This window comes from Pleurodeles waltl, chromosome 1_1, assembly GCF_031143425.1.
Source record: "Pleurodeles waltl isolate 20211129_DDA chromosome 1_1, aPleWal1.hap1.20221129, whole genome shotgun sequence".
NCBI lineage: Eukaryota > Metazoa > Chordata > Amphibia > Caudata > Salamandridae > Pleurodeles > Pleurodeles waltl.
Genome location: NC_090436.1, coordinates 150,094,109 through 150,238,287, shown reverse-complemented (window position 1 = coordinate 150,238,287; position 144,179 = coordinate 150,094,109).

Below are 144,179 nucleotides of genomic sequence, written 5' to 3'. Positions count from 1 at the left end.
CAATGATCTTTAAGTCATGTATTGTTGTACATTTGTATACCCTTTGTTTACTAGGGGTACTGCCACATCCATTCATTGCCTAAGATTGGCCTAGTATAATAGAGTCTGTTCAGAAATTGCCACCACGCTTGCCTAGGGACCTCTTCCATGTCACAATGCATCCAGCACTAGCATTCCACGGGTGCTACAGAGCACCCTCTTTCACAACACTTGGGGGCAGTTTTATACTCTGTTTGCGCCGAATGTGCGTCAAAAATATTGACGCACATTCTGCTCAAACCGTGCACCATATTTAAACTTTGACGCCTGAGCCCACGAATGCCAAAATTCCACCATGTGCGCCATTTTCTGGATGCTGGAAACCGCCTTGCGTTAATGACATGCAAGGCAGGCGTTCCCATCCAAAAAATTACTTAAACACCTGTGCGCCTTATTTATGCTACCGCCCAAAAATTACGCACGGCCCGGAGGCGGAGTTGGAAAATGACGCACAGCCCGACTTGCGTAAAAAAATAACGTCTGGGTCAGGGCAGGCGTTAAAATGGGGCAAACACCCCTGTACTTAATGAAAACACACAGAAGCAACAGCAGAGCTCCAAAAGGAAGACATGGAGGTGCTTTCATCCAGAATGCACGCAGACGCAGAGCACAGGACCAACAACAGCAGCTTCCACAACACCAGCAGGGACCCCAAAGGCAACGCAGAAGGCAGGAGAGGATATTCCGCACCAGGACAACCCTTCCCTCCAACAAGACATCATTCAGAGGTACAGGCTTAACTGGCAAGCCATTCTGCAGCTGCTGCACAACATTGAGCCACAGTTGGCACCCAGCTTTCAGACACCCTGCGCCATTCCACCAGAAACCAAGCTGCTAGCTGTACTACACATTTTGGCAAGTGGCTCCTTTCAAACCACTGGTGCCCTGGTTGCTGGGATGTCACAGCCATCATTCTCCGCCTTCCTACCCAAGGTACTGGATGCCATCATCTCCCTCACACCCCGCCACATCAGCTTCCCCAGCACACAGCAGAAGCAGCAGGAGACCACACAGGGCTTTTACCAAATGAATGGCTTCCCACACGTCCTTGGTGCCATTGACTGCACACATGTATGCATTGTGCCACCTGCTGCAACCGAACATCTATACCGCAATAGGAAGCACACACACACCATTAATGTGTAGGCCATTGTCGATCACCGGGGTTTGATCACCAACATCGCAGCAAAGTATCCTGGGAGTGTACATGATTCATTCATCTTCCGTCACTGCACCATCAATCAACTCTTCCAGGATGGACGATATGGAAATGGCCTACTTGTTAGTAAGTACAGAAACTTATATACACACTGCACAGCAACCCTCTAGGACACACAACACATACACCACGACATCGACATGTGGACAGGAACACACTGAGGTTGTGACACCGCTAGGCATGTTTGATATCCTCACCCAATGGTAGACACACCTAGGGACAAATGACAGTTCAAAATAACAACAGATGCCACTCCACAGACACAAGGGAAACATTTAAAACAACACAATCACAAAGACATGGCCCCAACTGGCAGTACATTTGGGAAGATTAATCTTTCAATATCACATCAATAATACCCAATTCAACACCCTTCAAACCAATACGTACTGTGTAAGGGGTGTGTAATGTTTTTTGCTGCAGGTCAAACACCTTGACACACATAGCATGATGATGACTCCAATGAAGGTCACGTGCAATCATTGAGGCTGTACCAATATCTCACATCACTCCTGCTCTCACATTGCCCACTACCAAGAAGCAAGTGGACTGTGCGAAGAACACATACTGATGGGACAATATTGAAAGTGCACATTCCTACACATACGCATTGCGAAAAATTAACACACACACAACAGATGTACTGACGTACGGACCTTCTGAAACTGAAATGACAACCTCACAATCAAGTTAGCCTTCTGAACTACAACATGTTCAGTAGTATAGGTACACGTTACAACCTGAGTCGACTTGGAAAGGGCAGAGAAATAGGTCTGCAGTGAACTTGTCACACATGTGAAATTAGTGCATAGTCAATTGTTAACACGTCAGTGCTCACAACGTACGGAGATGTTTTGCACATTGTCACCTTGCAAAATCTAAGGGTCTCACTGATGGTTAAATAATTATATTGCATATGTGAAATTGCATGGGATGTCCAGGGTATATAGATGCAACTGTGTTACCACCACTGTCGAATTGATTCTGTGTATCAAAGTATCATCTCACCCCCAGTTAAGACACAGGGACACCTATTTCACAAGTCACAATGCAAGGGAGTACACACAGTACTGCAACTCTACAAAAATACTGCTGACATCCGGTCAACAGCCAAACACCCATTCAGGTAAGGAAACAACCCACTGCTGATGGTGCATCCTAGAAGGCTAGGATTCCACACAATAACACAAACACCAATGAGTCACAGACAACACAAGAGAACAACTGCCATGCAAAGTGATAATTATGGTGCAACGTACATCAACATGTTCTCACTCATTTTCTATTTCAGCTGATCAGGGGTATGGGATCCAGCCATGGATCAGACCCCATTTGCAAACCCAAGCACTGCAGCAGAGCGTTCCTATAATGAGGCACATAGGAGGACACGCACCATAGTCGAGAGGGCCTTTGGCATCATGAAGTCAAGATTCAGGTGCCTCGACATCACCGGAGGCAGCATCCTATACTCACCAGAAATGGTGTGCAAAATAATTTTGACCTGTACCATCCTGCACAACATATGTGTAAGAAGGAACATTCCCCTACATGAACCTGACCCACAAATGCCTGAAGAGGAGGAAGAGGAGGATGCTGTCCATCAACATGAGGGGGACCTTCCAAACACAGCTGCAGGATTGCGTCGGAGACAACATATTGTCCAAAATTCTTTTAACTCTACTCACCCATCACCACTGTCTTATCATATGTAAATAAACACAGATACTAATCACTATATCATGGTCTGGATAATCATTTTTACATAACATTATCTCTAACTATCAGAGTGTAGCCTCATGGAGCATTGCTGAATTACCGATTAGGACACAGAACATTCCTAAACTAGTTTGATGCATATGAATGTACAGCCACATTCACTCACACTGTTAATGACATATATCCTTTACATTTCACATTTGAAGGGCAATAGCAGAGGATTACACCTATTTCACACATACATGTTGGCAACATGGTTCATCGCAGCATATGGCACACAACTAAGACACCATCAGTCAATAAGGTAAAACAATGCCTCATACATGAGGCAGTGGATGTGCTATTGCATTGGTAACAGGAATGTATGACCAGACCCTTGACAGCAGTAAGTCTTACATCACCTATCTTTGCAAGGGCTATGTGTGACTAGATTTCCATATAAGCAGCAAATTCATAGAACAAGTGCCCCAGGTATGACTAGCATTGCTCACATGACATCCCCTGCACATGGCAGCCCATGTCCTAAGTCCAGACACACCCATGTTCCCTGTCTCACCCAAACCTTCTTCAGAGGTCCCTGGAATGGGAATATGTGTCCACAGATAATCCCTCCTCTACACACTCCCAGACTCACAATGTAAATCCAGTGTGCTTCCCTAGTATGGTATGCTATAGTCATTGTACTTCTGTCTGCATGGACGTCAGGTTAAATAATGCACTGGCTTGTAGTCTCTAGGACCTGTAATCACCTGTACATTGCTTCCCATTTGAAAGCTACCGTTGGCCCTTTGAACTTGAATCTCACCTGCAGGACTTGTGAGAGACTGATGCTGCACACACCTGTGAGCACCTCCATGAAGACCAGCCATTTGAACATGCACTGCCCTTGCAGCTGCTTGGAACAGCATAGAAGCAGCTATTTTATCTATAACACTGTTATGTCTTGCCGTATAGATCAGCTGTATAACACAGCCCTTGGGTTAATGTGTTATGTTCCAACACACAGGACAAACACAGTTTTCCATTTCCACAGTCTTGTTCCACCTTTGACCAGTCTCAGTCTGACCACTGTGTATTTACCTTGTCAAATGTTTGGACCCTGATTGACCCTGCATCCTGTTAGCCTGACTGGCTCCTGTCTTTGCGTTACCCTAAAGGTTCCTGGGGCCTACATTTGTATCATAGTTGCTTTCCCAACCCTCATATTCCTCCTGGGGTATTGTGTCTGGTGGGTCTACAATGCATACTCAAATACATTGTATAGCATAATCTGTTTCTTTATTGTACCATGGGGGTGAACTTGTCTCCAAATAACCGAATCATGGCGTTTCCCTTGTCTAGGTTTCATGTACGCATGAGTGACAAATTGTGACAGTGTACCATGGCTGTATGCATGGATTGAGTATGGTGCCTCCAGCACAACAAACAACATCAGATAATGTGTATTAAATGTCTACACATGTTAGGACCCAGACAGTCCACACACTGATTTACATTGCTCCCAACATATTGATGGGGCTTGTGTGGTGAATAGCTGTGAGATTAATCAGCACAGAGACACTGATGTTACCCGATGCAGTGGGAATTTTAGAGGCCAACCTGTGTACAAATGTTGTGAGGACACTTGCCGTTATAAGAATCCTGAGACATTAACTTTGTCAGCTCACCAAGGTTGCCCTGTTGACAGTCTCATAACACATCTGCAGTGACAGGGTTGGACCATCTCCATGTGTGTTCTCAAATCCTCATTGGCTTTCCTTCTATAGATACTTTGTAGATACAGGAAATGGCTCCACAGACTCATGACTAGACCTTCACATAACTGTGACAATATAGATCCCAATAATTATACAGGCTAAACACTGGCGAACCAGACACCTCTGTGCATTTTACCACTGGAAATATGTGAACACGTGCTGCTTGGTCTGCTGGTCCTCCAATGCCACCGGAGAGACATGGCTCAGTTATATGACTCCAACTGGCGTAACATTAAAATAGTGTATAATATTTGGGACTCCGTGTCACAAACACGGTATCCACATAGTATGATCCCATGCCTGACTCATGTTGGGTTAACAAACAAGTGTCTAGGAAGTAGTATCCAACATTCCAGGACATGTGATGGCTAAGTTTTGGAACATTGACATGAGCAACCGTCTGCTATCTATCCAGTGTATGCTTTGTCATTGGTGGTGTTTATGTTCCAAAAAACCTAGGAAGTTCACACAGCAGTTGTTGCTATGTTCATGACTAACACATGTCCTCTCTCATTTCCACACTGACTTGCATCTGAGGATTAGACACATTGACCCCACATGCATACAAGCAGATTTGCAAAAATGCATCTTGTGATGATCACACAGTGGGTCAACAACAATAGTAGTAGCCAAATCACACACATTGACCCATAGGCATTGAGTTGCGTCGCCTTGCTAACCTCTCTTGACGCAAAACATGCCCAAACTGGGTAATACATAATTGTATCCCACACATTTGGCCATCTATTGCGTCAGTGAAGAGTAAAAATCCGGTACACCAAGTAGAGGATCATGGTCTGCAGTAGTATGATCTGTCACATGTGCCCATAAACCATAATGCCCAATGTGGGTGCAATCAACCTATCTCTGTATTGCCCAACTGTCATGTCTCATTACAAATGAGAAATGACCCAAACCCAGTTAATGACAGAAATGTTGACGCATATGCGTTAAAAAAAAGGCGCACAAGTATCTAAAAATGACGCATATGCATTGAAATATGACACACAATGCCATGAAACATCCATTGGCCCTGAGCGGTAACTGTACCCCCGGACATTGGTTAAGCATGAAACATATTTAACAATATGGATGCGGGGTGATTTCTAATCATGTGCGTAAAAAAAATGACGCACAGACTGTAAGCGTCATAATATTTGAACCCATAACAAGAAAAAACGCATTTGAGGCAGGAAGTGATGTGATAGGATATCCTGTTTACAGATTTGGTACAGTGGGTGTACTTTCGCTTTCACTTTGCAGTCTGTGATATTTCCTGACGGTGTGGCTGTGTTTAGACTTGTCTCTTTGTGCATTTTGTGATTTTGTCTCCAGTGTGGTCTTTAAATTGTCTTTTTGTGTATAATAACTGTCTGTGGTATCCTGTCTGAGTGTTTTATTGGCCATTTGTGTTGTCAGCATTTGTCTTTGTTGTGTTAAGAGTCTGTTGTGGGTAGTGTTAGTTTGGGTATAGTTGGGCTGTGATCTTAATTATTTTGCATTTTCCTGTCCTACTTTCCCTCTATTCTCCTTTGTACCCCCTTATCCCCTCTTTATTTTTGGTGCAATAATGTTGGGTAGGCCTCGTCTTGGCAGGATGGGAGAGGACGAGCTGTGTGGGTTTATTTGGCTGGTGTGCCACTTCCTACCCTTAATGATAGAGGCAAGTGGTCGTGTGATCCAAGGCTATCACACAGAGGCAAGGAGGCTCCACTGGGCAAAGGTGTTGTACCATCTGCAGAGAATAAACAACACACCTCAAAATGACCACCAGCAGAGGCACCGCTGGGCTGACCTTTTTGCCAGGGAGCAAGACCTGCTGGACCACCTGGGGATTGTTTTTGGTGGCCCTGTTGGTGAGTACAAATCAGAGTAATGTGCACGTTTAAATGCTCTGTAGTGACAGTAGCTGATTTGTTCATAATCTGCCTGCAATGTTTTTGAACATGTGGAATGCTAGTGAAACATACAGTGCCATATTTCTACTTTGTTAGCACTGCAATTACAACCTGTTTTGAAGCAAGTTTGCGCCGCCTTTGTGTCAAACAGCAACACCAATGCGGTGCAAAATATGTATAGATATGGGTCACAGTTGCCTGTGAGGTATACAAATTTCCTACACATTACCGGCATTTGTTGACGCAACAGCTAGACTAACTTTCTAAACAAAACAGGAACCTGAAAATTAGTGCTGGCTTCACGTCAATTGATGATGGCAATGTGGCTCAAACATATGTTTCATGTGTGGTTGGTAAGAGTATCAGGAAACATATCTTGGAATTCCAGAAATTTTCAAGAAATATTGTGTCCCTTAATTGTTTTCGGATACATGTCTTAACTGGATTCTGACACATACGTAACAAGTTATAGCTTACCTCAGGTAAAATCTTAGACTGATATTTTGAGTTTCTAGTGCCACATTTCAATTAGGGATGGCTGGCAAAAGGTATGCACAAGGGTTCATATCTCTATGGTTGGTGCAACTCACCATAGCTGTGGCACATCAAATGAAGAAAATGATACAAATTGAGGGCTATCAACTGTCCCTGGCCCTCTGTACATTGTACCTGTGTGTCTAAAATTGGTCTTAGTCACAATGTCTGGGAGACTGGTATTGCAGTCCTCACAGAAAGTGGCTTTGCATGTCTCTCATGGATACACATGATGAGAGGAATACACTCCATGATTTTGTCTGCTCACTAATGAAGGAGCATGTTTGCCACCACATGACAGTTAGGGCCACTGCATGTGTGCAGATATGTAGGTATCACTCACTGGAGTCCCCAGGTCTGTACATGTTAGCAATGGTATTTAGGATGCAGTATCATCATGTCTTAGAGGCTTTACTTTCTGATTTAATATTACACATAGTATTTGTATTTGGAAGTGCTGTACAGTGCACAGATATTGAGCACATTTCTCCCTTCAATACCTTACAGGTGGACCTGCACCCTACACTATCGTAGAGGTGGCTCAATTTGCGGACCCAGACATCTCCAGTAAGTGTTGATATCTCTGTTCTGTGTTGTGTTTGCTGATGATGTGTGATTGACTCCTGTGTGTTGGACACATAGCAAGGTGTGATGAGCTGGTCAATGATCTGTTTTGTTCCTTGAGTGGAGTATAATGTTTTCTCCATCTTGGAGTTGGCCAATCCTTATCGTATTGTCATAATTTGGGATTCTAGGTCAGTCCTGTAGGCACGGCAATGTGAATAGGGATGAGTTATGTGGATAAAACTTGAAATCAGAAAATGTAGCATTGGACCATATTAGTGAATTAGTCAGCCAGTCAGACCCTGATTCTCCCAGAATAGGGATGCCAAAGTCTTACCCACAGACTTCAGCTTCCCTAATCACTAATTAACATGTTTGACTGTATGTTTAACTTCCTAGCAGCATGTAGCTCCACATGTTGTGCTACAAATATGAGGCACTTGGGTACAATGGCCTAGGTGTGCATGCACCTCATGGCCAGAGGTATGCTTGCATCTATCAGTTTGTTGTAAGTCATGGGTTACTGGTAGGAAATGATGTTGACAATGGTCTTCATTTCCAAAGATAAGTGTTGATGGGATTGTCCAAGGTTTGGGTGTATCCTATTTGGAGTTCCTCCTTACCTGTGGTGTGCTGGCCAAACCCATGTACAGCTTTCCAAAGCTTCCTGGGTGTCCTTGTTGTTAGAAATGATTAGTTGCTTATCCACCCCCCTCAGGCATAGGGTTGTGAATAGTGTACCTCGGACTGATGATCCAAGTTTGATACACAGACATGTAAATCAGTAAATCACTTGTCCAAACCTAGGATCCCCACTCATGATTAGCACATGCATTCTATACTGGCAATTCCATTTACAACTCGCCATCAGGAACATAGAAATGTGTTGGCCTGTCAGTGGTGGAGGATTTGCAGCATGATTTTTACCTGACTAGTGGCAGAACAATGATGCCAAAGTCATTCCAGTTCTTACCCATCTTGTAGGGTTTGGATGTGCTGTTTGATGATAGTACATGTGTAGGCTGGCTTGCCATGTACTTCCTCAGGGACTATCAGTGATCTGTATGATGATATAGGCTGTTATAGATACATTGGATGTATTGTCTGATTTACTTCTTGAGCTATTTCACACAATGAAGTACCTAATTTTTGGTTTTCTATTTGTCTTCACAGCTGACAATATGACTTCCATCCAGATTCGAGACTTTCAGCGCAGGGCAATGCGTTACCGCCACATTCTGGATGTGGAGTCTGGGTACCGCAACATGGCAAGACGATATTGCAATGCCAGAGCCTCCGGAGTGTGGAGAGCATTTGCCCAAGGGGACCCTTCCGTGTCCACCAGAGCCACCACCACTACCACCCAGGTGGCACCAACAGTAGAAGGGACCTTTGCTGGACCATCTACAGCAACAGCTCCAGGACCAGTCACAGCACCACCTGCACCTCAGCATATGGACATGGTGCCGACAAGGGCCCATACTTCATCCACTGGCACCCAGACCAACCCTGCTGCAGCCATAGACCCTGCAGCTTTTGCCCAGATGCAAAGGAACTTGGACTGTGTCCTACGTAAAATGACCAGACTGCAGCAGGAGGTGGCACAAGTAAACCAGAGGGTGCGTGCCATAAAAAAGGCCCTGAGGAGGGCCAACTTGTGGGCTTATACTCAGAGATGTTTCCCTCCCCTCCCTCCTCTTTTCTGGTTCTTTAACTTAGTGGGTTTAGGGGGCTTAGGCCCTCATTCGGACCTTGGCGGGCGGCGGAGGCCGCCCGCCAAAGTCCCGCCGTCAGGTTACCGTTCCGCGGTCGAAAGACCGCGGCGGTAATTCTGACTTTCCCGCTGGGCTGGCGGGCGGCCGCCTTCAGGCCGCCCGCCAGCCCAGCGGGAAAGAGGCTTCCACGATGAAGCCGGCTCGGAATCGAGCCGGCGGAGTGGAAGCTGTGCGACGGGTGCAGTTGCACCTGTCGCGTATTTCACTGTCTGCGCAGCAGACAGTGAAATACATTTAGGGGCCCTCTTACGGGGGCCCCTGCAGTGCCCATGCCAGTGGCATGGGCACTGCAGGGGCCCCCAGGGGCCCCGCGACCCCCCCTACCGCCATCCGGTTCCCGGCGGGAGAACCGCCGGGAACTGGATGGCGGTAGGGGGGGTCGGAATCCCCTCGGCGGCGGAGCTAGCTGCGCCGCCTTGGAGGATTCCAATGGGCGGCGGTACACTGGCGGGAGCCCGCCAGTGTTGCCGGTCCGACCGCGGCTTTACCGCCGCGGTCGGAATGCCCATTGGAGCACCGCCGGCCTGTCGGCGGTGCTCCCGCGGTCCTCCAACCCGGCGGTCATGGACCGCCAGGGTTGGAATGACCACCTTAGTGTTAGGTTAGTATAGGCTGTTAGTTAGGTTAGTAGTAGTGGGTGGCGGGTGGGGGTTTCATACTTTTTACAACTGTTTTTTATTATGTGTAAGACAATGTTGGGGTTTTGGTGATTTAAAATAATAATAATAATAATATTTAAAAAAAATACAAAAAAATATATATTTGTTTAGTATAAGATAGTATGTGTTTAGGTTAGTATCTGTTGTCCTCCATGTGTCCCGTCTTATAAGGGGGATGGGGGTTTGATGTTTAGATCGTTTCGTTAAATGTGATAAGTAAGTTTAGCTTAGGTTAGTTAGGGACAGTTGTGGGTAATGTGCAGTTAGAGTAGATTAGGTTAGGTAAGGTGTTTCCCCTTGTTTTAGCTTCTGTTTTTACTGTTTAATAAACATCTAGGTAACCCTTTACAGTATGTGTCAAATGCTTGTAGATCAGGGCCTTGCCCTTTTGTATTAGCTTTTGTGCCCCATGCTGCAACCATATCCCAACTGAGCTGTTTTATTGGCAGCTACACCAAAGCTCCTTAGCTAAGATTCAGCCATCCATTGCACCCACCACCCACGGTTACTATGGGTCCCAAAGTGTGGTTATTTTGTGCTGTATGTTTTCAATGTCACATACTTTGCTAACAGATTTGGTATTAGGGACACTGCAGCTTGATGTCCAAGCAAATCCTTATACGGTGAGTGGTAGTATGCTCTCATGTAGTATGGTATACATAACTCACACATATAAATTGTTACAATGTTCAGCACGGTTACTTATTTGTATGGAAATTCATACACATCCCTTCATGCTGTTTGGTGTGTGTTAGGTAAAAATTGGGTAAAAATGTCATATACGTAAGTTTTGAGTTTCAGTAAAAATTGAAGGCACTATTTTCTGGCTTTGAAATCCCTTGAGGAGGCGTTATTCTGTACAACACAGCATTTTGGTGTATAGTTTATATTTTCCTCTGAAATAACCCTCAGGGAGGGCAGATGATGGTACAATCCAGGCCACTGTGCATAGTTATCAGCCAAGATTTGTTCAGGTCAGGTGTATAGATAATCAATCATCCTTGACCTGAGGTTAACATCACTGATGGCCATCACCGTTGATGTGTCACATTACACAGAGGCAAAGTTGTTGTGTAAGTGCTGTTGTGTTACATGTACATTGTCCATGATTGTGAGTCCATTAGTGTGACATCTTCCATTGTGATCCTACACAAGTGCAAAAGGACATGTCATTGGACATGCTGGGGTGAAGTGTCAGACAGTGCAGAGGGACAAGATTTGCCAATGAGTTAGTGAGAGACAATCACAGGGCAGGGTGACAAGATAAACAGGGGGTTGAAGAACAGTGCTTGAGTACAGTGAGTGGCATGTTACAAAGCACAGGACCTTGGTTTTAAGTGGCCATGTGGCAGGGACTAGTGCTACCGGGTACTCTTACGGGTGAAGGTGATCTGTTCCACGTCTTCATCTTCTGATGTGTGCATAGTCTCCTCTGCCCTTTGTGGTGGTGGTTGTGAATGGGGCAACACACACCTCAGTGTTTGAAGACATGGAGTCAGACATCCCGGTAGCTGCTATCTGTAGGGGTCTTAAGGGCAGAACTGCAGCAAGGAGGAGCTGCTGGTTCTTAAGAATAGCAGCCACATCACGGTGGTAGGCAGCCAGGTCGGCCCTGAGGGGTTCAATATTGTATTCATGCACGCGTTGACAGGATTGTTGTTGTAGGTGTTGGTTCAACTCTATTACAGCTGTGCTGATTTCCTTCAACCTTTTTTCAACTTCCTGCAAGATTGTTGTTCGCCCTTGTATAGCTGCTGCCTGTTCTTCAGTTGACATCATGCACAAACGCACCCCCCTCTAAGCTGGCTGCCATAGTTTGCATCCCCACCCGCACCTCCATGGCCAGCTCCCGCTGTACTCCAACTACAGTTCGCTCAAAGCTGGTGCCAGGGTCGTCAGAGTCCTGAGCTGTGTTGGAGCTGGCAGGTCGTACAATTTTCCTCTGTGATGGCTGCTGTATCTGTGCTCCTCCTTGTGACTGAAGGTGGCGTCTGGAGGGTTCCAAAGGCATCTTGGAGGGTCTGCTGGCTGATGTTTGTCAGCTCGTCATCCATGTAATCAGGGTAGTCCTGGACAGGCATATCCGCAGGAGAGCCATCGTCATATGCAATGAGATACGGTTCAATTAGTGTGTCTGTGTTGTGGGCTTTGTAATGTGACATGTCTGCCTTCCAATTATTTTCACATTGTGATCTTGGTTCCTGTTCATTGTTCCTGTCTTTCATATTAGCATTCTCCCAGGCCTATGCCCCACCTGCATGTCACCTGTATTGTGGTCAGTTTGTGGCATTGTCAGCATCACATCCTCTAGGTGTTGGTTCAGGCCAAACTGTTAATTGCCACCTTCTTGTCCCACTCAACCCGCCGTCTACTTCCATTCTCATGGTGAGGCCTTTCACTGGCTGTGGGTGCTCTGATGGCACTAGCACCACACCTAACAATCTCGACCTGCCCCAGTCTCTTATCTTTCACATCCACCTATCTGTAGTTGAGATGTAGCATATACTATGTATAGCTTTGTTATGGCACAATATGGATGTCAGCATTGGTAATGTGTACTGCTGATGTTGGGGAATGTGTGGTACATTGGATTGCACTGATAGTCGTAGCAGTGTTCTATTTCTTCCTCTGACTGTGCGGGTGTATTTCTGTAACCAGTTACATGTGTCCTCCCCCTCAATGCTGTTGTCTGAGCAGTATGACATTTGGGATGTTGCATGGTGTCATTGGAGCTATTGTGACCCAGGCACAGGGTGGACCCTGACATATGCAGCATGGCTATGGCATTAGTGCTGTGCACCTCGTAATGTCAATGACAATGGCTGATGTTTGTAGCAACTTTGGACAATCACATTTGACTGGACTGGAACATTTGTCTTGATTTCTGGGGATTGATAACGTTGTCATCCTGAACCCTCTAATTTGGGTGTGTTTGATCCATGGGGCTGTTGCTGCCATTAGCTACTTGACCTGCACACAAAGCAGAGGTGGTAGTGGCACTGTTGTCAATGTTACATTCCACTTGCAGGTATGGCCAGAGGTTGTTAATTGGGCCTTAGTTTCTGTAGGGAGAATACTGGCTGCCAGTTTTACATTGTACCCTGCCCTCCTGGTCTGGCTTTACTTTTGCAACATCCTTGGCATGGAAGCATTCTCCCATGCAAAGGTTGTTGGTGTTGTGTAGTAGTGTGCCCCAGGTCTTCTCAGAACGGGCCATGCCCCGTGCCGTTCCCCCTTTACCCATTCCACTCCCTGAATATCATGACTTACATGCATTGTGTAGTAGGTATGTCCACCCCCGCTTACAGTTAACATTTGTACAATTTAATTCCCCATGCGACTTACCCTGCATGTGTGTTGTCTCCTGGTAGTCTGCGCTGTCCTGTCCTTGAATCCCTGTGACGATCTCCTCAGGGATGACGGCTGTGACAATCTCGTCCATGTGGCCCAGGGCCTCCTGCAGTGCTGGACTCCCACCTCCAGTCTGCAGTGCTGCCTTCCTGTTCCTGGTCATCTTTTCCTTGGTCCTGCGCTTGCAGTCATGCCAGCGTTTCTTGCACTCAATGACTGTTCTCCGTACTTCTGCCACACTGTTTATCTTGTCAACAATTTGTTGCCATATTGCCTCTCTCCTACTGATTAGCAACTTTGAGGTGACAAACAGTTGGTGCTGGTGTTCCGACACCTCTTTAACCAGAATTTCCTGCTCCTCTGCACTGAAGCAACACTTTCTTTTCTTCTTCTCCCTGTCCTGGGTCTTCTGTGGGTCCTCCTGGCTGGTTCCTGGTCTGTTGTCATCTTCCTGGGGTCAGTGCAAGCATCTGGGATCCATTTTGGCTCTCCCATGCACATTTTGCAGTGTTTGTGGCGCTTTTTGATGCAATTGCGTCAAAAAACGGCGCGTACCCGGTTTGCGACGTCGTAAACCGTCTCACAGTCATTTTCGCCACATTAACGTCATTTTCCTTTATGACGTGACGCATTGGTTTGAATAAAAAAAAAATTACTCATGCCTGTGGTTTGTGCCGTCGTGTGTCAAAGTATAAATTTGACGCCCACACGGCGCTAATAAATGGCATTAGTCGGCGGTAATATTTTTGATGCAAAACTGCGTCAGCACAGTTTTGCATCAAAAAGTATAAATATGGGCCTTGGTATCAGCACATGACCACGTGGGCTCCAAAACATCAGCTGGGTCATGTTATGTCTGATTACTGATACCGCATGCAGTAGGTGCAGACAGACTTTACTTATCCCCTGAAAAAGCAAAAGGCCTCCTCCTTCTGAAATCCTATGTTGGAGTAGGTCCAAGATACAACCCAACAGAGTAGAACTCCCATAGAGTAGTAGGGAATCTGACTCGATACAAGACCCATCCCACAGGACTTCTTACTGAGCCTGACAAGATCCAAACTGAGCTAGATAGGATGCTCAGAAGAGGCACCATAGGGGAGGATGCTGTTTGGCCCGAGACTTTCCAGAAAATAGGTTCTTAGAGGTAGAAAAGCCACAAAACCCATGCACAAACACATCCGCTCCTGCTTCCATCTGTGGTCCCAGGGTAGCCCTCAGTGTATCTTGATCTGTCTTCTTTATCAACAAGTGGATCCCAGACTTGGAGTTTCAGTGCAGGGCCATCCACCTTGATGATAAGGGAAATGAGTCTCATAGAGGAGGATTGAATAACAGCATGTCAGGACATCTGGGATACTGAGATAGATATAAGTGGATAGAAGAGAGGGGAAAACCCCTAATTATACGGAAACTCACACTGCATTCCTTGTGTTTCAGAGGTAAAGGAACAATTCTACTGGGAATAAATGAAAACTGTGGCACAATCCTGCATGTTCCCTACATGCAATGAGGCACCTCCACACTGATGGACACTTACTGGCAATGTGGTGAGTTTGCCTACACTCAGCCTGTCCCTGGATGGCGTGGCCTATGCTTCCTTCTCACTATACACACCCTGACCCTGGTAATTCCTGGAGAAGATCTGTCAGAGTTGTACCAACAGCTGCTAAAGAAGAAGACAACTCTGTTGAATCAGGCTTGAAAAAAGGGACTGCTGATTATTTTGGCTGGGTTCAGTACATAGGTATTTCAGAAGAATCCAGACTGTTCCCTGATGAACAAATATCAGCAAAGGGTCCATACCCTTCATCACCATGCAGACAAAACAGACGCCCACTGGTTACAAATAACAAGGTGAGAATGCTCAAGATGATGAACAGCACTGAGCTCTGCCGTAATAAAATCAAGGAAGAACTGAGAGCCATCTGCCTCATGGTGATGCAACATTGATATGTGTTGGACTTAATGACCTCCGTGGAAGGTGGGGTGGGTGCCAGGATCCGTACATCCTGCTGCACGTTTATACCAGACAATGACCTGGACAATGGGACTCTGACTCTTTCCATCCAAGCATTGCACCATTTACAAAGAGACATGAGTGAGGTGTCCCTGAGCAGGAGTGGTTCACAAACTGGTTCTCTTGGCTCCCCCAGTGGCTGACCGGTCTGTGCATGTTATTTTTGCCCATTTTCATATTATTATTGTTTTTGTGTGGTTTCCTGCTGTAAAAGCACAGTCCTCAAATTGAGTAGAATGCAAGTAACTAGGGAAGTAATCAACAAGCCCCGTATAATGTGACTTTCATTAAATATGGGTTAGATGATGTAGTTGGAAATTCAACTGTAGAGGGAATATTAGTATTGCAAAAGTCAAAGTTGATGCATACAATGATACATTCATATATAAGATTGAAATTGCATCACTATTAGTGAGTTCACCCCTCATGAACTCTCCACTAACCTTGCCTCCAAAGTATGTGGCCAGGAAGGCTCTGAGACCTAGGCTTGAGGTTACTGACTGACAGGTCACAGGTGGATTAACGTGTAGCCGGCAGACAAATGTGTGAACTAGAAAATCAGATCAGTCCCAAAGATAGGCACTGTGACACCACAATGGTGTGAGGAAATTGACCCTAATAAAAAACACATGGCTAGAGCGGTGCGTGCATTCCCAAAAACCATAAGAGTCAGATGCCACATGCAGTGATCACATGCACCTCAGGCTGTACATTTAGACACGTTACCCACTGGCTCACATTGTGTCCTCACAATTTTGAGGCCTACCTGAATTTGTTATCAGGGTCTTATTTATGGATCTAAGACATCTGCTCAGTTCTTGACCAAAAAAGGAATGTTTAAATTATTTTATGGTACACAGAGATATGTATAAAACACAGCTCAGATCAACTGCACCTTGAGAAAGCCTTCACACCCCATTTCTGTAACTGTTCTTCTGGCTGTAATGCTTAATTAAAAAAACTCTTCCTGCGGTCCCAAACATCTTTTGTTTTTTGTTTTTTCAGGGTAAATTAACATTCAAGCAGCAATACCATAGATCTTCCACCAAACTGTATGAACCCTTGTTGTCTTGCTCTTTCGTGTTCATTGCAAACAAGAAGCATTATAACAAAATACGTAGTCTGTTGGACTATTTTTGCTTATGCGGGATCATCCCCAATCTTTTTGCCTCCTGCCTCCTATTTTGCTAACCAGTGCTAAAGTGCATATGCTCTCTCTGTAAATTGTATGGTTGATTGGTTTATCCATGATTGGCATATTTGATTTACTAATAAGTCCCTAGTAAGGTGCACTAGAGGTCCCAGGGCCTGTAAATCAAATGCTACTAGCGGGCCTGCAGCACTGGTTGTGCCACCCACATAAGTAGCTCTGTAATCATGTCTCAGACTTGCCACTGCAGTGTCTGTGTGTGCAGTGTTAACTGTAAATTTGACTTGGCAAGTGTACCCACTTGCCAGACCTAAACCTTTTCTTCCATGTAAGGCACCCCTAAGGTAGGCCCTAGGTAGCCCCAAGGGTAGGGTGCAGTGTATGGTTAAGGTAGGACATATATTAATGTATTTTATATGTCCTGACAGTGAAATATTGCTAAATTCATTTTTCACTGTTGCAAGGCCTGTCCCTCTCATAGGTTAACATGGGGGCTACTTTTAAATCTCCCTTTGGAATCGGATGGACATGTGGAGTTTGGGGTCTCTGAGCTCACAATTTAAAAATACATCTTTTAGTAAAATTGATTTTAAGATTGTGTGTTTGAAAATGCCACTTTTAGAAAGTGAGCATTTTCTTGCTCATAACATTTCTATGACTCTGCCTGTTTGTGGATTCCCTGTCTGGGTCAGTTTGACAGTTGGACTGGTTGCACCTCACACTAGACAGTGACACAAAGGGAGCTGGGGTATAGTCTGCATTTCCTGATGAGCCATCTGTGCTAAGAGGGAGGGGAGGAGTGGTCACTTATACCTGAAAGGGCTGTGCCTGTCCTCACACAATGCAGTCTCCGACCCCCTGGTGAGTGTCTGGGGCCTGGCGTGGGCAAGGCAGGATTTCACATCCACAAGAGACTTTGCTTTGAAGTAGGCCTACTTCAAAGGAGAAATTGGGTATAAGAAGGGCACCCAAAACCACAGACTTTAGGATCACTTCTGGACATCAAGAGGAACCTCTGCCTGGAGAAGAGCTGAAGAGCTGAGGAGAAGTGCTGCCCTGCCTGTGACTGTGCTTTGTGGAGCTATCCTGCAGTTGCTGCTTCTGCCAGAGTAAGAGGGCAAAGACTGGACTTTGTGTGCCTTCCATCTTGTGAAGAAATCTCAAAGGGCTTGATTTAGTGACCGACACCGCTCGAAGTGCGCGGATTCAACATTTCGCACAGACGCCGCAATCTCCGACTTAGCGCATCGACTTGTTTTCACTCTTCACCAAAGGTACTGTACTTTAGAGTGTACGCGACTCCGTGTCTGGCGCTGCTGGTGTCGGCTTGTTGGGAACGACTCCGTCACGACGCCGTGTTAACACCTCATCAAAGCATTTTGTGTTTCTAAGCACTATTTTTTAGTTTAATCTTTAAAAATTCATAACTTGACCTGTGTATGTCAGATTTTTAGTCATTTTGGTCTTGTTTTGTTTAGATAAATGTTTCCTATTTTTCTAAACTGGTGTTTTGTCATTTTGTAGTGTTTTCATTGAGTTACTGTGTGTGTTGGTACAAATACTTTACACCTAGCACTCTGAAGTTAAGCCTACTGCTCTGCCAAGCTACCAAGGGGGTAAGCAGGGGTTAGCTGGGGGTGATTCTCTTTTACCCTGACTAGAGTGAGGGTCCTTGCTTGAACAGGGAGTAACCTGACTGTCAACCAAATACCCCATTTCTAACATAGTCTGAAATGAAACATACCAAAAAGCTGTTAGTAATGTTTGCAAAAATGAAAACTTATTAGAATCAGTTTAATGTATGACAAGTTAAAAAAGATATGGCTCAGATTGTGTCGAAATATGCAGAGAAATGACATACAGCATTGATAATATACACATTTTGCCATAAATATCAGATTGATGTTGATCATGTTTTCTTTTCAGAAAAAGCTATCAGTAGAAGAAAAGCCTGGACCCTTTTTCTTTGTTTCAAGTGTGGCTCTGTGACCTGCCTTTGACCCTTGCTCCTGGCTCTGGGAGCAGGCATTGTGACTTCAGAACCTAACCACACCCTGGACCTCTCGCAATCTGGCTTCCGAATCAACGACAGCTCTGAGACCACCCTTCTCAATGCTATAGATGACATCCGCTCCCTCCTTGACCAAGGCAAAACAGCAGTCCTCATCCTCCTGGATCTCTCGGCTGCCTTCGACACTGTCTCCCATCCTACCCTATGCTCAAGACTCCACAGCATCAGCACCCACGCCAAAGCCTTGAAATGGATCCACTCCTTCCTCACGGGCCCAATGCAGAGAGATAGACTACTACTGTTCTTTTCAGAACCCACAGAGAGAAGCTGCGGAGTGCCCCAGGCCTCCTCCCCGACCCCACCCTCTTCAACATCTACATGGCCCCGCTCAAAGCCATCGTCTGGAACCACAGACTCAGCATTGTCTCCTATGCCAATGGCACCCAGCTGATCCTCTCCCTCACCAACGAACCCACAGTCACTAGGAGCAACTTCCCCAACAGGATGAAAGCAGTTGCCACCTGGATGAGGGACAGCTGCCTCAAGCTCAACTCAGACAAGACCGAAGTCCTCACTCTGGGATCCACCCCATCCAGTTGAGATGATTCATGGTGGCCCACTGCGCTGGATGCCCCCCCACACCCACGAACCACGCACAAAACTTCGGCATCACACTGGACTCCTCGCTCACCATGAACCACCAGATCAGCACCATCTCATCATCCTGCTTCCACATGCTGCACCTGCTCCAAACATTCTTCAGGTGGATCCCCACCGAGTCCAGAAAGCCGGTCACCCACGCACTCATCAACAGCAAACTCGGCAACGCACTCTACGTCGGCGTAACTGCAAACTCCTCAAGAAACTTCAGAACATCAAAATTTCTTCTGCCAGACTTGTCCTAAATGTTCCCTGCCGTAGCCACATCACCGATCACCTGAGAGAACTCCACTGGCTTCCTGTCAACAAAAGAGTCACTTTCAAGCTCACACCCACCTACAAAGCCCTCTACGACACAAAACCTGTGTACCTCAACCATCCGCCTCTCTTTCCACGCACCCACCAGACACCTCTGCTCCACCCAGCTGGCCCTGGCTATCGTACCACAGATCCGTAAGACCTGGACCGGAGGAAAATCTTTTTCCTACCTAGCCGCAAAGACCTGGAACACCCTGCCCCTCCACCTCAGGGAATCTCCGTCGCTGCCCCAATTCAGGAAGAACATCATGACCTGGTTGTGCGACTGAAACACAGCACCCAGTCAGATCAGCAGCCCCCCAGCACCTTGAGACCCTTAAGGGTGGGTAGTCATGCTATACAAAGCTCTGATTGATTGACTGGCTGAACTGTAATACCTTAATGCAGTTAAACACCTATGTCATGTCTTCATAACCGGTGACATCTCAGCATGACTGTAATAAGGAAATTATAGAAGGGCTTTTATGCATGGATTGCAGGCCCCTATGCATTATTGTCCCTATAGATAGCAATGCACAGTTCATACTACAAAATACAAGTCTATCTACTTTTAAAAATACTCTTACCATAAAGGTATATATTCATCTCAAAGTGTTCCCTCGCAAAATTTGCAGAATACCATTCTGTCTGACATTTTCTTCAAATCTTCTTATTGATGCTCAAGTAAGTATCATAGATGAGGGCTGGTGGGCGTCCTATTATAGGCTTATAGCCCACCGTAGCGGGCTATACCTGCTATTAACGACCCACTCCAGCATAAAGGCCGAGCCAAAAACAAGGGCCTTTAACAAGGGAGAGAGACTTTATTCCCGGTATAGCCCAGCTGTGGAGGGCTATAAAGCTATTAGAACATTCTGCTAGTAGAGGGTAGAATGCTCTAATAAATAACAAAAAAAGGCCTCAGGGAGCCCAAGGGGATTGAAGTCCCTTTGGGCTCCGTGAGGCCTTTGTTCACAGCAAGAGCTGTGAACAAAAACATTGTAATGTTGCAGCTCCAGGCTTCTACCGGCCATTAGAAGCCAGGAGCACTCCACTGTTTACAATGGAGCTCCCAACATTCCAATGTTCTAATCAGCGGTATATTTGTGGGGAAAGACCTGTTAGTTTGTAATTGTAAGTAAAGTATGAAAACCTAATTGCTTAGCTATAGTCCTCTCCTTGATGTAACTTTGTTGGTCCTAATTTATCACTCCAGAACATACCACTCCAGTCGTTCCTGATACAGCTATCAATAAAGCATGCTACTCTTCAAAGTTTATTTTCCTCTTGGTTATCTCTAAATTATAAGAATTAAAAACATAATCAAAACTTAATCCAAATCTTAACCGGTAGACAATCTGGGAGAGCCCAGCAAGTTGTGGGACTCTATGAGACTTTATGCCGTTGCTGATGGTTCTTTATATGAAATGTTCCTGGCACACGCTGCAGTGGCTAACACAGGAGATCATTTGCCAAGCATGTTTTAGACAGCAGAGGTCTTTGGTCAACCATTCCTTTCAATACACATTTTGGTGGCAAGAGAAGTGTATTTCCAAATGATATGACAATAAATGTGGTAAATACTGCTCTCTGTGATCTTGAGGAAACATTTTGATAGGTAAATTGTTGTGCAATTTGTCACTGGAAAGAAGAATAGAATGTAGGAATCAGTTCTAAAGATCACTGAGGGCCTCATTTACAAGCTATTTGCACCACTGCTGTGTCATTTGTTTTTGATGCAGTGGTAGCGCTAGCAGGGCACTGCACTGCTCCATTTTTACAAATGGACATATTGAGCCCAATACATCAGTTTGTAAAGTCCTGCGTCACATTATACCTGCGCCAGGTATATTGTATGCAGGGTAGGCATTCCCACAGGAAAAGACACGCAGAACTGACACAGTGAAATTTACAACATTTCACTGCATGATTCTGTGACTTCACTGCATCAAAATTTTACCACCTGCTCAGAGCAGACATAAAATTGACAGACAGCTTTATGCCTCTGGGAGACTCCTTGCATTCTTTGAGTTGTGTCAGTTTAATGACACTATTCCAGCAATGCGTGCGTTTAGCACCAACAGATGCATCAGAATTTCTTACACATCTGTGAAAACGTGCGTCATGGAGCTCTCTATTGCAAATACAGTGCATCCATGGCGTTGTTAGGGGATGTGCGGGAAGCACAAGAAATCTGACGCATCGATGGTGATGCGTCAGATTCTTCTAAATGAGGTCCTGATGTTCACAGGTAATGTCATTTAACTTGTATTACTGCATTCATTTTGTATCCCAGAGTTAACTTTCTCAGTGGAATTGGTAGTTCTGGGTGTGAAACAACCAATAGAGGACTATTACATTACACAGAATAAAGGGCACAGTGGTCTGTGTCGGAAACAGTAGACTATCACCTACATCGTTCGTCCTGGGGGAACTAATACTTCAGATTTAGACACACATTTCAATTACACATTCACCTATAATGAGAAGATTGGAGATTGAAAAGAACATTTTCTTTCAGCACTGGTTTTTGTGATACAGCAGATCACATGGGTGAGTGGCATTAATTATTGCATCTGGAAGCGCTTTCTTCTTTAATACCATATAACCTTGAAATCGAGTTTATGCCAGCTAAATTGGATTCAAGTCACAGAGAATTAAACAATTTTACACCATTTCGTTTAAACAGTGAACAGTACTAAACGAAAGTGGCATTTAATATTTGTCCTTTAGAAATGTCAAAGATATATAGCAAACCGAACAAGGATTGCCACCAGATAATCTTATCTATTTCAAAGCATATTAAACTTTTAAAGACTGTTCACATCCGGAGTTCTTCTCCTTGGCCTGTGGCACCCCTGTCAGTCTCTAATGTTCATGCAGTTCATCAAAACATTCGTGACTTTTCTCTTAGGCTGTTAGGTAGGATAATGTAAATCTTTCATCGGAAGACATGTTCCAGTGATGAGGAAAGAGGGGGATAGTTTGATCTAACTGTGGACTGGAAGGGTAGAGTCAAGATCCACACGCTATGTGAAGCTGTAACTTTCATTGGCCGCCACTGTCTGGGTCACAGTACAATGACCTTTTTCTATCCTGAAAGTTGTTAGCACCATTAACTTCTACATTGTAAGTGAGAGCCTAGCACGAATCTCATGCACTGGTTGTGGTTGCATCATGGTTACACTCAGTGTTGATGCAAATGTAACGACATTTCCGTATTTGCTGTTGTTGTGTAGACGGGCGTCGCCAAAGACAATAACCCCCCTTATGAATATGCATCAGCCCGCTAAGTCCCCAATTTCTTCCACTACCTCTTTGCATCATTGACCGAAAAATGTGTGGTTGTGCAGGATATAGAATGTAGCGATGAGCTGCAGGTTAGCGCATCTGCTGCCAATAAGTGACGAAATCATTTTTAATGCATGGGGCAGTGCAGGAGAGCAGCTGGAGCTGCCAAACTGTTAATTGTATTTGTCAATTGGGCACTAAAATAATGTACAGTTGTAATTCAGTGCCTGACTGCGAAACTCAGTTGCCAAGCTGCATTGCCAAGACTAGAGACAGTGCAGCATTGTATGATAAAATGCAGCTCAGGCTGGTATCTTCATGTGTTTATTTACTAACAAAACTACTGGTGAGCCATTTAACACAGGTAGGGAAAATCGATCCCACAGAGGACATCCTACGCCTCTGGCGCCTGCTTCAGAAACGAGTACTCAGCTACTGCTAGTCATGGTTCAGCATTAAAGTAAACGCTGCTCATTATTTCAGTGCCGAAAAGCATTCGCGAAAGTTTGCGCTACCATGTAGGTTTGGGGGCTGTGTGCACTGAAGTTAGCTTTAAACATGCTTTTCATCACTTAAGCCTGTATGGTCCTCTGCTGCTCATGGACCCTGGGACCCAGTTTGGGGGTGGGGGTTTAAGGATGATGCATGGGCATTTATTGTCAGGCAGCTGGAGGATTATTGTCAGGGTGGGAAAGGCCGTAGCACCAGTCACAGGCTGCAAAAAGAGCGACAGCTGCATGAGTCAAATCGAATCTTGGTCAAACCACATACATCAGCAGTTTACTCAAGGGGCGCTTGAGTTTTTCCCTTGCAGGCAAACACACACAGCTCGGCAACACAAGGATACCGCCCTCCCGTGAACATGTGGAGAGAGGTTGCACCAGCCATGCTCTTCTGATGATCAGACTGAGCAGTGTTCACAAGACTTCTCTCCGTAGACAGTAGTGTTCAAAGTGCCTCTCTCAACAGCTGCACCGTAGCAGTCCTTCAGATGAAATCAAGCAACTACCTCTTTCAATTCGGATGCAATAACAGCAGGCCTGAAATGCGAAATCAAATACTTGGCCCAAAGGTCAGCCTATGAGCAAAACAGTAGCTGTAGATTGAAAGTTAAACTTCAACAATTGGAGGAATTAAATCGGTATTTAGTGCATTTTACTGGAGTCTGATGGTAGAATATAGTCCTTAATGAAGTATCTTGATTACCTTTTAAAATACAGTCCGAGCATTTTTATTTAAGTCTTCCTCTTGCACAGGCAACTTTAGCAATGACTGGGGATTGGTGATTTTTATTTTGGTGCGTGGTTTACAAATGTTCTTATAATAATAATAATTTTATTAGTGGTGGTAATGATAGTATTAGTAGTCATGAGTAGAAAACTCTTACTGTGTGGACTTGGTCCTTGTGCTAGACACCACTACCACGGTAACCCACTTGCCTTGCTCTAGACCTCTGAAGACCTGTTCAGAAGATTTTAGAAACACTACGAAAGAGAAAATTTCTTTTACCCACTATTAAGTTTTAACTGTAGTTCAGAAAGTAACCTGGCTCGGGCATTAGGCCATCAAGACTGTTCATAACCACAGCTGCAAAAAGTGGCTTTTACAGCTTGGACTACAAACTCCCAAATGTCCATGGTCGACTGGACTTTCATGTAAACTGTGTACAAGACCCTGGAGGCCAGAAACAGATATGCCTCCAAGTTGGTCCAAGATGGAAGGTTTTCATATGGACCTTCCGGTTTGAAGTGTACATCCTTCTGCAGGGCAAACTAAAATTTTATATTTGTTTGCAAGTGTTTGAAAGACGACTGCACAGGGTGCCTGTGTTCCAGTCAAGTTAATGAAGGACGCCTACAAATTTCCAAGTTTGGGTTTGTACTAAGTTTTAAGTTAACATTTAATTGTAATGCTTTTAATTGTGAATACATTATACTATTACTGGTTTTCTATTGATTTACAATAAATTACATTGATGTTTTTACCATTTTTGCTATCATTTCTCTTAATAGTCGTTTTTTTTTTTCAAATAGACTTTCATGTCCCCAAATCGAGTATTTACCCTTTCAAGTGATTTTTTTGTTCGTTTATATTCTGCGAAGACATGCAATTAAATTAAATGCTTGTGATATTTTTTTTTCTACAAAAAGCATCTGAATATCTCATCTCCTTTTCTTGATCAACTTCTATTTGCATGGATTTGAACACCTGAGCCAGCTTCCGTAGAGCGCCAACATTACCTGGCTTCCCTCCTCGATTTTCCACAAAAACACTAAGGGGAGCAGTAGGAAGGGTGCCATTGAGAGACGGTTACACCTGTCAGCTCTTGGTGTGGTTTCCACTGTCTTTGTGCTTCTGACCTCCTGTTTTTGATCCTGTGCTGAATTTAGTTTTTGCTGGCTTTAGGACTCTGGGCGCTTTACCACTGTTGACCACTGCTAATTTGCCAGTGCTCTCTGTCTAAATTGTGTTGATGATTGGTTTATCCATGATTGGTATATTTGGTTTACTAGTTAGTTCCTAAAAGTGCACCATGTGTGCCCACAGCTTGTAACTCAAATGCTACTAGTGAGCCTGCAGCACTGATTGTGCCACACACATGAGTATCCCTATAAAAATGTATCACACCTATCAATGCAGTGTCAGTGTGGGCAGTTGTAAACTGCCATTTCAACCTGGCAAGTGTACTCACTTGCCAAGCCCAAACCTTCCCTTTTACTACATGTAAGTCAACCCTAAGGTAGGTGCAAGGTAACCCCATGGTCAGGGTGCAGTGTATTTAAAAGGTAGGACATGCTCTGGTGACCAAAATACTGCCAGGGAGTCCACTCTCTAATCTTTTAAAAGTAGAATCTCTGTGCCAAAGAAAGGTAGAGTAGTATCTTTCTTAACTCAAATTAATGAACCAATACATCCTGAATTGTGATATCACCCTCTAATGATTATGTGATCACCAGATGTAGTAAAAAAATTGGAAAGAGGGCAGGCATTGGTTTCTAGTCAAACGAGGTTCATCTAAGCGCCTATTTTAGGGAAGAGGACGAAGGGACAGAATTCATGTGCTTTACATTTCGTCACTAAAGGATAGAGTAAGTTTTGCTAAAGAGGGTATCAGATCCAAAATAGACTATGGGCTTGGCTGGCAGGGACCTTGCAGTGGAATCTCATTAAGCTTCAGGTATGGGAAAATTCCACTGGTAGAACGATTTTCATTTTATGAACTTATGCCCATGTGTTAGAAATGGGGTCTTTGGTTGGCAGTCAGGTTACTCCCTGTCCAAGCAAGGATCCTCACTCTAGTCAGGGTAAGTCACACACAATCCAAATTATCCTGTGCCCACCCTCTGGTAGCTTGGCACTGAGCAGTCAGGCTTAACTTAGAAGGCAATGTGTAAAGTATTTGTGCAATAAATCCTACAATAACACCATATAGCACCACAAAAATACACCACACAGTGTTTAGAAAAATATGTAATATTTATATGATAAGATGCAGGTCAAAACGATTAAAGATGCAATAAGTAAATGTAGAGAAATTACTGAAAAGTGATATAAAGTGTCCTCAAGTCTTTTTAAAGCAAAGAAAGTCTCTTTCAAGCACAAAGTACCTGGTTCGCGTGAAAAATCTCTGCAAAGAACTGCAGAGGAGGAGAAGCGTGGAAACAAAGGGGTGTGCGTCGATTTCTCGGGCCGCACATGGCAATGTGTTGTTTAGTTTTCACGCAGGGATGGCTGTGCGTTGATTTCCAGCACTCGGTCGTGGATCCTCTTCGGGTTGCAGGGTTTTCAGGTGCTGCGGGGATGGTGCGTGGATTTCCTGCGCTGACAGGATGAAGTCACAGGAGCTGCGTCGATCCGGTGGACGTTGCGTCAAATTTTCTACTGCACGGCAGGCGCTGCGTCGATTCCACTCTGGAAGTCGGGCTGCGTCCGGGTCAGCTGTGCATCGTTCCAGTGGGTCGTGTGTCGAATTTCCAGTCGCTATGCTGCCGCTGCTTCGATATTCTCATTGCGAAGTTGGGCTGCATCGTTCTGGTTTGGCATGCAGTGAAACTTTTACCGCTGTGCAGGCTGTGCGTCGTTTCTGGCAGGCTGTGCGTCTAATTTCACCGCACATGGAGCCCTTCTTGAAGAGATGAATTCTTTTTGGTCCTGAGACTTCAGGGAACAGGAGGCATGCTCTATCCAAGCCCTTGGAGAGCACTTCTTCACCTCAGCCATAGAGCAGCAAGGCAGCAGTCCTTCAAAAAAAGCAGTCAGGTGAGTCCGTTGGGCAGCCAGGCAGTTTTCCTTGGCAGGATGAAGGTTCTGGTTACAAGTTTCTTCTCCAGGAAGTGTCTGTGAGGTAGAGTGTCTACCCAAAATAAGTGTCTAAGTTTGTAGGGTCAGAGACCCTGCATAAATACCCAAATGTGCCTTTGAAGTGGGAGAGACTTCAAAGAGTGGCTTAGAAATGCTCAAGGTCCCCTTTCAGTTCCATCCTGTTTGCCAGGCTCCCAGAAGGGGGTGTGGCAGTCCTTTGTGTGAGGGCAGACTACTGTCCTTTGACATGCAAATGTCAAGCCCTCCTCCCTCCCAGCCCAGGAAGGCTCATTCAAAATACAGATGTATGCAAGTGAGGCTGAGTATCATATGTTTGTGTTTGTGTCTGAGTGAATGCACAAGGGAGCTGTCAACTAAACCTAGCCAGACAGGGATTGGAAGGCATGGAAGGATTTAAGTGTAGAGAAATGCTCACTTTCTAAAAGTTGATTTCTAAAATATTAATATAAAATCCAACTTTCACCAGTCAGTAGGATTTTGTATCACCATTCTAGCCATACTAAATATGAACTTCCTACTCCCTTCAAACAGCAGCTACCACTCAAACAATGTATGAGGGCAGCCCCAATGTTAGCCTAAGAAGGGAGCAGGCCTTCCAGCAGTGTAAAAACGAATTTATGAGTTTTACACTACTAAGACATGTAAACTACACAGGTACATGTCCTGCCTTTTGCCTACACAGCACCCTGCTGTATGTGTTACCTGGGGCATACCTTAGGGGTGTCTTATGTGTAGAAAAAAGGAGAGTTTTAGGCTTGGCAAGTACTTTTAAATGCCAAGTCGAATTGGCAGTGAAACTGCACACACAGGCCTTGCAATGGCATGCCTGAGACAAGGTTAAGGAGCTACTTATGTGGGTGGCACAACCAGTGCTGCAGGCCCACTAGTAGCATTTAATCTAAATGCCCTGGGCATATATAGTGCACTCTACTAGGGACTTATAAGTAAATTAAATAGTCCAATTGGGTATGAGCCAATGTCACCATGTTTTAAGGAGAGAGCAGATGCACTTCAGCACTGATTAGCAGTGGTAAAGTGTGCAGAGTCCTAAAGCCATCAAAAATGAGGCCAAAAAAAGAGAAGGAGGAAGACAAAAATTCTGGGGATGACCCTGCAGAAAGGCCATTTCCAACACCATGTTTTCTCTTTTTGGCAGAAACTGAGTACAGTTGCTGTCTGCATTCGAGTTAAGACACTGGCATAGTTTCATCCATCTTTATTTGGCAATGCTCCTGGTTCTTTGAAGCACTGTTTTACTTTGTATTGCACTGGGAGAAATTTTAGAACATCAGACAGCTCTGTAGAATAGCATGAAGAAGATGGAAGTGCATGTCTTCTAGATATTGCAGCTCTCCATGAAATATTCTTCCTGATGATTTGAGCCTAGTTCACCAGTTCCTCCCACTGGATAGAATAGATTCTCTCTTGCACCTGATGAAATATTTAAGCCCTTTAGTGCTATAGAAATGTTTGCTCGATTGATTGATTTGATACCTTGCAAACCAAACTGAGCACACATGCTCATTTGCAAAGAGAAATAGTTCACATACAAGTTCAGTTAATTTAAGATAGTCCTATCTGTCTATTTTTTATGTTAGTGCATGTTAGGGACAGAGTCTTCATAAGGGGTTTCACCAGAGGCTGTTTGTGAAGGACTGGTCGTGAGGAAGCCTGAATAATACACCTCCTTTGTCTCTGGTGTTTATGATACCTCCTCATACTCTTTAAGAATGAAGGGCTCGATATACAAACAAGCAGGTCACTAAGAGTAGATGCAAATTGTGCACTGATTTTTTGCATTTTACCTTTCAATTTGCTATAAAACGTATGTATTAGTAGGTCACATCACAAAATGTCCAGACACAGAACAACCTACCTAATAAATATTACTTAGGCTGGTTGCTATTTGGGAGCTCCCTGTGATTGGCTATGAACACAGGGATGATGGTGTTCAAGATATTGCACACTAACCCTGAGTTTGCATACCCAAGTGAGAGTCTTCTTTTAAAGCCACTTGCAATCTCTCCTCGGTTACCCATGCCAATACATCAATTGTTTATGATCTACTGAGCATTGTGTTTGTTCATCTACTGTCACATGTGGCTTGTTATCTCTGTATGCCCTGGAACATCTAAAAAAAATAATCTCAATATACATAACGTTTTTGTAATGCTAGTGATGTTGATTAAAGGTGCAGGGAATTTTTCATTCCACCCATGGAATTGGTGGAATATGGCAACTCTGCATTACTCTTGTAACGCAGTTTCGTCCAAGTTCCGCTAATTGCCACATGGTGTTATTTTTTCCCATGAGGCTCCAAAAATGGGAGCAGGATTTGGCGTCCACTTGCAACAATTTCAAACATGGGTGATCGTGAGAGGTCACAGTGAGAGCGCTGGTTCTTGAACAGCCGGTTTCTCTTGTGCACTGCATGGTGTCAGTTGCACTGATTTTTCAGTGCTACACTCTCTATTGGTGCTAAATTGTAGCACGAGCAGCACAACATGCATATTTTCCACCCGATGGGGGAACTCTGCAGAATCTTGTGGAGTTCCGTGGAGTGAAACTCCATGAGGTTTGCTGACCCCTAGTATTACTTTTGTTCTGGGTGGTAGAACTGGGAATGGGAATCTGCTAGTGGCAGTTTCTTTTGTGATTTTAGTGTGATGATACTGGTACTACCATTCTGCTCTGCAGAGACCAGTAAGTGCACCTGTGTCCCTCTGTTTCATTCATGTTCAGACACTCTCTTTACGATCCAGTGTCTCTTTTTAAAACTATTATGCACTGAAAAGGCAATTAAAGTATGCAGCTCATGTGTACACTGTGGATCCAGAGTTTTGGTACAGATGTACTCTTTATAGTATATTATTTCTTGTTGCAGTCTGATACTTGTCACGAGTTGCTTCGCCATCCTAGCTATTGTGAAGAGATTAATGAAACACTAGGTTAGCCCCAATGCAACATCGTTTTTGAGAGACTTATACTTGTGGAACAGGACCTAACGCATGCAGAGCAATATGACGTACACATCTGACATGAAAAGGACAATTTTACCACCATTATTAGAAAACTCATTGAAACATGAAGAGCATTCTGTGATTCACATGTGACAAACCCAGTTTTCAGCAATGCACATATAGCTTGTAACTTGACCACCGTTCTATATGACTCTTATGAGATGGGCAGTGTGTACCACACTGTCCTTCAATGCTTCTGAAATAAGTACTAGCAGTTGTGGTATAGTTGTTTAAAAGTGATCGTTGAAAAATAGGTTAAACTTTGAACCTTCAATTTTGGACATATGGCTGCCTCAAATTCTAGGATCAATTGTCCTTCAACCAAGTAAAATGGGAAAATGTCAAGGGCCAACATTTTAGCCAACTTGCTTTTTCATACACAGAATAGTCTATCATTTTGATGGTGCAGTGCTTTCTTGCTGAACAGACTATTTTTTGTAATGGTCCCAACTAAATTACCTTTAGTGAGAGTGTAGGTCTTGGATGCATTATGGAAAACAGAACATTGTTTACCCTGAACCAGCTAAGGATGTACTGATGCTGTCTTCATATCTGGACACTGGTTCCACTCTCTTTCCACATCTTCTAATTCTGAAGCAGTACCAGCAGTCACCTTTTGTGGTGCTCTGACCACTAGAAAGCATTTTTAGTTCTCAAATTGGCTGATTGGTCTCCATTTCCACGATCTATCTGTTCTCGGATTACCACAATGCACTTCAGCATGGGAAGTTTTACAGTTTGTAGTTTGTTCTTTCTTTTTGTGATGCGTTCCTGTTGGGTCGTGTAGATGGTCTCATGCCGTTGTCATGGGCTCCGTGCAATGGAACGAGACCATCGGGAAGGTGGAATGCGGGAGGGTTGGCAGTTGGCGGAGAGAGGTTGGTTCGGGAGGAACGGGAGAAGGAGCTGTTGTACGTATCTACTTGGAAATTAAAAGATTTACCGCATTTCCATGACTCCGACTTTTCAGTGGCGACGAGGGTACTTGAGGACAGCCCTCCCACGTTATAGAAGCATATAACCAGCTTCTTCTTCCTACGCGAGAAGTCTTCGTTTTTCCTGTCACGTCGGATTGCTTCGGCTATACATTGTTGGTGCAGGATATTGCCGAAGAAGTTCCGGGACACGCAGGGAATCAACTGTCAAGTAAGAACCAACCTTGGAGGCAGGCTCTTAAACATCATTAGTGGTTGGCTATTCAACGCCGGACGCCATTTTGTGGTTGGCTGCTCAACGTCGGCGGCCATTTTAAGTTGGTCGCGCATAACTGATCCGCGTGTCACAGTGACACGCACACCTATAACGGCCATCTTAAATTGGTTCAACTTCTATTGGGAACAATTTAATGCGTACAGTGATACGCACACCTTTGTAACATTTAAGTAGTGACACATCTGGTTTAAGTGGCCATCTTAAAGTGTTCAATTTTGTTTTGGAGACAATTCAATGCGTACGGTGATACGCACACCTTTGTGATATCCAAGTGGCAACTCATTTGTTTTAACACTGTGCACGTTTCCATTCAGGTTGCACAATTAAAATGCACCAATCCATTTCCCCACCCTCTCCATTTATTCCCAATCCTGCTTCCTCCGATGCTGATTGGGAACAGTGGAAGGAGTCTTTTGAAGCGTATTTAGACGCCCTTGAGGGTGAAACTTTCACCCATAAGAGGAAATTTGCCATCTTAAGACATTGTTTGGGGAATGAAGGACGCAAAATTCTTAAATACACGCCTAACGTCACAGTTCTTATGATTGAAGGTGAAGGTGATGGCGTAGAGGACGAGTATGAAACTGCATTATGAAATTAAATCTTTGGACATGAGGTTTGTCAAGTGTAAAAAAGTTACATTAGAAAGACACAAATTTTATAGGAGAGTTCAAGCTGAAGGTGAATCCGCTTCCAATTATGTGGGTGCCTTAAGACTTTTAGCAGTTTCGTGTGACTACAAAGAATTTGAGGAAGAAATGATCAGGGACCAACTTGTAGAAAAGACTAACAACAAGAAGATGCAGGAGGCTTTGTTATCCACAGAAAATCTTACCCTGCAAAAAGCTTTAGAAATCGCCACCAGGATCGAAAGCACTGTGTCTTTTATGGAACAAATGTCCATTTCTGAAGATAAAAATCAAATTCCACGGCCAGATGTGCTAGCAGTTAAAAGTTTCTATAAGAAAGGAAACAAAAAGAACAGCAATTCGCTAGAAGCTACATTTAGCAAAACTGAAAAGAAGTTTAGCAATAAATCCCTAGAGTGTTCTAGGTGTGGCAGCACGGCTCACTTGGGAAATGAAAAATTTTGCCCAGCTGTTGATAAGGTGTGTGCCATATGTTATAAAAAAGGTCATTTTGCTAGAGTGTGTAAGTCTCCTAAAGCAAACAAACAAGAGTCAAACAAAGTCAACAGTGTAGTCTCTAATGATGCCCCTTCTTCTAGTAGTGATGATGGGGAAGTATTTGTTGTTAACGACAATGATTTGTTAATTTGTGGGTTAAAGCCCAGCATGAAAAGACCCTTTTGCCTAGTTGAGATAAATGGTACCCAGATTAAAATGATGGCGGATTCCGGATCCCCGTTCACACTTCTAAGTGAAGCCAAGTGGGATGATCTATTCAAAGGTCAAGGACTCACATTATCTCAGTCACTAATTCAACCTATAGGGTATGGAGGGAAATCCATCGATGTGATAGGGGAATTCAATGCTGAACTTAAATTTAAGAATAATGTTACATCATCTACAATTTATGTGGCTAAGGATGATGCGTGTCTCCTTGGGTGGTTTGATCAAGGCAAGTTGGAATTAGTATTAGATCCTAACAATCCTGATCAAGTAGTAATATGGAAGGAATACATGCAGGTGTCTTCAGTTAAGTGTGATAAGTGGGAATTTCCAGCAAATTTTTAAAATGGTGTGGGTTTGTAGAAAGGATTTTCTCAAAAGATCAAAGTTAAAGACAATACCCAACACAAGATCCATAAAGTGCGCAAAGTTCCCCTCACTTTGAAAGATGATTTCAGGAAGGAATTAGATAAGTTGTGTGCTGAGGATATAATAGAACCGATTGAATCATCTGATTGGGTTGCACCTGTAGTTTTGGCCCGTAAGGCTAATGGTTCACTGCGCATGTGTGTGGATTTGCGCGATCTTAATGAGAAAATTTGGGTGGACCAGTACCCTCTTCCCAACATCTCAGAAATGTTATCGTCTATCAAGGGTGGAAAAATATTTTCCCTACTCAATATGACATCTGCGTACCATCAAATTAATTTACATCCGAGTTCTAGACACTACACAGCCTTTATAACACCTTTTGGTTTATTTCAATTTAAGCGGATGCCATTCGGTTTGGCCTCCGCGTCCGCTGTTTTTCAGAGGACAGTAGAAAGTATGTTCAGGGAGATGAGTGGAGTGAAGGCATTTCAAGATGATATTCTTGTTTACGGTAAAGATATGTGTGAACATGACAAAAGATTGTGTCAGGTGTTGGAAGTGTTGAAGTCGAAGGGAGTAACTCTTAGCCCAAGTAAATGTCGTTTTGGTGTATCCTCGGTGAGTTATTTGGGCTTTGAGTTGTCAGGGAATGGTATCAAACACAAGATGAGTTTGGTGAAAGCAATTGATGATTTTCGGTGTCCAGAAAATAAGGACCAATTAAGATCCTTCATGGGCTTAATAGAATTTTATGCCAAATTTATACCTAATTGTTCAGATAAAACTTACAATTAAGGAATTTGTTGAAAAAAATACAACATTTTTGTGGGATACCGACTGCAATGATGAGTTTGTAAACATAAAAAGAGAAATTGCTCATGCCATTCCTCTGAAACCTTTTGACACCAATGATTATACCATCATTATGACTGGTGCCAGCCAGAAAGGTTTGGGTGCTGTTTTGTTACGAAAAAGGGAAGGTAAAGAGGAGGTTGTAGAATTTGCATCAAGGAGTTTGAGAGGCGCCGAAGCAACATATTCAGTGATCGAGCGTGAGGCCTTAGCTTGCTGGTGGGGCATAAGTTATTTTAGACAATTTGGGCCTGATTCTAACTTTGGAGGACGGTGTTAAACCGTCCCAAAAGTGGCGGATATACCACCTACCGTATTACGAGTCCATTATATCCTATGGAACTCGTAATACGGTAGGTGGTATATCCGCCACTTTTGGGACGGTTTAACACCGTCCTCCAAAGTTAGAATCAGGCCCTTTGTGTGGGATACTCGATTTACTGTAAGAACCGACCATAAGCCTTTGTTGCAACTATTTACAACTAAGGGTGCAGAAAAAGCTACACCGAGAATTGCCAAATGGCAGTACAGGTTGTCTGAACATAATTTCAGGTTGGAGTATGTTCCTGGAAGGAAAAATATCTTGGCTGATTGTTTATCAAGATTAACTAGCACTGACACTTCTGGAATGTCTGCTACAGAGATTAAATCTGAGGGTGTGGATGATGAGGTGGTTGTGTGTTTAGTAAACAAACAACTGGATGGAGCTTTAAATGAACAGGAGTGGAGGAATGCATGTGAGAAGGATCAGGATATCAAGTCAATCATGCGTGGGGTTGTTGTGGGGTGTTCACAATGGAATCCTGAAGAGGATCTAGGTAACAAGTACAAACATGTATTTGACGAATTATCTGTAATCAATGGATTATTATTCCGGTCAGAGTTGTTAGTAGTACCCGAGGGTATGAGAGGAACAGTCTTAAATTTAGCACATGAGGGTCACATTGGCATATGAGCCATGAAGAGGAGGATCAGAGATGGCTTCTGGTGGCCTGGCATGGATAAGTGTGTGGAGCATTTTGTAAGGGATTGTGGGGGTCATTCCTACCCTGGCGGTCCGAGACCGCCAGGGTAGGGGATGGAGGAAGCACCGCCAACAGGCTGGCGGTGCTTCTGGGGCTATTCTGACCGCGGTGGTAAAGCCGCGGTCAGAAAAGGGAAGCCGGCGGTTTCCCGCCGGCTTCCCGCCGGCTTCCCGCTGCCCCTGTGAATCCTCCACGGCGGCGCTGCAAGCAGCGCCGCCATGGGGATTCCGACCCCCTTCCCGCCAGCCTGGTTCTGGCGGTTTTCACCGCCAGAACCTGGCTGGCGGGAACGGGTGTCGTGGGGCCCCTGGGGGCCCCTGCAGTGCCCGTGCCACTGGCATGGGCACTGCAGGGGCCCCCTAACAGGGCCCCATAATGATTTTTAGTGTCTGCTTGGCAGACACTGAAAATCGCGACGGGTGCAACTGCACCCGTCGCACACCAGCAACTCCGCCGGCTCCATTCGGAGCCGGCTTCCTCGTTGCTGGTGCTTTCCCGCTGGGCGGGCGGGCGGCCTTTTGGCGGTCGCCCGCCAGCCCAGCAGGAAAGACAGAATGACCGCCGCGGTCTTTTGACCGCGGTACGGTCTTCTGGCGGCCGCCCGCCGAAGTAGGAATGACCGCCTGTATGTGTTGTGCTGTCAGTGACAAATCTCAAATCACAGCACCTAGCCCGATTGAAGCTGTAAGAGTACCAGACAAGCCATGGAGTAGTTAGCTGTTGATATAATTGGACCTGTTAATTTATCGTATGGATCTCAAGAGTACGGTTTGGTACTCATTGATTATTATAGTAGATGGCCAGAAGTCAAGTTTGTAAAAATTCCTGATTCTAATAGTGTAATCCAGTGGTTGGAAGGTGTTTTTGCAAGGGAGGGTATTCCAGACGAAATTTTAACGGATAATGGAAGCCAATTTACTTCTGGTCAATTTGGAACATTTGTGAATTTTTGGGGTATTAAACATTCGAAGACTTCCTTGTATCATCCTAGGAGTAACGGACTTGTAGAGAGATTTAACAGAGTTCTCAAAGACAATATTCAATTATCTAAGGCTAGTGGTTTGCATTGTAAATCTGAATTAGCAAAGTTGTTGTGGGCTATTCGCACCACTAACAATGCTGATACACTTGTATCTCCTTTTGTTTTGTTGCGTGGTCGCATTCCATCATCCAAATTAACCAGAGAGTGGATGGGCTGTTTCGAAGCACCTTGGCATAAAGTGGATAAAGTAATGGCGAAACGGAAGGTTGCCCAACAGAAGTATGTTCAACAGAGAAAGGTTCAGAGTGTGCAACAATCCCATCACTGTAGATTTGTTTGGAAGGAAGGAGATTTGGTGAGAGTGAAATCTCTGAGAATTGGGGTTAAAGGCCAGTCAAGGTTTAGTGGTTGGAGAAAAATTGTACAAGTAGGCGATAGTGCCGTAAAGTTGGAAGACGGCAAATGGTGGAACAAGGACAACATTTCGTTGACCAATACTAGTATACACAGAGGTTTGTTAGGTATGTCGGATGGAAAAGATGAACTGAACTCTTGCGAAGGTTCTATCAGCCAACGTCCTGCTAGGATAATCAATCCACCCAGCCAACGCCCTGCTAGGGTAATCAATCCACCCACAAAATTTAATGACTATGTTTTGGAGTAAATTTATTGAGGAAAATGTGTGTGAAGTGCGCTATATGAAACTCTTTGTCATGTATATAGTTGTGGATAATTCTGCACTGTAATATAATTCTTGCAATTTTGCAATTTATGTGTATTTATATTTCTCATTCCAGTTATCGTATTTGTTAATTTTGTTGTAAGGGAAAAGATGTGTTGGGTCGTGTAGATGGTCTCGTGCCGTTGTCATGGGCTCCGTGCAATGGAACGAGACCATCGGGAAGGTGGAATGCGGGAGGGTTGGCAGTTGGCGGAGAGAGGTTGGTTCAGGAGGAACGGGAGAAGGAGCTGTTGTACGTATCTACTTGGAAATTAAAAGATTTACCTCATTTCCATGACTCCGACCTTTCAGTTCCCCAATCTTCAATGTAGTCTTTTTGCAGTACCAAACCTAGAGCATGGAGGCAGTGTCTGCTGCTGTTTGTTTTACTTTCAGGAAGATGGAGGAAAGTAGTAACATTGTAGCAATATGCACAGAAGTTATTTGTACTTCCTCAGTACCACTTTCAATATTTATATTGACAAGTTCAGCCTCATCATGGTGATGAATGCCTCCAATTCTCTCTGGAAACTTCCCTTTGCTGCTCCCCCCGACAACTCTAGGAGGTCCACTACTTATCTTATTCAGAGTGGTATTAGAGAAGCTGAAAGACTGGACCTTCAGTCAGAGTCAGAAGAAGACATTGCTGATGTTAACGCAGGCACTACATCCTGCTCTGCATTTACCGCAGATGTGCCTGACTCTTCTTCCTGCCCTATTTGCTGGGTCAATGCTGTCTCACTGTCAGTTATGATTCTGGTCTCTGCAGTACTGAGAGGAAGCAGCTTTTTTTACTCATGAGCCAATGATTATGTTTGTGGTACATTAGATTCGGGAAAGCTTCCAAAGTCTTGCTGTCCATAAGAGAGTACAACAGCTATGTTATGTTGTATACTTTTGCCAAAGAATATACAGAGACATTGATGCCAGACTGTGTAGTGCTGGAAGTCTTTCAGAAGTGTCAGCCTTTTCACTGGCCACTTTCTAGGCAGGAACCATTTTCTTGTGTGCCATTTATATTTCGCCTCGGTTAGCTGAGTGATCTGAGGCTTGGATATTAGTGGTGTGGGAATCAGTGAAAACTCTGTGAGCTTCTTCTCTTCTTTCTCCAGGCAAGAAAAAATGCAAGGGCACATATGACCGTTGTAGCGAATACGTAACATAACACACACAAATAGTGCCATGATCTGCATGGAGATACAAAGGCTTCATGAAAAGTTGATATAAAAATATTGTAAAATGTTTTTGGCATTGCAAACTGCCCTGTTTGTAAGCAATGAGCACCTCAACCACACACTCATACGACAGCAGCAAAGAGGTAAGATAGCCAAGTAAATAGTAAATAGGAAAGTATCAAGTAAATACCAGACTGAAGAAACTTAAGAACACCAACAAGATGGACCTTTTTCCTGGAGCATACATCTACGCATTCCCACATACAAGCAACCAGTCACAGGGCATGACTCCATTAATAAATCTCCCAATGCTGGGCACAAATCAATAATAACCCTAGGGGTTCTAGAGACCCTCAGGAGAACAGGAGGGAGTCTACCAAAAGCTGGTGAAAACATATGTGGTCTGCACACAACACAATGCGGCCCCACACAGTAAATCAAGGTAAAATAGGTGAAGTTAGTAATGATATCTGGGGGCCAATGAGGACCCCCTTGTGCTTGGGGCCCATAGGAGAGCAAATGTCAGACTAGGAAAGCCTAAAAACATTCTAGAAAATGAAATCTGTGTCCTTAAAATAGCACATCAAGCTCACAAGTACATCAGTGCAATGAGCAATTAATTTAGGATATAGGGTCATAATTAATAATATCTGAGGGCCTTATGGTGTCTCTATGGCACTTTGAAGACCAACAGTGAGACTAATAAAGCAAAACAAAGTTTTGGGAAAATGTATCAGTATCCTGCACACAACAGGTGACTGAAAATGGTTCCCAACCTAGAGATCCTATTCCTCCTCACCACCAACAAAAAGATGCGGACAAAGGGTTGCACGGAAATACCCCAAATTTCTAGGCCCATCTACATGCCTCTAGGAGAACCAGAACATGAGTACTGAGACTGAAACATCCGTAAAAATTAAATATAATTTCCATATACACAGACTAAAAGCAGTCCCCCATAACAAACGTAGAACATTTTTGTATTTGAGTGGGCTTTCAAAGTTCTTTATCACTTCCAAAGTGTTCATCAAGATTTTCAAAACTCTAAAACAGGCAGACTTTGCAAGGACATTAATCAGCCATCTCACACCTGCTTAATACCACACAAATACACGCTGCCACTAATATTTGTCTATACGATTGGTTTAAATTGAGAAAAGCATCTGTGACATACAGCAGACTTGTGCACTAGGCACCACACAGAAAATCACTCTCAGAACAACATCAGTAAGTCAGTAAATGAGGAAATATATTGTCAGATGTCCACCAACTCAGTGGTCTCCTACTCTGTCTATCACCCTGTCATGGACCTACATAACCATATTATAAGTCCACCTACAAAAACAAATAACAGATCCAAAAAAAGCAAAAAAAGAGTCCTGCTTGCCTTCTTCAACCATCAGCCCATGAAAGAGAAATATCTTAAAAGGAAACAGCTTAAAATTCTTTAATAACACCAAGGATGAGTATTGCTTTTTGATGAAAATGGCCCTGTCTACTGGATCACCCCCAAACATTTGCTTTACTCCTCCTACATTTTGCTGGGTTTTTACTTGTCGGCCATAAGACTCTGGGCACTTTACCACTGTTAACCAGTGCTAAGTGCTTGTGCTGTCTCCCTAAAACATTATTTGATTGGCTTACACCAGATTGCGATATTTAATGTACATGTAAGTCCCTTGTAGAGTGGTAGACCATATACCCAGGGCCTGTAAATTAAATGCTACCAGTAGGCCGGAAGCACTTATTGTGCAACCTACTTAAGTAGCACTTTAAAACATGCCCCACGCCTGCCATTGCAGCCTGAAGGCAGTCTCCCACTGGCATGCCGACTTGGCCTTTGAAACCCTTTGCCAAGCCTTAGACTCACATTTTATTACATATTGGTCACCCCCAAGGGAAAACCCTAGGTAGCCCATAAGGCAGGGTGCTGTATAATTAAAAAGCAGGACACGTACTTTTACATTTTACACGTCCTAGTAGTGACAAACTCCCAAATTCATTTTCATTGATGTGAGGCCTACACCTCTCATAGGATAACATTGAGGATTTCATATTATGTTTAATGAGCTGTCATTCATAACCTAGAGGAGGTAGCTATGTCTTAATTGGTGCCTATGTAATGATAAAACCTCTTTAGAGGTAAAGTTGAATTTATTATTACAAGGTTGAAAATGGCACTTTTAGAAAGTTACCATTTTCCTGTCCTTAGTCTTCTGTGCGTGCAGCCTGCCTTAGGGCACATGACTGAATATAACTGACAGTTAGGACTTTGTGAATTCCTCCCAGACAGTCGCACAATAGTCGGATTAGCAGATCCTGAATGGGCCATTAACTGACCTGGTGGGGGGCGGAGCTAAGCACAGTCCCACTTGAACCTTAATAAGCTGTTCTCTGCACCCACACAATATGCTTAATGACCCTGTATTGTCAGAGCAGCTAGTTAGGAGACAGGGCAAGGGAGACAGGAAACTCCTGGAACTGCAAATAACCCTTCTGGAAACTTCTCTCATCTTCTAGGAGAAGGGCACCAGGGTGTAAAAATAGGGTTCTCAAACCCACTCTTTAGTTCACTACTGGACCACCAGAAGGACTCTGGTAGGACTGCCTGATGCTGTGACCTGCTGTGCACTCCGCCAGACTGCTGCTGTACCTGGAAGGACTGCTTTGCTGCCTTGAGTCTGCCTTGAACCCTCAGAGGCCAGCCCTGCTGTGGAGCCCTGCATCTTTGCCTGCACCAGGACTTCCAGAAGTGACTCCAAGCGTTAGTTTTGCTGGCCTCCTGGTCTGAGCCATAGGGACAACATCTGGAACATGTACCTAGCCCACCCTGAGTGAGTCATACACCCACAAGGGGTCTCCATCCATTCCTGGACCCTTGGTGGTGTTGGTATTAAAAGTTCCAAGATGGACATTTTTTTTAATTGTGGACTTGCTATTTTGAACCTTATACTCTAAAAACTCATAACTCTGGTCCAACTAATTGGATTTTGAAGGTTATGGTGTTAAATCATTTATTTAAATGCTCTCTATGTTTCTAAATTGATTTGGGATTTTTATTGTATTGTGTTAAGTTTTCACTTTATTGCTGTTTGTGCACTGCATAAATACTTAACACACTGCCTCTAAGTTTAACCAGACTGCTTTTTGTGCCAAGCTACCCTGGGTTAAGCACAGGTTATATTACTGGCTTTTGGTGGTTCACCCTGCAAGGGATTGTGGCTGTTACTTTACTAGGGATCAAACCCCAGTCAACCAACAACCAAATTTCTCACACTTTCCCTTCTTTATCTACATCCAAAATGACTAAGGAGTGAACAAATACCAAAATAGGAGATTGAAGAACAGGAAGGGACAGGAATGTTGAGTAGCTTCAATGGCACATCAACTGTAAAACAAAATTATAAATGAAAAATTCTGAAAACCCCAAAACATGCCTGTAGGCTACAAAGCAATTCAAACATGATTTTCAGAATATAATATGGTCACAGTGAAACAAAAAGCACATACATTTATTCTGTTTCTGTAAGTCACTTGGGGCCAGATGTATCAAAAAACCAAATTGCATTTCTTAAATAGCGAATTTTAAGAAATCGCTATTTAAGAAATGCAAAATGGTATGTATGATTTTTGCGATTCGGTAATAGCGATTCCTTAAAATTCGCAAATGCTATTACCGAATCGCAAATAGAGAATCCAACTCCATTTGCACCTATGGGCCTGCTGCGAATGGTTTTGCATTTCCTAAATTGCGAATTCCAGTTAGGAATTCGCAATTTAGGAAATGCAAATCCCAGGGTGCTGGGGGCCTAAGGCCCCCTCTGCTGCACCCCAAAAATATTTTTATGGACATGTGAAGCACACACATGCCTTAGGGGCATGTGTGCGCTACATGTCAATTTTAATAATGCATTTAAAATGCATTTTTAAAATTTGCACATGGTTACCACCAAACTTTTGTTGGTGGTAATTGCATTTCCTAAATGCCCAATTCGCATTTAGGAAATGCTTGATACATGTGCTTAAGAAATGGCTAATAAGGATTCCTTATTTGCGATTTCCTATTTAGAGAATCGCAATTTGCGAATCTTTAAATGGGGTCGCAATTTTAAGGAATCGCTATTTTAGCGATTCCTTAAAATTGCACTGCGAATGCCTTTCATACATTCTGAAAGGCATTTTTGCATTCGCAAACGGCCGAATTTTGCGATTCGCACCGTTTGCGAATGCAAAATCGCTTGATACATCTGGCCCAAAGTGAACATTGCTAGTGTACGTGTCATACATCATTTTTCCTGCAAACTTTCTATGTTTGATCCAAGTGTCCCAAACCAATTTAGAAAAGTAGAGTAAAATATGACAATAATCTGATCACTAGAGCCTGGGATATGATTTTTTATATTGCATATGTCACTCCTAAGGTAAGCCCTAGTTAGTCCATAGGACAGGGTGAATTGTAATCAGAAGGTTAGACATGTACTTTTAGGTTTTACATGTTCTGGTAAACAAATCTTAAATTCGTTTTTCACTACTTTGAGCCCCACCCCACCCATAGGGAGATTCCTTATTACATTTAATAAGCTGCAACTTTCAGTTGGGTGCAGGTAGCTATGTCATGTTTGGTGTCTTTGGAATTGCAATGAAAATCCTATATAATGGAAAAGTTGGGTTTTTTATCACAATTTTTAAAATGTCACTTTTAGAAAGTTAACAGTTTTCTGTCTTTAGCACTTTTGTGCCTGCAGACTGCCTTGGATCACATGATTGGGTGTAACTGACAGTTAGACTTTGTACATTTCTCTTAGATAGTCACATATTAGAGGGATTCAATGTGCCTGAATGGGCCAGCTGCTATCAGGATGAGGGGGGTTGACCACAGCATGACTTGCAACTGAATAGGAGTGCTCTGCCTTCACACAAAGGACCTATGCCCTCCACATTGTTACTGCAGCCAGCTTGAAGCCAGGGGAGGGTAGTCAGGAAATTCCATGCACTTCAAATATACTGTCTGGAAGCTTCTCCCACCTTCCAGAAAGAGGGCACTGGGATATAAAAATAGGACGTCAGACACCAACTGCTCAGTTTACCCCTGGACTTGCAGTAGGGGTATCAGAGGACTGCCTACTACTGTGTCCTGCTGTGCACTCCGCAAGAATGCTTTGCTGTACCTGGAAGGACTGCTTGCTGCCTGGAGCCTGCCTTAAGACCTCAGAGGCTTGCCCTGCTGTTGAGCCCTGCATCTTCAACTGAACCCAGGACTTACAAAGTGATTCCAAGAGCTAATTTGCTTGCCTCCTGTTCAGAGCCAACAGAAAACAAAAGGCTCCAACCATCTTGAACCTACACCTAGACCCAGAATGAGTGAGTTCTGAATGCCCAAGGGGTATCCTTCCACTCCTGGACCCTTGGTTGTACTGCTTAAAGTGCCTGGATTGGTAAATCCCCAAAACTAAGGCCCATATTTATACTTTTTGACGCAAAACTGTGCAACCGCAGTTTTGCATCACAGTATAGCGCCGGCTTGCGTCATTCCAGAGTGCCAGCTGGGCGCCAAATTTATGGAATGCCACAAGCTGGCCCAAAAGGTGGGCTAGCGTTAAAAAAAAATGATGTTAGCCGGTTGTGGGTGGCGGTATGGGAGAAGGGGGTTTTGCACCACAAAATGACGTTAGGCTGGTTAGAGACAAAAAATAAATGCCTCTAACAAGCCTATCATCATTTTCTGATGCAAAAGCATCCATACCACAAGATTCCTGTTTTAGAAAAGACAGGAGTCATGTCCACCACCCCAGTGGCCAGCACAGGGGACCAGTGTCTCCTGGGCATGGCCATTGCACCCTGTGCCATGCAGGGGGCCCCAAGTTGGGCCCCAGATGGCACTAATTAAAAAACAAAACTTACCTATTGTTACCCTACTTACCTGGGATGGAAATGGAAATGGGTCCACAGGTCCCCTAGCTCCTGGTCTGACCCAGGCGTTAAATAATGGTGCAAAGCAAGTTTTGCACCATTATTTAGCCTCTCCTCCAACCCGTGCGTCATTTTAGCAGAGGGGGATAAATATGGGGCTATGGGGTTAGCACCATTTTTTAGATGGGAACGCCTACCTTGCATCTCATTGGCACGAGGTAGGTTCCCCCATCTACAAAATGGTGCAAACTCCAAAATGTTGACGTTACACGGGTCTAACATAAAAATATATATATGGAGTTAGTTTTGCTCAGAATTTGCATTAAAAAAATGACGCAAATTTGGCACAAATGGAGTATAAATATGCCCCAAAGTACCTGCTCTGAGGACCAGGAGATGCGCCACTTGTAACCCCTTGCACCACATTATGCCTGCGCCAAGCATAATGTATGCAAGGGGGCGTTCCAGCACTAGGAGGCCCGCAAAAATGGCGCTGTGAAACTTAAAAGATTATCCTGTGCCATTTTTGGCGTCATTTTTAACACCTGCTTAGAGCAGGCATTACAATGGTGCTCCCATAGTCACCTATGGGCCTCCTTGCACTTTGCTGCACAAGCTCAAAATTGCTGAGGTTAGTGTAGCAAAATGCTACAATAGCATCAAAAATGTTGACGCTATTGTGCTAACGACTGCCATGGTGCATCAAAGCTGATGCACCACTTTTTCTTAAATATGGGCCTACATCCAAACTTAGAAATATTCACTGTGGCATTGACCCACCACTATCTGACAGTAATGCTCCCATCTCGGATACTTATTGCAGCCTTGACCCGCAGAACTTTACCTTCTCAGAAAAGTAAACGTTGACCGAGCGCAATCCACTTCTTGTACCCGAAATGAGCTTTACTGTGGTCAAACTTTTTTGACTTTTTAAATTTGGACCTGATCTTGTGGGCCTAGATGTCCGCATTTGGCACTTAGATTTTTTGATGTCAAGTAATTTATTAAGATGTACTATATTTTTCTATATTGGCATAGGATATTTCTTGTGTTGGGTTTTTCACTTTGTTTGTGTGCTATATAAATACATCATACATTGCCTCTAATTTAAGCCTGACTGTTTTTTGTGCCAAGCTACCCAGAGTTAAGCGCAAGTTAATTTAGTGACTTTGTGTGGTTCACCCTACAAGGGGCTGTGGCTGTTGATTGCGCTCCCACCTACAACCCAATGTCTCACAGTTACCTTGACCACCAGCATAGTCTTGTTAGCTCAAGACTCTGTCGATACTGAATGAACACTGACTTGCCATCTGTATGTTCAATTGATGTGAGAAATTTTGAGCAAAACAATACATGTGGATATTGACAATTAACCAAGAAACCTACAACAACTACTACAAAAGTCTGTTGGACTAAAATATGAGAACATTATGGCTTTCATTACAACCCTGGCGGTTGGTGATAAAGTGGCGGTAATACCGCCAACAGGCTGGCGGTAAATACCGCCAAATTATGACCATGGCGGAAACAGCTCAGACAGACAGCCACTTTAACACACTGCGGAAGACAATTGCATTAAGGCAGTCCAATCTGCCACCTTTTCCGGGGCGGTACCAACAACATCAAAAGCCTGGTGGAACCACTGCTCAGAAGGGAAATGGCTCAGCTGTGGAGACTCTGGGAAGAACCATGCCGCCAAGGAGCCTGAGCTGCATATCTTCCCAGTTATCTTCTACGTGCTGCTCCACTACGAACACCAATGATGGCGAAGACAACCATGTGAGTACAGCTGCCTAGCACACAGGGGATGGGGGGAGGAGGAAAAAGAGAGTGACACACACACAAGCAACACGCAACACCCACACCCCCAACACCATACAAACATACATCTGCAGTAATATAACATATGCACCCCGTACCCCTCAGGAATAATGCAGGGACTTCTATAGATTAAAAAGAGTAGAATAAGATAAAATTGTAGCAATACGTGCATCCAAATCAAAAAGTATATACATATTTACAAATGTAGGGACACTGCCCAGTCCTCAATGTTCGTGGGCCACAGGGCCACATTACAAAATCCAAGGCCCTACTTTACTCCTATACCAACACGGAGAGAACACTGCAGGGGCATCATTAAGGAAAATAGGTAGGCACGTCAGGGGGACAGGGAACGGGGGGCACCTCAGCCAGCAGAGGGAACAACACCTCTGGTCCTGGAGGGGGCAACATGCCCATTGCTCTTTGTCCTGGGGAGTGCAAGGCCACAGTCTCTCAAGTGGGCGACTTGCCCACTGGCACTGAAGGGGGCATCGTACCCTGTGCTTTGTCCTGGGGAGTGCAAGGCCACAGTCAGTCTCTCAAGTGGGTGACCTGCCCACTGGTTCTGGAGGGGGCATAGTGCCCTGTGATCTTCATCCTGGGGAGGATGGGGTGAGTGGATGGCATCTCCACTGGTTCTGGAAGGTGCATCGTGCCCTGTGATCTTCATCCTGGTGAGGATGGGGTGAATGGATGGCATCTCCACTGGTTCTGGAGGGGGCATCGTGCCCTGTGAACTTCATCCTGGGGATGATGGGGTGAGTGGATGACTTCTCCACTGGTTCTGGAGAGGGCATCATGCCCTGTGATGCAGATCTTGGGGAGTGCAAGGTCACAGTCTCTCAGGTGGGTGTCATACCCACTGGATTTGCAGGGGGCAGGCCGCACAACAGCCCATGGACGCAGGTCTACAGAATGTCCACTGGCGGTGACAGCTGCTCAGTGGTGGCAGTGGTGCTGCTGCAGCTTCTGCTGCTGGTGGTGGTGGGAGGCTCCAGCCCATCCCCTGCAGCCTCGGACGGCTGCCCACTGGTGCTGCTGCTGCTGGTGGTAGTGCTGGTGGCGGTATTGCTGGTGGAGCTGGTGGTAGGGGGAGGTTCCAGCCCATCCCCTGCAGCCTCGGACGGCTGCCCACTGCTGGTGGTGGCAGTGCTGCTGGTGGAGCTGGTGGTGGGGGAGGCTCCAGCCCATCCCCTGCAGCCTTGGACGGCTGCCCACTGGTGCTGCTGCTGCTGCTGGTGGTAGTGCTGGTGGTGGTGCTGCTGGTGGACTTGGTGGTGGTGGGAGGCTCCAGCCCATCCCCTGCAGCCTCGGACGACTGCATCACCATGGTTGGTGGTGGGGTCTCCAACTGATTCCCAGCACCAGGCCCCTGTCCTTACTGCCTGCTGGTGCAGGCCCCTTGTTCTTCCTTCCTGCAGCTGGGGCTGGCTCCTTGCCCTTCCTTCCTGCAGCACCTGGGGCTGGCTCCTTGCCCTTCCTTCCTGCATCACCTGGAGCTGGCTTCTTGTCCTTCCTTCCTGCAGCTGGGACTGGCTCCTTGCCCTTCCTTCCTCCAGCACCTGGGGCTGGCTCCTTGCTCTTCCTTCCTGCAGCTGGGGCTGGCTCCTTGCCCTTCCTTCCTGCAGCACCTGGGGCTGACTCCATGCCCTTCCTTCCTGCAGCACCTGGGGCTGGCTTCTTGCCCTTCCTTCCTGCAGCTGGGACTGGCTCCTTGCCCTTCCTTCCTCCAGCACCTGGGGCTGGCTCCTTGCTCTTCCTTCCTGCAGCTGGGGCTGGCTCCTTGCCCTTCCTTCCTGCAGCACTTGGGCATGGCTCCTTGCCCTTCCGTCCTGCAGCACTTGGGGCAGGCACCCTTTCAGTCTGGCTGGCTGGTGGCCGGGATCCTTTCCCACCTGGAGTTGCTGGGGACACTACTGTGCCCGTGTACTGGGTGGCTGGGGTGCTTGCCTGGGTTTTGACCACCCTGGCTTGATGTGAAGGATTGGGACGGGAGGGATAGGGAAGAGGTCAATGGCGGAGAGGAAAAGCATCAAATGCACCTCACTGGCAGTCACCACCCCCACATCCATGCACACGTCCCCTATGTCCTCTCCCACTGTGTCTGTGCCCCCTCCTCCCAAAGTACACAAACGCAAGCACTCCCAACAGCCGTCCACCTCACAACAGCATCCACCCCATGCACCTGCGCCCAAACACAGCAGACTGACACCTCCTACAACGACTCCCTCTTCCTCCACTCCCACACCTTCTCCCTCTTCCCGGCCCCTTCCTCGTTGGAGGCCATCCCCAGCTGGGCCTCCGCAGTCTTCCACGGCCAGCGTCTCAGGTCCTCAACAGTTTGCGACAGTGGGTGTGCCACCTGCCATAGACCCCCAGGGTCCGCACATCCTTGGCGATGGCACGCCACATACCCTTCTTTTGATGGGCGCTGACCTGCAGAGAAATACACACAGAGAAAGGTGTTAGTCAGACCTTCCTGGCTGTTACACTCATGGCCCACCATGCCCCTTCCCATTCCCATTAGCACAGGCATGACCCAGCATACATGCTGCACGCTGCCCAGGGCCCAGCCACCAACCCCCCTCTACACGAGGCCTTCACACACACCACTCCATGCATTCATGCCCATGCATCATACTCACAGTGTACTCACCTGTTGGTCTGGAGGCCCATACAGCAGTCGATACTGGGGTAGGACCCCATCCACTAATTGCTCCAACTCTGCCGTGGTGAAGGTAGGGACCTTTCCCCAGTCACACGCGCCATGGTAGGTTCCAGACACAGGTCACAGCAGCACATGCAGTGTAGGTCCTCTCCTGTTGAAGGTCAGGTAGCAAGTGAATGAACAGATAGAAAATGTCAGTCACATCCGCGGCGGTGCATACCGTCAATGCCGGCATAGATCACTATTGGCCACTGTACCCCATAGGGCCCAATGATAACCAATGAGGATTTGCACGTTGGTTCCCGACCGCATCCCGCAACGGCGCACAACGTCAACGAATGACCTCATTTCCACCGTCCCTCCATACTGGACAGGCGGATGACATTTCTAGGCGGGGGCATGGATCCTAACTGCGTCACAGTTCACAATTTCACAATCTGGACATATTTCACCAAAATATTGTAACAATTACAATACGCATTGAACTGAAGTGGTTACAATGAACAGATAATGACCAGCTGCTCACTATTTTACCCCATAGATTGCAACCGCTGTGGATGAATAGGAGATGGAGACATCCCCTTGTGTACAAACCCCTGGTGGACTTGGCAACAATGGAGGACAGGCACATTATCCTCACCTATAGACTGGACAGGGCCACAATCACAGAGCTGGGTGCCCAATTGGAGCCTGACCTGATATCAGCTATCCGTCATCCTACTTGGATCCCCCCCTCTTGTGCAATTGCTATCTGTGCTCCATTGTTTGGCAACTGGTTCTTTCAAAGTGACAGTGGGCTTGGCAGCCGGAATGTCACAGCCAATGTTCTCAATAGGGCTGACCAAAGTGTTGTCTGCCCTGATTAAACACTTGTGTAGCTACATTGTTTTCCCCCAGGTGATGGATTTGGCCATAGTGAAGGCTGACTTCTATGCAATGGGACATATCCCCAACATCATTGGTGCAATTGATGGGACACATATAGCAGTTGTCCCCCCTGGCGAAATGAACAGGTCTTCAGAAATCGAAAATGTTATCACTCGATGAATGTGCAGATGGTGTGTTTGGCGGACCAGTACATCCCCCATGTCAATGCTAAGTATCTGGACTCCGTGCATGATGCTTTTATCCTGAGGAATAGCAGCATCCCAAATGTGATGGCCCAACTCCAGAGAAACTGTGTGTGGCTAATAGGAGAGCCCTGGTTCCCACCCAGTGGATGTTGGTGTATGGGTATGGTGATGGACATAAGGATTAGTGTGTGGCTAACAGATGTCCCACGATATTTGCAGGTGACTCTGGTTACCCCAACCTCTCATGGCTACTGACCCCTGTGAGGAATCCCAGGACAAGGGCAGAGGAACGTTACAAAGAGGCACATGGGCGAACAAAAAGGATTATTTAACGTACATTCGGCCTCCTGATAGCCAGATTTAGGTGCCTCCATCTAATAGGTGGATCCCTGTGCTACTCACCCAAGATGGTATGCCAGATCATCGTGGCATGCTGTATGTTGCACACGCTTGCCTTGAGACACCATGTGCCTTTTCTGCAGGAGGAGGAGGCTGGAGATGGCTGTGTGGCAGCAGTGGACCCTGTGGACAGTGAAGGTGAGGAGGCAGAAGATGAGGATGAGGATGAGGACAACAGAAGTGCAGTAATTTGTCAATACTTCCAATGGTTTGTTCACTGCAGGCAACTACAGGACTTTCCCATATAAACATTACTGTCCAGTTGAATTGCAATATAAGAACCTTGTTAAACAAATACATTTGGAAATCATTTGACATACTCCATACTTGTATTTTTTCTAAGTGTGTTTATTGCAGTGCTCTGACGAAAAGGGGGAAGGGCAATGGGCTGGGGTGATGATAGAGGAAAGTCCAGGTTAGAGTCCAGTCTATTTGTAGCACAGGTGAATTGTCCAAGGGGGCATAGGAAGGGGAGCAATGGCAGTTCAAGGTGGACAGGGTGACATAGTGGACACAAGGGTGAAAATCAGGAGAGTCTTATTTTCTGGCGGGGGTCTTGGCAATTATCTCTGGCTTTTGCCTGAATCACAGGGAACGTTTGCGGGGTGGTTCTCCTTCTGCAGGAGGAGGGGGTGCTGGTGGCCTGTTGGTCCTGTGGCGGGGCCTCCTGTCCACTAGCAACAGTGGAGGTGGAGGGCTGTTCAGTAGTCTGGCTAATGGCCCACTGGTGTGTCACTGCCTCCCTCATACTGTTGGCCATGTCTGCCAGCACTCCAGCAATGGAGACCAGGATGGTGCTAATGGCCTTCAAGTCCTCCCTGATCCCCAGGTACTATCCCTCCTGCAGCTGCATGTTCTCCTGCATCTTGTCCAGGATCTTGACCAGCATATCCTGGGAATGTTGGTATGCTCCCAGGATTGTGGTGAGTGCCTCCTGGAGAGTCAGTTCCCTGGCCTGTCCTCCCCCTGGCGCACAACAATCCTCCCAGCTTCCCTGTTGTCCTGTGCCTCTGTCCCTGAACCGTGTGCCTACTGCTACTGACCCCAGGTCCCTGATCGTCCTGGGTTTGTGGGGTGCCCTGCGGTCCCTGTAGTGGTGGACACACTGCTGATTGACGTGTTGTGGGGACAGCGGTATGGGCACGCTGGGTGGGTGCTGTGGTGGTGTTTCCTGAGGGAGGAGGCTCTGTGGTGGTGTAAGACTGTGCCTGGGTAACTGACTGTCCGGAGGTCCCTGATGGGCCAGGTTGGTCATCCAGATTCAGGCTAGCAGAGCTGCTGTCATCACTGTAGGCCTCTTCTGTGGGGGGACTGGGTGTTGCTGGCACCTCTTCCCCAGTAACATTGGCTGGGATACCTTTGGGGATGTAAATGCAGTGTTATTATTTCTGTGTGTGACATATTGTGCTTGGGTGGGTTGCCCTCTATGGTTGTTATTGCCCTGGCAGCTTTGCCTTGTGCGAGTTGTTATTTGGTGGGCTAGCTGATTGTCTCTAGTGTGCATGCTGTAGTGATAGGTGTCCATGCAGGCCTGTGAGTGGTGTCCATGTATAGGTATGACATGAAGGGCTTGGCATTGGGATGAGTGTGATGTGATGGTGGGGTGTGTGGGAGGTGGTGGAGTGATGGGACTGAGGGTAAGGGTGGGTATGTGATGGCATGCAGGTTGGGGGGTAATGGTAATAGAAAGTTGACTTACCAGAGTCCAGTCCTCCTCCTACTCCTGCCAGGCCCTCAGGATGCATGATTGCCAAGACTTGCTCCTCCCATGTTGTTAGTTGTGGGGGAGGAGGTGGGGGTCCACTGCCAGTCCTCTGTACTGCGAGCTGGTGTCTTGCTTCCCCCGTAGGTCGTTCCACCTCTTCCTGATGTCATCCCTTGTTCTGGGGTGCTGTCCCACGGCATTGAAGCTGCCCATGATTCTCCGCCATAGCTCCATCTTCCTAGCCAAGGATATCTGCTGCACCTGTGATCCAAATAGCTGTGGCTCTACCTTGATGATTTCCTCCACCATGACGCTTAGCTCCTCCTCAGAGAATCTGGGGTGTAGTTGTGGTGCCATGAGTGTAGTGTGAGTGGTTGGTGAGGGTGTGCAGGGTGATGTGTTGGGGTGTGTGATGTAAGGTGCGTGGGTGGTGTATAGGTCATGATGGTATGTGGCTCTGGTTGTGTGAGTGCTCTTGTTGTGTCTCTCTGCTGGCAATTATTTCTAGTCATAAAGGGTTGTGGGTAATGTGGGTGTGGTGTGTGTATGGGTGTCAGGTGTGTGTAGTTTGAATTGTCCAATGTGGTGCTGTTTTGTTGATGTGTGTGTATTTTGAATGCGGCGGTATGTACCATCAATGGTTTACCACCATTGAATGTCCGCCGTGGTGATTCATGGGTCATAATGTTGTGGGCGGTGTGGGTTTTGATACCGCCAGTTTATCACTGACCTTTGGTGTGGAGGATTTGTGTGTGTGTGGCTGAATAGTGACGGATTGATGTGTGTGTGTCATAATGTGGTGAACGGATATCCGCCGCTGCAGCGGTATGTTGGCGGCAGTCAGCATGGCGGTAAGTGGGATTTACCACCAATGTCATAATGAAGGCCTATATTTTCCTTTAATTGTTCTGCACTGAGCAACAATGTAACAAAGTGCAATATGATGTCAGATTAGCAACTGAAACAATATATGTTTTGAAAATAGTTGATTGCTGTGGTCTAAAAAGCTGAAGGAAACAGCAACTAGAAAGATAAGTAAAAATAACAAATGCCAAGTGAGCCCAGATGAAAGGAACACCACCTTGCTACAAATGTGAGCATTGCAACATAATATAAAGTGACTATTTAACTCATCAATATATTGGATAAATATTGTGATTAAAAGATAATGGTACATATGATGTAATGAACTATGGCCCTCATTACAACTTTGGCGGGCGGCGGAGGCCGCCCGCCAAAGTTGCGCGTCGTGAATACCGCACCGCGGTCGGAAGACCGCGGCCGGTATTCAGATTTTTCCCCTGGGCTGGCGGGCGACCGCCAAAAGGCCGCCCGCCAGCCCAGGGGAAAACTACCTTCCCACGAGGACGCCGGCTCGTAATCGAGCCGGCGGAGTGGGAAGGTGCGACGGGTGCAGTGGCACCCGTCGCGTATTTCACTGTCTGCAATGCAGACAGTGAAATACAAAGTGGGGCCCTCTTACGGGGGCCCCTGCAGTGCCCATGCCATTGGCATGGGCACTGCAGGGGCCCCCAGGGGCCCCACGACAAGCCATACCGCCATCCTGTTCCTGGCGGCCGAACCGCCAGGAACAGGATGGCGGTATGGCTTGTCAGAATCCCCTCGGCGGCGCAGCAAGCTGCGCCGCCTTGGAGGATTCAAACGGGCCACGGGAAACTGGCGGGAGACCGCCAGTTTTCCTGTTCTGACCGCGGCGTTACCGCCACGGTCAGAATGCCCTGCGGGGCACCGCCAGCCTGTCGGCGGTGCTCCCGCGTGCCGCGGCCCTGGCGGTTCTATACCGCCAGGGTCGTAATGAGGGCCTATGTCTGCATCCTTAAATGCCCATTCCATTCAATGTAGGTGGGCAAGGCAGTAATATTGCACCAAAAGGTTGAAACAAGAGTAGCCTTATCAGTATAACAGTGTGAAGAATTTATCTATTCATATACAAGAATGAGAGTAAGGGCCTCATTCTGAGTTTGATGGTCATGAACAGCCAAACTCACAATGTCGGTCAGACTGCTGCACTCCTGCCAGTGCAACCACCAGATTACAACCCTGGTGGTTGGACAACCAGGAGACCCCCGCCATGCCAGGATCATGGATCCTGACAGGTTGGTAGTATTCAAAGTCATGGTCAGCCAAGGCGGCACTGAGTTCAGGACCACTGTGCTGATCACAAATTCCCTTTCTGCCAGCATTTTCATGGCAGGGACCCCACCCTGAAAAGGCTGGCAGAAAGGAAGTGCTAGAGGCCACAGGAGGCCCCTGCACTGCCCACAACCATGAGGAGCTAAGGCCAATGCCGCCACACTGTTTTCACTGGGCTGACCGACAGAAACCTCCTAATATGGAGGTTTCTGCCAGTCAGCCCAGTGTAAAGATTGTAATAGGGCCGGGAGGGAGATCTCCAGCTTTGTGGCGGTTTCCTCCCCTTCGGGCTGGTGGACTGAAAGTTGGCCTGCCAAGCTTGTAATGAGGCCCTAAGTTTGAAAAATAGCAGAAAAGGTGAGTTTTAAGGGTTTCATGACTGAAAGAGGAGTCTGTTGCTTCCTTACGGTGAGAAGTAGCACATTCCAGCCAGAAGTAGAGGTGACTGTGAAGCATTGTTTTAGGGATGTTTCAGGGTTGATTTTTCTTTAATTTTGGCATATTCCTACTTTTAAGGTATCTTGTACCAGCTGAAATTGAGAGCAACACTACAAGCTAAAGAGGGCTGTTGGGATTTATGGCTTTGTAAGCCAGGCAACAGAGTTTGAAATGCAACCTTTTTATGAAACCAGTGTAGAACGGGCAAGATGGGGGTAACATCATCACATTTGTTTGAGGGGTAACTAACATTGCTGCGGAGTGTAGGATTGCTTTGGGTGTCAGATGACTGAGGATAATTGTCAGAATAATGTTTCTGCTATCCAGTCTATACACCACAGGGGTATGTACTGTAGTTTTCATTTAATTGGCAGTGATTGGATACCTGGGGCTCAATGTACAAAATGCTGCTCACAAAATACTGGTCGCATAGAATTTTGAGAACAGACCTATATACTAACAGGTTAGCTGTGGCAAAAATTCCAAATCATATTGGGTTACAATCAGACATAACTCATGAACAGTAATTAGTTAGGCCTCAACTTGCATCTTGGTGCAATTGGGTGCCATCACAGGGCATCCAAATGCAAAGGAACTGGGGTAGCATTTAAAAAAAAGGTATTTTTTTAAAGTTTGTTTAATAGTTGGTAATGGCCCACAGGTTACTAGCCACTCCTACAAAAAATACTCTTCATTCACAGAAGGATCCTCCGCAAATCGGTTGCAGTCAGAACTCTATTAATGGAATGTGTCCAAAACTATGTTCACAGGCCATTGATACATTGCTTTGCAAATCTGAATTTGGACAGGGTGCCCTAAACACATGCCTTTCTAACCTGCGATATATAATGCATTTCTAACCCCATTTTGTGATTAGGTAACTTGTTACTAATTCTTAAGATGGGGTGAGTACCTTTGTATAAGCCGTTTAGCAGTTGCAAACCCTGTGGTTAAGTGAATCACAGGATTTGTGACCACTAAATGGCTTAGTAGAGTGGGCCATTAATTTTCAAAGGGAATGAAGATAGAAAGTCTATACTGTTGCCACCTTGGCTCTGTAAGAGTGAGGGATGGATCAAGTTCAGACTCCAGAGATTTAACAGCAGACCAAAGTAAATGGGAGAAATTATTGATTTTGAGCACAGAATTATCTTCTATACATGGTTCTTACAGGACAGTGATTAATATTTGGGGAGGGTGGTCGCCCACCTCAAGGAATAATAATGCTAATTTGCTAAGGTGAGCACCAAAAGTCACTAAACTAAACTGAGCTCAACCCCTGGTATATGTGGCACAATGAAGACAGGTTTATTCGAGGGCATTGTGTAAAGTATTTAAGCACTGCCAAAACAGTGATAAAGTTATAACACCAAATAAAAAAACATACTCTAATTTTGAAAAAACTGAAAAAAATCAATAAATAAAATTATACCAAAATTACAAAAATCTATTAAGGGGAACCAGAGTTATGAGTTTTTTCAAGTTTAAGCAAAAGTCATTACAAAAAGCAATACACATCAGTGATAGTCTATGATTGTGGTAGATCGGGATCTAGGTGCCATTTGAGGCTGACTGTGATGGTTCCTGAGGTTGAATACACCAAATGGGATGGTCCAGTCAAGGACTTCACCTCTGAATTTAGTGTGCAAAATGGAGGAAAAAATCTTCCTGTGGGTCAAGGCAGTAGTCTGTATCATCAAAGTTGATGTAAAGTCAGATAGCTCTAGGGCATGGCCCCACTGAAGCCATTGGTTTGGCAGGAATCTGCTGAGATGTAACGGTAGCCTGAATACTTTTCATACCTTAACATTTTTTTCTGCTTCTGGTTTATACAGGTACTGGGATTTGCTGAAGTGTCTCCTGTGGTGTTTTTGGTGTCTTGGAAATGTTGCTGAGGTATTGTTGCATGTGATTTTACTGAATTCTAAAAAAATCTGTAAAAGTTGCATGTTTAGGGATGTGTAAGTATAAAGTAAAGGTACATGTAAACTTTAAAAAGTAGTGCCTCATTACAAGTTTGGCGGTCTGTGCACTGCCATGGCGGCAGGGGCGGTCTGACTGCCATCAGCTTGTAGGGTGACTACTGTAGTGCGAGTCAGGCAGGCTTATGGAGCAAAGACTGCCATGGTCCAGTGAGCACTGCCAGGCAGCACACACCGCCGCGGTCACAATGCAGCACAAATAGGCTGGCAGAGCCTGTTTTTGGGCTGGACATATTATGAGGTTGCACACTGCCAATATGACCATGGCAGTGAAACCACCTCGTCTCAGCAGGTGGAAACAAAGAGTATAAAGGGAGCAACTCACCCGCAGGCAGCCTAACACATCCAATGCCGCCATGGAGCCCATCACACATGTCCTGCCACTTCTGCTGATCATCGAAGGAGCCCAAATTCCACACTGCCGTTGACGCAACCGACCGTAATTACAAACACATATCTGTGCCATTGAAATTAACAACAGATTGTTGCGCCGTCATTCACATGATATGGGGATCAGGCTACGAGCACCAAGTACATGTGTCATTGTGCCCACAATTGGAGTCGTTCACACAGAAATACACATTGACAGCCATCAAATGCCCCTTTTGGGCAGGTCACTCACTCTTCACCACAGCCTTACACAAAAACACGTCTGACCATCTTAGGCAGAGGGACAGTGAAGTTTACACAATATTGTGTCACACAACAGCAACAGCACAGCAACATCGCATCTACCAATACAACTGACACCTTCACATTTCCCACATGCCATGGACTGTCGTCAGATTCAACACACTTAAGTATGGATGTGTCATGGAACACAAACACCACTCCCATTAACAGCCCTGCAATGGACCCACACATCACCCACATTGTAACACAATGGAAGGACAATGGGATGCGCAATAGACAGAGAGACAAATATACAAAGCTCACTATGCAAAAAATACCTGCCCAATAGGGATGGGAACATCAGGAGCACTCAGGAAAGGATGTTGCAATGGGACACATTAAACTTTGCACATGCCCCTATATCAACATTTGCAGAAAAACTTGCCCTTCAGGTATCTTAGGGAAAACAATACTAGAGCCAAGTGACATGCCAATGTGGAAGCGCAATTTAAGAAAGCACATACAACAGCAACGGCATGGGTCAGACATCTAGATGAAGTAACTGCAAGATACACAGAGCAAAATGAGCACATGCTCAGTCAAATACAAACAAAGGTGGCACAACTGAACACCTTCCATCTCCGCCCAAACAAAACTTGAGCTTCCATTCAGGAGACAAATGTACAATTCATATCAGGGGAACAAGTCCACCACATTCGACAACACAAGATGAAATACTTACCATACCACACAGAACACAATGCAATGACACCGCAATTGGATTAACACCTACATATCCATAAAGTGAACATCTACCTTTGTCCTGGGGGACACCAGCACTGCCCACAAAGTCAGATTTTCAGAACAACAGCAAATGGATCAGCAAGCAGGATGACACACACACAACTGTAGTCAGGCAACACAAGTTGCTCAGAAACAACATGAAGGTTGAAAGTTAATGGCAGGACAAATGTGTTTGCAAAATAACAACTGTTTGGGTTTATTAACAAGTAATGGCAAAATGTCCAGGGCCATTGGCAAGTCCATTATTCTTTCATAGCACAGTACTGTGCCAGCACTTCACTCCTATTAATGCAAGGGAACCTCTACAGGAAAGGGCATCATGTGGACATACAGGCACCTCAGGGATCATCCTTGGAGGGGGAGGTTGGATTGGGCTGGGTGGGTTTAGATTTGGAAGGAGTAGATTATTTTTTAGGATGGGTGGGCTTCTTCTTGAGGGAGGGGTACGGGTGCTTGCAGGGGGGGCAGGTATGACAGAGGAGGACTTGGAGGTGGAAGGGATGGGTTGGGATGTGGGCCAGGGACTCTTGGGTTTGGGACGGGGTGGAGGGAATGGGGGAAAGGGCAATCGAAAGAAAAACGTTCCTTAGGGACACGGGGATGGTCATCGGAAGGGGGTGGGGATTTGGTGGTTGAGGGAATGGTTGTCTGTTGTGTTGGTGTGGATGTCTTGGGTGTGTGCTTGTGTGAGGTATGTTTATGTTTGGGTGGTGTCTGATGTGTGTGTGAGTGTAGGCATTTGCGTGTCTTGGGGGGCTGGGCGGTGGAGGTGCTAGGTGATGTGGGAGTGGTGGGTGTGTGTGTGTCTGTTGGGGTGGTGTCTGTGGGTATGCTTGTAGTGGTAGATGTCTGTGTGTCTGTTGGGGTGGTGTCTGTGGGTATGATGGGTATAGTGGATGTCTGGGTGTCTGTTAGCGTAGTGTCTGTGGGTATGGTGGATGTGAGTGTGTCTGTTGTGGTGGTGTCTGCGGGTATGCTGGGTGTGGTGGGCTTGTCACTGCCTGTTGTGGTGGTGCCTGTGGGTATGCCTGTGGGTATGCCTGATGTGGTGTTTGTATTTATGGTATTTATGTGTGCTGCTTTTGTGTGTTTAGGGGGGTGCCTGTGGATCTGTTTGTATGCTTGGGATAGGTAGGGGAATGGAGGATTTGGATTGGGAAGAGGGAGGTGGAGGGGGGATGGAATGTGGGGGTTGACTGGCTTCTGCTATTGAGGAGGCCAGACCCTGAAAAGATCTCTGTAGGCCAAACATAGCAAAATGAACGCCTTCCAGGAAAGCATTGGTCTGCTGAAGTTGGCTACCCAACTCCTGGACGGCATTCACAATGGCAGTCTGCCCCGCAGAGATACTCCTCAGGAGGTCAATAGCCTCCTCACTCATGGCAGCAGGGATAACAGGGGCTGGGGCAGAGGTGCCTGCAGCAAAGAAGACGCCCTCCCTCTTGGGTGAGTGGGCACGGCCAACTGGGTGGGGAGCAACAAGGAGGGTCGCGATAGAACTTGGGGTGGTGGACAAGGATGCTACTGGAGTATGTCTTGATGGGTATGCCACCACTAGGGAGTGGCCACTGGAGAAAGAATCTGATGTAAATTCCGTCTCCTCTGTGGCACTCCCTCACCCTCCAGTCAAACTGGTCCCTATGTATCAATGGGGTCTTGACCTGAAGTCCTGTGGCCAGGTGCTTCCCCACTCAGTTGTGCCCTGTCTCCTTCACTTCCGTGGGCTGATGCTGCACATACAAAGAAAAATAGGGTCATCACATGTCCATGATGACACTTGAACAACATCAGTTAATAAGCATTAGTATGATGTCAAGTAGACCCCAGCAACAAACTCCATCTAAGTGGCCCATACATGTACAATACCATATGCATGCATACCATCTAAACTGTCAACAGTTGCCCACATGAAAATCAGGATCTCAGAAAACTACACTTGCATGGTTGAAGTTGTGCAATCTCAGTAACCATTGAACAAGTAGGAGATCACATCACCTTCAAGGCTTTGCCTCATGGAGCATAACTCAGTTATCTGTTGTCATACAATAGGAGGCCAATGCCAACTGCATTCCCACAGATCCCATACAAGGTCATGCAGATATCTATTTTGTCAAATACACAATAACACAACAATAAGAAATGATGGTCCCAAAACATGCTATGTTGCTGACAACAGTACAATAGCCTGGAGAAGGTGACATGGAAATTCTCAAGTCACACTGGAAACATGCCGACTGTGCCACTTCACCATTTGAACTTTGTCCTAATGGAGTCACGGAGGTAGTACTAAAGTTGTTCAGATACGCTACACATTTGTCATGAAAATGAACACTGGAGACATCATGTTCAAATTGTCAGGGAGATATGTCCCTAAATTTCACAACACAATAAATCAGCAAGTTCCAGGGAAATCCCCACTAATGTTTGGCACCCCACACAATGACATACCCTGATTGCATCAGTAGATGCCATTAGTGCGTTGGATGTTGGAGAGGCTCAGAGATTTGCAAGTACATATAGTTGGCCCTCAGCATTTTGCTCAATAGGTAGATACATCACTGACTCCATTTTGATCATGCAGACCCAGGTGTCTGTGGATGAATGGTTGTACCCAAGCACATGACTCCAACATAAATGTAAGTCACTCCATGATGCATGCCAATAGTCAGGTAATTATCCTTCACAATTACACATGCAGTGCTCTTTTCAACATGATGCCACATCAATGGCCTGGAAATGCACATTGTGGCTACAATATCTAGTCATACACATCTTGTCCCTCATTGCTACTGCAGTTGTATATGCCAAATGAGATGCTGTGATGGGTGAGGGTATGTGTGAGTCAACAATCAATGGTGACACACTCTTGTATGCACCACAAGAAATGAACCCCCATTGCAAATGTCCTATTCCAAACACAGGTTGGCATGCACATATATGTGAGGGATACAGAAATTATCCCATCAACACAGGTAGACCACACATGAAATAGCAGTGTACACATTTTGTGAAAAGAGAAAGGGACACATGCTAACATGTAGGCACATGGAAGTTTGGCAACAGTGATGGCATATAAATCATTTCAGTGGACATTCCCCACTTACCAAGGGACAATATTGATCTGTAGCTGCATCCCAACAAAAAATATGCTCTGTCACATGTATGATTCACATTACAGACAGTAGTGAGACACCAGCACCCATCACACGCTGAAGACAAGTAGCCTATGGGTGGCAGATGCCAATATCCTCAATTTGACCAGACACATGACTGAGGACAGTGATCCATCACTTCCTTTAGTTTGGCCTGTAAGACTGAGGAGTAGTGGTCTGTTGAATAGACTTTACAGCCACTACAATACCAAACAGTACATGATTGATCAATGTACACAACCATATGTTGTTGCTGGAGAGCAAAATATTTGTGGTTTGGACACAGCTGTGTCCTAGGTCCCTGGGCAAACAGGTGAGGTACATCAGTATGTACCACATAACATATCTACACAAACAATCACTCATCTACTGTGCCACATATGGCTCATCCCTAATCATCAGAAGATCTGTCAGAACCTAACATATTCACTTGGCAAAGTGACAGACAGGAATATGACCTGCCCTCACTCCCTTATGGCTGCTGTGCTGTCCTCAAACGCCCGTCAAGGTCTGGGTAGGCCACCACCAGAATGCGGGCCATTAGAGGGGGCATGGTCCGACGTGTGCCCGTCCAGTTTGGGAGGACAGACCCAACTGAACCTCTGCGATCTTCTGAGCCCAGCTTCTCAGGTCCTCCCACCTCTTCTGTCAGTGGGTGCTCTGCCAGCCGTGGACCCCAGGGTTCCCACCTTCTGAGTGATGGCTCTCCATAGCTCCTTCTTCTGATGGGCATTAACCTGCATGGATGCAAAAGACAAATCAAGAGATTACAATAATAAGTATTTACCCAAATGGTTGAGTCACATACATGTCAGAAACACCAAGCTAGAACTTTTCAATTTGTGGTCACTCCACATGTGTGAAGCACACAAGCCAATAGGTACAGGGACATGACTACAGACATATTTATTTCCATCTACAGACTAACCCACTACCCTGCTCAGGGTCTACAATGACTAAGCAATCTTACTACCATCAGGTAGCCCATGCTCCAGCTACATGTACTGTGACGTGAGCCACAATGAAACACTACACACCTATGTGGCTTCTGAAGGGTAAACTCCTTAGGCCTAAATAGACCAAAACATTCACATTGTATGAGATTGACTCACTACATACTGTCCCACGGGCAACTAACATAGTACATAATTGACCAATACACTTTAGGGGTCATCAAGGGTCTGGCATGGTGGGTACAGAAAGTGTCTTCCTTGTCCATTTGTGGACATGTGACCTAACAAATGCAGACACATCCCACTTCAGGGCGTGGGTTCTGTGGTATGTACCTGTACCACAGAATACCCCTTTGAGAATATGGGCCTGATTATAACTTTGGAGGACGGTGTTAAACCGTCCCAAAAGTGGCGGATATACCACCTACCGTATTACGAGTTCCATAGGATATAATGGACTCGTAATACGGTAGGTGGTATATCCGCCACTTTTGGGACGGTTTAACACCGTCCTCCAAAGTTAGAATCAGGCCCTATGTGTCTATCTTACAGAGATGGCATCTAACATACAACAGCATGCATTCTACAATTTCTGCTATGTGACCAAGCTACTGAGTCCCATTTCATGGCTTCCCAGGAATCAACAAACTGTTTGCACTGTGGGACTGTCATTTCTGCAATAAGCCAGTACAGGACAAATATGACCTTTGTGAATGTGAAAACAGAGCTGTGGGAGTAAGGGACCTGTCATGAGTCAAAGACACACATTGACAATGAGGTAAAATGCACATATGGACTAGTTTATGATTTACCTCAGTAAATTCCAATTCCTAATATAGGTAATGGGCTGAGGCATTCAGGGCATTTTTTTCTCACTAGAACATTATATTGTCTACATGACCGTATCTGCTGGTGTGCAGGGAGTGGGCACAGTGCCCCATTTGCATAGCCACAGTGACTCTCCCACAGTCTAGGCTAGGTCCCATACTGGGAGATACATTTGACAGGCCCTGGTCTCTGCAGGCTGAGCATACAGAATCCACATGACAATCCATTTCCATCACTTCCATGCATGACGGTACATCATGTGGTCATCAGCAATTTGAAAGGCAGAGTGAGTCAGGACATGCCTTCCAGACAACAGTTTGGCAAGACTAGATGTGGGCTGAAAGACCTGTGTTACAGTACACATTTCTTACAAGATCCTCAAATGACTCCGAAAAGATGCATACACAGCTGATGCTGTCATGCATATCCATGTTGCCATTGTACAACCATCATAAAGAAAGAAATGTCATTGGATGACAGTAAAGTGTCCTTGCCTAGTTCAGTGCCCCCAACACAAGGAAGGTCTAGGACCCTAAAAATCTCACACAATACAATGTGACTGAACTTAACACCTACTACTGGCCACCAGTACCTGCACAATCTAAATCCCATTGATGCCACACAGACTGCAACAACAGACACATAAGAAGTCTAACTGGCACACAGGGGCACACTGTAGACTGTAAGGAGGGTAAGGATGGTGAAGTACAGAAAAAAACTGTGCATATGAGGTATTTACCTGCTCCTCTGGTGAGCCATGGAGCTGTTCATACAGGGGTAGGACCTCATTAACAAGTGCCCTATCACCTGCTGGACATGGCATGATTGCTCCCTGTTGGAAAATGGGTTATTGGTAAGGGCAGGTAAGTATCTACACTAGCAATAGGCCACTAACCTCCACTTAGGTCCAGTTAGGTCTCAATAAATTAAACCCAGCTCAACCCATGGTAGATTGGCAACGAGCGACAAGGTTTAATTTAGGAGACATATGTGTAAAGTATTTAAAAATCATAAAACAGTAAATAAGTAAAACACAAAACATCATAAAAATCAAACACCAATTTACAAAAATAGATTATATTTGTATCTTTAAAATTATACCAAAACAATTAAAATCAGACAAGGGTAACCGGAGATATTGATTTTTAAAGAATTAATGGTTTTTAGCGCTTAGAAACTAAAAGCACCAATCTGGTCATCTGCTCTCACCTCGATCGGGGCAAAGTCAAAGTTTCAGGCCGACCGCAATGGAGCCATGCTTGGCTATAGCTTGCAGGAGGCCTCGGTCAAAAGTTTACCTTCGGACCAAGTCGCCAGTCCAGTCCGTCCTCCTGGAACTCTTCCTCGGACACGCATCGCGGAAGCCCTCAATGGAGATTTTTACCTTCCGACTTAGTCATTGTTTCGAGATGAAAATCCTTCAACTGGGGCAAACCTGAAACTTGATCCGACGTCCCTGGAGCCCTCTTCGGATACACTGCCTGGGAGGTCCCGGTCAACTTTTTACATTCGGGCTTAGTCACTTTTTCAGAGATTTTATTCACCGGGACGAACCTGCAAGACAGGCTGGGTCAGAGGTGAGGCGAGCCAGCTAGAGTTGCTGGGGTCAGTAGCGGGTCAGTCCCCTTAAGGAGCTTTTTTCCAAAAGTTCTCCAAACTTCTCCAAACTTCTAGATCTTCTTCCAGATGTTCCTTTAAGGTTCTTTTGAGGTCCACAGCTCACCCTAAGGTTCCAGAAGCTCTGAGATGCTCCTTGAGGGTGCGGACTACAACTCCAAGAATGCACCCTGCACAGACTCCTTTTTGGCCAATGAACAGTGGTCAGCTGATCAGTTTCTTCAGGAGATGGTGCAGGGGACTCTGGTTAGCAAGTTTTCACCTGTAGCAAACAGGCCTCCTTGAACCAGTTGAAGCCAGGCAAAGTCCTTCTTGTTATGGAGCCCAAGTGTGCAGCTGGTGCAGTCCTCCACAGTACAGTGCCCAGGTGCAGGTCAGGGTTCCAGGAGGGCAGTCCTTCTTCTTCTGTAGTTCTTCCTTGTTGGAATCTGGTAGGGATCTGAGGTGTGGGTGCAGGTCTGCCAGTTTTATCCTTGCTCCTGTGTGAAAAACAGGGGGCTCCTGGTTCTCCAATCAGGTGCACATTCCTTCCCCCTGTGATGACCACCTCCTGGGAAGTGTGGCAAAAAGCAATCCCAGGGAGCAGTGTTCCTCAAAAATCCATCATGGCTGAAAGTGATTTTTGGAGGTTACATCTGGCCGAGCCCACCCACTGGGGTGTCTAAAAATCTTAAATACACCCTTCTTCTGTCCTCTCCTAATCTAATCAGGGGGGCACCTAATTGTCTGGGTTTGCAGAATGTGAGGGATATGCTGGGTTGCTCCAAATGTCTTTTCCTGCCTTTGAAAACCAGTTTGGCAGTCCTCCCTCTTCCTGCTTCCCCATCTACTGATGGTAGATCTCCTCCCCAGGCACATCTCTTTGTGTTGAGCCAGGCCACTTCACACCTCATCAAACAGCCTGGCCAGGCTGCCAGAGGCTGGCCAATCAGAGCAACACTGCAAAGCACTGCAGGGCTGAAGTTGGCAACTTTTCAGGTAAAGTTTGAAACTCTTTACCTGAACAAGTTATTAAATCCAACAATTGTAAGTTGTGGGATTCATTATAACAATTACTTTGATACCAAACTTAAGGTATCTGATACCTAAGGGGAACTTATAAATTAAAATAAATTCTCCCCATTCTAGCCTATGGAGGCCATTCACTACAATGGGGGAAAAACGAATATGGCTGTTTTACCTCACCAGGGATTATAAAATTATTTTCATAAGGTCCCTGCTTATAGTTACATGACAGCCAGCAATGTGGGCACATAGAACACACCCTAGGGGTGACTTATATGTAAAAATAATGTAGTTTAAGACTTTGGAACTACTTTTAATTCCAAAGTCGAATTTATATGATACTTTAATTTAAAAGCAGCCAGCAAGGCAGGCCTACCTTTAAAATGACACCGGGCACCTCTGCAGTGCATCTATTGGGGCACCACTTATGCTGGGATCCCTAAACCTACATGCCCTGCCATATACTGGGGACTTACAGATAGGTTGACTTAGCCAATTATAATTACCCTAATTTGCATGCTCATTTTATACAGAGCACAGGCCCTAGAACTGGGTAGCAGTACCCAGGGCACCATCAGGAAAACACCAGCAAAAAGTGAAAAATGGGGGCACAAAGTTAGGGGGCCTCTGCAATCAGCCCTGTTTTCTCACACTCCCAGAGCAGCACACAGCAGCTGAGGTAGTTGAGGTGTTGCTGGCTACAGTGTCAGGAGTCATGTGAGTGAATCTGCACAACATGGCAGTCACGTCCACCATATATGCAGTCGTCAGTGATGGCAGACACAGCCATTGGGCCATGACTGCCACTGGCAACAACGTTAGCCTATGGCTGTGTCCACTGCTGTTTCAACCGTCTGCCATCATGACGACTTCCGCCAGCAGTCGTGGGCAGTTCCTAATGTCAGATGGAGTATGTCAGGTATTCGCCATTTTGGCAGTCTGAAGTGGTGTATTGGGCTTTCTACATGTGTCACACCTACAATGCATGTTGTGTTGTATCACAACCATCCTTATTGTGTCTTGTCATGGAGGTCCTTCTACTCAACCACAGTTGTAGTATGTTGCAGGGCACAGATGGCATTTTTCAGCGGTGCAGGGTCCACCACCGCTGACTGTCATCTTGGTGGTCGGAATATACAGTCCTATTTCGAGGGGAAATTGTGTTGCACATCTATGAATTTTATCAAAATCCATGTTGTGGACACGTGTTGAAAACCATGAGGGTCACATGTGACCCTTGTGTAGTTGGCAGCTGTGATGTGTACTGGGTTTCATGTTTATCTAGTCAGAAATGCTTTGTCACATGAAATCATTGGTATGCATCATGTATGTTGTTGTAAACATACTGACTAATGTCACAACTCATGTCTTGTCACATATAGGTTCCCTCGGAGAGGGAGGTTGCAACAACCTCCTGTCTACTGTCCACTGTCAGACCTTCAGACCATGGAAGAATGCCATATCATCATTTACTACCTCCTGGATAGGTAAACAATAGTAGACGTATGCCATCAGTTAGAGACAGCTATCAGTTATCCAACCAGCACACCACCCATTGTACAAGTGATGTCAGTATTGCACTTCCAAGCCACAGCTTCCTTCCAACACACAGTGACCCTACCTGCTGGTATGTCCCAACTTATGTTCAGTCTGGTGTTGAGGATTTCCTCTTAGCAATTTTCAAACACAATGACAGCTATAGCAGGTTGTGAAGGCAGACTTTTATGGTTTTGCCGACCTCCCACATGTGGTAGGGGCCATTGATGGCACACATGTTGGCTTGATGCCACCACAGGACACTGAACAAGTCTATTGTAACAGAAAGAACTTCCATTCCATCAATGTCAGGTCAGAGAAAAAAGAGTGTTTAGCCAATGCCAATGTGAATGCAAAATGATTTAGTCAAAAGCTAGTATTACATATCTTATGACCATATGATGGCATAAATGATGTATCTGGCCCACAACAACATACAAAACAAGTCCAATTAGCAGTTTTGCAGGTGTGTTTCATAATTGCAGGCCACAGTGCCCGGGCCCCAACACCGCAATATGTTTGTGTCATACCACCAGATGCATGGTAACTGGATTATGATGGGCCTGTGATCAGGGACTACTGTACTGCCATCTGTCGGTATTTTGGATTATGTGATGTTGGATTAATTTGGTGTGGTATGTGATAAGGCTCAAGCTGCTCACATCAACCACTTTAATGTTTGCCTGTTCTACAGGACAAGGTCTGACAAAGCCCTTCCATTTGTGGTCTGGGGGTCTGTACCTTAAAATATATATTATGACTCAGTATGAGTCACGCATTCTTGTTTCTAAAAGTTCTGACATATTGTCAGCCTATGTGCTGTACACTGGAATAACATTTCTGGTTCGACCAGACACTTGTACTAATGTTCTTATGTGTAATGGTTGTAATCCTAAGCTGGACACTGTATACCTGTAACATATCCCTACTTGCACAAGTAGCTAGTGTCTTTATCATATGGTTCACATGGTCTCACATCTTAACATAGCAAAAAGTTGAATATTAAGCAAGCAGACAATGAGTTTGTGATGGGTGAATTTATTACACTGTTAATGCAGAAAATACATTTGGGGCATGACAAACAAAAAAGTAAAGTGAAGGTGTCAGTCATAATGAATGAAATCATTGGAGTAATTGTAAATGTATTTATATAGTGCTTACTACCCTTGACGAGGCGTTGAAGTGTTTTTCGGCGAGCAGCATGCTTCTCTGGAATCCAAAAGGATTAGTGGTGGATTAGTATAGGGAAATATGAGTATAGTATTTGTATTAGTACAGGGAGGAATTAGTTAATTTGAGCGGAGGACATGTGAGTCTGTTTGTTGGATTGCACGGAATAATGGAGGGATATAAGAGGGAAGAATCCAGATTTGATGAGTAAAGGAGAGATGGAGTGGGGAGGAGTCTGTAGAAAGGGACTAGGGAGATCAAAGTAGTAAAATTAGATTTGGGAGGAGTCAAAGGAGAGATATACGAGGGAGAATTTAGTAGGGTTGTTTGGGAAATAATAGTAGCAAAGTGAGGTTTGTGGTGAGCCAGGAGGGGTAGAGGAGAGAAGAGTCTAAGAAGGGTTATTTTGGAGATCATAGTAGTAGAATGGGTTTGGGATCAGTCAGAGTGGAGATAAAACCTCATATCGAAGCCGGTCTTGCAGAACCACCCATAGCCACTCTCTCCCCCATTTCACCCATTTCTCCCACTAACTAGTGCTAGTAAATTAGGTCACTTCAAGCTGCGTGGAGCAAATCAGTGACATTCTAGCTGAAGCAGAATAAGAGTCCCCTGTCTAAGTGGCTTAAAAACAGCAATTCTGTGTTTTCTTGGAAGGCTTAAGGCGGTCCTAAATCCTGGCCTGTAGATAACATCATACTCCATGACCTAGGAGGTTATCTGGCCATTGTTCGCATGTTCATAGTGAGATTTGGGCAGGTTCTGCGTGTTCTTTTTAGCTGCCTCCTCAGCGGTACTGCCGTTCTCAATGTCTCGATGTGGTCACTTTCAGCATAGTTCTTGGCTTCCCCCTCCAGAGTGCACCTGCAGTATGGCTGTGAGCTCTCGCTTTCATGGGTTATGTCTCTCTTATCCCTCCCCCAGTCCTTGTCTTTGTCCTTTTCTTTGTCGGCTGTCATAATTCATCATGTGTCTTCTTCTGAGTAGATGCACTATTGGGAGTCCAGAGTACTCTTCCCATTGGAACTAGTATGTGTTTCAGGATCAGTCCACAAAATGAATGTGTGGCACACAAAGGAGGTCCTTTAGGAAGAGGTCACTTGCTGGCAGTGGTGGGTGTCTTGCCATCCGCACCTTCTGGATTCTTCGCTGGCCATCCCTCCATTCATGGTGGGGGATCAGCTGCTACAGAGGTAAGGGTACCTGGGTCTGGTTCTTCTTCTGGCAGGGCATCCCTTCCATTCACTGGCACCAATGTAGCTGTGCCTGGTATTGATGAGCCAAAGGAAGGGTTAGACTGTTGTTGGAAAGCTCTGCTCAGGGTAGTGTGAATGTCCCTCAGCACCCTTGTTAGAGAGGCCCTGTTGGTATTGTGGGCCTCCATCTTTTCTCGCATGTCCCTATGCATGTCCATCTGTAGCTACTTGATTTCCCGGAGTTCAGTCAAGACCTGGCCCATCACACCTTGGGACTCCTGATAGACCCCCAAGACATGGCTGATGGTGTCCTGGTCTAGAGCAGCCTCAGTGGCCTTACCCCACTGGGCCACAGCATCCCTCCCACGCACCCACCCCCATGGGCCTGTGTCAATCAATCAATCAATCACTGCATTTCTAAAGCGCGCTACATACCCGTGAGGGTCTCAAGGTGCTACTGATCGAAGAGCCAGGTCTTGAGAATTCTTCTGAAGGCCATCAGGTCCTGAGTCTGTCGTAGGTTGGTAGGGAGAGTGTTCCAGGTCTTGGCGGCGAGGTAGGAGAAGGATCTGCCACCGGTGGTGGTTTTCTGGATACGGGGAATTGTGACGAGGGCGAGGTTGGCTCAGCGGAGGCTTCAGGTGGGGGGGTGGAAGCTGAGTCGGTTGTTGAGGTATGTAGGCCCGGTGTTGTGTAGTGCTATGTGTGCGTGGGTGAGGAGTTTGAAGGTGATCCTCTTGTCGACGGGGAGCCAGTGCAGGCCTCTTAGGTGGGGTGTGATGTGACTGCATCGGGGGATGTCGAGGATTAATCGTGCCGAGGCGTTCTGGATTCGTTGTAGTTGTCTCAGGAGCTTGGTTGTTGTTCCTGAGTAGAGGGCGTTCCCGTAGACGAGTCCGCTGGTGATGATGGCCTGGGTGACGGTTTTCCTTGTGTCAGGGGGAAACCATTTGAAGATCCTGTGGAGCATCTGCAGGGTGTTGAAGCAGGACGCGGAGACGGCGTTGACTTGCCTGGTCATGGAGAGGGTAGAGTCGAGGATGACCCCCAGGTTGCGAGCATGGTCTGTGGGTTCCGGGGCTGTGCCTAACGATGAGGGCCACCAAGAGTCGTCCCATGCTGATGGGGTGGGTCCAAGAATAAGGACCTCCGTTTTGTCTGAGTTCAGCTTCAGTCTGCTGTCCTTCATCCAGTCGGCTACGGCCTTCATTCCTCTGTGGAGTTTGGCTTTGGCGGTGTGGGGGTCTTCGGTGAGGGATATGATCAGTTGGGTGTCCTCAGCGTAGGAGATGATGTTGAGGTTATGTTGTTGTGCGACGTGGGCGAGCGGTGCCATGTAGATATTGAACAGCGTCGGGCTGAGGGAGGATCCCTGTGGGACGCCGCAGATGATCTTGGTGGTTTTTGAGCGGAAGGATGGTAGGCGGACGCTCTGGGTTCTGCCGGAGAGGAAGGATGTGGTCCAGGCCAGGGCCTTCTCTTGAATTCTAGCGTCATGGAGGCGTGCTGATAGGGTGCGGTGGCAGACTGTGTCAAAGGCTGCTGATAGGTCCAGGAGGATGAGGGCGGCTGTTTCTCCTTTGTCTATCAGGATCCTGATATCGTCAGTGGCGGGCGATGAGGGCGGTCTCGGTGCTGTGGTTGCTGCGAAAGCCAGAGTGGGAAGGGTCCAGGATGTTGTTGTCTTCGAGGTAACGGGTTAGCTGTTTGTTGACAATCTTCTCTGTCACTTTTGCCGGGAACAGGAGCAAGGAGATGGGCCGGAAGTTCTTGAGGTCTTTGTGGTCCGCCTTGGGCTTCTTCAGAAGGGCGTTGACCTCGGCGTGCTTCCAGCTTTCCGGGAAGGTTACTGTCTCGAAGGAACTGTTGATTGTTTTCCAGAGGTGGGGCGCGATGGTTGTGCTGGCTTTGTTGAAGACGTGGTGAGGGCAGGGGTCGGATGGGGATTCTTGCCACAGGGTGCTCTCTCCAACTTGTTCCAGGACCCTCATTGTTGGAAGTGTTGTGCTGCAATTCACGATTCTGGACTGGGGGCAGGAGAGAGTAGACAATGTGCTAGGTACACAGGTTGGGGGACAATTGGCTAACTGTGATATAGAGGCAACCGGGCTGGGAGGTGGTATTGTGGCCACAATGAGACTCACTGTTGGTGTCTGACCAGATTGCAAGAACTGTCCTCCATGTCCAGACGTCCAGGAGTGTCTTCTTCACTGAGGGCTTTATCCAGGGGGTAGTGGTAGTCTGTTCTATGGCCTCCATGTGCCCAGTGGCAGTTCAACCTGCTGATGTGAAACGTATATGTTACTAGTAGTATTGTGACATCTTCCTCCAACAGTTTAGTGTTACAGTAACCGGAGACCTCGTACAAAGTTAATTTGCAGTTTATCCTAATGTGACAAGTACACATGGTATTGGTTGTATTGACATGACATTTGTGAAATATGCCAATTCAATTTAAGCTAAGCAGCTCCTGACATGTGCAGATCATTAGCACTTGGGAGGATGGCATGATAATCTTGCCACCAGTGCAGGCTAAACAGTGGCTAGGCATGATATGGCCTTGTCAAGTTTGAGGCCTAGTTGATTGTGATGCAGGCAGACCCAGGACTTTGTTCTATATGTGACTGGAATAATCATGTGCCTAGTGCAGTGTGAATGTGTCTACTGCCAATACCAATCTGATGATGCATCTTGAGGTCTTATGACTACTCGCCATAAACAGTGTTTAAGGTGTCATTCCTGTCCTCCAATATTTCTTCTTGGGTTAGCAAGTCAACATGGAACTATATTGAGAGATAGGTCTATGATTTGGGCATGGGCTGTGCTTGATCACTCCCAGGTGACTATACTTCATTTGAGAGTAGACAAACAGATGTATTGTAACATGTGACCACTGTGCTGGAGGTTGGAGTTAGAGAAAGAGTGCCTCCTGGGAGGTGCAGTCATGTCACTCTCTATACTTCAATGACTTGACAAATAATATGCTCCCAGATGAGTATACTTTGTTTGAGAGTTGACAAACAGATGTATTGTAGCATGTGCCCACTGGTCTGGTGGTTGGAATGACAGAAATAGTGCCTCCTGGGAGTTGCATTCATGTCATTCTCTATAATACATACACTCTCTATACTACACACACTTGACAAATGGTATCCTCCCAGGTGAGTATACTTCATTTGAGAGTTGACAAATAGAAATATTGTAGCATCTGACGACTGGTCAGGTGGTTGAAATTACAGAAACAGGGTTTCCTGGCAGTCAGCTCCCTCCCCTACATCCCACCACTTGACAAATGATTTCCTCCCAGGTGAGTAAACTTCATTTGAGAGTTAACAAACAGGGGCGTTTGAGCAAGTGAACACTATTCTGGTGGTTGGAGTTACAGAAATACCACCATGGGGGAGTTTCAGTCATTCAATCCCCTACTTCCCACCACTTCACAAATGGTATCCTCGAGGGTGAGTAAACTTCATTTTGGAATTTACTCCAGTTAGAGAGGCCATGTTGGTATTGTAGGCCTCCATATTTTCTCGCATGTCCCTATGCATGTCCCTCTGTAGCTGCTTGATTATCCTCGAGGGTGAGTAAACTTCATTTTGGAATTCACTAACAGATGGATTTTGGCAATTGAACACTGTGCTGGTGGTTGGAGTTAGAGTTACAGGGCCTATTGGGATTTGCATTCAGGTTACTCTCACTACTTCCCACCACTACACAAATGGCATCCTCCTAGGTGAGTAACCTTAAGTCGAGAGTTCACTAACAGCAGTCATGACAGTCCCTCGAATACACAGAAAATGCAAATGTTATCTCCCCAGGTGAGTACACGTCATTTGTGGTTTACCAAACAATTGTATTTGGAGACAAGACCACAGGGCTGGTGAGTAGATTAACAGAGCCTCCAGGCTTTAGCAGTTATGTCACTCCTTGTAATACACACAATATACAAATGTTGTCTCCCCAGGTGAGTCCACTTCATTTGAGAGTTACCGAACAGGTGTATTTAGGCAAGTGACCAATGTGCTGCTGGTTGGAGTTAGAGGCAGGGCCACCTGGTAGTTGTAGCCAGGTCACTCCCTGTACTACAGATACTGTACACATGGTATCCTCCCAGGTTAGTACACTTCAACTGAGAGATAACAAGAGGAGTATTTGGAGAAGGGAACACTGGTCTGGTGTTTGGCGTTATAGAAACAGTGCCTCCTCGGAGTCTAAGTCACGTCAGTCTCTGTACTACACACACTATACAAATGTTATCTGCCCAGGTGAGTGCACTTCAATTGGGAGTTGAGAAGTGAAAACTGGGCTGGTGAGTGGAGTAACAGTAAAAGTTCCACAATGTGATCTGTGAGCTTTGAGCACGCGTGACATTGCATTTTGGTGATATGTTTTGTGTTGTGCCTTATCAGACTCCACTCCCCTAGGTATTCCTATCAACCCCTCATGATTAAGGATGGCCAAGACCTTCTCCTCCCAGGGAAAGAGGTGTAGTGGGTCACTGACAGAATCACCATCAGTCTTTTTGGCCTGCAGCTTTGGCATGGAGACAAGGGAACAGACATTCCGGCTGAGGTCATTCCTCCTCTTCCTGATATCGACCTTTGTGCGCAGGGTGGTGCCCACAGCACTGACTCTGTTGACTATACTGTCCCACATTTCTATATTCCTACTTAGAGAAGTATTCTTGACTTGTTTTCCAAACAATTGTGGCTCTACCCTTATGATTTCATCCACCATGACTCTTAACTCATCTTCTGAAAAAAAAGGGATTCTTAGAACGTGACATGGTGGAACAAAAACTATGGGTGACAGTGACTCATTAAACGGGGAAGTGTAGAAGGGTGTGAATGGACAAAAGTGTGTGCAGGATGTTCTATGAGATGGTGAAAGAAAGGTGTACTTAATCTATGGAGTGTTTGTGAAAAAAATGTATCTGGCTTCTGTTTGTTGCGTTGAGAATGCAAATGTTTGTGGTCTGTGAAGGCGTGTGTTTTATAGTGTCCTTTGCAGGTATGTCCACTGTGGCAATGTGTTTTAGCTTTGTTGTTCTCAAATTTTTCCAATGTGCAGTTATCTATTGCTTTGCTGACTGCTTACCGCCGTGGTTTGGACCGCCATTGGCTCACCAACATGGGGGACCGACACAGCGACTGTGTGCTTGTAAGATGCTCAGTGGTTGGTCGCGAAGCTGTCAGTGCTGGAAGTCAGACCACCTATATCCAGTCCGCCGTGCCACCTGGGGTCTGCCATTTTTTGCATGGTGGTGGGCGGTCCTGCCTGTATGCCTCGTAATTTGTCCGTCTGAAAGAATGCCAACATGGGGGACATTTTAGGACAGCCAACATGGCGGTCTGGTGGGCCGACCGCCAAACTTGTATTGAGGCCCTTGGTATTTGAGATGGAGGTCATTTTCTTCCAGTGGGGCAAGGGAGCAGGGTGTATTAAATGAGGACTTCATGTTGTTGGATACCTACTCACCATGGATTGGCTGAGACAGATTTGGGGCTGCAGAGAAGCTCAAAGTGAGAAAAACCTGTTTCTTCAGCCCAATGAGGTCGTATCGTTTCCAGATCTCATGTGATAGTTAGTCCTGGTCCTCCAGTGACTGGAAGTTAAACATTTTCTATGTCCTAAATCTTAGCAGATGTAAGTCTCTTTTAATTCAGACCTTTACCAATCATTCCCATACTTCACAGGAGACTCTTAGGACTTTGGGGCTTGATTCAGCAAAGGCCTTTAGGAGGGTCCGGTGTTTTTTCCAGCTTTCAGTGTCCCTGTAGCCACACAGGAGATCAATTCACTGACCGCTGTAGTCTACTTCTTTTCCCTGTGAGCAAGAGACAGGAGAGGCTTCTCTCAGTTCAAAGCAAAGAGGGTCCAGTCCTCTTCTGCTCTTCCACAGATCCAGAAAGTGTTCTGAGGATGGTTTCTTAAGGTGCAACATTTATGAGGTGCAGGAGCCAGTACATGGGGGCCCCATTACAAGTGGAGTAAATGTTCCTAGGGGAACCCTGCCCACTTTTTCAACAGTTCCTGTTTGCCTACTGCAAACAATCCCACAGTGTTCCTTACACCTAAAACCCAAGATGGAGGAACGCTTCCTCCCTTGTGCAGAGCGTTTGTTCCCCTCAGATGTTCTTGGGGATGTGTCCCGCCCACTGGTTTTGGAGATAGACTGGATAATGTAGGCTTGGGGGAAAAGAGCTTGCCTTCTTCCATGTTTCACTTTCAACCTGCTTGTGAATGGGTAGGCCTCACTTTGGACCCTTTCACGTTAAAGAAGTTTCCGGGCCCACTGTCCTACCTGAAAGGGGAAGAAAGACACCACCCCATCATCCCCCGCCCAGGCTATTGTCTCTGCTGTGGTAGCAGTTTTAATGTCTCATTTCCAAAGATGGACTGACAGGACAGTTGCCCCAGTCTAATGCTAACTAGCCAACTGGGGCTCAGGCATGCCAACTTTAATTTCACATATGGTCCACTTTTAAATATCAGGCACCCTACCATGTGGGCAACAAGGTGTACTTAAGAGTGACTTCTTAATTTTTAGAAGCAGGGTTTCTCGCCTGTCTGAAATTGATATTTTGACAGCTTTGACAGCAGGGTTTTAGGCTGCTGCACCCAGCCTACATATTGCAATCCTGCAGATAGGTTTCATAGGCCATCTCTGTGGGTGGTTCGATAGGACCTGTAGTCCACAGATGGCATTTAACTTCCAGGCCTAGAGTAGATTTATTTACAATGTATCCCATGGACCTACAGGTAAAATAAATATGCCAATCATGAGTAAGCCAATTTAACCATGTTTAAAGGGGAGCACTCACTTTACTCCTGTCTAACTCAAGTTGATCATTTCTTACAGACCTGAAGCAGAGGAACTCGATTCTCCTCAGGATTAATACAAATCTTTTTGAAGTCTAATAATGCACATACTTAAATGCAATGTCATCAATGCCATTTGTCCATGATTAAATAAGTTGCATCCAATATTTTTCCGTACAGTTTCTTGTCGATTATATAAGTTTTCAGCTTTTACAATTTTCTGAACCTTGATATCCTGCAAGCTTAACCAAGGCAGTCGAGTTCTGTTTTGATCTGGTGTGGAGCTACTATTGGCAGATGAATGAGAATCTATATGAAGGCCACAATCTGGAAAGTAACCATGAAGAACTGTCCAGGATCGGTCACTGAGATGCCCATGTTACAAGTTTTTTTTTTTAAATCTTTGGTATTCTTCTTGTTTATCTGATCTTGTGGAACCATTAACAAATGAAACATTTGGTTTCGCAAAATAGAGTAAATTCAAGTATAACTCGGTATGTCTTTTTCCACAGGGCAGCTTAAAAGTATAACAAAATTGTTCATGCTCTAAAACATTTTGCTTGAGTATTCCTCCTGTAATAATTGTCAGACAGTAATAAATGATGAATGTAAAATCAGAAACAAAGTGGTTGCAAATAATACAGCTCTCAACGAATGCAAGTGCCAAAAAATGAAACAAGGAATGTAACAAGAACATGTTGAGGTTCTCTGGGGTTTCCTCCTGAACGCCGACTATCACGACGTTGCGGGACCTTGCCAATAGCATTATACACAAATTTCGCCATTCTCACTGCACAACTTGCCAGGAGAAATGCTAAACTTAGACTTCAGCGTCATATTTTACCATATTGTCAATATGTTCCGCATCTGTAAGTGAAGGTTATCAAAAGCAGCATTGTCCTTGCTTGCTGCACTGCTTGTGCTAATTTTAGCTGAGAGTAGTGCTTTAAATGGGGCGGTACTCTCCGGTACTGAGTACCGGCACTTTTTCATTTTGAGAGGGAGAGTACCGGCATATCTCAAGAAAAATGTAATACTTCTAATTGGAGAGTACCGGCACTTCTCAGAAACAAGCAGGTACTCTATTGCAGAGTACCTGCACTTCTATTTTTCCATTTAAAGCACTGGCTGAGAGGCCATGCTTTCAAGTGAGGTGATAGCTATAGTGGTAATATTCAGCGGAGATTATATGAGAACTGCAAATAATTACCGGTGCATAAAGTATATATAGTTAATGACTATCATATAAATGCAGATGTTACATTCCAAATTCTGAAGTTTCTATCTTCATCTCATTCTAGAAAGGCAGATAATGGGAAATACACCTTTGCAGCTTTGGCATTGAGTTGTGTCTAAAGTCAGAAGGTGGTACAATTCTGCTTACAAACTAACCCCCTTAGGCTATGTACTGAGTTCAAGTTCATGCTTTTGATTTTGTTTCCATGATTAAAAGTCCCAGCTGGAACCAATTAATCTCAACTTTAAAAAGCCCATCAATCCAAATCTGCCCCCTAAAAGAATCGATCTGTGACCAATCAGTAAGGACATTTTATTCTATCTTTCACTTTGACAGCGCATGTTCTCATCATGACACTGTTCCAGCCTCGGATATTATTTCTGCTTCGGGTTTATACAGGTACTGGGATTTGATGAAGTGTCGCCAGTGGTGTTTATGGTGTCTTGGAAATGTTGCTGCAGTATTGTTGCATGTGATTTTTACTGAATTCTAAACAAATCTGGGAGTACTCGTGTCAAACTTTAACATGCACAGCTTTCCAAGACAACCCAGACGCATAAGCATTCATACATAAAAGTTGCACGTTTAAGGATGTGTAAATATTAAGCAAAAGTACATGAAAACTTTCAAACGTAGGTGCTCATTACGAGTTTGGAGGTCTGTGCACTGCCATGTCGGCAGTAGCAGTCCGACTGCCATTGCCTTGACGGTCAGACCACTGTATTACGAGTCATGCGGGCCTATGAAGCAAAGACGCCACTGTCCTGCCGGCACAACCAGGCAGCAAGCACAGACCGCTGAGGTGATTAGGCAGCACAAACAGGCTGGTCGAGACAGAGTTTCCATCAGTCAAATTATGAGGTTGCACACCGCCAATATGTCCATGGCGGTCCAACCACCACATCTCAGCAGGCAGAAACGGAGAGTATAAAGGGAACCACTCACCTACAGGCAGCCTTCTATGTCCTGTGCTGCCATAGAGCCCATCATGCACGTCCTGTCACTGTTGTTGCTCATCCAAGGTGCACAAAATCCACGTCACCATGGATGCAACCAACCATAAGTATACACACCTACCTGTGTCATTAAGCTGAACAACAGATTGTCACGCCATCATCCACATGAGATGTGAGTCACGCTGTGGGCACTAAGTACATGTGTCATTGTGGCCACAGTCGGAGTCGTTCACAAAGAATCACACATCCACAGCCATTAAATGCCCCTTTGAGCAGATGATTAACACTGCACTGCAACACTATACAAAAGCACACATCGGAATATCTTAGGCACAGGAACAGTGAAGTGTATACAACATTGTGGCACACAACACCAACAACACAGCCACATCATGTCTATTAATAAAACTGACACATTCACATTGCACACATGCCATGGACTGTCATCAGATTCAACACACATAAATATGAATGTGTCATGGAACACAAACACCACACCCATTAAACATCCCTAGTATGGACCCATATATCACCCACATTGCAATACAATGCAGGGACAATGAGATGCACAATAATCTGAGAGACAAATATCCAAAGCTCACTATGCAAACAATACCTGCACAATATGGATGGAGGCCTCAAGAGCACTCAGGGAATAATGCTGCACTGGGAGACATCACACTTTGCACATGCACCTAAAACAACATTTTGCACAGGAACTGGCCCTACATGTATTTCAAGGACAAACAATTATGAAGCCAAGTGACATGCCTATCTGTAAAATGCGGAAGTGCAATTCAAGAAAGCAAATACAACAGCAACTGCATAGGACACAAGTAGCTGCAAGGTACACAGAGCAAAATGGATACATGCACAGTCAACTGCAAACAAAGGTAGCACAATTGAACACCCTCCATGTCTGCACAAAGAAAACTTGAGCTGCCACACATGAGATGAATCTATAATCCTTATCGGGGGACAGGCCTAACACCATACATGCTGACAATGGACCACACAAGATGAAATACTTACTATACCAAACAGAACACAATGCAGTGACGACCACAGATGCATTAACAAACACACAAATTCAGCAAATGGATCAGCAATCAGGCTAAAAACACACACAACTGTAGGCAAACAAATATGTTACCAAAAAACAACTATGTGGGTTCATTTTAACCAAAATGAATATGAGCAAAGGCCATTGGCCAGTCGATCATAGTCATAGCCCAGTACTGTGCCCACACTTAACTCCTATTATTTCCAAGGAAATCCCGCAGGTAGGGGTATAAAATGGGCAGGGAGGTACCTCAGGGATCATCCTTGGGGGGAGGTGAATTTCGGATGGGTGTGTTTGGGAGGGGTGGGCTCTTTCTTAGAAGGGGTGGGCTTCTTCTTGGGCAGAGGGGTATGGGTGCTTGCAGGGGGACAGGTGTGATGGGGAGTATTTGGATGTGGAGGGATGGGTTGGGATTTTGTTTGGGGCGTCTTGGGTTTGTGATGGGGTGGAATGAACAGGGGAAAGGACAAGCTCAAAAAGAAAACTCCTCTTTGGAACAGAAGTATGTTCATCAGAAGGGGTTGGGGATCTGGAGGTTAAGGGAGTGGTTGTCTGGTGTGTGGGTGTAGATGTCTTGGGTGTGTGGGGGTGGGGGTGTGAAGTATGCTTATGTTTGGGTGCTGTCTTTTGGGTGTGTGAGTGTGGGTGTTTGCATGTATTGGGGGCTGGGAAATGGAAGTTTGGGTCAGTGGGGATGGTGGAGGTGTCTGCTGAAGTGGTGGCTGATGTTGTGTTTGTGGGTGCCTGTGTGTGCCAGTGTGTCTTGTGGTATTTGTGTTTAAGTGTGCTGCTTGTGTGTGTTGAGGTGGGTGCATGCGGATGTGTTTGTGTGCTTGGGCTAAATAGGGGAATGGGGGATTTGGATTGGGAAGAGGAAGGTGGGGGAAGCGGCATGTGGGGGGTGACTGGCTGTCATCAGTGAGGAGGCAATAGCCTAAAAATGTCTCTGTAGGCTGGACATGGCACTGTGAATGCCTTCCGGGAAAGCACTGGTCTGCTGAAGTTGGCCGTCCAACCCCTGGATGGCATTCACAATGACAGGCTGACCCACAGATGTTCCTCAGGAGGTCGATAGCGCCTCGCTCAGGGCAGCAGGAGTAACAGGGGCTGGGGTGGAGGTGCCTTGTGCAAAGGAGATGCCCACCCTCTTGGGTAAGTGGGCACAGCCAACTGGGTGGGGAGCAAAAGGGAGGGTAGCGATAGAACTGGGGGTGGCAAAGATGGTACAGAAGTATGTCCTGACGGGTCCGCCACCACTAGGGAAAGGCCACTGGACTTAGAATCCGATGATGAGGATGTAGATCCGATCTCCTCTGTGGCACTCTCCTCACCGTCTAGGCCACTGGGTCCCTCTGTGTCAGTGGTGTCTTGACTGGAGGTACCGTGGAATAGCTGTGATTAGCAAACATTATTATGATGTCAAGTAGGCCCCAGGAACAATCTCCACCAAAGTGGCCCCTACATGTACCATATTATGTGCATGCATGCCATCTGAACTGTAAACAGTTGCCGACAGAAAAATTATTATCTCAGACAACACAATTGAATAGCTGAAGTTGTGCAATCACAGTAACCACTGAACAAGTAGGAGATAATATCACTTTCAATGCTTTGCCTCATGGAGCATATCTTAGTTACCTGTTGCCACACAATAGTGGGCCACTGGCAATTTCATTCCCACAGATCTCTCACAAGGTTATGCAGACATGTATTTGTCACATACACAATAATACAACAATGTGAAATGATGCTCCCCGAAACCGGCATGTTGCTGACAACACTACAGTAGCCTGGAGAAGGTAACATGGAATTACTTATGTCACACTGGAAACATATCAACAAGGCAAACTTCACCAAGTGAAATTTGTCCCAATGGAGTCATGAAGGTAGTACCAATGTTGCTCTAATATGCCACACATTTGACATGGTAATGTACACTGTAGACATCATGTGCAAATTGACAACGAGATATGTCCCTAAAATCCACAACACAGTGAATCAGCAAGCCACAGGGAAATTAACACTAATGTCTGGCACTCCTTACAATCACATACTCTGATTGCATTAGTAGACACCATTATTCCTTTGTTTTTTGGTGAGGCCCAGAGATTGGCAAGTACCTGTTGAATGCCTTCAAAATGTTGCGCAATGGGAAACTACATCACTGTCTTAATTTTAGTCCTGCAAACCCAGATGTCTGTGGATGAATGGTTGTACCGAAACACATGTGATTTCAACATAACTGCAAATCACTCCATGATGCATGCCAACAGTCAGGTTACAAACCTTCTTCATTACACATGTGCAGTGCACTTTGATACATGGTGCCACATCAGTGGTCTGGAAATGCACATTGTGGCTGGAAAATCTAGTGATACACATTTTGTCCCTCATTGCTACTGCAGTTGTACATGTCAAATGACATGCACTGACAGGTGAGGGTATGTGTCAGCCAACAATCAATGGTGACACACTCCTGTCTGTGGCACCACATGAAATGTACCCCCATTGCAAATGTCATATTCCACACACGGGTTGGTATGCCCATATATGTGAGGGAATACAGGTTTCATCCCATGAAAATAGATAGACCATGCATGAAACAGCAGTGTAAACATTTTGTCAAAAGAGAAAGCGACACATACCAACATGTAGGCACAATGAATGTTGGCATATAAATCATGTCAATGAACATTGCCCTCTCCTAAAGGAAAAGTATTTAATCATAGCTGACCTAAAGAACAATGTATGCTCTATTACATGTATGATGCCATCTTCACATTACAGACAGTAGTGAAGCACAAGCACCCGTCACATGCTGAAGACAAGTAGCCTCTGGATGGCAGATGCCAATATACTCATTTGACCAGACACATGGCTGAGGACAGCGATCCATCACTTCCTTTACTTTGGCCTATAACACTGAGGAGTAGTGGTCTGTTGCATAGAATTTACACCTACTACAACAACAAACAGTACTTGATTGATCAATGTATACAGCCATATGTTGCCCCTGGAGAGCAAATTGTTTGTGGATGATACACAGGTGTATCCTAAGTCCCTTGGCCAATCAGTATGCACAACATTACGTATCTATACAAGCAGTCACTCATCTATCGTGTCACACATTGCACATCCATAATTGTCAGGGGGAGATCTGAGAACCTAACACATTAACTTGGCAATGTGACAGGCTGGTATATGCCCTGTATTCACCTCCCTTGTGGCTGCTGTGCTCCCCTCAAATGCCCATCAAGGTCTGGGTAGGCCACTACCAGAATGCAGGCCATTAGGGGGTTCAAGGTCCAAAGTGCACAAAGCCCACATTGGGAGGACAGCCCCAGCTGGACCTCTGCGATCTTCTGGGCCAAGCGTCTCAGGTCCTCCCACTTCTTGCGACAGTGGGCACTCTGTCGGCAGTGGACCCCCAGGGTCCGCACCTTTTGGGCGATGGCTTTCCATATCTCCTTCTTCTGATGGGTGTATACAGGCATGAATGCAAAGGACAAATCAAGAGATTTGAATCACAAGTTTTGACACAAATGGTTTAGTCACGCACATGTCAAAAACACCAAGCTGGACTTTTTCAATTTGTTAACACCACAAGTGTAAAGCACACAAGACAATAACTAAAGGGACATGACTACAGATGTATATATCCATCTGCAGACTAACCCACTAACCTGCTCAGGGCCTACAATGACTAAGCAGGCCCACTGACAATAGGTAGCCTATGCTCCAGCAACATGTACTGTGATGTGAGTCACTATGAAACACTACACACACATGTGGCTTCTGAAGGGTCAACTCCTTAGGCCTGAATGGACCAAGACATTGACAGCCTGTGAGATTGACTGACTGCATTTAGGGCCAGATGTACAAAGCTTTTTTCTGTGCACAAATGGCTCAATTCACAGAATCAGGCCGTTTTTACACAGAAAAAAGCATTTTGGTATACACAGATGCTATTTTGTGATTCAGTAAGCTATTTACCGAATCACAAAATAGGTTTGCAGGTCACAGTTTGGAAGGGGTGTGCCAAGGGCATCCCTTTCTAATTGCGAGTTGCAGTGGTATGTATGATTAGTCTGTGACCTTGAATGCGGTCACAAAACAATCACAGTTAACACCAATTTCAAATTGATGTTAACCCATTTGCAAGTGGGAAGGGGTCCTTAATCTTTCATTTTTTATTTTTGAAATGCATCTAGTTTTCCTTTAAAAAGCACTCAGAGGCATGGTGTTCTGCTGACCCCAGGAGGCCACTGTCCCTGGGAGTGCAGCCATTCCCAAATGGATCGCAATTTGCGACCTGCCTCATGAATATTCATGAGGTAAGTCTCTTGTGACCCATTTGGGAATCGCTAACGGTGTCTGACACACTGTTGTGCATCAGGTTTTGTGACTCACAGAATTGCGAGTTGCTAGGACTGGCAATTTGCGAGCTGCAAAAACTGATATTTGTTCATATGGTCCACAGTACCTACAGGCAACTTCCATAGTATAGACTTCACCCTTACACTTGAGTGACAATGAAGGGTCTGACATGGTGGGTACAGAAAGTGTCTTCCTTGTGCATGTATGGACATGTTGCCTAAGAAATGCAGACTCATGCCACTTCAGGGGGTGGATTCTGAGTATGTACCTGTACCACAGAACACTCCTTTGGACATCTGTGTATATCCTACAGAGATGCCATCCAACATACCAAGGTATGCATTGTACAATTTCTGCTATGTGACCAAGGTAGTGACTCACATATAATGGCCTCCCAGGAATCAACACATAGGGCCTGATTATGACCCTGGCGGACGGCGGAGGCCGTCCGCCAAGGTACCGCCGTTGAATGACCGTACCGAGGTCAAAAGACCGCGGCGGCCATTTAAACATTTCCTCTGGGCCGGCGGGCGCTCTCCAAAAGAGCGCCCGCCGGCCCAGAGGAAATGCCCCTGCAACGAGGACGCCGGCTCAGAATTGAGCCGGCGGAGTTGCAGGGGTGCAACGGGTGTAGTTGCACCCGTCGCGTATTTCAGTGTCTGCTTAGAAGACACTGAAATACTTTGCGGGGCCCTCTTACGGGGGCCCCTGCCGTGCCCATGCCATTGGCATGGGCACGGCAGGGGCCCCCAGGGGCCCCGCGGCACCCCCTACCGCCATCCTGTTCCTGGTGGGCGAACCGCCAGGAACAGGATGGCGGTAGGGGGTGTCAGAATCCCCCATGGCGGCGCAGCAAGCTGCGCCGCCATGGGGGATTCTAAGGGCAGCGGTAAACCGGCGGGAGACCGCCGGTTTGCCTCTTCTGACCGCGGCCGAACCGCCGCGGTCAGAATGCCCTGCGGGGCACCGCCGGCCTGTCGGCGGTGCTCCCGCCGACCCTGGCCCCGGCGGTCTTAGACCGCCGGGGTCAGAATGACCCCCATAGTCTGTGTAACTGTCATTAGTGCAATAAGCCAGTATAAGACAAATCTGACTTATGTGAATCTGACAACAGAGCTGTGGGAGTAAGGTATCTGTCATAAGTCAAAGACATGCATTGACAATGATGCATAATGCACTTACGGACTACATCTGGGATGTACCTTGGCACCCATTCCTAATTTAGTCAATGGACTGAGGTATTCAGGGCAAGGTTTGCCAATAGAGCATCATATTGTCCCATGACAGGATCTGCTGGTGTAAGGCAGTGTGCACAGTGCCACAGTTGCACAGCCACAGTAACTCTACCCCAGCCTGGACTATGTCCCATAACGGGAGGTACATTTGACAGGTCCTGGTATCTGCATGCTTAGCATACAGGACATACATGTCACTCCATTTCCATCACTTCCATGCATGACAGTTCGTCATGTGTCCATCGGCAATTTTGCATATGCTGTGTGTGGCAACCTGCACAGCAAAGTAAGTCAGATATGGATTCCCGACTAGAGTTTGGCAAGGCCATATGTGGGTTGAAAGATCTGAGGTACTGTATAAATTGTGTACAAGGTCCTCAAAGACTCATACAAGATGCATACACAGCTCATGCTGTCAAGCACATACGTGTTGTCCAACATTTACAACAATCATGACAAAAGAGATGGCATTGAATGGCAGCAAAGTATCCTTATCTATTTATGTGCATCCAATACAAGGAGGATCTAGGACCCCAAAAACTTCACACAATGCAATTTGACTCAATTTAACATATAGTACTGGCCACCAATACCTGTACATTCCATTGATACCACACAGACTGCAACAACAGGCATCCAAAAAGTCTAACTGGCACAAAGGGGCACATTGTAGCCAGTGAGGTGGGAAAGGATGGTGTGGAACAGAATCAATTGTGCCTATGACATTCTTACCTGATCATCTGGTGAGCCATAGAGCTGTCCATTCAGGGGTAGGACTTCATCAACAAGCCTCTCCAGCTCCTTTGGAGAGAAGGCGAGGGCCCTATCAGCTGCTGGAAGTGGCATGATTGCTCCCAGAGGTGGCTCACAGCAGCTCAGGTAGTGGTGGTGTTGCTGGCAGCAGTGTCAGGAGTCAAGTGAGTGAATGTGCACAACATGGTGGTCACGTCCACCACATACGCGGTTGTCTCTGCCAGTGGAAACAGCCATTGGGCCACGAACGTCACAGCCAGGAATATTAGGCTATGGCTGTGTCTGCCATAGTTGGAACTGCCTACTGCCCTGACAACTTCCCCCCGGCAGTCGCGGGTGGTTCCTAATGTCCAGTGGAGTAGGTCTGGCATCTGCCATTTTGGCAGCCTGAAATGCTGTATTTGGCTCTGTTAACTGTGTCACACATACAATGTATGTGTTGTAGCATCACAAACATCCTTATTCTGTCTTGTCATGTTTGTCTTTCTACACAACCACCAGTGTAGTGTGTTGCAGGGTACAGATGGCAATTGAAGGCAGTGCACAGTCCACCACCACCGATGGTCTTTTTGGTGGTCGGAATGTACAGTCACATTTTGAGGGTCGATTGTGTAACACATCTTTGAGTTTCTCCAAATCCATGTAGTGGACACATGTGTTGAGAACCATGGGGGTCACATGTGCCCCTTGTATAGTTGCCTGCTGTGTTGTTCACTGTGTGTGATGTCTATCCAGTCAGAAATGCTTTGTCCCATGATATTTGTAGCAAGCATCATGTATGTTGCTGTGGACACACTGACTAATATTCAAAATGTCTTTTCACGTATAGGTACCTTGGGGGAGGGAGGATGCAACAACCTCCTGTCTACCGTCCACTGCCACACATTCACAACATCGAGAAATGGCATAATATTATGTTATATCTCCTGGATAGGCACACAATAGTGGACTTATGCTGTCAGTTGGGGCCAAATCTGATGCCAACTATTAGTTATCCAACCTGTATACTACTGATTGTATAAGTCATTTCAGTATTTCACTTCCTAGCCACAGGGTCATTCCAACATACAGTGGCCCTATCTGCTGGTATGTCCCAATCTATGTTCAGTCTAGTGTTGAAGGATTTCCTCTCAGCAGTGTTGAAACACATTGACAGCTATATCAGGTTCCCCCTGCGTTAGAATTTAGCCAATGTGAGGGCTGACGTTTTGCCTGACTCCCACATGTGGTGGGGACCATTGATAGCACACATGTTGGCATGATGCCACAGTAGGCCAATGAACAAGTCTATCACAATAGAAAGAAATCCATTCCATCAACGTGCAAGTTGTCTATTTAACGATCTCTACATCTCAAACGTCGATGCCCATTACTCAGGATCAGTACTATACCCCATCTGATGTCACAACTGCACCCAGAGAGGGCCTGGCTGGTTGGTAAGTCACTTGTGTCCTGATTGTGTGTGTGCAATGTCAGGTGCTACAATCATGGAGTGAGTGACTCATTGTTGCACTTATGTCCCATTCCTTGACAGGAGACTCCGCATATAAAAACTGTCCTTGGTTGTTGACAATGATGAGGAATCCAACTATGCCAGGAGAAAGTCCACTTCAGTCAGGCCAATGGAAGAACACAGCAGCAAGTGGAGTGGGCTTTTGGGCTCCTGAAAGCCAAATGTAGGTATATGGACAGAACAAGAGGAGCCCTCCTCTACTCACCTGGGAAAGTGTGTCAGTTCACTGTGGCATGCTGCATGCTCCACAACATCGCCCTGCGGTGCAATATCCCGTACATCCCAGAGGAGGGGGAGCCTGCAGTGTCACTGGGTGAGACTCCTGAAATGCCAAGTGAGGATGACAGTGGTGAAGAGGAAGGAGCTGACTTGCCAGAAGATCTTTCATGAGTGTAAGTATGTCATGTGATGTAATGATTATGACTGTACAATGATCTGTAGGTGTAGAATGTGTGAAGTTGAGTCTTTTAGAAACAGCTAGGGAGCTGATACACTACAATATTCAGCAAAAGGCTGATTGATAGGGTAGCTTTTAACACATCCCCACCTTGGCGATATTACTTTATTTGTGTCAGTTTGCTTGCAATGTACTTTGTTTTCCAGTTGCTTGCTATGTGACTTGCGTCATAGGTATGGTTTCAAGCCTACACTCCTTGATTTGTTCATTGTACAGGTACCTTCACCATGGCAGCTTCACGTGGGCATTTCAGAGTTCTGACATTGGCAGATATTTGATGCTGTTCTGACATACAAAGTGGGCATAGATTGTTCCAGGTTGCAGACTCTGAATGTATGAGACCTGTACCAAGACAGTTTCCACAGTGTTCGGGAAGAAGTACAGAAGTGCACATTGCACTTGTTTTGTGTCTTGTGGTGGGCCTGATGCATCATGTGGTCTGAAAATATGTATCCCTAGCTTTTGACCCAGTAATTTTTCCTTCACATTGGCTGAACACTCTTTTTGTATGACTTGTACATAGCTATAAATGTGTTTCATCATTGCAGGCCACAGTGCATTTGCCACAACACTGACATATGTTGTGTCATACCACCAAATGTGTGGGAATTGGATTATGATGTCCCTGTGATCAGGGACTGTTATCCTGCCATCTGTCCATATCCTGGATTATGTGATGTTGGATTATTTTGGTGTGGTATGTGATAAGGCTGAATCTGTGCTAAACACTGTAATAAAATGCTTGTTTTGACCAGACATGTGCACTAATGTGTTGGTGTGTAATGATTGTAATCCTGAGCTGGACACTGTGTTCCTGTAACATATCCCTGCTTTCACACGTAGATTTTAGTTTCATTGTGTGGTTCACATGGTCTTACATCTCTACATACCTAAATGTGAAAATTAGGTAAGCAAACAATTAGTTTGTGATGGGTGAATCTATTACAAAGCTAATACAGAAAATACATTTGGGACAGAAAGAAACAAAAATGTAAAGTGAAGTGGTCAGTTATGGTGAATTAAATCATTAGAGTAGATGGCACACCACTGGGAGTCCAAAGTCTAGAGTAGTTCTCCCATTGGAACTAGTAGGTGGTTGAGGATCAGTCAACATAGTGAATGTGTGGCACACAAAGGAAGTCCTTTAGGGAGAGGTCACTTGCTGGCAGTGGTGGGTGTCTTGCCATCTGCATCTCCTGGATTCTTTGCTGAATCTCCCAGTTGTGGGGGGGTTGGTGCTGCTACAGAGGCAGGGGTGTCAGGGGCTGGTTCTTCCTCTGGCAGGGCCTCCCTTCCAGAGGCTGGCACCGATGTTGATGCGCCTGGTGTTGATGGGCCAAAGGGAGAGGTAGACTGTTGTTGAAAAGCCCTGCTCAGGGTGGTGTGAATGCCCCTCAGCACCCCTGTTAGAGAGGCCTGGTTGTTATTGTGGGCCTCCACCTGTTCCCCCTTGTCTCTGTGCATGTCCTTCTGTAGCTGCTTGATTTCCCAGAGTTCGGTCAAGACCTGGCCCATCACGCTTTGGGAATCCTGATAGATCCCCAAGATGTGGCTGATGGTGTCCTGGCCAGAACAGCAGCCCCAGTTGCCTCACTCCTCTGACCCACAGGAACCCTCCCACACACACTATCCCCATGGGCCTGTGTCCTTGCCACAGGTAGCCCTTTCCAACTTGTCCCTTGGCCCTCATTGTCAGAAGTGTTTGTGCTGTAACTCAGGATCCAGGACTGGGGGCATGAGATGATAGACAGTGTACTCTGGACACAGGTTGGGGGCAAATGGTCAACTGTGATGTTGAGGGAACCAGGCTGGGAGGTGGTGATGTGGGCACAGTGAGACTCACTGTTGTAGTCTGACCAGGTTGGCCAGATGGGCCAGAACTGTCCTCCATGTCCAGACGTCCAAGAGTGTCTTCTTCACTGAGGGCTTCATTCAGGGAGGTAGTGGCAGTCTGTTCTGTGGCCCTTGTGTGCCCAGCAGCAGCTCAACCTGTTGATGTAAAACATACAATGTTACTGGTTGTATTGTGACATCTAACTCCAATGGTTTAGAGTTATAGTAAGCAGAGAACTTGTACATAGTTAAGTTGCAATTAGTCCTATTGTAGAAAGTAACCATGGTATTGGGTGTATTGACATAACATGTGTGAAGCATGTCAATTCAGTTTGACTCAAATGTGCAGATCATTAGCACTTGGGAGGATGGCCTGAAATGACATCTTGCTCCCAGTGCAAGCAAAACAGTATCTAGGCAAGATATGGCTTTGCCCATTTGGAGCCTAGTTGAGTGTGATGCTGGCAAACGATGGACTTTGTTGTATATGTGACTGGAGTCATATTGTGCACAGTGCAGTGTGAATGTGTCTGCTGCCAATATCAAACTGGCAAGGCATCTTGAAGCCTTATGAATACCTGCTATATACACTGGATAAGATGTCATTCATGTCCTCAAATATTTCATCTCGGATTAGCAAGTCAAGATGGAGCTATGTTGACAGATACGTCTCTGATATGGGCATGATCTGTGCTTGATCACTCCCAGGTGAGTATACATCATCTGAGATTTGACAAACAAGTGTATTTGGACAAGTGGGCACTATACTGGTGGTTGGAGTTTGAGTAACAGGGCCCATTGGGCTTTGCAGTCATGCCCATCTCTCTACTACACAATATAGACATAGGCCCCCATTACGACTTTAGTAGGCTTTTGGGAAGACCATATTGGCGGTAATCCAACTGCCGCATTAATAGTCTCACTGTGAAGTCTGCCAAAATACAGCCACATTTCTGAAACCGCCAGGACACCAGAGGATGGAATAAAGGTTGTTCCACCACCAGCACTTCCAGCTCGACAAAATTCCACCTACCACACTACAATTCACAAATGACCACAGTGGTTCTTCCAAGGTGGAAAACCATTGGTGGTCCAAAACGTGGCGGTCAGAACTCACTTTTGTCAGAACACACCACCACATTGGATAGTTTAAACAACCCACACCTGACACACATCCACACACCAGACACACCTACTCACAGCACTATGTAACACACCCCTACACAACCCACAATCCTTTGCATCCAGAACACCATACACAAACACGAGAAGCCAAACAAGAAATGAAATTGTATACTTGTACACAATAGGCATACATACACATTTCACTAAGCACACACCCCCAATCAGCACAACTATCACAATACACACATCATTAACACACACAATCTGCCACAACTGTCTCCAACTCACATTGCAGCATCCACACCTCACTAATTACCTAACACTGCACCCTTACACTCACAACACCCGCACACACCGTCTACACAACCACAACCATATTCACACAAAAACACCCATGGTTCTCTGATGACGAGTTGAGGGTCATGGTGGATGAAATTGTAAGTGTTAAAGCCACACCTGTTCGGAAGACAGGTCCAACAAATATCTATTGCCAGGAAAATAGAAAAAGGTTGGGCCAAATTATAGTTGACAGGGTTAATTCTGTAGACAGTCATCCACGCACAAAGGAGGACATCAGGAAGAAGTGGAACAACCTACGGGGGGAAGGTGCGTTCCATGGTATCCAGGCACCAGCTAGCTATACAGAAGACTGGCGGTGGGCCCCAACCTCCTCCCCCTACCTTTACATCATGGGAGGAGAAGCTCTTGGACATACTGCATCCTGAGGGCCTCACAGGCATACCTGGGGGACTGGAGTCTGGTAAGTATCCACAACGTTAATGTTACATAATTGTGTTGTCCTGCATGCTTACTTACCATCCAAACCCACCCTAATGTACTATTTTAGCAACTAGACCTCTCAGCCAAATCACCTAATGCTCCTCTCTGCCATGCCACCTCTCCACTGAGTCCATCTGCCCTCACACCCCTTGGAAATGACACATTAACTACAGGGTAATCATGTCACTACTGCTCAAGAATGCACTAATCCATCATTATGAAAACCTGGAATGTGCACAACACATCACATGTAATGCATGTACAACAAAATTACTAGCTACACCATCTAGGTTGTTCTAGTGAGGATCAGTACATGGCAATGATAGCAATGCAATGGCATACTCACAATAGCAACCAAAGCAAAGAACAGCTGCAGCTGAATGACCATTCCTAATGACCACAGATCTGATATCTCAAGCCAGAAATAGACTGACCTGGGTTGGAAAGTAAGATGGCTGAGTCGATGCACATGCACAACATCTAGATACAGGGCAATTTCCCTTGCATACTCACATGCTGTGTTCCCACTAGGACACCGCTGAGCATTGCGCAGCTTTAATGTGTGACATCTAGCAAGCCTGACTATTCACTAGGTAACAGAGGTGAACAATCATGTCAACAATCAGACAATATCAGATATCTTCTGCAGTGCAATCTGTACCACTCTAGTATAACAACTCTCAACATGGAATATGGAAATCAAGTCACAGAGTTGTTTGTACAACAAAGGTGTGCTGTGCAGCAGCTGTCAATGTAATTGCAGGGAATCACATTAAGCCACTGTCTGCATCTCACCCAAATAGTACTAAACAGCATTTTAACCTGAACTCTGGGTCTCATTCCTTTCACAGGTAACCTTGCCATTGCCACCATGGGGATGATACTTGAGACTGTCAGTCCCCCACAGGATGAATGCCCCAATGAGGACAATACCTTTGCATATCTGGACACCGATGAACAACCTAGCTCTTCTGGGACACCTGGTTAGTCAACAACTCTCAGCCTCACCCTGCCCACATCAACTCCTGCAAACGCTGTTGCATCAACATCACAGGCAACCATTTGCCCCCAAACCTATTTCCCAAGGACTGTGTAATCTAATGTGTGCCACACAGTACAAGTACCTGACTCTTACCTTGCCACCCCTGACAATGATGGGCCTGCAACCAATGGGAGTGGGCTCACTGTGCCAGGGGCACAGGCACATGGAGGTAGGGTGCATGGGAGGGATGGTATGGGCCAGAGGATAGACCCTCAAAGGGACACAACTGACAAGGAAACCATCTTGTACGTTTTGGGAGCATACCAAAGTTCCCAAGACAGGATGGGACAAATCATCTCTATGTTGGGGGAAAATAAAAGGCTGCAGAAGGACCACCACCAGGAAGTCATGCAGCAGTGGCAAGCACACAATACCCACATGGCTAACATTGCAGGGGCGCTGAGGGACAGCAATACCACCATGATTGCTTTCTCTACACAATATCTGTCCCTTTCCACTACCAATGTAACATCCACCTCTTCAACATCTATGGCTGCTAGTGGAATGGAGGCGAGGGGAAGGTCATGACTCAGACACCCCTCCCTCTGTAGCGGAAGAAACTCCAACCTTGCAAACGTGGAAGCCCATCAGGACATCCAGCAGGAGCAGAGGCCAACACCAAACCCACTGCCAGGAAGTGAACCGCTCCTTAATAGTCCCCCTTGTGTGCCACTCATACACCCTGTTGACTTTTCTGAAACCTAACTCCATTTTCCCACAGTACAAGGACACTGGACTTGTGTTACCAACTGGTGTAGCAGATACCCTGATGAAATCATCCACCATGACTTCACACATCACTGTTATGTTCATTTATATAAGTATAATGGTTTCAGTTTTCCTTTTGATATGCACAATAAATTATACCTAAACACAGGTACTGTGTATGTGTCCTTTATAATCTATGTACAATAGTTAGGCATGCCAACTGTGGAGTGGTCACCCCTCCCCCTGTATGGAACAGCCATTGTAATGGATATCAAACGGAGACTCCATTAGCAGGAGACACATTACAACAGAAATGTTACAGGACAGATGTCAAAGAGGTTAAAATCCAGGCCAACACAAATTTATAGGCAGTATTGCAATCAGTGCATAGAGCATGACTGAGAGTACAATCGGGATGTATGCAATGGTGCCATGCAATGTAAATATGCATGATACAGAAGTCAGGCTCATGGTAATCTTCCTACAAAGCAGGGGCACACTGATAGGTCCTCTGTATCACCTGGTATAGACTCTTCACATACCCATACCATAACGCCTAAATCACATATCCCATGGAACATACAAAGATTATAACAAAGGTACCCAGTACTGAAACCATACACTAACATTGGTCCCATACCTGTAGGATTGTCACTCACCTATATCATTCTACAGTGACATGCACTGTGGAATGCAAAGTAAGAAGTAAATGACAGCTAGGTCCAATGGCGATCACAAATTACTCTACCCATTGTGAAGCAAGAGGCAATGACCCAACCTTTACACATGTGCCAGACACTTCTCCAGACACATAATACACCATTTGATATCCTTCTCAAACCCACAGGTGAAAGAATAGGATAAACCATTTACCACCCCCATTTTATGATGGTTAAACTATCAACTTACAACTAAACTGAGATTACCAGGTATCTGTCATGTAGACCTCTCATGTCTGTCAGCAATTCCTGTCTGCTTCTGACACAGTATTCCTCAAGCCAAGGTTGCCGGGCCAAACAGGATCTAGGCAAATCTGTGAGTGAAAAGGAAAGAGGATAGGAGATTGCACAAAACATACCTCTCATCTGAGAAGTCAATAACAGGAGGGTAAGTTAGCATCTGCTATAACAATGAATGAGAATGCAGAACAATCTGTCCTGTACACAATACAAACTTTCAGTTTGCATTCACAACTCACTCATAGGCATTGGAGCACATTACATCCCCACAGATGAAGAAAGTAGGGAGATGTGATGTCAGCCATCTACATCAGGTTGTACACGTACATCAGAACTATAGTTCTACTTCACATACCTGTGTGTCACTTGAAGTACTGATTGATGAGATCTGCCCTTGAGTCACCTGCTTCGTTATCCTCTGGCTCTTCATCACTTGGCATATCAGCATTTCAAGCCACAGGTTCAGCTGCCTCCCCCTTATCTGCTATCAATGGTATCTGACGTCTCAGGGCTAGATTGAGGAGCATGCAGCAGGCAACTATTATCTGACCTAACTTGTGGGGCGAGTAGAGGAGGGCTCTTCCAGATAAGCCCAGGCCCCTAAATCGTGCCTCCAGGAGGGCAAAAGTCCACTCAACTACATGCCTTGTCCTCCTGTGGGCTTTATTGTAGCAGACTTCCCCTGGCATTGTTGGATACCTCACTGGTGTCAACAGCCAAGAACGGTTTCGATAGCCAGAGTCACCTAAGAACACATTGTAAAAACAACACAAACGTGTGTGTGACAAGCTATATTGTGAAGGCAGGAGACATAAATTGGAAACACACAGTTCAATGGTTGCTCACCAACCAGCCAGGCCCTCTATGTGTAGAGTTGTGTCATTATCAGGGGGACATTGTTGTTTCACATGATGAAGGAATCATGCTCAGATCCTGGCTACTTTGCTGTGACTTGTGTGATGTACTGGTCTGCCAGACACACCACCTGAATGTTGATTGAGTAGTAATGTTTCCTGTTCCCATACACCAGTTCATTTGCACTGGGAGGGACCAAGGCTACATTGGTGCCATCAATGGCTCTTACCACATGTGGAATGTGTCCCATCTCATAAACGTCTACCTTCACATAGCCCAAATCAGCTCGATGGGGAAACCTGATGTAGCTGTCCAGGTGTTTCAACAATGTACACAGTACATCCTTCAAAAGTACACTGAACATGGGCTGAGACATCCCTTCTGTTAGAGCCACTATATTCTGAAAGGACTCTGGGGGTCATTCTGACCCCGGCGGTCTAAGACCGCCGGGGCCAGGGTCGGCGGGAGCACCGCCGACAGGCCGGCGGTGCCCCGCAGGGCATTCTGACCGAGGCAAACCGGCGGTCTCCCGCCGGTTTACCGCTGCCCTTTGAATCCCCCATGGCGGCGCAGCTTGCTGCGCCGTCATGGGGGATTCTGACACCCCCTACCGCCATCCTGTTCCTGGCGGTTCGCCCGCCAGGAACAGGATGGTGGTAGGGGGTGCCGCGGGGCCCCTGGGGGCCCCTGCCGTGCCCATGCCAATGGCATGGGCACGGCAGGGGCCCCCGTAAGAGGGCCCCGCAAAGTATTTCAGTGTCTGCTAAGCAGACACTGAAATACGCGACGAGTGCAAACTGCACCCGTCGCACCCCTGCAACTCCGCCGGCTCAATTCTGAGCCGGCGTCCTCGTTGCAGGGGCATTTCCTCTGGGCCGGTGGGCGCTCTTTTGGAGAGCGCCCGCCGGCCCAGAGGAAATGTATAAATGGCCGCCGCGGTCTTTTGACCGCGGTGCGGTCATTCAGCGGCGGTAGCTTGGCGGGCGGCTCCCGCCGCCCGCCAACATTAGAATCAGGCCCTCTGTGTCCAGGAAGTATAGCACTGATAAGACTTGAACAATGGGAGATATACTATAGGGATTGTGAATGGCATGTATCAGATCTGGCTCCAACTGATTACGATGATCCATGATGGTATGACAATTCAGAGATATGTCTGAATGACATGCCTTTCCTCCATGGTGTGTAGGCCTACCAGTGGACGGTACACTGGTGGTTATCTCACCCTCCTCATGGCAGGATAACTATGTGAAAAAGTAAACATAGTATGAGAAATGCAGAATGCACACATCATGTACAGCTATTTACATTCCTCAAACCTAAGAGCTGTAGAGGATGGCTACAACATCTGACGTATACAGTACAGCACATACCTATGTATCCGATTACACCCTCCTTGGTACACACCGCCAACTATAACAATGGGATAGAATTTATGTAACTACTGTAGCTGTCAAGGTGTGTATCAGTTAAAAATAATCCTCACATATTGTTGGGCTTAATCTAATTTTTCCGACAAATAGGAACCTATGAGTAGCTGTACATAGCTATCACCACATGTCCTCGCACAACACAACTTTTACAGCACATATTCACATTATGTCACCCAAACATGAAGGCAGTACGTGCAGGCGTACAGCACAGTGGGGGGCTATCCATATAATGCTGAGTAGGAAACACTTCCATACATGAAATGTGCTCAAAACAGCAGGCACCTAACCTATTGTACTGGACAGGTGGGTGAGACCTAAGTCCACCGGCGGAAGTCATCATGGAAGTATGCGATCACAAGCACTGTGACTTGCATTGGAAGACTTAGCTGCCTTTGGCGGATTTGGGCCACTGGCGATGTCCACCAGCAGTGACCGGCATGTACGTGGCGGCCGTGACCACCATCTTCTTCAGGATTGGTCACTTGACTCCTGACACTGCTGCCAGGTAGACCTCCATGACCTGAGCTGTTGTGTACTGCCTAGGGCCCCTGCCTTCACCCCCGAAGAGCTTGAAAAGCTAGTGGAGGAGGTCCTACCCATTTATGAACAGCTATATGGTGCAATAAAGGGTCAGGTGAGTCTAGTGTCATAGCAATGTGTGATAGGTGTTGTGTTTGATGGTGTACCATTGATGTGAACTTGTGAAGGTGTTGATGCATGAGGTATATTGTGAAGGATGGGTATGTGTGCCACCTTGCTGTGACTGATGTGTACTGTTCACTCCTATTGGTATGGTGCATGTGGACATGACTTTCTCCTTTTGTCTGTGTCATCCATGCAGGTCAACGCCCATCAAGCGAAGGGGATCTGTCGTGCCATCGCCAAGCAAGTGTGGACCCTGGGGGACCACAGGCAGCAGAGCACCCATTGTAGAACGCTATGAGAGGACCTGAGAAGCTAGGCCCGGAAGACTGCTGAGGCCCAGCTGGGGATGCCATCCCAACGAGGGAGGGGTGCACGTTGGACCATGACCCCCTAATGGCCCGCATTTTGGAGGTGGCCTACCCTGAAGTGGATGGGAGTTTCAGGGCAGCACAGCAGCCACAAGGGGGTAAGTACTGACTGAATCCATGTTCATTCCTCTAATAGTTTGGTGTGTGCTGTCTCATTATAGCAGCAGTGGCAATGTAGTAGGTGCTACAGGTATGTTGACTACTGAAAAAACATAGTACTCCAGTTGCAACACAAAAATAGAGATGTGGCCTTTGGGTGGTGCATGGAAACATGTTGATCAGCTGTGTCCAACAATATGTATGACTGCATGTGAAGATGCACATGTGACAGAGCCACATGTGTTACTCTACCCAGCATATATAAGTCTGTAAGCTGCTGTATCATTGTTCCCACTTAGCATTCACAGGTCCAATCATCCATTTAGTGTTAAATATAGCTCCAAGGTGTCAGACCACTCCCATTTAAATGGATCTGCTCTATGTGCAACATTAGGCCTGACATAGTAGTTACAGGGCCTAGTTACCCTGTGTCCTGAAACAGTTGTAGACTTCATGTGAGGCTGGCATCCCATTCAGGCAATTGCTATGGCTAATATAGTACTGTCCATATGAGTTTTGAGGAGTTGTTCCCATTGTCAACTCATAATCATACAATGGGGTATGTGAAGTTTGTCCCGGATGGACATCTGACAATGGGGGACTCAAGTTGTATATTAGCTCCTAACATTTCTTGGCATTACATTGACATGTGGACAAATAACTTGTATCTCAAAGCCTTTGTTGTAGAGGAGGTAAGTGGCTAGAATGTTTTACCCTTAGACAATGTGCTTTGTCCATGCTAGATATGCCAATGCCATACCGATAAGGGTGCTGCATATGGTATTTCCTGACTACTTAATGTCTCAATGGATATTTGGTGGCTGATCATGTATAAGAGGCTATTCTTTGCTACATTTACCTTAGCTGATGTGGGCTGTGTGGACATGATTTGGTCTTGGCTCACCTCATATTAGCCAGATTTCATTTCATTTAGTTGTACTTCCATTTCACATACACATGTTGTGGGATATGTTGTCAGTTAAATAGCAGTCATGTAGGTGCATGTGTAATTCATGTGTACATTGGTTTTCAGTGGTATTAGTGTTTTGTCAGGACTTAGCTAGTGGGAGGCATATCAAGACAGCTGCAAGTGATGTAGGTGTACTCATGTTGTCATGTCGTGGCTCTGAATCAGCATGTCAGGTGGAATGTTATGAGCTCTCCTAGAAAATTTTAGGCTGTCCATAGTATTGTTGTTGTAGCTATGCTCTCTGTGGTGGTCGGTGGATGTATCATGTGTGCTAGGTGGCCCACAGTTGCAGTAGGTGGAAATTGGTGGATTAGGCAATGTCTGTGAATAGGGACTGCAGAAAGTCCTCTAAGATTTAGTACATGTGTTGACATAGCTGTTCTCCAGACATGGAATATCAAATTGTGATGGCCACTATATGGGACTGCCACCTGTTGTGTATTGATCAGAAAAAGTTGGCATTGTGTCCGGTAAGTACAGAAGGATCAGCTAGGCATGTGATTTTAAGGCTAGGTGCAGTGTCATAAGTGATGAGAGATGACTTGAGTTTAGATGATGGACTGGGAAGATGTGGATTTGCAGTAGGCATGATATGGTGTTATCTGTCAAATGCATTTCATTAGACTGATAAGATGATGGACAGTGATGAGCTGAATGGGGAAGAAATATTTGCTTTAGCCAGGCCATTATGAGTATGCTGCCTTAGAGTTACAGATGATTTGATGGGATGGTCAAGTAGTGCTCAAATACTTGGCTCATGATGCCGGTGAGACAGATGACAAATGGGGTAGTTGGAAGTATCATATTTTGACATCCTGTAGAATCTGAGGGTTTTAAGCTGGGACTTCCCTGGAAGGAGATGTATACCTACAATTGTGCATGTTGTGTATGTGAAGAATGTGATGACCCTCTCTATTCTTCCCTCTCTCTCTGTTTGTGTGCATCAGCATCAGCAGGCAAAGGACATAGGGCACAGGTGAGTGGGGATTCTGCCGGCCACGGACCCGGAGTGCTGAGACCACCCCTACTGAGGGATTCAGTAGCCCGGTGGGTGAGGGGAGTACCACGGGGGAGACAGGATCTATATCATCATCCTCAGAATCCTCCTCCAGTGGGCACTCCATGGCGGTGGCGGACCCATCTGGGACCACCCCAGCACCGTCATTGTCCGACCGTTTCTACCACTGCCCTCCTTGTAGCTCCCCACCCAGTTGGCCGTGCCCGCTCACCCAAGAGGGTGGGCATCTCCTTTGCTGCAAGCACCTCTGCCCCAGCACTTGTTAGCCCTGCTGCCCTCAGTGAGGAGGCTATTGACCTCCTGGGGTCGATCTCTGTGGGTCAGTCGACCATCATGAATGCCATCCAAGGACTTGCAACTCAAGTGCAACAGAGTAATGTATTCCTGGAGGGCACTCACGGTGCACTGGCGGGCCTACAGATATCCTTTCAGGCTCTGGCCTCCACACTGACGGCAGCCAGTCACCCTTTGTCTTCTGTCCCCTTTTCACCTTCCTGTTCCCAATCCCAAAACCCTCTCCCCCACCAACCAAAGCACACAGACAGGCAAGCATGCATTCACCTCAACATCCAAGGGTATCTCAGACAATCACAAGCACCGCAGGACACACCACCAGCATGTACACAAGCAACAAACACATGCGGATACATCAACAGTCACAACCTGCCCTGACACCCCCACCATCACTGACAACACCTGACACACCTGCAGACACCACACTAACATTTACATATCCAGCCACTACGCCTATCTTATCCATAGACATCACAACAGCAAACCCTCCAACATCCACCCCAGTCACAACTTCTGCAGACACCACAAACACAGACATGCCTGCATGCAGCATATCCACCATACCTGCAGTCCCCACCCCAACAGACAGTCACCCGTCCACCACAGCATCTTCCAGTACCTCCACCCGCTTCTTCCAAGACACATAAACACCCACACTCACTCTCCCAACAGACACTCACCACCCATAAGCATGCCTCGCACACACAGGCTCCGAAGACACCCACAACTACACCTCAGACAACCACTCCCTCTCTCTCCACACCCAAACCGTTTTGCCATGACCATCCCTGTGTGTCGAAGAAAGCTTTCCTCACAGAGTTTTCCCTTTTCCCTACTCCTTTCTCACCCTATGATACCCCTAAACGTTCTATGTCCCTCCCAGAGTCCGTCCCATCCACCTCCAAGACCTTCCCGGGCCCCCGCTAGTACCCATGCCCCTCCCCACCAAGAAGTCAACCCCTCCCAAGAGTACTCAACCATCCCCAAAGCATTGACCTAAGCCTCCCCTCCCAAACCAAAACCCAAACGTCCCCCTCCCAATCCAAACCTCAACCCCCCTGCCCCCAATTCCGGTGATGCCTACCTGCCCCTTTGATTCCCCTACCTGTGGAGGTTACATAGCAGTCAGGAGTCAAGTTGGGGGCAAACACATGTGCTTTGTGTGTATGTTGCATGTAACAATATTGGACTGGCATCTGGCCTTGAACATTGATATTATTTATTTACATTTAATATATATTAGGACCAATCTGTTGTTGGTTTCAACGTTATATCTTTGTCCTGTATTTCTATAATTAGGGCAGTTTTGGTCTTGGCTGACATTGTGTGCAAGCATTTGTGTGTCAGTGGTGGTTGTGCTACCTGTTTTGTTTAGGCATCATGTGTTGTTGTGTGCATAGCATTTATCCCCCAGTGATTGGTGTGTTGTGTGATGGCCATGTGTATGTTGGGGACATGTTGTTGTGTTGGTATTGTGTGGTGTTTGTGCTGTCATGTGTTAGTTACAGTGTTGTATGCTTTTGTGTGCTTGGACTGTGTGCGTGATTGTGTGTGAAAAATGGTATGTCAGATACGTTGTGATGTTGTTTGCGGGGTATGTCGTACTCTGCATTTTTTGGATGTGTAGTTCTGGGTGTTTGTTCCCTGGTGTTGATGCGTTGTGTTGTATGTATGATTTGTGGGGTAGTTGTGACGTTTGATGGTGTGTATTATTGTGTGTGAGTGTGCCGGTGCTGAGTATCTGGAGTTTGGTGTGTGTGTGAAGGCCGTGGTGTGTGTACTATGTATGTGCAGGTGTGTATGTGGCTGTGTGTAAATGTGTGTGTTTGTGTGGGGTTACATGTGTGTTGCCCTCACCACCCGTTCCCGATTTGTATGTTGTATGTGCGTAGGTACTTTGACATTTTACAACAGTGATAGATAAGTGTATGTCCTCACGGTTGCTGTTGTCGTCATTGTTGCCGGTTCCGAAGTCATTGGGCAAGCAAGAGCAGCAGGAATATGTGTAATTTAGGTTCCATGGTGGCTGCGGACGAGTATGGCTTCCTGAAGGTGAGTGTCTCCTTTTATACAGTTGGTTTCTGCCTGGGTTTCCTGGGTGTGACCTTGGTGGAAGCCTTGGTGGTGTGCAACCTCTTAATCTATCCAGCAGAAACATGGTCTCCAACGGCCTGCAGGTGGCTACTGTCGTCCGTGGAGGCTTGACCGCACTGGCGATGCCGGCGGTGGTTTGCCTGTTTTCTGTTGGAACTACCACCATGGTCATAATTTGGTGGTCTTCTCTGCCAGCCTGCTGGAAGTTTGACTACCACTACCAACATGGCATTCCTGAGACCACCAAACTCGTAATGACCCTCATAGTATCCTCCCAGGTGAGTGCACTTCAATCGAGAGTTGAGGAACAGGGGTATTTGGACAAGTGAACACTTGGCTGGTGGTTGGAATTATAGATACAGGGCCTACTGGCCTTAGCAGTCATGTCAGATGTATTGGGGCATGTGACCACAGTGCTGGTGGTTAGAGTTACAGTAAACAGGGCCTGCTGATAGTTGAAGTCATGTCACTCCCTGTACTATACACACAATACAAATATTAGCTCCCTAGGTGAGCACACTTCATTTGTGAGATACCAAACAGGAGTATTTGGATAAGCGAACACTGTTCTGGTATTTAGAGTTAGAGAACCAGTGCCTCCTGGGGACTGCAGTAAGGTAACTCTCTGTACTACATACACTAGACAAAGGTTAGGTATTACATTTCTGCATGCAGACTACATTTAGATTTGGGCATACAATTACCTGTTGAGACATACCATGAGTCATGGTATTATTATTATATATTGAAAGACTCACAGGCCCCATTTTGACCAATGAGGCATGTGATGGACCTTAGTAGCTATGATGTTGGGTCTAACAATACAAATTGACAGTGTTTACACTCAGAAACTCTGGATATTGAATGTTAGTGAAGTGCATAAACAAGACAGGGGCAAAAGGTGAGCTATGAGCATGCATGACATTGCATTTTGGTGACATTTTTTGTGTTGTGACTTACTAGACTCCACTCCGCCAGGTATTCCTGTCAAGCCCTCAAGATGCAGGATGGCCAAGACCTTCTCCTCTCAGAGAAAGAGATGTAATGGTGCACTGGTAGGGCCACCACCAGTCTTCATGGCCTACAACTGGTGTCTGGAGACCAGGGAATGGGCCTTACCCTGAAGTTGTTCCACTTCTTCTTTATATCCTCCTTTGTGCACAGGGTGGTAATTACAGCATTCACTCTGTCAACACTTCTGTCCCACATTTCGATTGAGAGGTGTGTGCTGGACCTGTGCTCCAAAGAATTGTGGCTCTACTGTTATGGTTTCATCCACCATGACTTTTAACTCATTCTCTGAAAAATAACGACTTTTAGAACGTGACATGATGGGGAAAAACAGGTGACAGTGACTTACTAAACAGGGGAAGTACAAAAAGGTGTGAATGAGCAAAGTTGTGTGCAGGGTGTTTTATGGGTGAGAACAATAGGGGTGCCTATACTATGTAAAAATAGGAAAACGGTGGTCAGTGTTCTGACCACCATTTGCCCACTGTGGCAATTGCATGAAAGTGCATCTTTTGACATGATTAGCCCCGACTTTTGCCTGGTATTTGATTTCAAAGTTGTTGGTGCTAACCAGATTCCAAGGGCCAGATCTCTTTCCTAAAACTGATTGTGATGAATTGGCACAATTGGAAACACCTTTAGGTGCCACTATAAGTCCTTTGTAAATGGTACGAAGGTACCAAGGGCATGAGGTACTAAGGGTAGGCCTCTGAGGGCAGCAGCACAGATTGTGCCACCCTCAGAGACCATGCATCCAGGTGCACCCAGCACTGCCACTGCAGGCTGAGTGTCCTGGTGCAATCCTAAATTGCAGAACTGACATGGCACACAGCCGTTGTGCCCTGTCCTCTATACACTCAATGCAATATAGGTAAGTCACCCCTCTGGCAGGCCTTCCAGCCCTGAGGCAGAATGCACTCTACTGCATGTGTGGGCATAACTGCTTGAGCAATATGCCCCTACTGTGTCCCTGCCAAACCTGGGACATGGTAAGTGAACAGAGCAGCCATTGTACATACATGTACTAGACACTGGTTGGTACGGGTTTTGCAGCTACATGATGGCCAATTTGCATCCTGGGTTGTTTTGAATCAAACAACTCAGAATGATAAATCTAAACTGGTACCAGTATTGGATTTATTCCAAAATGTACCTAAGGGTCATCTTAGAGGTGCCCGCTGCAAAAGCGAACTACCTTGGCGTGGATACTGCCCGGTCACAACCAGCCTGCCACCACCAGACATGATCCTGGAACGCTAGGGGAGATACTGCTCTCTGGGTCCAGAGAACAAAGCCCTTCCTGGGCAGAGGTGTTACACCTCCTCCCTCAGGGATGTGCACTCCCCTGCAAGCGAGCTTCAAAGGGCTTACCACCCTTGAAACTCGACATCCAGCCCTGCTGCTGGCATCTTGCATGGTATGAAAATAGCCTATCAGGGATAGGGAAGTGACTTCTGCCCACAGGAAGTGGTCACATAGTGGGTGTAGGCACCCTTAGTTAGATGACCCATTTGTCACTACTAGGTACTCCCCTATATACCCACTAAATGCAGGATTTAATGGGCACCCATATGTAGATCAGATTCCAAGGACACAAAAAGAGCAGCTGCAAAGAAGACCCAAGGCGCGAGAACTGCATTCCTGCTGGGCAAAGTAAAAGGCTCCCTGCTGGCTGCACCCAGGACTCAACAATCGCCGCCAAAGGGTTGCCGCACAGACTCTAAAAATCCCCAGCGGACTTCCATACTTTGAAAAATTGCCAAAGATCTCCCTCTAGAGTGAAGGCATCACTCTCCTGCAACAAGGATCAAAAGACCAGTGAAGTCCAGTTTACTGACCGGCTGCTGACCAAGAAACCAGATGCCCCGGCCAGACCAAATTTCACTTAAGAGACTGTAAGGACAAAACCTGCGAGTATTCCAAGTTTGGTGGCACTGTGACCCCCAGTGGCTGAACTGTGCAGCATCCCCAGATACTGTCAGATACTGTCACTCAACATCAGTCCCCCGGAAGGAAAGTCCAGTACAGACTCCAAAAGGACTAGGGGAAAGCCCCAGTCGAGGGACTTCAGAAACCACCAGAACAACCCCCCAGAGTGGCCATGCTGACCTGCAAGTGAACCTCAAAGTGACCTTCCCTTTGCTTCCAAGGGCACCTTTGCTCACAGTTGTTTGCTCATCTATCTGCGCCCTGCACCGAGAACCAGCTGTGGTCTAAGAGTTCCCCACCCCTTGCATTTCCAAGTGGTCTCCTGCAGTGGTCCTGCACCAGCTCCAAGGACTTTTCAGCAGCTCTTCCCGCCAAAACTAGGAACCGCCCCAACTCCTCTGGCTGGCCGACAGAACTTCTAAATGGCCTTGACCTAAGAACAACTGGAGACATTGGTAAATGCACTGCCTGATTGTATATGCATGTTAAAAGTTTTCTCCCATTTATTCCTATGGTGCGTAATTACGCACAAAAGTTTTTGCTAAATTTAAAAAATCATAACTTAAAAAGTACTTACCAGATTTTGATGATCTTGGTCTTAAAAATTGTATACAAATCTAAAGTATGTTTGTAAATTGGTGTAGTAAATCCTAGTTTGTTTTAGTGGGATACAGGAGTTAGCTTAGCCTTTGACCTGCAAACTCGTGCCCCCGTCACCTAGTGACTTTTACGCTACTTAGCTTGCTCTGTTTTAGCACATTTATTTTAATTAAATCTTGCCTTGTTTTCAGTTAGGCCCATGTTTTAGTTTGGGTTATCAGTGCCACCACGCTAAGGCATCAATAACAAGCGACAAAGATAAACAAACTGTAGGTATGCACATTAGGTACTTTCCCTCTTCACGCTTTAGAGGGAACTGTTTATATAAATTACCGTCCCAAGTATGTCTTGTTATCTACTGTTTGGGAACAGAACTTCGTCAGGGGTCCAAGCAGGGGTCCAAGCAGATCTGTATAAATACTCCTCACTTAAACAGATAGTCAGAGGGATTCCGACCAGATGCCATTGCTGCTATCGATGCTGCACATTGCCTTGACGCTGACCCAGTCTTTGTGTCCCTACGGAGTCTGAGCTAGAGACCTCATTCCAAGGTAATGAGGGTTGGGGGCTCTTCCTATGGACACAGAATTGGCAGATTAGGTTTAACATACCTAGCTCTCTGTTAGGTTAGATGTTGGGCTCATTATGCTAGGGTATTAGGACATATCTCATACTTTATGTCATTACATGTTATTGCAAGATGGTGGGGGTCTTTGTATTCATGACTCTTGTCTTTACCATTCTGTTTCTTGCACTGTTCATTATCCTGATCATTGCAGCCTCTGCAACTTATCATAGATTGCAGTTTTGCCAAATAAAACCTATTGAAACTTTACTGCATCTTCTTCATTGCCTGTGTTTATTGAGACATGGTGTTTATGTGAGAAAGGGGTAATCTCCGTTGAACCATAACACTCCATGAGATGTCACACTCTGGAGTCCATGCATAAAGGCTGCCACAAATCACCTTTTACTGTTTGGGTTTTTGGTGAGGTGCTGCTTGTGAGCCAGGAGGGTTGGGACGACAGTTGCGACTTGTTGTAGGACTGGCATAGTCACCTACAAACATAAGTCCTTAAGCCAGCAGTCTTGCCTAGAGCAACAGTCAAACTACAACATTGGTCTCAAGTTATTCCTTTCAGTGTGTGTCTTACTTTATTGATACTTATGGGGACAACAAATGCTCTGCACTTCTCCAAGACTGGCCTAGGTACCATACAAATTAGAGCATTAGGTAGTCTAAGTTTTACCTCTGTAAACCAACTTGCTGTTGCCTAGACTCTCTGCTCAGTGTGCCCAGCTTTGCACACTACATAGAGAACCAGCCTCCTACAGCAATGTGTGTCAGCTGTGTTATTTTCAAATTCATCCGATGTGCAATTGTCTATTACTTTGCTGACCACGAACTGCCGTGATTCAGGCTACCAGTGGCTGACTGCCATGGCGGGCGCTGGCGGTCTGACATTTTTGATTGGCTTACCTGCCTGTGTAACTCATAATAGGGTGGTCTGAAAGACCGCTAATGTGGTGGTCTTTTCAGGACCCCCAACATGGTGGTCTGCCGGTCCGACTACCAAACTCATAAAGAGGTCCTTAATTTCTTTCATTCTCTATGGGGAAAAACATTTTGCCTAAGAGCTGTCCTTTCTATTTACCACTATCAACTGTGGACTCTTACTCCTGTCCTTGACTAGAGGAAATGTTTGATGGTGTCCTGTGTGGGAATTAGCTTGAAAGTGTGTGTGCCTATTGATACATTTAAAAGTGTGAGTATTTAATTAGTTTTTAAGACCTGCGCACGATGCCTCCTCTCTGCCCTAGCTTAGAGCTTTACTCACTTTACTCTAGTAAAACACTACATTGTTGTGTATGTGATCCACATTTAGTGAAGAGTTAATAATCATTTTGTTGGAAAATGGGTTATTATTAGTGATAAGTAGGGACCTACCACTAGTAATAAGACCGCAATCCAAATGTTAGATCCAGTCAAGGTCTCAGTAAGTTAATCCCCTGCTTATCCCCTGATAGCTGGCAATGAGAAGGCAAGTTTTACTTAGGAGACAGGTTTGTAAAGCATTTTAAAAAACAGTACATTGAATAAGTAAGAGACAGGACACAACAAAAATCCAACACCAATTTATAAAAATAGGAAATATTTTTAAGAGTAAAATGAACCCAAAATGAATAAAATCCAATGTAGGAAACCAGAGATATGAATATGTATTAACATTAATAGTGAAACTATAGCTTAGATGCAAATAGATCTCAAAGGGTTAAAAAAGGTCGCTCTAGACTAGGACAAAGTCAAGAGTTCCAGCCGCCTCTGATGTAACACTTTTACACTTACTTCCAGTAGTATTTCTTAATACAAGAAAGTGGTCCACAGGACCGATCCAAGGTTCCAGAATCTCTGATTTGCTCCTTGAGACGTTGGGACTACAATTCACACAATGCATCTAGGCAAAACCTTAAAAGTCCACTGAATGCTGTCCAGGTGGGCTCTTCTGGTAGGTGTTGATGCAGCCTTTAGCCGCTTTATAGCTGTCCCTTACAAGGAGTCTACTCCTGAATCCTTTAGAAGCCAGACAAAGTCATCTGTTGTGAAACCCAGAATGTGCAGCAGGTGCAGGCCTTATGATTGCAGACCGGGGGTTCAGCAGGGTAGTCCTTCTTCTTCTTCTTGTTTCCAGGCAGTGATATTTGGCCATCCATAACACCAATGCAAATGTCTAGAAGCTCTGAGATAGTACTTGAGAAGTTGGGACTGCATTTCCCAGAATGCATCTGGCCAGTTCCTTCAAAGGCCACTGGAAGATGTCCAGCTGGGGTCTTCTTGATGTAGGTGGTGCAGGTAAAGCTCTGTTAACCTGTTGCTGTCAGAAAGTCCATTCCTTCACTTGTGGGGGACGTGAGCACGCGTGGGTGTGGTGTTGGCACACAGCATTCGGTGGAGAGGAAGCGGGGTCCAGAGGCTTCGAGCTCCAAGAAACTGCAAGAATCTCTGAGAAGCCTCCTGATTCTCTGACCTCGGCTCCCCTGGCTACCCCAGACCTCAGACCCCTGGCCCCCCATCCCCCTGACCTCGGCCCCCCGCTCGGCCTTATGGAGCTCCAGGCAGGGGTGAACGTTGGGCCTTCTGTGGGTTCTTAAAAAAATAAATAAATCAAGAAACGCAGATTGAGAGCTGGGAGCGCATGAGAGGCAAGAGAAGGGGAGGGGGCAAACCCCCTCAGAAAAAAACTAAGAGGTCTGAAGAAGCACCCCCGCTGACAACCGACCGAGCGAGCCGACAACTTAGGGCCAGATTCAGATGCAGACTGACCCCAGCTAGTGCACGGGGTGACCTCAGATGGAGCATTGCTGTGTGACGGGTAACAAGCACCCCTCTCCACCTTTGCAGTCGGCAGCAGTGGTGATCAAGGTACCGTCCCAGGTACTCACAAGCGCGCATGAGCTTTTACCTACAAGTTGCTGACTGTTGCGCTGCAGCGTCCGTGCAGTCCTGTTGATGTGTAGTCTGAGTTTTTAAAACTCTGACACAAGCGCTTACTAGCTCCCGCTTGTTTCCGCCACTTTCGGCTAGTTTCCACGACCAACCCTGAGAAACAAGATCTCTCCATTGTGAATCAGCAAGTGAACTATCTGCCTTCCATGCACACTTCCCAGGGGGCAACAATAAGCAAGGCAGAAGCGTAAGGCAAACAGAAGGCAAATGGAAGCGCCAGCAGAATACAGGTCAAGGCGTGGGGGGCTCTAACAAGTTTAAAGGATTGAAGGAATGACTGAGGTTTGCAGATTGAGTACAGAGTTGGCCCCTGTTGGAAAATGGGTTATTGGTAGGGCAGGTAGGTACCTACACCAAGCAACAAGCCACTAACCTCCACCTAGGTGCAGTTAGGTCTCAGTAAATTAATCCCAGCTCAACCCTTGGTAGCTTGGTAACGAGCGTCAAGGCTTAACTTAGGAGACAAAGTGTAAAGCATTCAAATATCACAAAACAGTAATTAAATAAAACACAGGAAACAGTTTAAAAATCCAAAACCAATTTATAAAAATAGTTTATATTTTTATCTTTAAAATGACACAAAAACGATTAAAATCGGTTCAGGGGAACCGGAGATATGAATTTTTAAAGAATTATTACTTTTCTAGCGCTTAGAAACAAAAAGCGCCAATCGGGTCATCTGGTTGCACCTCGACCGGGGCAAAGTCAAACTTTCAGGCCGACCGCGATGGAGCCCTGCTCGGCTACAGGTCGCGGGAGGCCTCGGTTAAAAAGTTACCTTCTGACTTAGTCTTTATTTTGAAGTTTTTCTTCACTGGGACGAACCTGCCAGTTGAATCCGACCTCCTGGAGCCCTTGTCCGGATACGCGATGTGGGTTTCCTCGGTGGAGACTTTTACCTTCGGACTTAGTAGTTTTTTCGAGATGAAAATCCTTCGACCGGGGTAAACCTGGATCTTGATCCGACGTCCATGGAGCCCTTCTCGGATACGATGGCTGGGAGGTCCCGGTCAACGTTTTACGTTCGGACTTAGTCTCTTTTTTGGATGTTTTTCTTTACTGGGACGAACCAAGAAGTCAGGCCGGGTCGCGGTTGAGGCAAGCCGGCTAGAATTTCCACGGCGGGTCGGTCCCTCTCTGGAGCTTTTTTCCAAAAATTCTCAAATCTTTTCCAAACTTCTGGGGCTTCACCCAGATGTTCTTTTAAGGTTCTTTTGGGGTCCACAGCTCACCCCAAGGGTCCAGAAGTTCTGTGATGGTCCTTGGGGGGTGCGGACTTCAACTCCCAGAATGCACCTGGCGCAAACTCCTTTTTGGCCACTGGACAGTGGTCAGCTGGTCGCTTTCTTCAGGAGTTGGTGCAGGGGACTCTGGTTTAGCAATTTTTCACCTGTAGCAAACAGGGAATCCCTCCTTGAACCAGTTGAAGCCAGGCAAAGTCCTTCTTGTGGTGAAGCCCAAGTGTGCAGCTGGTGCAGTCCTTCTGAGTGCAGGGTCCAGGTGCAGGCCAGGGGTCCAGCACGGCAGTCCTTCTTCTTCTTTAGTTCCTTTCTTGTTGAATTCTGGAGGGGATCTGAGGTATGGGTGCAGGTCTGCCAGTTTTATCCTTGCTCCTGGGTGAAAAGCAGGGGGGCCCTGGTTCTCCAATCAGGGACAGGGTCGTCCCCCTGTGATGATCACTTCCTGGGAAGTGTGGCAAAAATCCATCCCAGAAGGCAACAGTCTCTAAAAATCCAACATGGATGAATCTGATTTTTGGAGGTTACATCTGGCTGAGCCCACCCACTGGTGTGGCTAAAAATCATAAACACACCCCTCTCCTGCCCTCTCCTAACCTAATCAAGGGGGCACCTAATTGTCTGGGGTTGCAGGATGTGGGGGTGTTGCTGGGTGCTGCAAATGTCCTTCTCTGCCTTTGAAGACCAGTTTGGCAGCCCTCCCCCTTCCTGCCTCACCATCTGCTGAGGGGAGATTCTCTCCCCCAAGCACATTCCTTTGTGTGAAGTCAGGCCACTTCACACCTCATCAAGGTAGCCTGGCAGAAGCTGCTGCAGGCTGGCCAATCAGAGCACAGCAGCAAAAACAATGCAAAGCTGAAATTGGCAACTTTTTAGGTAAAGTCTAAACTTTTTACCTGGACAAGTTATATTAAATCCAACAACTGGAAGTTGTGGGATTTATTACAACAATCAATTTGATACCAAATTCTTGGTATGTAACATTTAAGGAGACTTTAAAATTTAAAATAAAGTCTGCCCATTCTAGCCTATGAAGGCCATTTACTTCAATGAGGGAAAAACGAATTTGGCTGTTTTTACCTCACCAGGGCTTATAAATCTATTTTTATAAAGTCCCTGCTTATAGTTACATGGCACCCAGCCCTAGGGGCACATAGGGCACACCTTAGGGGTGACTTATATGTAAAAATAAGGTAGTTTAAGACTTTGGAAGTACCTTTAATTCCAAAGTCGAATTTGCATATAACTTTAATTTAAAAGCAGCCAGCAAGGCAGGCTTGCTTTTAAAATGACACTGGGCACCTCAGCAATGCACCTAGGTGTGCACCACCTATGCTGTGGTCCCTAAACCTACATGCCCTACCATATACTAGGGACTTATAGGTAGGTTAACTTAGCCAATTATAATTAGCCTAATTTGCATATCCATTTTACACAGAGCACAGGCCCTGGGACTGGTTAGCAGTACCCAGGGCACCTTTAAAGTCAGGAAAACACCAGCAAAAAGTGGAAAATGGGGGCAAAAAGTTATGGGGCCTCTGCAATCAGCCCTGTTTTCTCACACAACCCCCCCCCCCCAGCCCACACGCCCAGGAGAATCAGCCCAACCCTGGGAGAGTCTTCCTGGCTTGTTAGGCGAGGAAGACAGTGAAGAAAACTGGCTGTCCCTTTGCAGGGCCTACTCTGCCTTATATCCTCCTGTCAGGGTCACTCCCTATGGGTAGTGAAGCCATCCCAACAGTAAAAGGACCCAACTCAAACTGAAACTTCCCTCTAGGGGGGGTCTTCCTCCTTTCTCTCTGCCAACTTGGGTAGTGAGATGCCCACCTCCCCTACTCCAAACTTTGCTAGGGCAACACCTAGCTTACCCAAAGAGGTCACCCAACACTTGAGCAACCCCACCATGACCAATAGGGTCAGGGGTCCTACTTTGCTATTGGCCTTGGGGTCTGCCTCCCAGGCCAAGTACAGTGCTGCCAGGAAGGCTAGCACCCAGCAGAGGCTACTGACAGCTGTCAGTACCCAGAACCACACCCTAAGCTCTCCACTGACAGGTGGCTGAGCTGCTTTAGGGGCATCTTTGGGGTCCTGGCACCCCACTTGCTGTCTAGAGTGGGGGGCTACCACCTCCTGTGGCAGACACCCTCCTTCCACTCTCCCTTCTGTCAGTGCAGGGGCAACACCTTGCATCTGGACAGCTGCCTGACTACTCAGGACTTCCTTGGGGTCAGGTGAGGCCTCACCAGTGCCAACTCTGGGCTCCCCCCTTACTGGGGCAGAAGGCCCTTGGCTCCCTGGAACTCTCTTTAAGAGTGGCCTACCCTTCCTTTTCTTCTTTCCTTTTCTTGGGGACCCCTGTCTCCTAACTGTAGGGACTGACTCCCCAGGACTTTGGGTTGGGGGGGCACCCTGGGCGACCACCCCATCTGGGACCAGACTCACCTCTGGGAGGTCATTGCCCAGGATACAATCTAGGGGAAGGTCAGCACTGACTACCACCCTAATCCAGTCAAGGATACCCTCCCTCTCTAGGGGCACTATGGCTACAGGTTTGGAGGTGACCTTCCCTGTGGCTATCCTGACTTTCTTTGTCTTTCCTGGGACATACATGTCTGGGGTCACTAACCGGTCACTCACTATAGTGTGACTGGCACAGGTGTCTCTCAGGCCAGTGGTAGGGATCCCATTCACTTGAATGTGGTGGAAGTGCCTACTCCCACCCTCAGGGATCACCAGCTTACCATCTGGTCCTGTCTCCCAGCACAATGCTAGGAGGACTTCATCATCTGAGGAATCCTCCTCTATGGCTACACTGGACAGCCCAGTGCTAACCACCTTCCTTGGACAGGCTGCATCTCCTCTGAAGTGACCTGTCTGCTGACAGTCAAAGCAAGCCCTACTGTCCAAGAGTTTTTTTAACCCTGGGTCTCCCTGTCTCTGCTTGTCAGAGTGGGAGTGGGATTTACTCTCCTCCTTCTTAGGGTTCTGGGGTACAGAGGGAGTCTCTGTGGTGGGCTTACCACCTCCCTCCTTAGGTTTTTGGGGACCTGTCCCCCCCTTCTTGGAGTCTCCCCCCTGGGACTTGACAACCACCCTGGTTCTCAACCACTCATCAGCTGCCTCCCCTAGCTCTCTAGGGTTGGTCTGCTTAGAGTCCACTAGATGCTGGCGTAACCTTTCTTGGATACAATTGGTCAAGATGTGCTCTCTCATGATCAGATTGTATAACCCCTCATAAGTATCTACTTTGTTACCAATAATCCAGCCCTCTAGTGCCTTTAGTGAAATGTCCACAAAGTCAACCCAAGACTGGGTACTGACCTTCTGGGTGTCCCTGAACTTCATTCTATATTGCTCTGGGGTCAGACCAAACTTCTTGGCTAAGCACCTCTTCATACTAGGGTATGAATCTGCCTCCTCCCCCCTTAAGGTCAGAAGCCTATCCCTCCCTGAGTTGGGGACCAACTCCCACAAAAGGGAACCCCAGTATTGAGGCCTAACCCTTCTCATTTGGAGTGCCCTCTCAAAGGCCCCCAGCCACTTATCTATGTCATCCCCCTCTACATAAGCAGGAACCACCCCCTTGGGTAATCTGGGGCAAACTCCCCCACCCATGGACACCTCAGCTTCTTTATCGCTGCTTCCATCTCTTTTCTCTTTGTATGCCCACTTTTTCTTTTCTAGGGCCAGCTTCTCTGCTTCCAAAGCTATGTATGCTAGCTGGGCCTCCAGCTCTCTTTCTCTGATGGATGGGTTCTCTCCTCCTGAAAGGACCCCCTTCCCACCACTAGCTTTGGATCTGCCCCTAGTGACTGTATTTACTGAGGACCGTTCTTCCTCATCCTCACTTAGGGTCAGATGCCTTCCCTCCCCTGAGTGGTTAGAGCTTGCATCCTCCCTTCTTTCTCCCTCCTCTGGAGCTTCTTCTGACTCTACCTCTTGGGCCTCAGCCCATGCTCTCAGGGATGTGATCAGGATTTGCTTCCTGAGATCAGTGGTTGCAGGCAACCCTCTTTCAATACACAACCCCCTAAGCTGGACTACTGTCAGTGTGGGTAGGCTAGCCAGATCAAGCTCCATGGTTCCCTAGTTTTGTGTCAACAAAAACTCTTTGCAAAAATTGGAAACAAGAATTTAGAAAAATTACAAAAATTCAATAATTGAAATTAATCCAAATTAAAAATTAAAAACAATTTTTGCACTAGGACAATTTAAGGGATTTTTAATTTGTTTTACCTAAAACTGTAACGTGATATTGAACACAAGTACAGGATCCCGTCGCTGCTTCCAATTATGTTGGAAAATGGGTTATTGGTAGGGCAGGTAGGTACCTACACCTAGCAACAAGCCACTAACCTCCACCTAGGTGCAGTTAGGTCTCAGTAAATTAATCCCAGCTCAACCCTTGGTAGCTTGGCAACGAGCGTCAAGGCTTAACTTAGGAGACAAAGTGTAAAGCATTCAAATATCACAAAACAGTAATTAAATAAAACACAGGAAACAGTTTAAAAATCCAAAACCAATTTATAAAAATAGTTTATATTTTTATCTTTAAAATGACACAAAAACGATTAAAATCGGTTCAGGGGAACCGGAGATATGAATTTTTAAAGAATTATTACTTTTCTAGCGCTTAGAAACAAAAAGCGCCAATCGGGTCATCTGGTTGCACCTCGACCGGGGCAAAGTCAAACTTTCAGGCTGACCGCGATGGAGCCCTGCTCGGCTACAGGTCGCGGGAGGCCTCGGTTAAAAAGTTACCTTCTGACTTAGTCTTTATTTTGAAGTTTTTCTTCACCGGGACGAACCTGCCAGTTGAATCCGACCTCCTGGAGCCCTTGTCCGGATACGCGATGTGGGTTTCCTCGGTGGAGACTTTTACCTTCGGACTTAGTCATTTTTTCGAGATGAAAATCCTTCGACCGGGGTAAACCTGGATCTTGATCCGACGTCCATGGAGCCCTTCTCGGATACGATGGCTGGGAGGTCCCGGTCAACTTTTTACGTTCGGACTTAGTCTCTTTTTTGGATGTTTTTCTTTACCGGGACGAACCAAGAAGTCAGGCCGGGTCGCGGTTGAGGCAAGCCGGCTAGAATTTCCGCGTCGGGTCGGTCCCTCTCTGGAGCTTTTTTCCAAAAATTCTCAAATCTTTTCCAAACTTCTGGGGCTTCACCCAGATGTTCTTTTAAGGTTCTTTTGGTGTCCACAGCTCACCCCAAGGGTCCAGAAGTTCTGTGATGGTCCTTGGGGGGTGCGGACTTCAACTCCCAGAATGCACCTGGCGCAAACTCCTTTTTGGCCACTGGACAGTGGTCAGCTGGTCGCTTTCTTCAGGAGTTGGTGCAGGGGACTCTGGTTTAGCAATTTTTCACCTGTAGCAAACAGGGAGTCCCTCCTTGAACCAGTTGAAGCCAGGCAAAGTCCTTCTTGTGGTGAAGCCCAAGTGTGCAGCTGGTGCAGTCCCTCTGAGTGCAGGGTCCAGGTGCAGGCCAGGGGTCCAGCAGGGCAGTCCTTCTTCTTCTTTAGTTCCTTTCTTGTTGAATTCTGGAGGGGATCTGAGGTGTGGGTGCAGGTCTGCCAGTTTTATCCTTGCTCCTGGGTGAAAAGCAGGGGGGCCCTGGTTCTCCAATCAGGGACAGGGTCGTCCCCCTGTGATGACCACTTCCTGGGAAGTGTGGCAAAAATCCATCCCAGAAGGCAACAGTCTCTAAAAATCCAACATGGATGAATCTGATTTTTGGAGGTTACATCTGGCTGAGCCCACCCACTGGTGTGGCTAAAAATCATAAACACACCCCTCTCCTGCCCTCTCCTAATCTAATCAAGGGGGCACCTAATTGTCTGGGGTTGCAGGATGTGGGGGTGTTGCTGGGTGCTGCAAATGTCCTTCTCTGCCTTTGAAGACCAGTTTGGCAGCTCTCCCCCTTCCTGCCTCACCATCTGCTGAGGGGAGATTCTCTCCCCCAAGCACATTCCTTTGTGTGAAGTCAGGCCACTTCACACCTCATCAAGGTAGCCTGGCAGAAGCTGCAGCAGGCTGGCCAATCAGAGCACAGCAGCAAAAACAATGCAGAGCTGAAATTGGCAACTTTTTAGGTAAAGTCTAAACTTTTTACCTGGACAAGTTATATTAAATCCAACAACTGGAAGTTGTGGGATTTATTACAACAATCAATTTGATACCAAATTCTTGGTATGTAACATTTAAGGAGACTTTAAAATTTAAAATAAAGTCTGCCCATTCTAGCCTATGAAGGCCATTTACTTCAATGAGGGAAAAACGAATTTGTCTGTTTTTACCTCACCAGGGCTTATAAATCTATTTTTATAAAGTCCCTGCTTATAGTTACATGGCACCCAGCCCTAGGGGCACATAGGGCACACCTTAGGGGTGACTTATATGTAAAAATAAGGTAGTTTAAGACTTTGGAAGTACCTTTAATTCCAAAGTCGAATTTGCATATAACTTTAATTTAAAAGCAGCCAGCAAGGCAGGCTTGCTTTTAAAATGACACTGGGCACCTCAGCAATGCACCTAGGTGTGCACCACCTATGCTGTGGTCCCTAAACCTACATGCCCTACCATATACTAGGGACTTATAGGTAGGTTAACTTAGCCAATTATAATTAGCCTAATTTGCATATCCATTTTACACAGAGCACAGGCCCTGGGACTGGTTAGCAGTACCCAGGGCACCTTTAAAGTCAGGAAAACACCAGCAAAAAGTGGAAAATGGGGGCAAAAAGTTATGGGGCCTCTGCAATCAGCCCTGTTTTCTCACACAACCCCCCCCCCCCAGCCCACACGCCCAGGAGAATCAGCCCAACCCTGGGAGAGTCTTCCTGGCTTGTTAGGCGAGGAAGACAGTGAAGAAAACTGGCTGTCCCTTTGCAGGGCCTACTCTGCCTTATATCCTCCTGTCAGGGTCACTCCCTATGGGTAGTGAAGCCATCCCAACAGTAAAAGGACCCAACTCAAACTGAAACTTCCCTCTAGGGGGGTCTTCCTCCATTCTCTCTGCCAACTTGGGTAGTGAGGTGCCCACCTCCCCTACTCCAAACTTTGCTAGGGCAACACCTAGCTTACCAAAAGAGGTCACCCAACACTTGAGCAACCCCACCATGACCAATAGGGTCAGGGGGCCTACTTTGCTATTGGCCTTGGGGTCTGCCTCCCAGGCCAAGTACAGTGCTGCCAGGAAGGCTAGCACCCAGCAGAGGCTACCGACAGCTGTCAGTACCCAGAACCACACCCTAAGCTCTCCACTGACAGGTGGCTGAGCTGCTTTAGGGGCATCTTTGGGGTCCTGGCACCCCACTTGCTGTCTAGAGTGGGGGGCTACCACCTCCTGTGGCAGACACCCTCCTTCCACTCTCCCTTCTGTCAGTGCAGGGGCAACACCTTGCATCTGGACAGCTGCCTGACTACTCAGGACTTCCTTGGGGTCAGGTGAGGCCTCACCAGTGCCAACTCTGGGCTCCCCCCTTACTGGGGCAGAAGGCCCTTGGCTCCCTGGAACTCTCTTTAAGAGTGGCGTACCCTTCCTTTTCTTCTTTCCTTTTCTTGGGGACCCCTGTCTCCTAACTGTAGGGACTGACTCCCCAGGACTTTGGGTTGGGGGGGCACCCTGGGCGACCACCCCATCTGGGACCAGACTCACCTCTGGGAGGTCATTGCCCAGGATACAATCTAGGGGAAGGTCAGCACTGACTACCACCCTAATCCAGTCAAGGATACCCTCCCTCTCTAGGGGCACTATGGCTACAGGTTTGGAGGTGACCTCCCCTGTGGCTATCCTGACTTTCTTTGTCTTTCCTGGGACATACATGTCTGGGGTCACTAACCGGTCACTCACTATAGTGTGACTGGCACAGGTGTCTCTCAGGCCAGTGGTAGGGATCCCATTCACTTGAATGTGGTGGAAGTGCCTACTCCCACCCTCAGGGATCACCAGCTTACCATCTGGTCCTGTCTCCCAGCACAATGCTAGGAGGACTTCATCATCTGAGGAATCCTCCTCTATGGCTACACTGGACAGCCCAGTGCTAACCACCTTCCTTGGACAGGCTGCATCTCCTCTGAAGTGACCTGTCTGCTGACAGTCAAAGCAAGCCCTACTGTCCAAGAGTTTTTTTAACCCTGGGTCTCCCTGTCTCTGCTTGTCAGAGTGGGAGTGGGATTTACTCTCCTCCTTCTTAGGGTTCTGGGGTACAGAGGGAGTCTCTGTGGTGGGCTTACCACCTCCCTCCTTAGGTTTTTGGGGACCTGTCCCCCCCTTCTTGGAGTCTCCCCCCTGGGACTTGACAACCACCCTGGTTCTCAACCACTCATCAGCTGCCTCCCCTAGCTCTCTAGGGTTGGTCTGCTTAGAGTCCACTAGATGCTGGCGTAACGTTTCTTGGATACAATTGGTCAAGATGTGCTCTCTCATGATCAGATTGTATAACCCCTCATAAGTATCTACTTTGTTACCAATAATCCAGCCCTCTAGTGCCTTTAGTGAAATGTCCACAAAGTCAACCCAAGACTGGGTACTGACCTTCTGGGTGTCCCTGAACTTCATTCTATATTGCTCTGGGGTCAGACCAAACTTCTTGGCTAAGCACCTCTTCATACTAGGGTATGAATCTGCCTCCTCCCCCCTTAAGGTCAGAAGCCTATCCCTCCCTGAGTTGGGGACCAACTCCCACAAAAGGGAACCCCAGTATTGAGGCCTAACCCTTCTCATTTGGAGTGCCCTCTCAAAGGCCCCCAGCCACTTATCTATGTCATCCCCCTCTACATAAGCAGGAACCACCCCCTTGGGTAATCTGGGGCAAACTCCCCCACCCATGGACACCTCAGCTTCTTTATCGCTGCTTCCATCTCTTTTCTCTTTGTATGCCCACTTTTTCTTTTCTAGGGCCAGCTTCTCTGCTTCCAAAGCTATGTATGCTAGCTGGGCCTCCAGCTCTCTTTCTCTGATGGATGGGTTCTCTCCTCCTGAAAGGACCCCCTTCCCACCACTAGCTTTGGATCTGCCCCTAGTGACTGTATTTACTGAGGACCGTTCTTCCTCATCCTCACTTAGGGTCAGATGCCTTCCCTCCCCTGAGTGGTTAGAGCTTGCATCCTCCCTTCTTTCTCCCTCCTCTGGAGCTTCTTCTGACTCTACCTCTTGGGCCTCAGCCCATGCTCTCAGGGATGTGATCAGGATTTGCTTCCTGAGATCAGTGGTTGCAGGCAACCCTCTTTCAATACACAACCCCCTAAGCTGGACTACTGTCAGTGTGGGTAGGCTAGCCAGATCAAGCTCCATGGTTCCCTAGTTTTGTGTCAACAAAAACTCTTTGCAAAAATTGGAAACAAGAATTTAGAAAAATTACAAAAATTCAATAATTGAAATTAATCCAAATTAAAAATTAAAAACAATTTTTGCACTAGGACAATTTAAGGGATTTTTAATTTGTTTTACCTAAAACTGTAACGTGATATTGAACACAAGTACAGGATCCCGTCGCTGCTTCCAATTATGTTGGAAAATGGGTTATTGGTAGGGCAGGTAGGTACCTACACCTAGCAACAAGCCACTAACCTCCACCTAGGTGCAGTTAGGTCTCAGTAAATTAATCCCAGCTCAACCCTTGGTAGCCTGGCAACGAGCGTCAAGGCTTAACTTAGGAGACAAAGTGTAAAGCATTCAAATATCACAAAACAGTAATTACATAAAACACAGGAAACAGTTTAAAAATCCAAAACCAATTTATAATAATAGTTTATATTTTTATCTTTAAAATGACACAAAAACGATTAAAATCGGTTCAGGGGAACCGGAGATATGAATTTTTAAAGAATTATTACTTTTCTAGCGCTTAGAAACAAAAAGCGCCAATCGGGTCATCTGGTTGCACCTCGACCGGGGCAAAGTCAAACTTTCAGGCCGACCGCGATGGAGCCCTGCTCGGCTACAGGTCGCGGGAGGCCTCGGTTAAAAAGTTACCTTCTGACTTAGTCTTTATTTTGAAGTTTTTCTTCACCGGGACGAACCTGCCAGTTGAATCCGACCTCCTGGAGCCCTTGTCCGGATACGCGATGTGGGTTTCCTCGGTGGAGACTTTTACCTTCGGACTTAGTCATTTTTTCGAGATGAAAATCCTTCGACCGGGGTAAACCTGGATCTTGATCTGACGTCCATGGAGCCCTTCTCGGATACGATGGCTGGGAGGTCCCGGTCAACTTTTTACGTTCGGACTTAGTCTCTTTTTTGGATGTTTTTCTTTACCGGGACGAACCAAGAAGTCAGGCCGGGTCGCGGTTGAGGCAAGCCGGCTAGAATTTCCGCGTCGGGTCGGTCCCTCTCTGGAGCTTTTTTCCAAAAATTCTCAAATCTTTTCCAAACTTCTGGGGCTTCACCCAGATGTTCTTTTAAGGTTCTTTTGGGGTCCACAGCTCACCCCAAGGGTCCAGAAGTTCTGTGATGGTCCTTGGGGGGTGCGGACTTCAACTCCCAGAATGCACCTGGCGCAAACTCCTTTTTGGCCACTGGACAGTGGTCAGCTGGTCGCTTTCTTCAGGAGTTGGTGCAGGGGACTCTGGTTTAGCAATTTTTCACCTGTAGCAAACAGGGAGTCCCTCCTTGAACCAGTTGAAGCCAGGCAAAGTCCTTCTTGTGGTGAAGCCCAAGTGTGCAGCTGGTGCAGTCCCTCTGAGTGCAGGGTCCAGGTGCAGGCCAGGGGTCCAGCAGGGCAGTCCTTCTTCTTCTTTAGTTCCTTTCTTGTTGAATTCTGGAGGGGATCTGAGGTGTGGGTGCAGGTCTGCCAGTTTTATCCTTGCTCCTGGGTGAAAAGCAGGGGGGCCCTGGTTCTCCAATCAGGGACAGGGTCGTCCCCCTGTGATGACCACTTCCTGGGAAGTGTGGCAAAAATCCATCCCAGAAGGCAACAGTCTCTAAAAATCCAACATGGATGAATCTGATTTTTGGAGGTTACATCTGGCTGAGCCCACCCACTGGTGTGGCTAAAAATCATAAACACACCCCTCTCCTGCCCTCTCCTAATCTAATCAAGGGGGCACCTAATTGTCTGGGGTTGCAGGATGTGGGGGTGTTGCTGGGTGCTGCAAATGTCCTTCTCTGCCTTTGAAGACCAGTTTGGCAGCCCTCCCCCTTCCTGCCTCACCATCTGCTGAGGGGAGATTCTCTCCCCCAAGCACATTCCTTTGTGTGAAGTCAGGCCACTTCACACCTCATCAAGGTAGCCTGGCAGAAGCTGCAGCACGCTGGCCAATCAGAGCACAGCAGCAAAAACAATGCAGAGCTGAAATTGGCAACTTTTTAGGTAGAGTCTAAACTTTTTACCTGGACAAGTTATATTAAATCCAACAACTGGAAGTTGTGGGATTTATTACAACAATCAATTTGATACCAAATTCTTGGTATGTAACATTTAAGGAGACTTTAAAATTTAAAATAAAGTCTGCCCATTCTAGCCTATGAAGGCCATTTACTTCAATGAGGGAAAAACGAATTTGGCTGTTTTTACCTCACCAGGGCTTATAAATCTATTTTTATAAAGTCCCTGCTTATAGTTACATGGCACCCAGCCCTAGGGGCACATAGGGCACACCTTAGGGGTGACTTATATGTAAAAATAAGGTAGTTTAAGACTTTGGAAGTACCTTTAATTCCAAAGTGGAATTTGCATATAACTTTAATTTAAAAGCAGCCAGCAAGGCAGGCTTGCTTTTAAAATGACACTGGGCACCTCAGCAATGCACCTAGGTGTGCACCACCTATGCTGTGGTCCCTAAACCTACATCCCCTACCATATACTAGGGACTTATAGGTAGGTTAACTTAGCCAATTATAATTAGCCTAATTTGCATATCCATTTTACACAGAGCACAGGCCCTGGGACTGGTTAGCAGTACCCAGGGCACCTTTAAAGTCAGGAAAACACCAGCAAAAAGTGGAAAATGGGGGCAAAAAGTTATGGGGCCTCTGCAATCAGCCCTGTTTTCTCACACAACCCCCCCCCCCCCAGCCCACACGCCCAGGAGACTCAGCCCAACCCTGGGAGAGTCTTCCTGGCTTGTTAGGCGAGGAAGACAGTGAAGAAAACTGGCTGTCCCTTTGCAGGGCCTACTCTGCCTTATATCCTCCTGTCAGGGTCACTCCCTATGGGTAGTGAAGCCATCCCAACAGTAAAAGGACCCAACTCAAACTGAAACTTCCCTCTATGGGGGTCTTCCTCCTTTCTCTCTGCCAACTTGGGTAGTGAGGTGCCCACCTCCCCTACTCCAAACTTTGCTAGGGCAACACCTAGCTTACCAAAAGAGGTCACCCAACACTTGAGCAACCCCACCATGACCAATAGGGTCAGGGGGCCTACTTTGCTATTGGCCTTGGGGTCTGCCTCCCAGGCCAAGTACAGTGCTGCCAGGAAGGCTAGCACCCAGCAGAGGCTACTGACAGCTGTCAGTACCCAGAACCACACCCTAAGCTCTACACTGACAGGTGGCTGAGCTGCTTTAGGGGCATCTTTGGGGTCCTGGCACCCCACTTGCTGTCTAGAGTGGGGGGCTACCACCTCCTGTGGCAGACACCCTCCTTCCACTCTCCCTTCTGTCAGTGCAGGGGCAACACCTTGCATCTGGACAGCTGCCTGACTACTCAGGACTTCCTTGGGGTCAGGTGAGGCCTCACCAGTGCCAACTCTGGGCTCTCCCCTTACTGGGGCAGAAGGCCCTTGGCTCCCTGGAACTCTCTTTAAGAGTGGCCTACCCTTCCTTCTCTTCTTTCCTTTTCTTGGGGACCCCTGTCTCCTAACTGTAGGGACTGACTCCCCAGGACTTTGGGTTGGGGGGGCACCCTGGGCGACCACCCCATCTGGGACCAGACTCACCTCTGGGAGGTCATTGCCCAGGATACAATCTAGGGGAAGGTCAGCACTGACTACCACCCTAATCCAGTCAAGGATACCCTCCCTCTCTAGGGGCACTATGGCTACAGGTTTGGAGGTGACCTCCCCTGTGGCTATCCTGACTTTCTTTGTCTTTCCTGGGACATACATGTCTGGGGTCACTAACCGGTCACTCACTATAGTGTGACTGGCACAGGTGTCTCTCAGGCCAGTGGTAGGGATCCCATTCACTTGAATGTGGTGGAAGTGCCTACTCCCACCCTCAGGGATCACCAGCTTACCATCTGGTCCTGTCTCCCAGCACAATGCTAGGAGGACTTCATCATCTGAGGAATCCTCCTCTATGGCTACACTGGACAGCCCAGTGCTAACCACCTTCCTTGGACAGGCTGCATCTCCTCTGAAGTGACCTGTCTGCTGACAGTCAAAGCAAGCCCTACTGTCCAAGAGTTTTTTTAACCCTGGGTCTCCCTGTCTCTGCTTGTCAGAGTGGGAGTGGGATTTACTCTCCTCCTTCTTAGGGTTCTGGGGTACAGAGGGAGTCTCTGTGGTGGGCTTACCACCTCCCTCCTTAGGTTTTTGGGGACCTGTCCCCCCCTTCTTGGAGTCTCCCCCCTGGGACTTGACAACCACCCTGGTTCTCAACCACTCATCAGCTGCCTCCCCTAGCTCTCTAGGGTTGGTCTGCTTAGAGTCCACTAGATGCTGGCGTAACCTTTCTTGGATACAATTGGTCAAGATGTGCTCTCTCATGATCAGATTGTATAACCCCTCATAAGTATCTACTTTGTTACCAATAATCCAGCCCTCTAGTGCCTTTAGTGAAATGTCCACAAAGTCAACCCAAGACTGGGTACTGACCTTCTGGGTGTCCCTGAACTTCATTCTATATTGCTCTGGGGTCAGACCAAACTTCTTGGCTAAGCACCTCTTCATACTAGGGTATGAATCTGCCTCCTCCCCCCTTAACCTGTTCTGTGCCTTGGACGAGATGATCTCGTCCAAGGCTACAGTTCCCCTGTGCCTTGGACGAGATCATCTCGTCCATGGCACAGGGGAACTTGGGGGCGCGCTAGCGCGCCCCCCGTGCACCCCCCTTCCCCCCCCAGGCGGGGATGGAAGGGGAAGACCTTCCCCTTCCACCCCCGCCCCCCCCCACGGCAATCCGATGACGTCAGCGCGCGCTCAGCGCGCTGACGTCATCGAGTGTTGCCGGCGCGCTGGAAGCCATTTGCTTCCAGCGCGTCTTCGGAGCAGGAGCTCTAAGGTGAGTCCTCTCCGTTTTTGGGGGGCGGGGGGTTTGAGAAAACAGACATGGGGGGAAAGGAAAGGGTTTTTCCTTTCCCCCTGTGTCTGTTTTCTCAAGATTCCTGCTCCACGATCGCGGGCAGGGCCCGCGATCGTGGAGCAGGAATCTCCACTAGCCACCAGGGATTTTCTGTTTGACTAAATTTGGGGGCGACCCCTTGGGCAAGGGTCGCCCCCCCGGGGGCAATTTTTATTTGGATTTCGCCCCCCCCCCCCCCCGGGGGCAGATCGGCCGTTTTTTCGGCGGATCTGCTCCCAGGGGGGGGGCGAAAACCACTAGACACCAGGGATGTATTGTTTTATGTTTGTTTTTGGGGGCGACCCCTTGGGCAAGGGTCGCCCCCCCCGGGGGCAATTTTTATTTGTATTTCGCCCCCCCCTGGGGGCAGATCGGCCGTTTTTTCGGCGGATCTGCCCCCAGGGGGGGGCGAAAACCACTAGACACCAGGGATATCGTTTTTTGTGTGTGTTTTTGGGGGCGACCCCTTGGGCAAGGGTCGCCCCCCCCCCCGGGGGCAATTTTTATTTGTATTTCGCCCCCCCCTGGGGGCAGATTCGCCGATTTTTCGGCGGATCTGCCCCCAGGGGGGGGGCGAAAACCACTAGACACCAGGGATATATTTTTTTATGTTTGTTTTTGGGGGCGACCCCTTGGGCAAGGGTCGCCCCCCCCCCCGGGGCAATTTTTATTTGTATTTCGCCCCCCCCTGGGGGCAGATCGGCCATTTTTTCGGCGGATCTGCCCCCAGGGGGGGGCGAAAACCACTAGACACCAGGGATATCGTTTTTTGTGTGTGTTTTTGGGGGCGACCCCTTGGGGAAGGGTCGCCCCCTGAAAGGGGGCACAGAGGTGTTGCCCATTTCTGCCCCCCTTGGGGTCCGATTGGCCAATTCTTTTACGCCCATCTACCCCGAGGGGGGCAGGATCCACTTAGGTACCAGGGACAACTTCTAAGTTCTTGGTGGTGGGGTGTTTGTCAACTGGCAAAGTATTTGTATTTGTGATTATAACAATTTATTTCTTCTTTTTCTTCTAGTTCAACGCTTTTGCTTCCTTTGCTGTGGATCTTTGAGGTTTTGGCAGTAGTTGTCCAGTGGTTTGCATAGTTGCATGTTTTAGGTAAGTGAACGCAATTTACTCCAAAGGAGTATTGTTGACATGTTTGTAGGTGGTGTACTAAATGCAGTATTGTGTGTTTGACATTGTCCTTAGATTTGAGCACAGTGGTGTTTGTGTTGTCATATGTCTAAATTGCTTTTTTCTTTTTTCTTTTTAGTGGGATATCATTGGTGATTGCAGAGTAGTTGCTTGGTGAGTAGCTATTTCAGGCAACTGTGTGGTATAGTTTTTTGTAGTACATAACTCTTTGTGATAAAGCTACACTTTGTTCATTACTTATTTTAGTGCTAGTTGTTGTTGGCAATCCATTTGTTGTTAGGATCATGGCTAGCCGCAAAGTGACCGCTCAGCAGGTTGTTCGCATGCTCTTTGAGTCGTCTTCAGACCATGATTACGACACTGACTCTGCATCTGAGGCAGAGGAGGAAGCAGGAGATTCTGGAAGTGAGTTTTCTGTCCAAGAGCATTCTTCTGATGAGGAAGCTACTCTCAGTGCAGATGAAGGGCCTGTGTTAGAGGAGGACATTGATGTGCCAAGAGTGCAGCAGCCTGGGGCTGCAGGGTTTCCCATTGGAAGACCTGACACCTGGATTGCCCCAAACATGGAGCAGCCACAGTTACCTGCATTTACTGGTCTCCCAGGGTGTAGAGTTAATACGGAAAACTTTCTGCCTGTCCAATTCTTTCACTTGTTTATGGACGATGTATTTTTGGAAGAGATTGTGGAGCAGACAAATGTGTATGCAGAGCAATATTTGCGGGACAACGCTGCCAGACTTAAGCCTCAGTCTAGAGCTACTCATTGGGTTCCCACATATCTGGAAGAGATGAAAAGGTTTTTAGGTTTGACTTTTTTGATGGGGTTGATCAGGAAGCCGTCACTGGCTTCTTATTGGTCTACTAGTCCCTTGATGGCAACTGCTATATTTCCTGCAACTATGACACGTAATCGGTATTTGCTTCTTCTTCGTATGCTGCATTTTGTAGACAATGCTTTAGCCTTGCCACGAGATCACCCTGATTGTGACCGCCTTTTTAAGATTAGGCCTGTCCTTGATCATTTTGTGGATCGGTTTTCAGAGGTCTATGTTCCAGGCAAAGAGATAAGTGTGGACGAGTCTTTGGTCCTTTTCAAGGGGCGTTTAGTTTTTAAGCAGTACATCCCTAGTAAGAGGGCACGGTATGGGATTAAATTGTATCTGCTGTCAGAAAGCAGTACAGGATATGTTTATAATTTCCGGGTCTACACTGGTAGGGATTCCAGTATTGACCCTCCTGGTTGTCCGGCCACTTTTGGAGTTAGCGGAAAAATTGTGTGGGAACTTGCTAGACGGCTGTTTAACAAAGGTCACCATTTGTACGTAGATAATTTCTACACTGGAGTGCAGTTGTTCAAGGAGTTGTTTAGGGTGGACACTGTTGCTTGTGGCACAATCCGTTCTAACCGCAAAGGCTATCCAAGGGAGCTTGTCTGTAAAAAACTTGAGAGGGGACAGTGCAGTGCCTTGCGGAATAATGAGCTGTTAGCTATGAAATTTTCAGACAGGAGGGATGTGTACATGCTATCGACCATCCACGATGAGAGTACTTCCCCTGTGGCTGTTTGGGGTCAGGTTGCGGAAGTGCGCAAACCTGCGTGCATTTTGGACTACAATAGGCACATGGGTGGTGTTGATAGAGTAGATCAGAGGTTGGAACCTTACACTGCTCTTCGTAAGTCGTATGTGTGGTATAAAAAGTTGGCCCTACATTTATTTCATTTGGCAACTTTTAATGCCTTTATTGTATACAAGGATTGTTCACCTGAGTCAAGGATGACTTTTGTTAAATTTCAGGAGTCGGTGATAGAAAGCCTTATTGTGGTGGAACCGGCAAGAGTTCCTAGAGTAGAAGTGGTGGAGGATGTGGCTAGATTGAAAGATCGGCACTTTCCAGATCACATTCCTCCCACTCCCAAAAAAGACATGCCCACAAAGAAATGTAGAGTATGTGCCCGGAGATCAATCCGGAGGGAGAGCCGGATGTACTGCCCCGAATGCCCTTCAAAGCCTGGGCTGTGTGTGCCCAGCTGTTTTAGAAGTTACCACACAAGGAAAAACTTTTGGGAAATACCGTGAGCGTAAGCTGTCTGTTTTATATTTTCATATGTTTCACGGTTGGCATCTGTCGTGTATTTAGTTTGAGGTTTTGTGTTTGTAGTTTAGTGCCTATTTTATAATTAGTAGTTTATTTGTTGTTTATAAATTAAAAAAAGTGATTGCGGTGTGCGTGGGGTGGCGCTTGGCTGGCGGTGTGCGTGGGGTGGCGCTTGGCTGGCGGTGTGCGTGGGGTGGCGCTTGGCTGGCGGTGCCAGCCAAACGGCAGTCCACTCTCCCATCAGCTGGTGTGATTCTTGTATCAGGCATGTGGGCGTATGTAAGTGATGGGCCCTTGAGTGGCGCGGTCTGTCGATGTGAGTGTTGTAATGTGCTGGGCCCGTGGCTGGCGGTGTGAATGGTCTTGTGCGTGTCATGTATGAAAGGTGTGTGAATGGACTGTAAAGCGGTTGGTGCCTTGTCGCGGCTTTACAGCTCACGAGCTGTGAGTCATTGGTTCACTTTTTTGCCTTTCAGTTATTAGCAGTGCATTTCATTTTTGTGAAATCTCTTGTTAATAAAATTTGATCCACTGAACCATCACTCACCCTCGTGCCAAATCCAACCAGTATGTGTTGTAAAAAATGACAAAACCTGCTCCGCTGTAATCAGGCGTCGCAGCACACCTGTGACACGCTAGGTGCCTCGGGTGGGACCCCGATGATGAAGCATGCCACCAACTTGGTTGGTGGGTGAGGGGTCTTCTTCACATAACCTAAGTGTGTTTCTTTTCACTATTTTAGTGTTTGGCACATCACGGACGTATGTGCACACATCAAAATGATATATTGCAAAAATACCTCTCCCTTCTATCTCTTCAGGTTTTGGGCCTTATTCTGTTGCAGGCACCTGGCCCACCCACACAAGTGAGGTATCATTTTTATCGGGAGACTTGGGGGAATGGTGGGTGGAAGGAAATTTGTGGCTCCTCTCAGATTCCAGAACTTTCTGCCACAGAAATGAGAGGAAAAAGTGTTTTTTTGGCCAAATTTTGAGGTTTGCAAAGGATTCTGGGTAACAAAACCTGGTCCGAGCCCCGCAAGTCACCCCTCCTTGGATTCCCCTAGGTCTCTAGTTTTCAGAAATGCACAGGTTTGGTAGGTTTCCCTAGGTGCCGGCTGAGCTACAGGCCAAAATCCACAGGTAGGCACTGTTTTCTTCAAAAATTTTGGTTGTGTCCACGTTGCGCTTTGGGGCGTTTCCTGTCGCGGGCGCTAGGCCTACCCACGCAAGTGAGGTATCATTTTTATCGGGAGACGTGGGGGAACGCTGGGTGGAAGGAAATTTGTGGCTCCTCTCAGATTCCAGAACTTTCTGCCACAGAAATGTGAGGAACATGTGTTTTTTTAGCCAATTTTTTAGGTTTGCAAAGGATTCTGGGTAACAGAACCAGGTTCGAGCCCCGCCAGTCACCCCTCCTTGGATTCCCCTAGGTCTCTAGTTTTCAGAAATGTACAGGTTTGGTAGGTTTCCCTAGGTGGCGGCTGAGCTAGAGGCCAAAATCTACAGGTAGTCACTTTGCTAAAAACAGCTCTGTTTTCTGTGATATGTCCACGTTGTGTTTTGGGGCATATCCTGTCGCGGGCGCTAGGCCTACCCACGCAAGTGAGGTATCATTTTTATCGGGAGACGTGGGGGAACGCTGGGTGGAAGGAAATTTGTGGCTCCTCTCAGATTCCAGAACTTTCTGCCACAGAAATGTGAGGAACATGTGTTTTTTTAGCCAATTTTTTAGGTTTGCAAAGGATTCTGGGTAACAGAACCAGGTCCGAGCCCCGCCAGTCACCCCTCCTTGGATTCCCCTAGGTCTCTAGTTTTCAGAAATGTACAGGTTTGGTAGGTTTCCCTAGGTGGCGGCTGAGCTAGAGGCCAAAATCTACAGGTAGTCACTTTGCTAAAAACAGCTCTGTTTTCTGTGATATGTCCACGTTGTGTTTTGGGGCATATCTTGTCGCGGGCGCTAGGCCTACCCACGCAAGTGAGGTATCATTTTTATCGGGAGACGTGGGGGAACGCTGGGTGGAAGGAAATTTGTGGCTCCTCTCAGATTCCAGAACTTTCTGCAACAGAAATGTGAGGAACATGTGTTTTTTTAGCCAATTTTTTAGGTTTGCAAAGGATTCTGGGTAACAGAACCAGGTCCGAGCCCCGCCAGTCACCCCACCTTGGATTCCCCATGGTCTCTAGTTTTCAGAAATGTACAGGTTTGGTAGGTTTCCCTAGGTGGCGGCTGAGCTAGAGGCCAAAATCTACAGGTAGTCACTTTGCTAAAAACAGCTCTGTTTTCTGTGATATGTCCACGTTGTGTTTTGGGGCATATCCTGTCGCGGGCGCTAGGCCTACCCATGCAAGTGAGGTATCATTTTTATCGGGAGACGTGGGGGAACGCTGGGTGGAAGGAAATTTGTGGCTCCTCTCAGATTCCAGAACTTTCTGCCACAGAAATGTGAGGAACATGTGTTTTTTTAGCCAATTTTTGAGGTTTGCAAAGGATTCTGGGTAACAGAACCAGGTCCGAGCCCCGCCAGTCACCCCTCCTTGGATTCCCCTAGGTCTCTAGTTTTCAGAAATGTACAGGTTTGGTAGGTTTCCCTAGGTGGCGGCTGAGCTAGAGGCCAAAATCTACAGGTAGTCACTTTGCTAAAAACAGCTCTGTTTTCTGTGATATGTCCACGTTGTGTTTTGGGGCATATCCTGTCGCGGGCGCTAGGCCTACCCACGCAAGTGAGGTATCATTTTTATCGGGAGACGTGGGGGAACGCTGGGTGGAAGGAAATTTGTGGCTCCTCTCAGATTCCAGAACTTTCTGCCACAGAAATGTGAGGAACATGTGTTTTTTTAGCCAATTTTTTAGGTTTGCAAAGGATTCTGGGTAACAGAACCAGGTCCGAGCCCCGCCAGTCACCCCTCCTTGGATTCCCCTAGGTCTCTAGTTTTCAGAAATGTACAGGTTTGGTAGGTTTCCCTAGGTGGCGGCTGAGCTAGAGGCCAAAATCTACAGGTAGTCACTTTGCTAAAAACAGCTCTGTTTTCTGTGATATGTCCACGTTGTGTTTTGGGGCATATCCTGTCGCGGGCGCTAGGCCTACCCACGCAAGTGAGGTATCATTTTTATCGGGAGACGTGGGGGAACGCTGGGTGGAAGGAAATTTGTGGCTCCTCTCAGATTCCAGAACTTTCTGCCACAGAAATGTGAGGAACATGTGTTTTTTTAGCCAATTTTTTAGGTTTGCAAAGGATTCTGGGTAACAGAACCAGGTCCGAGCCCCGCCAGTCACCCCTCCTTGGATTCCCCTAGGTCTCTAGTTTTCAGAAATGTACAGGTTTGGTCAGTTTCCCTAGGTGGCGGCTGAGCTAGAGGCCAAAATCTACAGGTAGTCACTTTGCTAAAAACAGCTCTGTTTTCTGTGATATGTCCACGTTGTGTTTTGGGGCATATCTTGTCGCGGGCGCTAGGCCTACCCACGCAAGTGAGGTATCATTTTTATCGGGAGACGTGGGGGAACGCTGGGTGGAAGGAAATTTGTGGCTCCTCTCAGATTCCAGAACTTTCTGCAACAGAAATGTGAGGAACATGTGTTTTTTTAGCCAATTTTTTAGGTTTGCAAAGGATTCTGGGTAACAGAACCAGGTCCGAGCCCCGCCAGTCACCCCACCTTGGATTCCCCTAGGTCTCTAGTTTTCAGAAATGTACAGGTTTGGTAGGTTTCCCTAGGTGGCGGCTGAGATAGAGGCCAAAATCTACAGGTAGTCACTTTGCTAAAAACAGCTCTGTTTTCTGTGATATGTCCACGTTGTGTTTTGGGGCATATCCTGTCGCGGGCGCTAGGCCTACCCACGCAAGTGAGGTATCATTTTTATCGGGAGACGTGGGGGAACGCTGGGTGGAAGGAAATTTGTGGCTCCTCTCAGATTCCAGAACTTTCTGCCACAGAAATGTGAGGAACATGTGTTTTTTTAGCCAATTTTTTAGGTTTGCAAAGGATTCTGGGTAACAGAACCAGGTCCGAGCCCCGCCAGTCACCCCACCTTGGATTCCCCTAGGTCTCTAGTTTTCAGAAATGTACAGGTTTGGTAGGTTTCCCTAGGTGGCGGCTGAGCTAGAGGCCAAAATCTACAGGTAGTCACTTTGCTAAAAACAGCTCTGTTTTCTGTGATATGTCCACGTTGTGTTTTGGGGCATATCCTGTCGCGGGCGCTAGGCCTACCCACGCAAGTGAGGTATCATTTTTATCGGGAGACGTGGGGGAACGCTGGGTGGAAGGAAATTTGTGGCTCCTCTCAGATTCCAGAACTTTCTGCCACAGAAATGTGAGGAACATGTGTTTTTTTAGCCAATTTTTTAGGTTTGCAAAGGATTCTGGGTAACAGAACCAGGTCCGAGCCCCGCCAGTCACCCCTCCTTGGATTCCCCTAGGTCTCTAGTTTTCAGAAATGTACAGGTTTGGTAGGTTTCCCTAGGTGGCGGCTGAGCTAGAGGCCAAAATCTACAGGTAGTCACTTTGCTAAAAACAGCTCTGTTTTCTGTGATATGTCCACGTTGTGTTTTGGGGCATATCCTGTCGCGGGCGCTAGGCCTACCCACACAAGTGAGGTATCGTTTTTATCGGGAGACGTGGGGGAACGCTGGGTGGAAGGAAATTTGTGGCTCCTCTCAGATTCCAGAACTTTCTGCCACAGAAATGTGTGGAACATGTGTTTTTTTAGCTAAATTTTGAGGTTTGCAAAGGATTCTGGGTAACAGAACCTGGTCCGAGCTACACAAGTCACCCCTCCTTGGATTCCCCTAGGTCTCTAGTTTTCAGAAATGCACAGGTTTGGTAGGTTTCCCTAGGTGGCGGCTGAGCTAGAGGCCAAAATCTACAGGTAGTCACTTTGCTAAAAACAGCTCTGTTTTCTGTGATGTGTCCACGTTGTGTTTTGGGGCATATCCTGTCGCGGGCGCTAGGCCTACCCACACAAGTGAGGTACCATTTTTATCGGGAGACTTGGGGGAACATAGATTAGCAAAACAAGTACTATTGCCCCTTGTCTTTCTCTACATTTTTTCCTTCCAAATATAGGAGTGTGTGTAAAAAAGACATCTATTTGAGAAATTCCCTGTAATTCACGTGCTACTATGGTCACCCCGGAATTCAGAGATGTGCAAATAACCACTGCTCCTCAACACCTTATCTTGTGCCCTTTTTGGAAATGCAAAGGTTTTCTTGATAGCAATTTTTTACTCCTTATATTTCAGCAAATGAATTGCTGTATACCCGGTATAGAATGAAAACGCACTGCAGGGTGCAGCTCATTTATTGGCTCTGGGTTCCTCGGGTTCTTGATGAACCTACAAACCCTATATATCCCCGCAACCAGAGGAGTCCAGCAGACGTAACGGTATATTGCTTTCGATAATCTGACATTGCAGGGAAAAGTTACAGAGTAAAACGTAGAGAAAAATTTATGTTTTTTTCACCTCAATTTCAATATTTTTCTTTTTCAGCTGTTATTTTCTGTAGGAAACCCTTGTAGGATCTACACAAATGACCCCTTGCTGAATTCAGAATTTTGTCTACTTTTCAGAAATGTTTAGGTTTCTGGGATCCAGCATTGGTTTCATGACCATTCCTGTCACTGACTGGAAGGAGGCTGAAAGCACAAAAAATTGCACAAATGGGGTATGCCCCAGTAAAATGCCACAATTGTGTTGAAAAATTGGGTTTTCTGATTCAAGTCTGCCTGTTCCTGAAAGCTGGGAAGCTGCTGAGTTTAGCACCACAAACCCTTTGTTGATGCCATTTTCAGGGGAAAAACCACAAGCCTCCTTCTGCAGCCACTTTTTCCAATTTTTTTGAAAAAAACGAAAATTTCACTGTATTTTGGCCAATTTCTTGGCCTCCTTCAGGGGAACCCACAAAGTCTGGGTACCTTTAGAATCCCTAGGATGTTGGAAAAAAAGGACGCAAATTTGGCTTGGTTAGCTTATGTGGACAAAAAGTTATGAGGGCCTAAGCGCGAACTGCCCCGAATAGGCAAAAAAAGGCCTGGCACAGGAGGGGGAAAAGGCCTGGCAGCGAAGGGGTTAAGGTCAGAAGCCTATCCCTCCCTGAGTTGGGGACCAACTCCCACAAAAGGGAACCCCAGTATTGAGGCCTAACCCTTCTCATTTGGAGTGCCCTCTCAAAGGCCCCCAGCCACTTATCTATGTCATCCCCCTCTACATAAGCAGGAACCACCCCCTTGGGTAATCTGGGGCAAACTCCCCCACCCATGGACACCTCAGCTTCTTTATCGCTGCTTCCATCTCTTTTCTCTTTGTATGCCCACTTTTTCTTTTCTAGGGCCAGCTTCTCTGCTTCCAAAGCTATGTATGCTAGCTGGGCCTCCAGCTCTCTTTCTCTGATGGATGGGTTCTCTCCTCCTGAAAGGACCCCCTTCCCACCACTAGCTTTGGATCTGCCCCTAGTGACTGTATTTACTGAGGACCGTTCTTCCTCATCCTCACTTAGGGTCAGATGCCTTCCCTCCCCTGAGTGGTTAGAGCTTGCATCCTCCCTTCTTTCTCCCTCCTCTGGAGCTTCTTCTGACTCTACCTCTTGGGCCTCAGCCCATGCTCTCAGGGATGTGATCAGGATTTGCTTCCTGAGATCAGTGGTTGCAGGCAACCCTCTTTCAATACACAACCCCCTAAGCTGGACTACTGTCAGTGTGGGTAGGCTAGCCAGATCAAGCTCCATGGTTCCCTAGTTTTGTGTCAACAAAAACTCTTTGCAAAAATTGGAAACAAGAATTTAGAAAAATTACAAAAATTCAATAATTGAAATTAATCCAAATTAAAAATTAAAAACAATTTTTGCACTAGGACAATTTAAGGGATTTTTAATTTGTTTTACCTAAAACTGTAACGTGATATTGAACACAAGTACAGGATCCCGTCGCTGCTTCCAATTATGTTGGAAAATGGGTTATTGGTAGGGCAGGTAGGTACCTACACCTAGCAACAAGCCACTAACCTCCACCTAGGTGCAGTTAGGTCTCAGTAAATTAATCCCAGCTCAACCCTTGGTAGCTTGGCAACGAGCGTCAAGGCTTAACTTAGGAGACAAAGTGTAAAGCATTCAAATATCACAAAACAGTAATTACATAAAACACAGGAAACAGTTTAAAAATCCAAAACCAATTTATAAAAATAGTTTATATTTTTATCTTTAAAATGACACAAAAACGATTAAAATCGGTTCAGGGGAACCGGAGATATGAATTTTTAAAGAATTATTACTTTTCTAGCGCTTAGAAACAAAAAGCGCCAATCGGGTCATCTGGTTGCACCTCGACCGGGGCAAAGTCAAACTTTCAGGCCGACCGCGATGGAGCCCTGCTCGGCTACAGGTCGCGGGAGGCCTCGGTTAAAAAGTTACCTTCTGACTTAGTCTTTATTTTGAAGTTTTTCTTCACCGGGACGAACCTGCCAGTTGAATCCGACCTCCTGGAGCCCTTGTCCGGATACGCGATGTGGGTTTCCTCGGTGGAGACTTTTACCTTCGGACTTAGTCATTTTTTCGAGATGAAAATCCTTCGACCGGGGTAAACCTGGATCTTGATCCGACGTCCATGGAGCCCTTCTCGGATACGATGGCTGGGAGGTCCCGGTCAACTTTTTACGTTCGGACTTAGTCTCTTTTTTGGATGTTTTTCTTTACCGGGACGAACCAAGAAGTCAGGCCGGGTCGCGGTTGAGGCAAGCCGGCTAGAATTTCCGCGTCGGGTCGGTCCCTCTCTGGAGCTTTTTTCCAAAAATTCTCAAATCTTTTCCAAACTTCTGGGGCTTCACCCAGATGTTCTTTTAAGGTTCTTTTGGGGTCCACAGCTCACCCCAAGGGTCCAGAAGTTCTGTGATGGTCCTTGGGGGGTGCAGACTTCCACTCCCAGAATGCACCTGGCGCAAACTCCTTTTTGGCCACTGGACAGTGGTCAGCTGGTCGCTTTCTTCAGGAGTTGGTGCAGGGGACTCTGGTTTAGCAATTTTTCACCTGTAGCAAACAGGGAGTCCCTCCTTGAACCAGTTGAAGCCAGGCAAAGTCCTTCTTGTGGTGAAGCCCAAGTGTGCAGCTGGTGCAGTCCCTCTGAGTGCAGGGTCCAGGTGCAGGCCAGGGGTCCAGCAGGGCAGTCCTTCTTCTTCTTTAGTTCCTTTCTTGTTGAATTCTGGAGGGGATCTGAGGTGTGGGTGCAGGTCTGCCAGTTTTATCCTTGCTCCTGGGTGAAAAGCAGGGGGGCCCTGGTTCTCCAATCAGGGACAGGGTCGTCCCCCTGTGATGACCACTTCCTGGGAAGTGTGGCAAAAATCCATCCCAGAAGGCAACAGTCTCTAAAAATCCAACATGGATGAATCTGATTTTTGGAGGTTACATCTGGCTGAGCCCACCCACTGGTGTGGCTAAAAATCATAAACACACCCCTCTCCTGCCCTCTCCTAATCTAATCAAGGGGGCACCTAATTGTCTGGGGTTGCAGGATGTGGGGGTGTTGCTGGGTGCTGCAAATGTCCTTCTCTGCCTTTGAAGACCAGTTTGGCAGCCCTCCCCCTTCCTGCCTCACCATCTGCTGAGGGGAGATTCTCTCCCCCAAGCACATTCCTTTGTGTGAAGTCAGGCCACTTCACACCTCATCAAGGTAGCCTGGCAGAAGCTGCAGCAGGCTGGCCAATCAGAGCACAGCAGCAAAAACAATGCAGAGCTGAAATTGGCAACTTTTTAGGTAGAGTCTAAACTTTTTACCTGGACAAGTTATATTAAATCCAACAACTGGAAGTTGTGGGATTTATTACAACAATCAATTTGATACCAAATTCTTGGTATGTAACATTTAAGGAGACTTTAAAATTTAAAATAAAGTCTGCCCATTCTAGCCTATGAAGGCCATTTACTTCAATGAGGGAAAAACGAATTTGGCTGTTTTTACCTCACCAGGGCTTATAAATCTATTTTTATAAAGTCCCTGCTTATAGTTACATGGCACCCAGCCCTAGGGGCACATAGGGCACACCTTAGGGGTGACTTATATGTAAAAATAAGGTAGTTTAAGACTTTGGAAGTACCTTTAATTCCAAAGTGGAATTTGCATATAACTTTAATTTAAAAGCAGCCAGCAAGGCAGGCTTGCTTTTAAAATGACACTGGGCACCTCAGCAATGCACCTAGGTGTGCACCACCTATGCTGTGGTCCCTAAACCTACATCCCCTACCATATACTAGGGACTTATAGGTAGGTTAACTTAGCCAATTATAATTAGCCTAATTTGCATATCCATTTTACACAGAGCACAGGCCCTGGGACAGGTTAGCAGTACCCAGGGCACCTTTAAAGTCAGGAAAACACCAGCAAAAAGTGGAAAATGGGGGCAAAAAGTTATGGGGCCTCTGCAATCAGCCCTGTTTTCTCACACAATCCCCCCCCCCCTAGCCCACACGCCCAGGAGACTCAGCCCAACCCTGGGAGAGTCTTCCTGGCTTGTTAGGCGAGGAAGACAGTGAAGAAAACTGGCTGTCCCTTTGCAGGGCCTACTCTGCCTTATATCCTCCTGTCAGGGTCACTCCCTATGGGTAGTGAAGCCATCCCAACAGTAAAAGGACCCAACTCAAACTGAAACTTCCCTCTAGGGGGGTCTTCCTCCTTTCTCTCTGCCAACTTGGGTAGTGAGGTGCCCACCTCCCCTACTCCAAACTTTGCTAGGGCAACACCTAGCTTACCAAAAGAGGTCACCCAACACTTGAGCAACCCCACCATGACCAATAGGGTCAGGGGGCCTACTTTGCTATTGGCCTTGGGGTCTGCCTCCCAGGCCAAGTACAGTGCTGCCAGGAAGGCTAGCACCCAGCAGAGGCTACTGACAGCTGTCAGTACCCAGAACCACACCCTAAGCTCTACACTGACAGGTGGCTGAGCTGCTTTAGGGGCATCTTTGGGGTCCTGGCACCCCACTTGCTGTCTAGAGTGGGGGGCTACCACCTCCTGTGGCAGACACCCTCCTTCCACTCTCCCTTCTGTCAGTGCAGGGGCAACACCTTGCATCTGGACAGCTGCCTGACTACTCAGGACTTCCTTGGGGTCAGGTGAGGCCTCACCAGTGCCAACTCTGGGCTCTCCCCTTACTGGGGCAGAAGGCCCTTGGCTCCCTGGAACTCTCTTTAAGAGTGGCCTACCCTTCCTTCTCTTCTTTCCTTTTCTTGGGGACCCCTGTCTCCTAACTGTAGGGACTGACTCCCCAGGACTTTGGGTTGGGGGGGCACCCTGGGCGACCACCCCATCTGGGACCAGACTCACCTCTGGGAGGTCATTGCCCAGGATACAATCTAGGGGAAGGTCAGCACTGACTACCACCCTAATCCAGTCAAGGATACCCTCCCTCTCTAGGGGCACTATGGCTACAGGTTTGGAGGTGACCTCCCCTGTGGCTATCCTGACTTTCTTTGTCTTTCCTGGGACATACATGTCTGGGGTCACTAACCGGTCACTCACTATAGTGTGACTGGCACAGGTGTCTCTCAGGCCAGTGGTAGGGATCCCATTCACTTGAATGTGGTGGAAGTGCCTACTCCCACCCTCAGGGATCACCAGCTTACCATCTGGTCCTGTCTCCCAGCACAATGCTAGGAGGACTTCATCATCTGAGGAATCCTCCTCTATGGCTACACTGGACAGCCCAGTGCTAACCACCTTCCTTGGACAGGCTGCATCTCCTCTGAAGTGACCTGTCTGCTGACAGTCAAAGCAAGCCCTACTGTCCAAGAGTTTTTTTAACCCTGGGTCTCCCTGTCTCTGCTTGTCAGAGTGGGAGTGGGATTTACTCTCCTCCTTCTTAGGGTTCTGGGGTACAGAGGGAGTCTCTGTGGTGGGCTTACCACCTCCCTCCTTAGGTTTTTGGGGACCTGTCCCCCCCTTCTTGGAGTCTCCCCCCTGGGACTTGACAACCACCCTGGTTCTCAACCACTCATCAGCTGCCTCCCCTAGCTCTCTAGGGTTGGTCTGCTTAGAGTCCACTAGATGCTGGCGTAACCTTTCTTGGATACAATTGGTCAAGATGTGCTCTCTCATGATCAGATTGTATAACCCCTCATAAGTATCTACTTTGTTACCAATAATCCAGCCCTCTAGTGCCTTTAGTGAAATGTCCACAAAGTCAACCCAAGACTGGGTACTGACCTTCTGGGTGTCCCTGAACTTCATTCTATATTGCTCTGGGGTCAGACCAAACTTCTTGGCTAAGCACCTCTTCATACTAGGGTATGAATCTGCCTCCTCCCCCCTTAAGGTCAGAAGCCTATCCCTCCCTGAGTTGGGGACCAACTCCCACAAAAGGGAACCCCAGTATTGAGGCCTAACCCTTCTCATTTGGAGTGCCCTCTCAAAGGCCCCCAGCCACTTATCTATGTCATCCCCCTCTACATAAGCAGGAACCACCCCCTTGGGTAATCTGGGGCAAACTCCCCCACCCATGGACACCTCAGCTTCTTTATCGCTGCTTCCATCTCTTTTCTCTTTGTATGCCCACTTTTTCTTTTCTAGGGCCAGCTTCTCTGCTTCCAAAGCTATGTATGCTAGCTGGGCCTCCAGCTCTCTTTCTCTGATGGATGGGTTCTCTCCTCCTGAAAGGACCCCCTTCCCACCACTAGCTTTGGATCTGCCCCTAGTGACTGTATTTACTGAGGACCGTTCTTCCTCATCCTCACTTAGGGTCAGATGCCTTCCCTCCCCTGAGTGGTTAGAGCTTGCATCCTCCCTTCTTTCTCCCTCCTCTGGAGCTTCTTCTGACTCTACCTCTTGGGCCTCAGCCCATGCTCTCAGGGATGTGATCAGGATTTGCTTCCTGAGATCAGTGGTTGCAGGCAACCCTCTTTCAATACACAACCCCCTAAGCTGGACTACTGTCAGTGTGGGTAGGCTAGCCAGATCAAGCTCCATGGTTCCCTAGTTTTGTGTCAACAAAAACTCTTTGCAAAAATTGGAAACAAGAATTTAGAAAAATTACAAAAATTCAATAATTGAAATTAATCCAAATTAAAAATTAAAAACAATTTTTGCACTAGGACAATTTAAGGGATTTTTAATTTGTTTTACCTAAAACTGTAACGTGATATTGAACACAAGTACAGGATCCCGTCGCTGCTTCCAATTATGTTGGAAAATGGGTTATTGGTAGGGCAGGTAGGTACCTACACCTAGCAACAAGCCACTAACCTCCACCTAGGTGCAGTTAGGTCTCAGTAAATTAATCCCAGCTCAACCCTTGGTAGCTTGGCAACGAGCGTCAAGGCTTAACTTAGGAGACAAAGTGTAAAGCATTCAAATATCACAAAACAGTAATTAAATAAAACACAGGAAACAGTTTAAAAATCCAAAACCAATTTATAAAAATAGTTTATATTTTTATCTTTAAAATGGCACAAAAACGATTAAAATCGGTTCAGGGGAACCGGAGATATGAATTTTTAAAGAATTATTACTTTTCTAGCGCTTAGAAACAAAAAGCGCCAATCGGGTCATCTGGTTGCACCTCGACCGGGGCAAAGTCAAACTTTCAGGCCGACCGCGATGGAGCCCTGCTCGGCTACAGGTCGCGGGAGGCCTCGGTTAAAAAGTTACCTTCTGACTTAGTCTTTATTTTGAAGTTTTTCTTCACTGGGACGAACCTGCCAGTTGAATCCGACCTCCTGGAGCCCTTGTCCGGATACGCGATGTGGGTTTCCTCGGTGGAGACTTTTACCTTCGGACTTAGTCGTTTTTTCGAGATGAAAATCCTTCGACCGGGGTAAACCTGGATCTTGATCCGACGTCCCTGGAGCCCTTCTCGGATACGATGGCTGGGAGGTCCCGGTCAACTTTTTACGTTCGGACTTAGTCTCTTTTTTGGATGTTTTTCTTTACCGGGATGAACCAAGAAGTCAGGGCGGGTCGCGGTTGAGGCAAGCCGGCTAGAATTTCCGCGGCGGGTCGGTCCCTCTCTGGAGCTTTTTTCCAAAAATTCTCAAATCTTTTCCAAACTTCTGGGGCTTCACCCAGATGTTCTTTTAAGGTTCTTTTGGGGTCCACAGCTCACCCCAAGGGTCCAGAAGTTCTGTGATGGTCCTTGGGGGGTGCGGACTTCAACTCCCAGAATGCACCTGGCGCAAACTCCTTTTTGGCCACTGGACAGTGGTCAGCTGGTCGCTTTCTTCAGGAGTTGGTGCAGGGGACTCTGGTTTAGCAATTTTTCACCTGTAGCAAACAGGGAGTCCCTCCTTGAACCAGTTGAAGCCAGGCAAAGTCCTTCTTGTGGTGAAGCCCAAGGGTGCAGCTGGTGCAGTCCTTCTGAGTGCAGGGTCCAGGTGCAGGCCAGGGGTCCAGCAGGGCAGTCCTTCTTCTTCTTTAGTTCCTTTCTTGTTGAATTCTGGAGGGGATCTGAGGTGTGGGTGCAGGTCTGCCAGTTTTATCCTTGCTCCTGGGTGAAAAGCAGGGGGGCCCTGGTTCTCCAATCAGGGACAGGGTCGTCCCCCTGTGATGACCACTTCCTGGGAAGTGTGGCAAAAATCCATCCCAGAAGGCAACAGTCTCTAAAAATCCAACATGGATGAATCTGATTTTTGGAGGTTACATCTGGCTGAGCCCACCCACTGGTGTGGCTAAAAATCATAAACACACCCCTCTCCTGCCCTCTCCTAATCTAATCAAGGGGGCACCTAATTGTCTGGGGTTGCAGGATGTGGGGGTGTTGCTGGGTGCTGCAAATGTCCTTCTCTGCCTTTGAAGACCAGTTTGGCAGCCCTCCCCCTTTCTGCCTCACCATCTGCTGAGGGGAGATTCTCTCCCCCAAGCACATTCCTTTGTGTGAAGTCAGGCCACTTCACACCTCATCAAGGTAGCCTGGCAGAAGCTGCTGCAGGCTGGCCAATCAGAGCACAGCAGCAAAAACAATGCAGAGCTGAAATTGGCAACTTTTTAGGTAAAGTCTAAACTTTTTACCTGGACAAGTTATATTAAATCCAACAACTGGAAGTTGTGGGATTTATTACAACAATCAATTTGATACCAAATTCTTGGTATGTAACATTTAAGGAGACTTTAAAATTTAAAATAAAGTCTGCCCATTCTAGCCTATGAAGGCCATTTACTTCAATGAGGGAAAAACGAATTTGGCTGTTTTTACCTCACCAGGGCTTATAAATCTATTTTTATAAAGTCCCTGCTTATAGTTACATGGCACCCAGCCCTAGGGGCACATAGGGCACACCTTAGGGGTGACTTATATGTAAAAATAAGGTAGTTTAAGACTTTGGAAGTACCTTTAATTCCAAAGTCGAATTTGCATATAACTTTAATTTAAAAGCAGCCAGCAAGGCAGGCTTGCTTTTAAAATGACACTGGGCACCTCAGCAATGCACCTAGGTGTGCACCACCTATGCTGTGGTCCCTAAACCTACATGCCCTACCATATACTAGGGACTTATAGGTAGGTTAACTTAGCCAATTATAATTAGCCTAATTTGCATATCCATTTTACACAGAGCACAGGCCCTGGGACTGGTTAGCAGTACCCAGGGCACCTTTAAAGTCAGGAAAACACCAGCAAAAAGTGGAAAATGGGGGCAAAAAGTTATGGGGCCTCTGCAATCAGCCCTGTTTTCTCACAGCCCCACAAAGACTGTGTCCTGGAAACCTGTGGAAGTGGCCCAGCTAGTGCAGGGTGCAGCCTTCAGAATACCCGGTAAAATCTGCCCAAAGAGCCACACACGCACCAAGTGGGAATAGGAAATATCCTAAAATAAAATAGCACCAGAAGCTGATAAATCAGGAGCAGATCCCCTAGTGAACTTGGTAAAAACCTACCAAAGGATCAAAAATGCATCAACACTCTGTTCTGGCAGCAGCGTGCTCTAGCAACCTTAGACGCCAAGCTCCATTGGAGTCATCCACTGGCCATTTTAAATCTTAGGCCAGTCCCGCTGGTGATTAACAGTAACTAAACGAAATCATGCCTAGCCGGCGCTACGCTCTCAGCATCAAAAAGAGTCTAATGAGCTTTAAGGATTTAGAGAGCCCAAAGAGTCAATGGAGTCCAAAACATAGACCAACTCAGAGACTAGCTCATCCAAGGCCGAAGTCAAAAACAAAGCAAACAGGTCTATATTTATACTTGCATGCATGGAAAATCTCTCACTCATTGTCTTTCGCCAACTCATCAAAGCAGCGGCGGTAGCAAGGCATGCTAGGACCACCCGCCTCCCAACCTCTGAGCAGTATTGAGCATCATCAAACATACATCAAGGGAAGCGAAAAGGACCAATGAGAGTGAGACCACGCGCTCATGACAACATCACCCCTACGCCTGAGATGATCCAGCAATCATTTGCCCTCTTTCCACCCCAACAACTTCAACAAGGGCAACAACTCAATTACAACAAAATTCTCACTGGAGAGTCAGTTGATGAGACAGTTGGTGAGAGAACAGGAATAACAGACAGAGTGCCAACAACTTGCCCAGTACATAATAGCGAGGGACCTCAGCCAAAGAAGGACACAACCAAAACTATGCCAACTCAGGGCAGGCAAGCAAAAGGGACCGCCCAAAAATCAGTTTTGGACTTCTTAAAAAAAACACAAGCATGAATTTCATCTCCAGTATAACACCCCTCCATAGTGAACAATTCAAACTTTAAGAAAACTCCAAAGCAAGGCCCGGCGAATGATTCAATCCAGCATAGGGACGACACAATTATAGAAATATCTGTCAGAGTCACCAGAGCCTCGGGGTCCGTGCACGTTCCCAACACTTTCACCACAAGACAGCTCCAATACTCTGATTAGATTTATCACAGAGTCTAAGAGAGTCCAAGTAGGGAAAAGGGGATTAGGACGGGAACAGCTGGGAAGGAGACCTGTAGGAAGCAAACGGTTAAAACACAACATCAAACTTACATCTCATAAAATCAGTACCATGCTACAACTCTAAGCTTCGTCTTTTCCGAAAAACATGAACAACCCTAGAATAATCCTAAAACTGACTAGGCTTTAGATGACCGAATACCTGAGGAGGAAACAGGAAAAGTTAAATAGGAATTTCAGATTCAAGTACTTTCTTTAGCATGAGAATCAGGAAACACTCTGAGCAATTTCTAAACAACCATATGAATCGCCTTTTAGGAATACATATCAGGAACACACAGCATTACATCTAGAACTCTGGTATTGTTGTGTTCATCTCAGAAAAAACATTGGGGAGTAAATTGCGCACATTGCAGATTGTTATATGAGTATTAAACACCATAAAGGTTTGTGCACCATGAAATCACACAACGTAGATTCAAGGAATAAATCACGCAACGTGTCAACTTGAAATGCTACCAAGAAAATGTCTTAAAATGGTAGCGCACAGTAACTTACATTATTTATACACGAGGAAAGAATTGTGCGTCTTGCCGATTCAAATGCCACCATACAAAAGCCAAGAAATGGTAGCGCACAATGAATAACATGAAAAAAACACTCAAGGAAAGAATCGCACGTGTTGCTGATTCGAATGCCACCATGTAAATGCCAGAAAATGGTAGCGCACAATGAACAGCATGAATTACACACGAGAAGTGAATCGCGCGTTTCGCCGATTCGAATGCCACCATGTAAATGTCAAGAAAAGGTAGCGCGCAATGAACAACAAAGTTAAATGCTCATGAAACGAGTTGCACGTCTTGCCAACTCGTAAAACATCATGTAAATGTCAAGAAATATCAGCGCGCAATGAACAATAATGTAATAACGAAGTCAAATCTTTATGGAATAAATT